This window comes from Balaenoptera borealis (genome assembly GCF_965194805.1).
Source record: "Balaenoptera borealis genome assembly, chromosome: 4".
NCBI classification, from domain to species: domain Eukaryota; kingdom Metazoa; phylum Chordata; class Mammalia; order Artiodactyla; family Balaenopteridae; genus Balaenoptera; species Balaenoptera borealis.
Window position 1 is genome coordinate 1,900,367 of NC_138861.1, and position 144,179 is coordinate 2,044,545.

General features: G+C 38.9%; 2 protein-coding genes and 2 long non-coding RNA genes across 13 annotated transcripts in view; all 4 read left to right on the forward strand.

The window, feature by feature from the left end:
* Positions 1-11,632: 11,632 nt before the first annotated feature.
* Positions 11,633-96,041, forward strand: GLRB (glycine receptor beta). 3 transcript variants are annotated; one of them, XM_082391342.1, is made up of 10 exons: positions 11,637-12,050; positions 14,257-14,407; positions 55,388-55,494; positions 57,272-57,339; positions 70,941-71,170; positions 71,274-71,356; positions 72,920-73,060; positions 77,955-78,107; positions 87,528-87,820; positions 93,025-96,041. In XM_082391342.1, exons 2-10 carry the CDS (start codon positions 14,286-14,288, stop codon positions 93,319-93,321), a joined length of 1,494 nt encoding a protein of 497 aa, XP_082247468.1. In that variant the 5' UTR covers positions 11,637-12,050; positions 14,257-14,285; the 3' UTR covers positions 93,322-96,041. The 3 variants fall into 3 exon arrangements, with proteins under 3 accessions (XP_082247470.1, XP_082247468.1, XP_082247469.1); XM_082391343.1 differs by lacking the exon at positions 11,637-12,050 and adding an exon at positions 12,552-12,993; XM_082391344.1 differs by lacking the exon at positions 77,955-78,107 and having other exon boundaries at positions 11,633-12,050.
* Positions 17,519-36,505, forward strand: LOC309628374. The gene is made up of 2 exons (XR_014244464.1): positions 17,519-22,285; positions 23,246-36,505. It is a non-coding gene; the product is annotated as an uncharacterized lncRNA (long non-coding RNA).
* A 29,600-nt stretch (positions 96,042-125,641) lies between the features above and the next one.
* Positions 125,642-144,179, forward strand: part of GRIA2 (glutamate ionotropic receptor AMPA type subunit 2) — a 164,530-nt gene continuing 145,992 nt past the window's right edge. For 4 of the 8 annotated variants that reach the window (XM_082391325.1, XM_082391326.1, XM_082391327.1 and 1 more), the window contains exons 1-2: positions 125,642-126,089; positions 126,636-126,776. In XM_082391325.1, coding sequence (XP_082247451.1) covers positions 126,002-126,089; positions 126,636-126,776 — 229 coding nt within the window. In that variant the 5' untranslated portion in view covers positions 125,642-126,001. The remainder of the gene's footprint in view (positions 126,090-126,635; positions 126,777-144,179) is intronic. The other 4 variants (XM_082391328.1, XM_082391329.1, XM_082391330.1 and 1 more) reach the window with 3 other exon arrangements.
* On the forward strand, positions 131,463-139,625 carry LOC309628376. The gene is made up of 2 exons (XR_014244466.1): positions 131,463-132,003; positions 132,069-139,625. It is a non-coding gene; the product is annotated as an uncharacterized lncRNA (long non-coding RNA).

Consider the following 144,179-nt stretch of genomic DNA (forward strand, 5'->3'; position numbering starts at 1 on the left):
CTCTTCTTCTGTTCCGTCTTTCTAGAAATATCCCAATGGCCACCTACTCATCCAAGTTCAAAAACTGCGAGTGGTCTTCGAGTGCTTTTCACTATCCTCCGCAGTCCATCAGTTCTCCGTATCAACTGCGTTGTCAAAACACTTCATCCTTCTTCCCACAATTGCACTTCTTCTGTTCCGTCTTTCTAGAAATATCCCAATGGCCAGCTACTCATCCAAGTTCAAAAACTGCGAGTGGTCTTCGAGTGCTTTTCACTATCCTCCGCAGTCCATCAGTTCTCCGTATCAACTGCGTTGTCAAAACACTTCATCCTTCTTCCCACAATTGCACTTCTTCTGTTCCGTCTTTCTAGAAATATCCCAATGGCCACCTACTCATCCAAGTTCAAAAACTGCGAGTGGTCTTCGAGTGCTTTTCACTATCCTCCGCAGTCCATCAGTTCTCCGTATCAACTGCGTTGTCAAAACACTTCATCCTTCTTCCCACAATTGCTCTTCTTCTGTTCCGTCTTTCTAGAAATATCCCAATGGCCACCTACTCATCCAAGTTCAAAAACTGCGAGTGGTCTTCGAGTGCTTTTCACTATCCTCCGCAGTCCATCAGTTCTCCGTATCAACTGCGTTGTCAAAACACTGTCCCTCATGAATCTCTCCTATGCATTACAGGTGCTGTGACCAAAGTCCAGGTGTTACAGTAGGTCTGAAACGGTTCCCTCCACCTTCAGAATAAGAGACGAAACCAATAACCTAATGCGTAGCAGTCAGTCAAGTTATAAGAGTCTTCGCTGTGCTCCTCCTTCGTAACTGCTTAGAGCTCTTGCCTGTGGCTGAATTATGCCCGCCCCGCCCCCGTCCCGCACATGCATGTGTTGAAGTTCCAACCCCTGGTACCTCCGAGTGTGGCCATATTTGGAGATAAGGTCTTCAAAGAGATGATTAAGGTAAAGCGAGGTTGCGAGGGAAAAGCCCTCCTCCAATAGGACTGGTGTTCTTATAAGAAGCAGAGGAGACACCAAGGATGTGTGCAACACAGGGACGGCCACGTGGGCAGAAGCAAGAGGGCCGCCATCAGCGAGCCACGCAGAGACGCCGCACCGGAAACCCCGGAGGAGAGGAGCGCTGGCCTTAGCCTTCCAGCCCCAGAAGTGTGAGACGATGCACTTCTGTTGTTTACGTCGCGCGGTCTTTGTAACTTTGTTGTGGCAGCCGCAGCAAACTAGTCCCGCATTGACCCTGGGTCAAGGACGTTTCCATCCACAGGTGTCCTAATGCTGTCCCTCCAGGGCATAATAAAGCTGATCACGTGAGGAGGGAGAAGAAAGGTCTAGCAATAGGAGCAAGCGCGAACGCAGATGGAGAGTTTCAGAGGCGGGGTGCTGTTTCCCACGACTTTGATTTTACTTAACACCAAAGTTTATTGTCAATGACTTAGCTTTCGGGAGAAGGTTCTTAGTTTCAAATGTTGGAAAGTGTTATGTTTAGTGCTGGGGTTGATAGGAAGGGAGTAGATGGAGGTAAAGGAAAGGGAGAGGGAGAGGCGGCGCCACAGCTCCTGAATGCGTGAAAGATGCTGAGAGTGGGAGCGAGGTGACGCAGCTGGTGGTGGACGGGAGGAGAGACGGAGAGGAAACGTTTTCTGTTGGCTGAGTGGAGGAGAAAAGCGATGTTCTCATCATGGGTAGGTCTGTTGAATGAATGTCGAGTGAATGCTGCCTTCTGTTTTGTCCCCTGTTGAGGGTGCGTAGGGAGCCGGGTGATGGAAGTTCGAGGACCGTGGAGAATGTATGAAATAACCATGGAAACCGGAGCAAACGTAATAAGATTGCTGAGCACATAAAGGGCCCGTCTACTGTAAATGCCATTAAAGCTGTTCCGTTAAGTAGTTAATCCGTCCACTCAGTTTTGGAGAAAGCAGGTCGTGGGCTTCACGCAGGATTGGAATTTTGTCAAGGAGGTGTAGCAGAAGGGCAATCAGGGAGTGCGGTGCAGGATATCGATAAGAAAGTTATTCCTTGAAACTGCCCAACCACAGTTGCCATCGTCCTGTCAGCCACTGAAATGAAATAAAACAAACCAAACACACAAGCCAAGAATAACTTCCCTGTCGTGCCTGTTTTTGGCCATCGGCACACTTGGTTCTGCTACCCTCATCCTACCATGGTCCATCGTGCATCCTCAAGTCTGTGTCATCGATGTCTCTCTTATTCTCTGGACTCTTTTTACTTCCTGAGACGCTACCTACTGACAACTTGCTCAGTGTTCTTCTTGCTCCTTGTCTGTCCCAACACTGTCTCCAGACGGCTGTTCAAGTGATCACTCTACAAAACAAATCCGATTACATAATTCCCTTCTCTAAGACCCTTCCCAGCTTTATGTCAACCTATAAAATAAGCATCATTGTAAATGAGGCCCTTACTTGTCTGGTCCATGAACCCCTCCAGCTTCATTTTCTGTCATTCTCTCTCTTCCCTGAATCACAAATTCTTTATGTTCCAGAAAAATAAAACTCTGTGGAAAAATGTCCACACCATGTATTGTATATCTATGTCTCCACACCCATCTTTCCACTTGTTAGGAATTCCCTTTGGTCAATCTGGCACATTGATTCTCTAAAACCCAACTCAGACATCATCTCCATGAGAGATAGTAATCTTCCCCCTTCCCCCAGGCTGTTAATCACTCCCTCCTCAGGGAGCCATGAATACCTCATACATGAATCTTTTGTCATAATGATAAAACTCTAGTGTTACCCTGCTGGTGCCACTAGTCTCTGAGTTTAGCTAATATTCTATTCTTACATGAAGCATAAAAAGCATAGAGATTATCAGACCAAGTGAAGTAAGTCAGACAAAGACAAATATCGTATGATATCACTTATATGTGGAAACTAAAAAAAAAAAATGATGTAATTGAACTTATATACCAAACAGAAATAGACCCACAGACATAGAGAACAGACTTATGGTTACCAAAGGGGAAAGGGGGTGAGGGATAAATCAGGAGTTTGGGATTAACATATATACACTACTATATATAAAATAGATAACCAACAAGGACCTACTATATAGCAAGAGAACTATACTCGGTGTTTTGTAATAACCTATAAGGGAAAAGAATCTGGAAAAAAATATATATATGTATAACTGAATCACTTTGCTGTATACCTGAAACTAACACAACATTGTAAATCAACAATACTTCAAATAATATCTATCTATCTATCTATCTATCTAAATACACTAAGAAAATAAAGCATTGCTTTCAACATTTCTTTAATCTCCCAAGAGCCTATTTGTGTACTGTTTTTGCACAGAGCAGTGTTTTCTGAATTATATTTCTTGGAACACTAGGTATATGGAATATTTATAGATACAGCATAAAAATTTGCTGGTCAAACATGTTTTGGAGATACTAGGTTAAATAATGTTGAAATATTTCTATTTATGACATAACAAAATATTTAATCTGCTAAAATACTTTATAAATCTTAGAAGGAAGATATGATAGATGAAAATTTCCAAGTTTGTTTAGAAATTGATTTTTCTTTTTCCCCATGAAGTACACTGAGGGCTAATGTTGCAGAGAGCACGCTTTAGGAAATGCTAGAGAATTGCATCCAAACATTTTATTCTTACCCAACCTAGTGCTTTACTAACTTTCCTTTTGGCCTCTCTGCCCTGGACATACCAGCTTCAGAACCGGATCTTTACCTCTCAGCCCTCAGTCCCTCTACTAATGCTATTACCCTAGAACAAATGTCCTCCTTTTGCACCACTACTATATAGAAATTCTATGTTGAATCTAAACAAAATGATACAAATGAACTTATTTACAAAACAGAAACAGACTCACAGACACAGAAGACAAACTTATGCTTACCAAAGGGGAAAGAGGGGAAGGGGATAAATTAGAAGTTTGGGATTAACATATACACACTACTATATATAAAATAAATAAACAGCAAGGACCTACTCTATAGCACAGGGAACTCTACTCAATACTCTGTAATAACCTATAAAGAAATAGAATCTGAAAAAGAATGTGTGTGTGTGTGTATATATATACATATATATATATATATATATATACATATAAAATATATATCTGAATCACTTTGCTGTACACCTGAAAATAACACACCATTGTAAATCAACTATATCCAATGGAAAAAAAGTGAATAGGAAAGAAACTTAAAAATAAAAAATGAAATAAATACTATATTTCCCCATTAAAAAATTCTATTGCTAAAATAAGTTCTAAAAACTAGGTTAGAGAGATATTATGTTTAAAATGCACAGCAAGCTTGTGTCTAGAATGATGTATAATAAATGTTAATGAGTTATTTTTGAAAAAAAGACAAAAAAACAAATTTATGTAATTTAATATATATGGTATAATTGTTAGGTGATCAAATCTAATACAACAAATATTCATCTTGATTTCTAAAGTTGGTTTCACAAAAATGAACAGATTCTGGATTACTTTTCTATAACAATTTAAGAAGTTTTCTTCCTTAAATATTTGTGTTTAGAATAGTTAAACATTTACAATTTGCTTTTGTTCAAAGTAAATCTTTTTTTTAAAATCATTTCTCATTTTATCTTTTTAATAAATGTATTTATTTTATTTATTTATTTATTTTGGCTGTGTTGGGTCTTTGTTGCTGTGCACAGGCTTTCTCTAATTGCGGTGAGAGGGGGCTACTATTTGTTGTGGTGCGTGGGCTTCTCATTGCAGTGGCTTCTCTTGTTGTGGAGCACGGGCTCTAGGCACACGGGCTTCAGTAGTTGCAGCTCGCGGGCTCAGTAGTTGTGGCACGTGGGCTCTAGAGTACAGGCTCAGTAGTTGTGCGCACAGGTTAGTTGCTCTGAGTCATGTGAGATCTTCCTGGACCAGGGCTCAAACACATGTCCCCGGCATTGGCAGGCAGATTCTTAACCACTGCACCACCAGGGAAGCCCCCAAAGTAAATCTTTTTAAAAACATATACACCACCACGAAGCTCCACTCACCATAAAAGCTGAAGAGAATATTCCAGCAATATTGCTTTTTATCATTAAAATATTGTCTTTGCCCCCCCCTTCTTTGGAATAATTATTTTGGTGACTATGTCTCTAATCCCTGTCTCCAAGAAGGAACACGTGATTCTGAGAAGAAAGTCATGCATCCAGGGCTTTTCAAATGACCTTTTGAGAGATGGGTCATGAAAATACCAAGACGTAACTAATATACTAATAAAATAAAGCCATAAACTCCAACATGCCAAAAAACCAAATCCACGACAAGCTAAAGTTGTTCTTAATGATAACATGATGAGCTTAATTTGCTTGGTGAGGCTGATTTTAAATCTTATTTTAAAACCATAATAATTTGATACATACCACAGTTTTATTTCTATAGCTTACTTTTAATATTTGTACGACCATTATACATTCACTTGCTAATTCTAAAACAAAAACTGCTGAAATAGGAAGCCAGTTCTTAGTCATCATCTCTCATATCATAGACAGAAATTGAAAATGGAGTTTACTGGTATGGCAAATAGAAAACAATTCCAACAAAGACACAGATTTAGAATCCATCCAATGTGCATTTTTGGAACTTCCAGTTGATGTAGCTTGGTATTAGAAAACTTAGAGGAATAAATTCTTAATATTGTCCATAGATAATACTTCTCTAATATTAATTGTTTACCTAGGTCTTAAAAAGAAAGAGGTAATAAGCAAAAAAAATGAACATTGACATTACTTACAAGTTTCTAAAAGACAGGTTTTGGGTTGCTTTTTAAACTGATGTGACACATCTGCTCTGGTTACAGGGGAAGACAGCTGTTGTTCAGGACACTTAAGGCATGAACTCCTGGAGGAGAGCATGACGTCTTCTCAGACTTGCAGCACTGCTGATGGGCACATTCAGAGCTGGTCAGAAGAGGCTGCTATTACTTTGTTCAGACTTGGTAAAAACTGAAAATACTTTTGGCAGAGATTCTGTTTCACTGGAAGATTTGTGGGCCTGAGTGACTGGCCATCTGCTTCTGCCCCAGGAACTGTCGTCATTGCTTCAGAGAAGCATCTGGCTTCGAGCAGTAGGAACGAGCTGACTTATCACAAGCTAACTGCAAAGCAGAAGAATGAAAGACTCAACACACACAGAAAAGGCAGGAATGAGCGAGAGAAGGCACGAGAGAGAGAGAAGCATGATGTGAAAAATATATATATGTTTATGTTAAAATATAAGTTTATATATATATTTTTAAATAACTGGGGAAATTTAATTATGGGCAGAATTTAGGTGATACTAAGGGATTCTTCATTTTGTTAAGTGTGAAAATGACATTGTGGTAATGTGTGACGGTGTCTGGTTTCCAGAGATGCATATGGGAGCAAGTATTGAAATAACATGGCAATGCCTTTAACTACCTTTAAAAAGACACAGATAAAGCAAATGTTCAGTTATTGATAACTATTTTATGATGGCTATATGGGGGATTGCTGCACTGTTTAAATTCCAGGTCTATGTCTTTCTAACCGTAACCTTATTTACACTAACTCTTCTAGACAGAAAAATGGCTTCAATACAACTTTCTGTGCCTATTAAAAAAAACAAAAAGAATAAATAACTCACACAAACTGATCTGTGGATGACAGTTGCTCCATAATATCTATCTGGATGTTAAGAGCTTTGGTGAAAATCAGTGATTTTGATATCGTTAATATTGGACTAGCCTTGATAATGAAACTGTGTACAAGCTTCTGTGTCCTTCCTTTTTTTGAAGTAAAAGGCTGGGTCAAGAGTTAAGGATTAGGAATATGAAGATGTAGAAACAAAGGTTAGCTGTTGGGCTTGGAAACTGGTAACAATTTAGACTATAAACCAGCCACATAGCAGAATCACTGAACTCCCAGTTCCCTGAAAGATACAGATAAAGGCCCGACACACAGTCCTAGGTTGTTTTTATAGGAAGCAGACCCACCAGATGAAAACTGCTGACTGTAAGAACATAGACCCTAGACCATTTGAAACCAGAAGGTTGATGATGCTTGAAACCTCACCTTGATGCCAACCAAGCCGAGAATCGTGCATGAGCTAATCATGCACCCTGCAGCCCCTCCTTCACATGGCCTTTAAAACCCTTCCCTGAAAGCCATCAGGCAGTTCAGTTCTTTTGAGCATGAGGTGCCCATTCTCCTTGCTTTTGCCCTGCAATAAACGCTGTACTTTCCTTCACCACAACCCAGTGTCAGTAGTTTGGCTTTTCTGCACACCAGCAAGTGGACCCAAGTTTAGTTTGGTAACAATAACACTAACTAATCATTAAGTTCACTTGCTTTTTCCTAAGGCATATTCTTAAAGTATGGTAATAGTATCATGTCATTAACAAAGAGGTGAGTAATTTTTCCTCTTTTTTTGCTAAGGCCTTAGGACATACAGTATATCTAATTTATCTAAAAGCTGTATCATATAACGTCACTGCTTTTATAGTGAATATTCTGGCAAAACATTAAAATCTTGATATCCATACACCTCCAATCACAGATAGGTCCTCTCTATGGGGTAAGGGCCATGGTGGATTAATAGAAGTTACAGTGGCCTTTGATGGTTCGGAACTGTTTCCTCAATTGGATGAGACAGAATATAATACTCAAATTCATAAACAGGAGTTTCTTACTCATATTTCTACTTTTATTTTCTCAAAATTACATCACAGTTAATGTGTTTTGGCTGTATATAAATGTTATTTTGGATGTCATTAGCTATTATTAAATATAAAATTTACAGCCACACAAAAATATTTTTAGTGCCCAGCTTCCAAAATCAGACATACTTAGGTGCATAGCTCTCTCAATCATTTATTAGGAATGTTATTAACAAACTTGGGAAAAGTTATATGATGCCTTTGGATCTTTATCTATGAATGGTAATAAGAAGAGTATTGCCCTCATAAAGGTGGAGAGGAGATAATAAATTTATGCAGCACCTGGAAAATAGTACACCCTCAATCAATGAAAATGATAATTATTATTATTGCTATTATATGGAACAGAAAGAAAAATTAAGTGAAAAACAATTCACATATTCATTAATCTTTAGGACCAACCTGGCATTGGAAGTAAAATTCTGGATCTATACTAGAACAGCCTCTTTTACTTCAACTTCCTAAACTGTAGCCAGAATTCTGTACAAGCCAAGTCTATGTCTAAAAAATAAGCTGCTTTAACTCATGTGCAACTAAAACTGGAGCTTTAATGTTCTAATATGACATTAAAGGTGAAGTACTCCTATCTCTTCCCCTTCAACTCTATTATCCTGGAGAAATAAATTCCTTTTCTGAGCCTCTGGTTTTTCATAGATAATAAGTGTATTAAAATAACTTGCAGTCAGAGTGGAAATACATGAAATAGAGACCAAAAATAAACACCAATAGAAAAGATCGATGAAACTAAGACCTGCTTTTTTGAAAAGATAAACAAAATTAATAAACCTTTAGCCAGATTTATCAAGAAACAAAGAGGGCCCAGTAAATAAAATCAGAAATGAAAGAGAGGTTACAACTGATATCACAGAAATATAAACAATCATAGGGGAATACTATGAACAGTTATATGCCAATAAATTGAACAACCTAGAAGAAATGGGAATTCTTAAAAACATACAATGTTTCAAGGCTGAATCAGGAAGAAAGAGAAAATCTAATCAGACCAGTTACTGGTAGTGAAATCAAATCAGTTATCAAAAAACTCCAAACAAAAAAAAAGATAGCTTCACAGGGGAATTCTACCAAATGTTGAAAGAAGAGTTAAAACCTATCCATCTCAAACTATTCCAAAAAAGTGAAGAGGAAGGAACACTTCCTAACATATTCTTAGAGGCCAACATTATACTGAAACCAAAACCAGGAAAAGATACTACAAAAAAAGAAAAGTACAGACCAATGTCCCTGATGAACATAGATGCAGAAATCGTCAACAAAATATTATCAAACCAAATTCAACCATACATCAAAAGGATCATACATCATGATAAAGTGGGATTTATTCCAGGGATGCAAGGATAGTTCAATATCCACAAATCATTCAATATGATACACCACATTAACAAAACAAAGAATAAAAAACACATGATCACCTCAATAGATGTGAAAAAGCATTTGTCAAAATTAAAAATCCATTTGTGATAAAAACTCCCAACAAAGTTGGTACAGAGGAAACATATCTAAACATAATAAAGGCCATTTATGACAAACCCACAGCTAACCTCAGACTCAATGATAAAAAGCAAAGCTTTTCCTCTAAGATCAGGAACAAGACGAGAATGCCCACTCTTGCCACTTCTATTTAACAAAGTACTGAAAATCCTAGCACAGCAATCAGACAAGAAAAAAAAAAGAAAGACATCCAAGTTGTAAAGGAAGAAGTAAAACTGTCACTATTTGCAGATGACATGGTACCATATATAGAAAATCCAAAAGACCTCACCACAAAACTATTAGAACTAATTAATGAATTCAGAAATTTGCAGGATACAAAATCAGTATATAGAAATCTGTTCCATTTCTATACAGTAGTAATGAAATATCAGAAAGAGAAATTGAGAAAACAATCCCATTTACAATCCATCAAAAAGAATAAAATACCTAGGAATGCTTTCTTTAACCAAGAAAGTGGAAGATCTGTACTCTGAAAACTGTAAGACACTGATAAAAGTAATTGAAGACAGTACTAATAAATAAAGAGATACCCAGTATTCATATATTAGAAGAATTAATATTGTTAAAATATATTTTCTACCCAAAGCAATCTACAGAATCAATGCCACCCCTATCAAAGTACCCATGGCATTTTTCACAGAACTCTATAATCCTAAAATTTGTATGGAATCACAAAAGATCCCAAATAGCCAAAGCAATCTTGAGAAAAAAGGACAAGGCTGGAGGTACCACACTCCCATATTTGAAATGATATGACACAGTTACAGTAATCAAAACAGTATGGTACTAGCACAAAAACAGACACATAGATCAATGGAATAAAATAGAGAGCCTAGAAATAAACCGACATGCACATGATCAATTAATACGACAAAGGAGGCAAGAATACACAATGGGGAAAAGACAGCCTCTTTGATAAGTGGTGCTGGGAAAACTGGACAGATACACGTAGAAGAATGAAACTAGAACATTTTCCCACACCAGATACAAAAATAAACTGAAAATGGATTAAAGACTTAAAATGTAAGCCCTGAAACCATAGAATTCTGAGAAGAAAACTTAGGCACTATGCTCTTTGACATTGGTCTTAGCAATATTTTTTGGATCTGACTCCTCTAGCAAAAGCAACAAAAGCAAAAATAAACCAATGGGACACAAACTAAAAAGCTTTTGCACAGCAAAGGAAACCATCAACAAAACAAAAGTGGAACCTACCGAATGGAAGAAGATATTTGCAAATGATATGTCCAATAAGGAGTTAATATCCAAAATATATAAAGAACTCATACAACTCAATATGAAAACAAACAAACAAACAAACAACCCAATCAAAAAATGGGCAGAAGACCTGAATAGGCATTTTTCCAAAGAAGACATACAGATGGCCATCAGACACGTGAACAGACGCTCAACATCACTCATCATCAGGGAAATGAAAATCAAAACCACAATTAACTATCACCTCACCTGTCAGAACGGCTATCTTCAAAAAAGACAAGAAGTAACAAGTGTTGGCAAGAATGTGTAGAAAAGGGAACCTGCCTACACTTGGTGGGAATGCAAATTAGTGCAGCCACTATGGAAAACAGTATGGAGGTTCCTCAAAAATTTAAAAATAGAACTACCATATGACTCAGAAATTCCACTTTTAAGTATTTATGTGAAGAAAATTCAAAAAGATACATGCACCCCAATGTTCACAGCAGCATTATTTACAATAGCCAAGGTATGAAAACAACTTGTGTCCATGTTTATACGGTTTTAGTGATTCTGCTCAATGTAAGTGCACTTAAAAGGTCAGGCTTGGAGAAATTGGAAATAAGACTCAGAGATGAAGTTAGATGCCAGGAGACTAGGCAAATGATGAAGTCACAGAAAATGTATGTTTGGTCCAAGAAGGTCATTTGTTAGTCTATTGTTTTTTTGTTCTTGTTGTTTGTTTGGTTGGTTTTTTTGTCTTTTCAAACTAATGGTCAAAAATAGACCCTAAACGATTCCAGCTCCTTGAAAGGGTTTTCCTTCTGATCCAACACTGCCCTCACCACCCCCGCCCGCATCGTCTCCAGCCCCTGGCGGGGACCACATTCTCCCGCTCAGACGTGGGGAGGGGGCGCTCGCGCGGCCGGGACACGCCTGCCCTCCCCGGCCCCGGCCCCATCTCCGTCCCCATCTCCGTCCCCAACTCTGTCCCCATCTCCGTCCCTAACTTCGTCCCCATCTCTGTCCCCAACTCCCCTTCTCCGTCCCCATCAACTCCGTCCCCAACTCCGTCCCCATCTCCGTCCACATCTCCGTCCCCACCTCCGTCCCCAACTCCACTTCTCCGTCCCCATCAACTCCGTCCCCATCAACTCCGTCCCCACCTCCGTCCACATCTCCGTCCCCACCTCCGTCCCCAACTCCACTTCTCCGTCCCCATCAACTCCGTCCCCAACTCCGTCCCCAACTCCGTCCCCATCAACTCCGTCCCCACCTCCGTCCCCATCTCCGTCCCCATCTCCGTCCCCATGAACTCCGTCCCCAACTCCGTCCCCATCTCCGTCCCCACCTCAGTCCCCATCTCCGTCCTCATCAACTCCGTCCCCATCAACTCCGTCCCCATCGCTGTCCCCATCTCCGTCCCCAACGCCGTCCCCGCTCCGTGCCGCGGCCGCGCATCGCCCCGACCGCACAGGCGCGGACCACACGGCGCAGGCTCGGCGGCCGGAGCAGGCGCGTCAGCCCATCGCGGAGACGCGGGGACGCGGGGACGGAGACGCGGGGACGGGACGCAGCCGCTCCCCCCGCACCGGCGCGTCCGGCCCGAGCGCGCGTCCTCCGGGGCTGCGGGCGGGGCGCCAGGGTAAGTCGGCTCCGGGGGGAGGGGCGCGGGGCGCGGGGGTCCGGGGTGAGCATCGCCGCGGCGAGGCCGTGGCGCGGGGCGCGGGGGTCCGGGGTGAGCATCGCTGCGGCGAGGCCGTGGCGCGGGGCGCGGGGGTCCGGGGTGAGCATCGCTGCGGCGAGGCCGGGGCGCGGGGCGCGGGAGGCGGAAGCGGCGGCGGCGGCGGGAGCGCCCCCCGCGGGTCCGCGGTGCCGGCGAGCTTGGCCGCAGGGGCGCCGTCGGCGGCGTTTGGTCTGCGGGGCCGCCTTCGGGAGGTGTGGGTGGACGCCGAGGCACGGGGCGGCCTCCCTCTCTCCGCCGTGCAGACCTCCGGGACGGCCTCGGGCTTCCGGGCGCCGGGAGGGAGCGCGGCGCAGCCCCTGCGGCGTGGGCACAGGTGCGGGGCCGGATGCCGCCGCCGGCTGGGGTGCGGGGCGACCGCGGGCAGCTGTGGGCCTGCTGAGCGCCGTCGCCCTCGGGAGGGAGGAGTCCCCGCCTGCCTGCTTAGGGCTGCGAAGGGGAGACGTGAGGAGATGAGACTTCCGGGGCGGAGGAGAGAGGAAGAACGTGACACGGGAGAAGCCAGATGATGAGGGCGAGCTGGGGCTTCCGCGAGTGCGGAGGAGCGGACCGGTCTCTTACTCTGCAGGAAGCAGCGAAGGAGACTCTGCTTCTGGTGTGCGAATTAAGGATGCGGAAGAGGTTTAAATACTGCAGGGTTAGGAGATGCTTAAAGGTGTTTTGTTTTTTTAATGCATCAGATAGGCAAGAATGTAATTCTCCTGGAGCAGGGAAAATGTTATTAAAATACAGCTAAGAAGAGTATTTGGAGGAGGCTGACTGTATTTGCTATTTTATTTCATACAATGTTGCCCGAATTTCTGGAGTCAGAAATCGTCATTTGAATGATAAATGTCAGTATCATGTGAGTAGGAAAGCCAAAAGCTAACTTAAATCAATGTGCACCTTTTTTGGGTAAAAGGTAACTTGCGAATTTAATGTACATAAATAAAAACAATGAATTTAGACAGTGAAACTGTTTGATAATAATTTTTTCTTTTTTCTCTATCAGTCCTTTAATAGAATTATCTTTTCTTCGAGAATAGTTTTATTGTTTTTGAAAAAATATACATGCAAAAGTCAAAGAACAGAGGAAATTTAAAAAACAAAACATCGATTTAAATGACCTAGCACGACGTAACCATCTTAAAACCGTGTAAACATCTTTCCATGGATCTTTCTAAGCATATATTGATATACTGTGCGATTCAATATCAATTTACAATTTTATGAAACTATACAGTAGAAATTTTTGCATACTTACCTTGTATTCCTCATAGGGGTCTTATTTTAATGAATGCATAGGGGTCTTATTTTAATGAAGCATTATTTAAACTAACTTTTACTATGAAACCATCACAAAATGTATAGTAAAATATAACCACGTAGGGCCTCCCTGAGGGCCTCCCTGAGGGCCTCCCTGGTGGCCTCCCTGAGGGCTTCCTTGGTGGCACAGTGGTTGAGAATCTGCCTGCCAGTGCAGGGGACACGGGTTCGAGCCCTGGTCTGGGAAGATCCCACATGCCGCGGAGCAACTAGGCCCGTGAGCCACAACTACTGAGCCTGCGCGTCTGGAGCCTGTGCTCCGCAACAAGAGAGGCCGCGATGGTGAGAGGCCCGCGCACCGCGATGAAGAGTGGTCCCCGCTTGCCGCAACTAGAGAAAGCCCTCGCACAGAAACGAAGACCCAACACAGCCAAAAATAAATAAATAAATTGAAAAAAAAAAAAAGTATAACCACGTAGGTTTGAGCAATGAGAATTTTTTTTAAAGCCAAATAGCATTTATTCAAGTAAAACAAATCACAGACACTATACATGATTATACATGAAAACACACATGATATGATTTTAAAAGTCTAAAAGTGGACTTCAAAGATGGAACTTACAGAGTTTTTTCTTCAGAAGAGAAAGAATAGAAAATTATACTGAATATATTGAATAAGCTTAAAATATGATAAAATCTTAATGTTTACACCTGTATGCAAGACAGATGTTTGCCACGAGCAATGAGAAACTGATGTACAAGACACCCTTGTCCATTGGGTAGTAATGGTCGTACTCCTTAAAGAGTCGTGTAGTTACCATTTGCCTCATAAATGTAAACATTTTCTTGTTCTTTCTTGTAGATCGATCTCCTGAAGTTTAACTTTTCAAGATGAAGTTTGTATTGGCGGTGGCCTTTTTTATTTTAATTTCCTTGTGTGTTGAAGAAGCCTGTTCTAAAGAGAAGTCGTCAAAGAAAGGGAAGGGGAAAAAGAAGCAGTACCTATGCCCATCGTATGTTCTTCATGTCTTATATTCTTACACGGAGAAATATTATTGCATTTCTTATCAAAGTGGTTTATTGAAACACATGCCAACAGAACTTTCCCTATCAGAATTGCACCCATTTGTTTCATAGGTAGAAAGTGACAGAGTGAAGAGGGCTTTACAATGGGAAAGCTAATTCTCAGTATGATAAAGGTAAAGTTTTATAAAGTTTTGTTCGTGCCCTGGGCTTCTGTAATTTTCATACATCTTTTATGAAAGTAGAAAAATGTTACTATTTCTTTCTTACCCTGAATGTGCAACTTTCGTTGGTTACTGAGATTCCCTGCTTTGAGCAAATACCAGTTCAAAAAGTTGACTTTAAAAAAAAATACTCCTGAAATTGAATATTCATTTAAAAAATCAGATTGCTAGACTATGATTTTAAGGTCTATTTAATTCACATTAATGCACGGCAGGAGAAGACGTACATGGTAGATCCATTTTCCATTTCAGTGTTTATTTTTTGGGTAAAAGATTTATCTTAGGAAATGAGTATATTTCTCAAAAAATATGTCATTAAATTTGAAGTTACCTGTAAAAACAAAATCTAAATCCAATTCCCACTCCCTCCCCACCCAGAAAAAAAAGCAGCAACAAAATTTTATGGTTTGGACTCCATTTTTTAAAAAAATAAAGTGTTACTATTACTGGTGAATAACAGTAAATAATATCCAATAGTTAGAACAATTGAACAGTATATAAATCAATAACCTTCACAGAATATGTGCTTTTAAGTAGTAATGTTACAACATATGCAGTAATGTGGAGGAAGAATTAATTTGCTGGTACTGGTTATTTTTACATTAAGATTTCCTAAGTGCCATATTGATCTCAGGTAACATTATTCCAGCATCATCATTACTTAAATATTGATTATTATAGTTTCATAGATGTTCCATAAGAATTATTAAGGTACCTTCTGGGAAGTAAATTTTGTAAAGAAAGGATATTAGAGTTGGTATTTCGGAATGGACGTCTGTATGATTATGTGAGACGGAAGGTCTGGGGACGGTATGGTGACCCACATAAAGTCCCATAGTACAGAAAGCTCCCTGTTAAGAAATACCTCCTAGTTTTCAGCGTTCCAGTTACTGCTGCTTCCAGTCTACACAGCCTGACGTCAGGGCCAGGCTTCTGGGTGTGACAGGATGGCCCGACTGAGTGTGACTCATCTTCACAGATGAGAGTGTTTGAGCTGCGACCAGGAGACTAGCATTTTCGGGAACTGGACATGGTCAGGCCTTACTCTTCCCCAGTATAAGGACACCTTGTCGTATTTTGGATGTCCTTCATTTTAACGTTTAGTTTGATAAATCTTGGCATATTGATGTGAACTCCTGTATTTGTCTTGAAGGCACGCTGATCCTATGTGTGGAGTCAGGCCAACTGTGGTCAGTCGGGTTCCGCTCTCTGTGGAAGCTCATGGGGCTCCTGTCTCCCTCGCCCCAGCCCTGCTTGCCCCCCCCCGCCCCGTATCCCGTCAAATGTCATGAATCACAGCTCTGAATATGGCAACTGCAAGCCTTACGGCTGCCGTGTACCTCACAAGAGTCTTTAGAGGGCATCCTATTTCTTCCCAGAACTGCGCTGTTGCCTCATATGTAAACTGACTGTATATGCTTAGGCTGTCTCTGGTTAGGACAGATTTTTAACATTAAATCTGGTAGATAAAGAGTGAAACAATGAAGGTTCTCTTTGGTGCACACGGAAACCTCCAAGGGGAAGGCCCAGCATACACGTGGTGAGCGCGTATCGCAGTGTTTTACTTACGTTGAGAAATTCAAAGTTTTATCTCTGAAATTTTCTACCACAGTTTTCAAATTTTGATTATATTACTTACTTTCTTGCAATTATGAGACTGAGTAAAGCTTTATTAACAGTAGCCGTGCTGATGCTGCCCCGAATTAAAAAGCAGACGTACTTTGGAGAATTACGTTTGTGTATTTTTTGTTTGAGCATTTCACTAAGAGTTTTGATTTCATGGTCACTGAACTTCTGAAGACTAAGGCTTTCTCTGGCTATTGTTGGATCCGTTGTATTAAATTTCTTTGAATATCCAGGTTGGGAATCTCAGTTATAATAACGGGCTGAGAAAGAATATGCAAATTATTTGCTTCTCAGCGGATGGTCCAGTTTGCCCATCTTGTGTAAGCTGATTAAGCATAAAACATCTTGTTTAAGAGGAATATTTGAGATCACGAAACCCGGAAGTTATGTACAGGCTTCCATATACTCCTCAATATGGTGAAATTTTGCCCAGTGATGTTCTGATTTCTTTACATTTTTTTTTGAATAGAGTTGAAGAGCAGTGGTGTTGAATGGATATATGCAGTTGATGTGTTGTGCACGTGTAGTAAACAGGAGCAGAAACTTCCCTTTTCATTCTTGTAAGATTGGAAATAAGAGGAAAACTGTTTCTAGATGTAGAAAGGGCTTAGGACCCTTCGTATTCTAGGTTGATGTGGAGCTTGAATCGTATGATACACTCTCCCTGGCTCTTTATTATTTTTTTAACCTGTAATTGTTTTGAGAAGCTCGAAAATGATAAATTTATGCTATTATTCATTGTTTTTTGGTGTGTAACCGGAGCAGCAGTACCACGTTGACAAACTACCTGATAAATTTGAGTTCCAAAATTTTAGAAATTTAGTAGAAATTTAGGTATTAATTTAGATATTAATAAATACAAAATAAACTTTAAATAAACTTTAAATTAGAAGCTATGTTTTAGATTAAGTCCTTGGACACGGTTTAGCTTTCTGTTTTAAAGCTTGAATTTGACACTGACCTGAATCTGTTGGTGTTCTGATTTCCTATGCACGGTGCCTCAGCGATTTTGTCCAAATCTCTGGCTGTGACTCCATCTCTGCACTGTTAACGCCGAAGGTGCTGTACGCAGCCCAGCCTCGCTGAAGAATGCACCCAGACATCCACCATTTCTACCTGGTTATCCCATCTTGATCTTAAAACTCAATTCAAAATGATAAAGCCCGAGTACAGAAATCCTCCCCACCTCTCCTAATACAGTGTTTCCATTTGCATCCAAACGCAGGTCCTAGGGATCACCTGGGACCCCTCTTTCTACCGGAGCTCCTCAAGTCCAGTCGTTGCCGAGACTTCCGCGTTCAGAGTCTGTGCCACCTTGGAAGTGTGTCCCTCACTTCCTTCCCCATCGTGACGCTGCTGTCGCTTCTCCCGCCAGCCTTTCTGGCGAGCTCTTTATTAGTCTCCTCTCCTTGTCTTCCTCCACCAGTTCCTACCCCGCCCTGACCCTAGACTGCATTTTCCTCAGTGCACTCACACCACTCCAGCGCTTAGAGCCCCCCGAGGGGCTCCGTAACCTGCGGAAAAGGTTCTGATTTCTTGGCTCCGCACACACAACTCTTGCTGAACTGGCCTCTGACTCCCCCCGGCTGTATCTTTCCATCCCGGCCACGCCCTTACTCGAGTCTCATACATGCTTGCTCTTTCACACCTCCGAAGTGTTCTTCCCTTTACCAAAATGCCAGAGGTTTCCTTCTTCCATTAGTTAACCCCTGCCTCAGTGGTCTTATGAAAGTCCACAGCTGTAAATACCACGCGTTCGCTGTCGACTCCTGTATCTGTGTGCCCGGCCCAGATCTCTCAGGAGAGCGCCACATCCAGACATCCAACACTTTAATCTGACTGTCCCGTAATGACCTTACACTCAAACTTTGTTGTCTACTTTGGGAAACCTTTCCTAATCCTGACAGTCTGATTTAGACAATCACACTCTGTGCCTTCGTGGTTCCCTAATTGCCTATCCTGCTTATAAAACTATGTGGTGATATCAGCTGTAATTGTCTGCTTCCCCTACTAGATTATAAACTCCGTGAGGGCTGTGTCTTATTGACTTAGTCACCAGAGATCAACATCGTGCCTGGTACAAAATGTACATGCAATCAACATTTGTTGAAAGAGTGAATACAAACTCAAGATCGTTGACCCGTACAAGTCACTGTATCTGGATTTTGTTACAGTACTTGAAAATAATTTATATGATCTCTCTGGACAGTATGTAGACATATAGTCTCAATATAAGGAGAAGAAGGTAGTTAATGTCTAGGTTATTGGTAGAGCGTCTTCAGCCTGGATGATGGTTCCTGGTGAAAGTTTGACCTCGTGATAAACATCGTATCATGACTAAAATAAACTATACAGAGGAAACATCCAGATGGAGAGTAATGTGATACTGAAACACATGGTGGGTATGTGAGACAGAATTAGGATCTAATATGACCTTGAAGGTCCAAAGCGATGGGCTGAATCTAACGAGATTGAAGTATAAACTGCACTTTGGTTCAGAAATCATGTGTGCAAGTATAGGATGGGGAAAGCAGTGTGGCCGAACACATTTGGAAAAAATATTAAATAGTGTTGTAACCATAATACAAATGAATAATAATATACTATAGTATAGTATAATATGATATAATATGATATATAATACATATACCTGATGCAGATGAGTAACTCTGTACACTATCTTTCCATCCCAGCTAAATATAACTATATATATAGTTACTTAAGAAAGAAATTAGTGTTCTTATTTTACGAATTCTGTGTTAAGCGTATTACTAGCCTTAAAAGAATTATATTATTTAAAGCAGGACTTACAGAGATTTCTGCACTGTGCTGGTCTGTACCTTCAGGGGAGAGAAATAAGAATAGTTGAGGTAATTAAAATAATGTCATATTAGGAAGTGCCGAAGGAACTGAGGTATTTGACAGTTATCTTCAGTTTTGTGAAAACTTGTGATTTAGATGACAAAGTAGACTTTGCTGCTTGGCACCAATACTTACAACCAGGACTAATGAGTAGAACCATGAGAAGGGATATTTTTGGCTCCAAATTAGCAAGAACTTTCTAATAGCATTCTGCCAGCTATAATTGCCTGGGAACAGAGGCAGTGGAGCTCACAGTGACCCCAAGCACTCCGCCATGGGGGATAATTACTTGCAGGCATATTTGATAGAAAGTTTGAGCCTTGGGTAGGTAGTTTGGCCGGACAGCGGTGTTTAAGGACATTTCCATTTGTGAGATTTTTAAGAGTCTTTGATTCTAATATATTGTATGTGATGACGGTCTTATAATTATCCAATTGCAGAATGTTATAGAAAGAATCACCTTTTAAAAATTTAATCTCCATCCAGATTTAAATAGCTTGGCCGCTATTTTTGGTGCATTGTAGAGAGCTCTACCATATAAAATAAGTATATCTTGGTCTAATAATAAGGATTTAAAAACTTGCAGTGGTAGCATTTCTTCTTGAAATTTCACGAGTAATCAGGTTTTTTGAATATCTTTCAAACTCAGACCATCTTTTCTCTTTTCTGACCTAAACCAATCGGAATAAATATGTCAAGCTACTGTTAATCTCAAGAAATAATGATTGAGGGATGATATCTAATCAATGACTGCCATAATTGATAAGAAGAAGGCATAGGTTTATGGATTTGTGTTTATATGTCTATTGTATATGAAACCAGAACATTCTGAAATATACTTTCAGAATTCTTGATTGAATGAACAAAAACAAAACAAAACAGAACTATCTGAACCAAAACCAAAGCATTATGTGTCATTTCTATTTGTGCTCATAGCAGACACAATAACACTTTTTAATACTGAATTTGGCCCGACTGTAACCTCTTGACACATACTGACATTTTTGTCATCGCTGAGTTAGGAAACTTTGTACCATTTGTTGAGGACTGTTTGAATTTCAGGCATCTGATAGCTCACCGTAAGTGTAACTAATCTGCTTACAAGTTACATTTGAAATCTTTCTCCCATTTTGGGCCCAGACTTGTATCTTAGGTGTGAAGAAGCATCATAAGAAACCCTTAATTGATACTTGATGAGGGCTGCTATTATTTATATGACTGTTCGGTCATGTTTGCATGTATTTACTTCATCTTAATGATCTTTCCTCCAAACTGTTGGTACTCTAGCTTTAAAATCATGACGTGAAGATTTATGGTTCTGTGTGTGTAATGAGAAACAATATGACTACTTTTTATTAGTTTGTTCACAACCTAAAAAAGTTGTGTGTGTATAAATGTGTTTGATACCAATATGAGATTTTTTTTGTCTCCTTCAGAGAGATACCATTTAATGGTAGTATTTGTGGACATCAGTTCTGTGTAGTAAGAAGTGTTGAGTTAAGTATAATGTTAGCCATTTTCTTCCTATTCTGATTTTATTACCTGTTATTCATTAATAGAATGGATTGATTTCAGTTTAGTTCCATTTTCTTACTTCCTAATGGAAATGTTCAAGATAAATACATTGGCCCAAAAATGAAAGGCTGGTTGGAAACGGTTATGGAGAATCTGTACAATGGATACAATTGAAAACTGCCTGTATTGTTATTACTATAACAAAGGTAGATCAAATTTTTCATTGATGGGCAGTAATGTATTTTCTTACTACCTAATGAACAATTCTGATTTAATGGCATGATATTACTTTGCAGTCAATTGAATTAATGATCTTCCCTTTCCAAATAATTTCCTAGGTTTTGAAATCGGCATCCTCATTATTTTAGTTATTCGGGCATGAAACTTAAATGGAACCTGTTTTCTCTTAAAATGATCTCCTGTGTCTGTCCTGTTCATTGCATCTCCACTTATCGTCATTTTCAACATAGTCTGTTACAATAGTTTCCTAATTACTTGCCGTATTTTTTTCCCCGCTCATTATTATTCACCTTACATACCGTTTCCATTTTCATCTTGTTAATCTTATGTTCCAGACCCACAATGTTCCTGCCCTCAAGGATCCAGGGCAGACTGTCACTCTGACTTTCAAAGGTCTCTCTGATTTACATGCGGAACTTTGTGCGAAACTACTCTCTCATCTTAGAAAGGCTGATCTGTCCTTGTGCCAACCTGCCACTGCTTATGCTTAGACATGCTTATGGTTATAGAGCGACAACCTCCTCTTAATCTATGCAGTCCTTCAGGGCTCATCTCAGTCATTACCTTGCCTGATGAAACCTTTTAAACGATTAGAAGTGTTCACTGAAAGTAAGATTAGTGCAAATTATTAGCATGCTATGGCTGTTAGTGCACTGAGGTCTTGGACCTTGATAGAAATACAGTGTTTGCAGAGGAAAAAAAGGGTTAATTTCGTGGTGGGTATATCATACCTGGAACATTGTATTGAATTCTGGTTGCATTCGTTTGTGAGGATTGGATTTACGTGGGAGTTTGTTCAGAGAATCATGACCAGCGTTTGCAGGAACATGAAAGTCTGTGGTGTGATAGGTTTACCGTGGGTTATTTTCTTTAAGAGTAGATGAGTAATCCCCCGTTTTGAGGACTTTTCATATAATATGAACTAGAATTCATATTTAGACCTCAAGTTATAGAACCAAGACCAAAGAGAGAAACATAGAGGAAGACATTTCCATTTGGAAGGGTAGGATATAACTATCCAACGATATAACTATCCAAGGATTTCCTTGGGAGGTTCTTTGTCACCAGAGTGACGAACATAGCTTGGGTAGGGACACTACCTAAACGAAGCATCACTGGGAAGTTGCCGAATTTAAAAGTTCTTTTCACCAGGGTTTCATGAGCTTATGATTAGAGCTAAAATTAAACTCCCTCTTCTTGATCTCTTAGAATCCTTTTTGTGCATCCTGTATGTTTTGACACTTGATTAGATTTAATAGTAATATTCTTCCTTTGATGTCTTTTATTTTCTAGTTGAAATGTATATATTGTGTTAACTCTTTAGCCAAATTATAAATACTTGAGATGAGATGGCTCTCCCTCTCTATCCACTTTCATTACAGTATATCCACTTGCATTACAGTATATCCACTTGCATTACAGTATATCCACTTGCATTACAGTATATCCACTTGCATTACAGCATATCCACTTGCATTACAGCATATCCACTTGCATTACAGCATATCCACTTGCATTACAGCATATCCACTTGCATTACAGTATATCCACTTGCATTACAGCATATCCACTTGCATTACAGCATATCCACTTGCATTACAGCATATCCACTTGCATTACAGTATATACACTTTCATTACAGCATATCCACTTGCATTACAGCATATCCACTTTCATTACAGTATATCCACTTGCATTACAGTATATCCACTTGCATTACAGTATATCCACTTGCATTACAGTATATCCACTTGCATTACAGCATATCCACTTGCATTACAGTATATCCACTTGCATTACAGCATATCCACTTGCATTACAGCATATCCACTTGCATTACAGCATATCCACTTGCATTACAGCATATCCACTTGCATTACAGCATATACACTTGCATTACAGCATATCCACTTGCATTACAGCATGTCCACTTGCATTACAGCATGTCCACTTGCATTACAGCATACCCACTTGCATTACAGCATATCCACTTGCATTACAGCATATCCACTTGCATTACAGCATATCCACTTGCATTACAGTATATCCACTTGCATTACAGCATACCCACTTGCATTACAGCATATCCACTTGCATTACAGCATATCCACTTGCATTACAGCATATCCACTTGCATTACAGCATACCCACTTGCATTACAGCATACCCACTTGCATTACAGCATATCCACTTGCATTACAGCATATCCACTTGCATTACAGCATATCCACTTGCATTACAGTATATCCACTTGCATTACAGTATATCCACTTGCATTACAGCATATCCACTTGCATTACAGTATATCCACTTGCATTACAGCATATCCACTTGCATTACAGCATATCCACTTGCATTTAGTGAGCATAAATGAAGCTCTGATTCAAGGAATTTTGAAGGAGGAAGAATATATATATACACACACACTTTCATAAAGATACACACTTTCATATATATATAGTTTCATATTCTGCCTACTTCAATGTTCTTTGCATTTCAGCTACGTTTATACTTACTAAATCAAATGGAATCAAATGGGTGACTGATCAAATAGAAAAATCATAAATTAATCTTTTGATGGGTCAGTGGCTCACTGGGACCATGTTTAGAGATCACCTTGAAACATGCATTGTTTAAAATTCCCTTTGTATGTCTTCTTAATCTAGATGGATAAAACCTTGTAATCTGGGAGAAAGCCCCCTGCTGTATCTCAATTAGGACTCTTGCTGATGGGCTTTATAACTTTCAGTAAGTCATTTAATTTATTTGGGTCTCAATTTTCTCATTCTTATGGTGAAAAGTTTCATCTCAGTAGTTTCCTAATTTCATTCATTCATTCCAGCTCTATCTATTATGATGCAGTCAAGTTTTATTTATGATTGTTTTGCTACTTTTATATTCAGGGCTAACTATTCCTGTTTTTGTCAAGATTTTTCATTTTCTGATTTAGAACTAGACAAGCCTAACCAATGGAAAGAGAATACACAAAATTCTGTTTCTTAAGCAAGTTAATTACCAAGGGATCTAATTGCAGAGTTGACTTATCAAAATGTAGGTATGTAACCATCCTCCCAAGTAGAAGAATCACATGTGTGCAAGGTGAATTGTACCCATTCTTAGCTCTATAATTTTTCACAAACTGAGGAATTTGACTTACAAAAATGTGTCCTATGTTTGTCTTTTGTTTTCTTTTGGAGGTGAATAATTTCTGTAATGTAGTAAAGGATAGCATATCTTTGCCAAAGTCTCTTGTATTCTTCTTGAGCTACTACCTGAAAAAAGCACAACACTGCGGTCCTCCAGAGAGCAGAGAGCACATCATAAATGAGTTCCTTTGCCCTCAACATGGAAATTTACACTTAGAATTCAAGAAGCAAATTATTCAAATTTATGTACATACAAATAGCTCCTCTGAGAGATGCAAATAGGAAATTACCTTTCTAAGAGCTCTGATTGGAATAGCAGCAAACCAATGATTCAATCACTAATAGACTTTGTTGGAGAATGTGAAACATCTGACCTTTATTAGTCCTCCTGTGAGAAAACAGTGGGAGGAATTCTTGATGATTCGGGGGAGTTTAGGACTCCACTCCCGAGAGTAACCTAATAGAAAAGGCCCACATTTAGCGAGTGGCCTCGTAGCCTTGTTTGCATCTGTGTTCAGCTCTCAGTTACACCATGGACGTGGCTGCCGAGATAATCCTAAGGTCGTACTGCAACACCCTTTAATATCTCCCGGGAGTTCCATATGTATTTGACCGGAATATCTATAATGTTTTCGGTTTCATTCTACAGATGTTGTTTGGAATCTTCACTGGTTTATTTTGTGTGTTGATGTAGCCTTGGCTGGGTCTTCATGGTGGTGCCTCAATTCTTCACTGGCCCTTAGTGGCTGCATGTTTCTCTTTCCCTAATAATGCTTTCAGTCCTTGATCAGTACCCCTTTCGGTCTTCACCTACGATACGAACTTATACTTTAAAGAAAAAAAATAGAAGTTGCTAGACTCGAGCTCACCCACCCCTCCATCTTCCCTCCAGAGCTGCCTGTGGCATCATCCTTTCTCTTCTCCTTGGCTCCTGACCGAGAGGAAGAGGGACGTCCTTTTCTCAGTCCCAGATTCCATCCCCCACCCCCTTCTGAGACTCCCCCCATCACCACACTCTGCTTGCCCATGCTTCGTCGTCTTCTCTTTTTTGGCTCCTTTTTCTAAGGGCTTAAAAATACACTGAAGCGTCACCTACCTGAAAAAATGCATAGTTTTTTTGTTTGTTTGTTTGGCTGCACCGCGTGGCATGTGGGATCTTAGTTCCCCGGCCAGGGATCGAATCCGCATCCCCAGCAGTGGAAGCGCGCAGTCTTAACTGCTGGACCGCCAGGGAAGTCCCAAATGCAGAGTTTTGTATTCCTATTTCATCAACTGTGTTTTTTCCTCTGTGTTCATTGTCACATTTCTTAAACTGACAGCCCACAATTCCAGCTCTAATTCACTATTTTTTCCTTTTCTTTACTTGAATTTCTTTGAATTACAAAAGCCAGACATTATTGTTGTAACAAAGGAAGCAGTAGAACCACTTAATTCTCCTGTTAGTATTGACTCCTGCCACCATTCTGGTTTTTGATGAAGATATTTATTTTATTCCTTTTAAGCAAATCTGCAGAATTTCTTTGGAGTCCTTACATTACTTGACAAGGACAAATGATTGTCTTCTGCGTCCCGAAGTGATCTCTTACCCCCAACCCCTCCGCCCTGATTTGCCTTCCAGCTTTGCGTCTGCCTCTCCCGATACCCCTGATTAGACACCTTCCCAGCTATTCTTTTTTGTCTGTCCAGAAATAGTGGGTTTGACCACATATTCATATCCTGGATGTTCTTAGATGTTCATCTTGGTCCTTTTAGCTTCTTACTTATCGCTCTTTCCCTGAGTAATTTCTACCTGTGTCTGTGGTTACACGCACATCCTTATCTCCAGGTGTAACTACTCTTGCGAGTTCCAAGTCATTATTTGTAACTTGCTACTGGACCTCAGAGTTAATGTATCAAACCAGCTGTGCCATCAGCCTTCCTCAGCTCCGCACCCAGCCTTTCATGAGAAACGGCTGAAACATCTTCCATTCTGTCCCGGACGTTCACCTGGATCATCTCATCAGTTACTCATTCTGTTGATTCTTGCTCAGAAATGACTCTTGCATCTGGCTATTTCTCCGCATCTCAACGGGTGTGGTCCTTGTTGGGTTCTAATCATTTCCCCTTGAATCTGTTGTTTCAGGGACTTCCCCAGACTCCTGAATTCCATCCTGTCCTCTGTAGTTCGTCCTCTATAACAGCGGCTCTCAAACTTTGGTCTCAGGACCGCTTTACAATCTGAAGCATCTTTAAGGACACAGTGAGCTTTAGTTTGTATGGGAGTTATCTATTGATGTTGCCTTGTTATAAATTGAAACAGAAATTTTAAAAATGTTTATTAAATTACCTAAAATATACTAATTGCAGATTAACATGAATAACTTATTTTTATGAAAATTAACTATATTTTCAAAAATAACAAAATAGTGAAGAGAGTGGCATTGTCTTACAATGTACCTATCTGTTCAGTGGCTGGCATAATGGAAGACAGCTGAATTCTCATATCTGCTTCTGGATTCCGTTTGTTGTGATATATTGTTTTGGTTGAAGTAGGTGAAGAAAATATGACCTCATGCCGACATACAATTGGAAAAGGGAAGAGTATTTCAATAGCCTTTCTATAATTATGAATATTCCTTTTTAATGCCATGCCAAAATTTGACAAGTGATAGTTCCTTAAAAGTTAGTTGTGATGTAAAATCTGAAATCAAATCAGTGAACATTTTGTTCTCTGTTGTATTAAAATTTGCTTGTCTTGCATTTTGAATGGCTTTTTTTTTTTTTGCCCAAACATGAATTTATAACATGCATCGCTCATTTGGAAAATATTGGTTTGCTGGGTTTTGCAGATGTTCCAAATGTTGACAGGTTTCATTATACAGTATCAAATAATCACATCCATTAACTATTACTTTCGATCTCATTGGAAAGTCTGTTAGTATCAGGAAGTTGTCAAGTTCATGGTGGTGAATATTAAGTTTTCTAAAATTCCGGTTGTTTGAAAACTCATATTTTATTACTGGCAGCAAATACTCTCATTAGTTTTTCTTGAACTTATAGTCTCTCTTCTTTCACTTGTGAAAACTTTTTTGCCAAATATCCAAGTCTGAATCACTATAGGTTTTCCATGGTCTTCCATGAAAACAGTGTTGCATGAAAAGTCTCTTGTTCACTAGCAAGTGAAACTGTCATCCAAGTGCTGTTCTTTGGAACAATTATTGTAGTTTAGTTTTCTGTGCAGCAGAAGTGCTGTCTGGATACTTCCTATTTTTTTCATGCTGAATATTATAATAATATGGATTTAAATTGCAAAATTTAATAAATTTAATATTTTTTACTGCTTCTTTAAGAACATGACATGGGAACACCATCTTTAACATCTTTTATTTATTTTTTTACTGCTGGTGTCTAGTGGTTAAGAATACGAACGCTCTTGCTACATAAAACTATTATTTTCCTGATTTGTGCACTGACAGTCTTATCCACTGTTGCTTGTGCAACATCAGTGCAAATGTCTGCAGAGTGAAACAAAGTAAATGTTGTTTTGAGGATGATGATGATGATGATGATGATGGAGATGAAGAGAATAGTTTGACTTTCTGGATGCTCGGAAAAGGTCTTGGGCACCTTCAGGTGTCTTTGGACCACACTTTGAGAACTGCTGTTTTCTAGTATCAACAGATTTGAGATGCTCATTGTATATCCAACCATGTATTTCTCTTTTCTTTTTTTTTTTTTTAATTGGAGTATAGTTGCTTTACAATGTTGTGTTAGTTTCTACTGTACAGCAAAGTGAATCAGCTATACGTGTACATATATCCCCTCTTTTTTAGATTTCCTTCCCATTGAGGTCACCAGAGATCACTGAGCAGAGTTCCCTGTGCTATACAGTAGGTTCTCATTAGTTATCTGTTTTAATACGTTGTAGTGTATATGTGTCAATCCCAGTCTCCCAATCCGTCCCAACCTCCCCTTTACCCCCTTGGTATCCATCCACACATCTGTTTTCTATGTGTGTTACTCTATTTCTGCTTTGCAAATAGGTTCATCTGTATGGTTTTTCTAGATTCCGCATATATGCATTAATAGATGATATTTGTTTTTCGCTTTCTGACTTCTTCACTCTGTATGTCAGTCTCTAGGTCCATCCACATCTCCACAAATGACCCAATTTCCTTCTTTTTATGGCTGAGTAATATTCCATTGTATATATGTGCCTGTATATATGTGCCACACCTTCTTTTCCTGCCATGTTGAGCTTCTCAGTGCCTCTCTGTTAGTCATCTGCTGTGTTCGCTGTGACCACCTCCTGGAATCTGCCCTCCCCCTTCCCTTTCCACCTGTTACCTGCTTCCTTATCCTTCCAGCCCAGCTCAGGAGTCACCTACTCTATTAAATCCCTACTCTAGACACAATTAAATGATAGAGAAATAAAATTAACATTGACAAATTTTAACGTGAAATTAGTTGAATCAATACAGGGGAGGAAGAATGGGAAGAATGGGGTTCTAGTTCACTCTGTTACTAACTCACTGTGTGTCCTCACATAAGTCACTCTGGACCTTAATAGTCCTGACCTGTAAAATGGAGGAATTACCAATAGGATGAATGAATTTTTCATGGTCATTAGGAGAGGAGTTTGTTTTGGAGTTTTAACATGCAGAAACAATGTTGTCTTGAGTCAGATGATCTTGGTTCTGTTCTAGGAAAGATCACTTAATACACTTGTGACCTTGAATAGGCAATCATTTTGCCTTGCCTGTGCTCAGTTTTGTTACCTGTAAAATGGAAATGATAAATGCTATCTAATTTACAGCGCTTATCTGATAGTATAACTTGACAATGTATATGAAAGTATTTTCTGAACTCTAAAAGTTCTGCAAAGTGGATTACCTGTGTTTGTGATATTAGAGTTTCTTTTAAAGAGCTCAGAGGAGCTTGCATGTTTTATATTATTCTAGGTCCCTTTTTTCTGTCATTACTTAAGCTAAGTTTTACAGATGGAACACCTAATTTTACAGCTAGAAAATCCTGTGTCACCTTATTACACATCTTCTCCTTAGACTCAGGATATCAGGGCTGGGGTGGGTACAACTTGTGGCCTACCTTTCTGTGCAAGGGCAGTGCTGTGTGCTGTGTGTGGGACTCAGGACCTGCTGAATTCTCAGGCGATTCTATACAGCAGGCAGCTGCAATCTCCTTTTATATAAGAGCAACCTGTGTTGTGGAGAGTGTTTCTTAAGGTCATAAGGTTAGTCAGTGATATTCCAGTGATCTAATTCAGGTGGGAATTTTAGGCTCACTTTTTGGTTGTACGGCACATGTCATAGTTTATCCTGTTTATTTGGGAGGTGAGAACACTGAGGTCCCAGGAGGTAAGATGGCTTTGCCAGGGGCACAGCTGGGCGCCAGAGGGAAAGGTAGGCCTTCTGATTCCCAGTCCAGGTCTTTTTATGTGCTTTCTTGCCACATTGTATGTCTTTATTTAGTTGTTACCCTCACCAGTAAGACCATCTCTTTCTTTATCTTGATTTCACTTTGTGTATTTTCAAGCAACATATTAGATTTACTTGGGCTTTTACTAAGACTTAAACCTCATTGAAGTACTTTCTCTTTTTTTAAAAAATTAAATTATGTATTTATTTATTTTATTTATTCATTTTTGGCTGCGTTGGGTCTTCATTGCTGTGCGCAGGCTTTCTCTAGTTGCGATGAGTGGGGGCTACTCTTCGTTGCAGTGTGCGGGCTTCTCATTGCAGTGGCTTCTCTTGTTGCGGAGCACGGGCTCTAGGCACGTGGTCTTAGTAGTTGTGGCTCCTGGACTCTAGAGCGCAGGCTCAGTAGTTGTGGCACACGGGCTTAGTTGCTCTGCGGCATGTGGGATCTTCCCGGACCAGGGCTCGAACCCGTGTCCCCTGCATTGGCAGGTGGATTCTTAACCACTGCACCAACCAGGGAAGCCCTGAAGTCCTTTCTAAATAACAGAATGTGGCTTTCTGGCCTGTAATCTCAGAAGCTTCCTGTTCATGGATGTGTGTTCCACCTCATAAAAACTATCCTTAGTTTGATTAATGGTATTCAGTCTGGATGTTAGTGACCAATAGAGTTTTGTAAATTAGAATGCATTCTGAGTGACTATTTTCAGGAAATAGTATGTGATTCATTACCTCTTCCTGCTGAATGTACTTATACAATAAGATCTACAAAGGACATGGAGTATAAAACACATGGTTCTCTGCCTCTGTTTTCAAGAGAGAAAAAGCGATCCTTTGGTTAAACATGGCAGAGTAGAAGGATGTGCGCTCACTCCCTCTTGTGAGACCACTGGAATCACAACTAATTGCTGAACAATCATCGACAGGAAGACACTGGAACTCACCAAAAAAGATACCCCACATCCAAAGACAAAGGAGAAGCCACAGTGAGATGGTAGGAGGGGTGCAATCACAATAAAATCAAATCCCATAACTGCTGGGTGGGTGACTCACAAACTGGAGAACACGTATACCACAGAAGTCCACCCACTGGAGTGAAGGTTCTGAGCCCCACGTCAGGCTTCCCAACCTGGGGGTCCGGCAATGGGAGGAGGAATTCCCAGAGAATCAGACTTTGAAGACTAGTGGGGTTTGATTATAGGACTCTGACAGAACTGGGAGAAACAGAGACTCCACTCTTGGAGGGCACACACAAAGTAGTGTGTGCATCAGGACCCAGGGGGAAGGAGCAGTGACCCCATAGGAGACTGAGCCAGACCTACCTGCTACTGTTGGAGGGTCTCCTGCAGAGGCGGGGGGTGGCTGTGCCTCACCGTGAGGACAAGGACACTGGCAGCAGAAGTTCTGGGAAGTACTCCTTGGCGGGAGGCCTGCCAGAGTCCGCCATTAGCCCGACCAAAGAGTCCAGGTAGGCTCCAGTGTTTGGTCGCCTCAGGCCAAACAAGCAACAGTGAGGGAACTCAGCCCCACCCATAAGCAGACAAGCAGATTAAAGTTTTACTGAGCTCTGTCCACCAGAGCTACACCCAGCTCTACCCAACAGTCCCTCCCAACAGGAAGCTTGCACAAGCCTCTTAGATAGCCTTATCCACCAGAGGGCAGACAGCAGAAGCAAGAAGAACTACAGTCCTGCAGCCTGTGGAACAAAGACCACATTCACAGAAAAATAGACAAAATGAAAAGGCAGAGGACTATGTACCAGATGGAGGAACAAGATAAAACCCCAGAAAAACAGCTAAATGAAGTGGAGATAGGCAACCTTCCAGAAAAAGAATTCAGAATAATGATAGTGAAGATGATCCAGGACCTCGGAAAAAGAATGGAGGCAAAGATGGAGAAGATGCAAGAAATGTTTAACAAAGACCTAGAAGAATTAAAAACAAACACCTAGAAGAATTAAAGAACAAACAAACAGAGATGAACAATACAATAACTGAAATGAAAACTACACTAGAAGGAATCAATAGCAGAATAACTGAGGCAGAAGAACGGATAAGTGACCTGGAAGACAGAATGGTGGAAGTCACTGCCATGGTACAGAGTAAAGAAAAAAGAATGAAAAGAAATGAAAACAGCCTAAGAAACCTCTGGGACGACATTGAACGCACCAACATTCACATTATAGGGGTCCCAGAAGGAGAAGAGAGAGAGGAAGGACCCGAGAAAATATTTGAAGAGACTATAGTTGAAAACTTCCTTAGCATGGGAAAGGAAATAGCCACCCAAGTCCAGGAAGCACGGAGAGTCCCAGGCAGGATAAACCCAAGGAGAAACACACTGAGACACATAGTAATCAAATTGACAAAAATTAAAGACAAAGAAAAATTGTTAAAAGCCACAAGGGAAAAATGACAAATAACATACAAGGGAACTCCCATAAGGTTAACAGCTGATTTCTCATCAGAAACTCAACAAGCCAGAAGGGAGTGGCATGGTATATTTAAAGTGATGAAAGGGAAGAACCTACAACCAGGATTACTCTACCCAGCAAGGATCTCATTCAGATTTGACAGAGAAATCAAAAGCTTTACAGACAAGCAAAACTAAGAGAATTCAGCGCCACCAAACCAGCTCTGCAACAAATGCTAAAGGAACTTCTCTAGGCGGGTAACACAAGAGAAGGAAAAGTCTTAACAATAACAAACCCCAAACAATTAAGAAAATGGTAATAGGGACATATATATTGATAATTACCTTAAATATGAATTGGATTAAATGCACCAACCAAAAGACACAGGCTCCCTGAATGGAATGAAAACAAGACCCATATATATGCTGTCTACAAGAGACCCACTTCAGACCTACGGACACATACAGACTGAAAATGAGCAGATGGAAAAAGATATTCCATGCAAATGGAAAGCAAAAGAAAGCTGGAGTAACAATACTCATTTCAGATGAAATAGACTTTAAAATAAAGAATGTTACAAGAGATAAGGACACTACATAATGATCAAGGGATCAATCCAAGAAGAAGATGTAACAATTATAAATATATATGCACCCAACATAGGAGCATCTCAATACATAAGGCAAATGGTAACAGCTATAAAAGAGGAAATCAACAGTAACACAATAATATTGGGGGACTTTAACACTTCACTTACACCAATGGACAGATCATCCAGACAGAAAATTAATAAGGAAACACAAACTTTAAATGACACAATAGACCAGATAGATTTAATTGATATTTATAGGACATTCCATCTGAAAACAGCAGATTACACTTTCTTCTTAACTGCACATGGAACATTTGCCAGGATAGATCACATCTTGGGTCACAAATCAAGCCTTGGAAAATTTTAAAAAATTGAAATCATATCAAGCATCTTTTCCAGTCACAACACTATGAGATTAGAAATCAGTTACAGGGGAAAAGATATGTAAAAAACACAAACACATGGAGGCTAAAGAATACATTACTAAATAACCAAGAGATCGCTGAAGAAATCAAAGAGGAAATAAGAAAACACCTAGAGATGAATGACAATGAAAACATAACCATCCAAAACCTATGGGATGCAGCAAAAGCAGATCTAAGAGGGAAGTTTATAGCAATACAATCTTACCTCAAGAAACAAGAAAAATCTCAAATAAAAAATACAACCTTACACATAAAGGAAATAGAGAAAGAAGAACAAACAAAACCCAAAGTTAGTAGAAGGAAAGAAATCATAAAGATCAGAGCAGAAATAAATGAAGTAGAAACAAAGAAAAAATAACAAAGATCAATGAAACTAAAAACTGGTTCTTTGAGAAGATAAACAAAATTGATAAACCTTTAGCCAGACACATCAAGAAAAAGAGGGAGAGGAGTCAAATCAATAAAATTAGAAATGAAAGAGGAGAAGTGACAAGGGACACCACAGAAATGCAAAGCATCATAAGAAACTACTACAAGCAACTCTATGCCAGTAAAATGAACAACCTGGAAGAAATGGACAAATTCTTAGAAAGGTATAACCTTCCAAGACTGAACCAGGAAGAAATAGAAAATATGAACAGACAAATCACAAGTAATGAAATTCAAACTGTGATTAAAAATCTTCCAACAGACAAAAGTCCCGGACCAAATGGCTTCACAGTTGAATTCTTTCAAACATTTAGAGAAGTGCTAACACCCATCTTTCTCAAACTCTTCCAAAAAATTACAGAGGAAGGGACACTCCCAAACTCATTCTATGAGGCCACCATCACCATGATACCAAAACTAGACAAAAATACTACAAAAAAAGAAAATTACAGACCAATATCACTGGTGAATATAGATGCAAAAATCCTCAACAAAATACTAGCAAACAGAATCCAACAACACATTAAAAGGATCATACACCATGATCAAGTGGGATTTATCCCAGGGCTGCAAGGATTCTTTAATATACACAAATCAATCAATATAGTACACCAAATTGAAGTATGAAAACCATATGATCATCTCAACAGATGCAGAAAAAGCTTTTGATAAAATTCAACACGCATTTATGACAAAAACTCTCCAGAAAGTGGGCACAGATGGAACCTACCTCAACATAATAAAGGCAAACATCATTCTCAATGGTGAAAAACTGAAAGCGTTTCCTCTAAGATCTGGAAGAAGACAAGGATGGCCACTCTTGCCACTATTATTCAACATAGTTTTGGAAGTTCTTGCCATGGCAATCAGAGAAGAAAAAGAAAGAAAAGGAATACAAATTGGAAAAGAAGAAGTAAAACTGTCACAGTTTGCAGGTGACATGATACACTACATAGAGAATCCTAAAGATGCCACTGCAAAACTACTAGAGCTGATCAATGAATTTGGTAATGTTGCAGGATACAAAATTAATGCATAGAGATCTCTTGCCTTCCTATACACTAACAACGAAAGATCAGAAAGAGAAATCAAGAAAACAATCCCATTCACCACTGCAACAAAAAGAATAAAATACCTAGGAATAAACCTACCTAAGGAGGTAAAAGACCTGTACTCAGAAAACTATAAGACACTGATGAAAGAAATCAGATGACACAAACAGATGGAAAGATATACCATGTTCTTGGATTGGAAGAATCAATATTGTGAAAATGACTGTACTACCCAAAGCAATCTACAGACTCAATGCAATCCCTATCAAATTACCAATGGCAGTTTTTACAGACCTAGGACAAAAAATCTTAAAATTTGTATGGAGACACAAATGACCCCAAATAGCCAAAGCAATCTTAAGGGGAAAAAAAAAAAAACAAAAAAACGGATCTGGAGGAATCAGACTCCCTGACTTTAGACTATACTACAATGCTACAGTAAACAAGACAATATGGTACTGGCACAAAAACAGAAATATAGATCAATGGAACAGGATAGAAAGCCCAGAGATAAACCCACACACCTATGCTCGACTAATCTATGACAAAGGAGGCAAGGATATACAATGGAGAAAAGACAGTCTCTTCAGTAAGTGGTGCTGGGAAAACTGGACAGCTACATGTAAAAGAATGAAATTAGAACACTCCCTAACACCATACACAAAAATAAACTCAAAATGGATTAGAGACCTAAATGTAAGACTGATCACAGCAAGATCTTTTCTGACCCACCTGCTAGAGTAACAGAAATAAAAACAAAAATAAACAAATGGGACCTAATGAAACTTAAAAGCTTTTGCACAGCAAAGGAAACTATAAACAAGATGAAAAGGAATCCCTCAGAATGGGAGAAAATATTTGCAAATGAATCAATGGACAAAGGATTGATCTCCAAAATATATAAACAGCTCATGCAGCTCAATATTCAAAATACAAGCAACCCAATCAAAAAATGGGCAGAAGACCTAAATAGACATTTCTCCAAAGAAGACATACAGATGTACAAGAGGCACATGAAAAGCTGCTCAGCATCACTAATTATTAGAGAAATGCAAATCAAAACTACAATGAGGTATCACCTCACACTGGTTAGAATGGGCATCATCAGAAAATCTACACACAACAAATCCTGGAGAGGGTGTGGAGAAAAGGGAATCCTCTTGCACTGTTGGTGGGAATGTAAACTGGTACAGCCACTATGGAGAACAGTATGGAGGTTCCTTAAAAAGCTAAAAATAGAACTACCATATGACCTAGCAATCCCACTCCTGGGCATATACACAGAGAAAACCATAATTCAAAAAGACACATGCACCCCAGTGTTCATTGCAGCACTATTTACAATAGCCAGGTCATGGAAGCAACCTAAATGCCCATCGACAGATGAATGGATAAAGCTGTGGTACATATATACAATGGAATATTACTCAGCCATAAAAAGGAACAAAATTGTGTCATTTGCAGAGATGTGGAGACTGTCATACAGAGTGAATTAAGTCAGAAAGAGAAAAACTAATATCATATATTAACACATATATGTGGAACCTAGAAAAGTGGTACAGATGAACCGGTTTGCAAGGCAGAAATAGAGACACAGATGTAGAGAACAAACGTATGGACACCAAGGGGGGAAAGTGGCAGGGTGGTGGTGGTGGTGGGATGAACTGGGAGATTGGGATTGACATGTATATACTAATATGTATAAAATAGATAACTAATAAGAACCTGCTGTATAAAAAAATAAAATAAAATTCAAAAACAAAAACAAAAACAACAAAAGAGGGAGAAAAAGCAATAGACTAATTCTTCAGAGATAGAAAGGTGAATTGTCTTTCAGTGGCAATAACACATGCCTTTATTCTCTCTTCTAGAATACTAAATTGGAACTTCTGGTTTTAACTAATCAGTAATTCTAATATAATCTTTTGATTGCTTTGTACAATCTCTCTCTTCACGTATGTATGTGTGCAAGTGTTTGTGTCTGACTATATGAGTGTATGCACACATCATTAAACACAAAAGTTGTTTTTGTGTTATTGTTTTTAAACATTTTTGAAGTATAATTTGCTGACAGAAAAGTGCACTAATCTTAAGTATACAACTTAAGTGTTCGCATGTAAGCATGTAACCAGCACTGAGATCTAGAAATAGAACATTACCAAAGCCTTAGCAGCCACTCACTGTCTTCTTCCCATTACTCACTGCCTTCTCGAAGATGACCATACTGTATATTGTTTGCCCATTTTTGAAATGTATATAAATGGAGTAATCCTGGAAGTATCTGTAAGATTGATCCATAATGTTAAATGTAGCAATAGTTCAGCTGTTTTCATTGCTGCATAATAATCCATTATAGAAATCGCTATCCTTTATTTTTCTATCCTACTCTTTGTAGACATTTGTGTTGTTTCCAAATAGGCACACACACACACACACACACACACACACACACACACACACCCTAATAAAGACTTTTATGGAGAATATATAGGGAACTTTTAGAAATCATTAGGAAGAGGGCAGACAGCCTAATTGAATATGACCAAATGATGGTAGCCAAAAGGCCAAAAGCATATGTAAAGATGATCAACTTCACTACTTATCACGGAAATGCACATTAAAATTACAATGGGATACTATTATACAGCTACCAGAGTGGCTAAAATGGAAACAGAAGGGAAATACCAGGTGTGAATGAGAACGTGAACAAGTACAATCCTCATGTACCGCCGGTGAAAGTTCAAATTGGCATCAACATCTGATAAACCATTTGGCAGTATCTTCTGAAACGGAAAACTCATATACCCTATGACCCAGCCGTTTTATTCCCAGATATATCTCAGCAGAAACATGTACACATGTTTACCAAAATCTATAACAAATAAAAGTTCATAGGAGCACTGTTTGAAATTACCAAAAATATAATTCATCTTTTTTAAGCTTGGCTGTGCTTCTTTGATTCAAAGAATTCAACATTTTTCAGACTAAAATAATGTTCAGCATCACTTAGGTTGGGCAATTGGAATTTCGGTAGTACAAAGATAGATTGAGTTGGCTAGAATAAGAATCGTATGAAAAAGGCAAAATTGACATTTGAAGCTGTAATTAAAATATCCATGATAAAGAGAAACCCCTTTAAGTTATTCCTGGAATTACTGTGCGTCTTCTTACTTAGCAAAATTAGGTGGGTCTAGTCAGCTCTGAATTATCAGTGGAATAGGAGTAGTTCTACACTTAGCTCTAAATAAAAGGTACAACCATTAGTATTTTGAGTGCATTTATAATATTATATTCTGGGATTTCACAAACCTTAGGCAAATTTCCAACTTAGAGCAAATGGAAAAAGATCTCTGTATGACTCTTAACTGGCTTACTCTTTCTCATTTCATTTTTTCAAAGTGAATCATTTAGTTCATTCAGTTACTCTTTATTGAGCATCTGCTCTGTGCACCTACTAACCTTGCCATTTATTCTGCACTAGCGCACAGATTCAAGGCAAAATACCTTACCTACAGAGGCGTAGGAGTGAAAATCTTCTGATGACAGAACATCAGCTGTCTTTCTCCTAAGCCTCTGTTACAGAAGCGTACGGGATCTGTAAAACATGCGTAGGCTTTAAATGAGGGACTCCTCTGTGCTGTGCAGTGGATGTCGGGTGTGGTTTATCCTTCCATTTCCCTGGATTCCAGAATCTTCCTTTACAGACCTTCAGATTGCTTTCTTGCCATATATCCGTCTGTCTTTGGAGACCTGTTTCTAAGCAATATTGCACAAATCACCTTTCAAAAGTGCGTAACATTTTACGGGAAAACCTAATTGAACAGGAATATTAAAATGAAGACTTCCTTATGGACAGCAGATAAATGACCTTGCAGGGGAAGAAATAGCATCGATAAGCCATGACCCGCTATTCTCTTTTACATGTTATTCTAAACACTTCATATCCGAAATGAAAATAGTTTTTGAAATAGTTTTTATTAGCTCTTTTTGTCGAAATGATCCACGGCTGATTCAATTATTAATTAGGACAGAGAACTTGTATTTAATTAAAAAGCCAAGTTACTAAAATTCTCATTGATGATGTTCATAATTCTGAAGTCCTAGCTCATGTGAAAATTCTTAAGTTTCTACTTTAAAAAGCCTGCTTAGCTCATTCATATACTAATCATGTCTGCTTATATTAATTCATCGTCACCTTCTGTATTTGAAAGTCTTGTCTGTAGGTTACGCCCTGCCAGAATCCAAATATAGACGTGGTAATTGATTATTTGATATTAAGGACCATTTTAATTACTTATATTTAATTTTTAAGTAAAGACTGACATTCGCTTATATACCTTATACAAGTAATCTATAATAACTCCTTACGTGTCCTGTTAGAAAGGACCCCGAGGGCAGCTGAAAGCTGGCTTAGCGTATCAGGAATTTGACGCAGGATTCTTCCCGTCTCCGTCTCGGTGGAGGTTCCAAAGGTCAAGGACAGACATGCCCGCGCACGGGAGGTGGGATGCGGACCTCTGATGCGGTCGTGGCCGTGGGACCCCCAGCTCACCGCGTGCCTCCTCCGCGGCCTCGCAGGGATGGGATGGGAGAGGCCCGGCGCAGAGGCTCTCGGGGGAGGCGGGGGCGCTGCTGGGGCTCTTTCCACGCTCCCCACTAGCCGTCGGGGAACGCTCTCCCTCCTCCTCCAGCCTGGTGAGGGGCAGGGTCCCCTGCGCGTGGGTCTCACGGTGGCCTGGTCCCCGGAGCGCAGGGACGTGAAGGCGTGGGTCTGGCCGTGGGCGCGCACAGAGGGAGCTGCTGTGAGCGGAGCTCCGCTCCCGTCTGTCTGTCCGAGACGGAAAGCTGGAGTCTTTCCTGAGCCTCCGGCGTGGTCCCCGGAGAGGGCGCACGGCGCGGGCGGTGGCGGAGTGACAGCGAGAGAGCGCGGGCAGCTGGAGGAAGAGGAGCCGAGCCCGAGGCCCGGGGGCGCGGGCACCGCAGCTGGGCGGGATGCCTGAGGCCCGGGCAGGGTTGGGGTCCGGGCTTGGCCCCTGGAGCAGAGCGCCCGTCAGTCCACAGTGATGGACGTTCTGGGGGAGGGGATTCTGAGAGCCCCCGAGGCCGCGGTGAACCAGCAAGGCGGTGGGGCCCCCTGCGCCCGGGGCTCCCGGCCGGCCGGCGAGGGACGGACGGCCTTGGCGTTTGCGTCACACGCGGGGTTTCGCTGCTTGCGCAGGACGGGCCGTCTCCACCGGGGGCGCACCTACGTCAGTGGGGGGCCTTTTACTTCTGAGACAGCCTGACGGCGGGGAGCCTGCGTCCCAGGGCCCTGAGGCCCTTCCGGCCCGCAGAGCGGGTCTGGGTGCGCTCGGGGGAAAGCCGACTTCACCCCTGAGTGCCCTGGATGCCAGCGCCTTCCGTAAGAAGTTACGTGGCTTCCAGCTGCGGGTGGCGGGAACCGACAAGGCTGATCTCCGCTCGGCCAGGTCTCTCCTCTGTGACCTGGGGCAGGGAGGCCGTGCATCCCCAGAACGACATTCCTGCTTGCTACCTCGTCGTGGCACGCTTGTCCAGGACACGTGCCATCGTTCAGACGCGTCGTTGCCAGTGCGTATTTCAGTGAAGGGATAACCCGAAAGAGATGACTCTCTTGTGTCCGTATTACAGACAATATTACAGCTCAGAAATGCTTCAAAGAGACTCCGCAGACAGGCGTGAAAGCGGAAACAGGCCCAGTAGCGGTGGTGGTCTCGTAGGAGTTTCGCCCAGACCTTAGGCTTCCCCACAGTGGCAGAAGCCCCTCTATCCGCGGGCTCCGGAGCGTTCCTTGGAGTGGGTTACTCTGAAGGGCTTTGGTGCTTAGATTACTCCTTTCGGTTCCCAATTTCTGCTCTGGCCTCTCTTCACTGAATATCTTGTTTCTGAGTTTTGTTTGTAGGAGCAAGGAAAACACTCCCTTTTACTAGCTCGGTGCTGTGAATATCGAGGCAGCAGTAGGATTAGAGTGTTGATTTGGAAAAGAAGATGCATGAATTTACGTTACGTGTATGTGTAAGAGATCAGGATATTCTACATATTTGTGAATCAAATCACATACTGAAAACTTCAACAAGTTTGGATCAGCTTTTTTCTGACTAGGGGTCTTTTTAAAAAAAATTTATTTATTTTTATGTATTTATTTTTGGCTGTGTTGGGTCTTTGTTGCTGTGCGTGGGCTTTCTGTAGTTGCGGCGAGCGGGGGCTACTCTTCGTTGCTGTGCGCGGGCTTCTCATTGCGGTGGCTTCTCTTGTTGCGGAGCTCGGGCTCTAGGCGCGTGGGCTTCAGTAGCTGTGGCACGCGGGCTCAGTAGTTGTGGCTCGCAGGCTCAGTAGTTGTGGCACACGGGCTCGGGCTTAGTTGCTCCGCGGCATGTGGGATCTTCCCGGACCAGGGCTCGAACCCGTGTCCCCTGCATTGGCAGGTGGGTTCTTAACCACTGCGCCACCAGGGAAGCCCTAGGGGTCTTCTTAATTGTGACCAGTTTCTCTTCCTTTGCCGATGACCCAAGATAGGGTGCCGTGCACTGACTGATGTGTAACACCAAGTATTAGGTGTGTTCTAAGCGCTTACTTAAATCACCTAATTTAATTCTGAATGCCTTTTATGAGAAAGAGTGATTTTCCAGGATTATCAGCACTGTTTACAAGACAGCTAATTGAGGCGCAGGGGTTAGGTGTTCAGGGCCACACCGCTAGTAAAGCAGGATTCAGACGCAGGCGGCATGGCTTCCAGAGCCAGGATGCTGTCACTAATGGTGCCTCTCATGTCAAGGGCTACATATGTCTTTCTTTTAGATGAGAAGGGGATCTTGCCTTTAACACATGGTTTAGGAAGGCTCAGAATGATACGGTGACAATCTCAAAATCATCATAAACCATACAGAAAAAGTATATATAACAACGAGGTACAGCAAAATCATCATAAATCGTACAGAAAAAGTATATATAACAACGAGGTACAGCGCAAAGAATCACCTCTAGCATGCCTGCAGTGCCTCATGCCACGCAAACGCTATGTGAATAGTGGCCAGCACACTGCAGACTCAAGTTTGGCTTTTTGGAACTTTCTGGAATTTTTTTCTCCTCACATGTTTTCCACCTGAGGTTGGTTGAATCCTGGATGCAGATACGTCCGGATGACTGTACTACCGTCAGTTCTCTCATCTTTGTTATGCATTTTCATGTCTTAACAGTGTCGTTTGATGAACTGAATTGCTTATATTTTTCTTTTGACGTATAGTTGATTTACAATGTTGCGTTACTTTCAGGGGTACACCAGAGTGATTCAGTTACACATGTATGTGTATCCACTGTTAGATTCTTTTCCCATATAGGTCATTACAGAGTATTGAGTAGAGTTCCCTGTGCTATACAGTAGGCCCTTGTTGGTTATCTGTTTTGTATATAGTAGTGTATATCTGTTAATTCCAAACTCCTAATTTAAAGTGCTTATTTTTAATGAAGTCTGATTTTTAAATTTTTATTAATGCTTTTGTGTTTTATTTAAGAAATCTTTCTCTGAGGCAGGTCACGGAGTAGTCTGTTTTGGTTATTTTCCTAGAGGCTGTCACTGTCTCGTGTTTCACGTTTAGCTCTGCAACCCACTTCAGCTCATTGTTTGTGTGTGATGGGATAGGCACATCCAGTGAGGGCGGCACATTTATGCAAAAGGCTCTCCTTACTTTGCTAACTGGCAGGTGTACATTTACTGTAGGTCGGTTATCGCTTCTCTTTTCTGTCCCACTGGTCCGGGACCGCTCACCTCGTGCAGTGACACCCCCCCCCCCCCATCAAGGGAGTGGAAAGCCTCTCATCCCCTGCTTGGTTCTCCTTCCGTGTCACCTTGGCTGTCCTGGGCTCTTAGCATTTCCCTGTGAAGTTTAGAATCAGCATATCCATCTTCACACAGGTAGATACAAAAGCTTGGGATGGTCCCTGACATGGTATGGACTCGATTTTTAGTCGAACGTGAAATAAAAAGGTAAACAGAGCAACGTACGTGGGAAAATAGGCAAAGCAAATGAACTGGGAATGGAGATATTTATCGTCAAGTTGCGACAACCACCTTTTGCTAAATGTGGCTGGATCATGGGTACTTGAAAGCACATCAGATGCAAACCTTAGCACTGAACAGTTCCCTGCTCTTTCAGGACTGGGAACTGGGGGCTTTTGGATTCCTGTCCGGTGGCAATCACTCCCCGAGTCCGGGGTTGAGCTCCAGGAGGGCAGGGGTTTTTGCATGTTGTTTTGTGCGCACTTTTCCCAGGCTGAGGAAAACGCCTGGCTGCAGTTGTCTAACTCAATATGTGTTGAGCGCTACCGTGCAGAATATGGAGAACGGTAGTTCCATTTAAGTGTGGGTTCTGTGAGCGAGAAGTAGATTCAACTCTTGAAAAATTTACACTCACAGAACATTTCCTCCCCCCACCGAAGGTGTTAACAAAATAGACAATCATAGGCTGTAATTGATATTAGTCATGATTAGTGTGAATCATTTGGCAACAGTATTGGATACTGTATCATAATACCTTTAAAACGTAAGTTTCAAAATCAGTCACATTGATGTATTTTTGGTTACCTTTAAGGTTCGGAATTGTTTTAAAATACAATTCAGTATATTTCATGTTTTATCTTCTGGGTGCTCTGTGATAGCTTAATTCTTGGCAGGTAAACAAGAAAATTGTTCTGAATTGTTAGCGTGAAACTTTCAAGGAGGACAGGACATCTGTCTGACTGTTTTCCCACCAGGCCTATGATCCTGCCTGTATCCCCCACCTTTCCCCTTTCAGAGAAGGCACTCCCCACCTCCATCCAGGACTAATTCTGTCTCCCATGACTTAGATTCCATTGACTCTGGGTTTTTTTTGGGGGGGTGGAATCTGAAATGGGAATTAATATTTTCAAGTTTTTCCACTCAACTGCATCTTTTATCACATACTCAGATTTTACATCACAGACTAGTGTAAAGAAAAATTCCCACATGTTTCTGAAACCCACACTTGTTTCTAGTCAGTTTTTCTCCTTTTCTGGAGTCAGTATAGTCCAACTCTTCTTTTGGGGGTGGTAACAAAGAGTAGATTTATTTTATTAATTTTTGAAGTCCAAGTATTTAGGAACTATACCCAATGATGTTTTGTCCTGCTAGTATTCACTTTTTTATCTCTTCATGGGCCAGATTTTCCTTAGAAGAAAGCCAGGACGTTAAACTTGGTTTTCAAATATTAGCTAGGGAAATAGTTCAAATAATCAGCCATTTGGTTTAAAAAAAAACAAAAGCAAACTAGTAATTTGATTGATTTTTTTTCTATCTTAAATTGAGTAATAACTCAGTCACAATATTTTGTATGTATAAATACAGTGTGGATTTTCTTTTGGGGCGAGTTGTCACTGGATATTGTTTTTTTTTTTCTTAAATTTAAAAGATTTTTATTGTGGCAAGAACACTTAACACGAGATCTACTCCTTTTCACAGATTTCTGTGTCCAATACAGTGTGGTTGACTTTGGGTACAACGTTGTACAGTAGATTTCCAGAACTTACTCATCTTATGTAAGTGAAATTTTACACCTGTTGATGACCAAGTCCAGTTCCCTCCTCACTCCCCGCAACCCCCATTTCTTCCTTTGTCTCTATGAGTGTGACTATTTTAGGTTCCTCATATAAGTGCAATCCTGCAGTATTTGTGCTTCTGAAACTGGCTTATGTCACTTAGCATCCTGTCCTCCAGGCCCATCTGTGTTGTGGCATATGGCAGGATTTCCTTTTTTAGGGCTGAGTAATATTCCATTGTGTGTATGTATGGACTGCTTTTAAAAATCCATTCATCTGTCAATAGACATTAGGTTGTTTCCACACAGTTTCTATTGTGCAGAGGTGGCAGGGACCCTGGGGTGCAGATGCGGGGAGGAGCTGGGGTAGAGTTTTATTTTTTATTGTTTTAATAAATTTATTTATTTTTATGTATTTATTTTTGGCTGCGTTGGGTCTTTGTTGCTGTGCGCAGGCTTTCTCTAGCTGCGGCGAGCGGGGGCTACTCTTCGTTGCGGTGCGCGGGCTTCTCATTGTGGTGGCTTCTCTCCTTGCAGAGCACGGGCTCTAGGCGCACGGGCATCAGTAGTTGTGGCATGTGGGCTCAGTAGTTGTGGCTTGCGGGCTCTAAGCACATGGGCTTCAGTAGTTGTGGCTCATGGGCTTAGTTGCTCCGCGGCATGTGGAGTCTTCCCGGACCAGGACTCGAACCCGTGTCCCCTGCATTGGCAGGCGGATTCTCAACCACTGCGCCACCAGGGAAGTCCCCCGGAGCTGGGCTTTAGAGCTCAACACTGTGCACTAAGGTGGCGGGAGGGGCCGTGGCCAGTGCCCCTGGGTCCAGCCCCGGCTTGGATCTCTGTGGTCCCCACGGGACTGGTATCCACCGGCCCCATCATTGTCCGGAGGCTGGCGAGCTAGAAGCCCGTCCCTGGGGTGGCACCCCAATGAGCTGGGATGCTGGTTCCACTCTTTCCCTGTTCTCTCTGGTCTGTGTTGTGGTGGGCGGTGCCTGGGGGATGGGGATTGTGGGGATACAGTGTCTCCCCTTTTCCTACTGGGGTCATTGAGGCTGGTTGGGTGGAGAAGCCTGTCAGTCAGTTTCTGGATTTCTCACAGAGGGGATGGATCCGTGCCTTGCTGTTGAGATGGTGTGTCCACGGTGGGAGGAGAGTCCAGAATTTCCTGTTCCATCTCCTGAAGTCCCTCCAATCAAATTCTTCATTCCATCTCCCGCCCTACGTCTTACCATTCCATCCAGTGTGGCTTCTGTCTCTCCCTCAGCTGGAAAGCAGCTCTCCCTTTTGCTCAATCCTGTGAAGAGTCTTTAGTCCTCAACTTATTAACCTCTCAGCAGCTTTGGTCCTGTGAACCAACCCTTCCATCAAATATTTTTTTCCTGGAGTTCTGTTGACACCACACTTGCACGTTTTCTCTGTTGACGGAAAAAAATGCACAACCTAAAAGTTGAGAATTATGCTTTATTTGGCGGACAAAACTGAGGACTTAAGCCCAGGACGCAGCCTCTCAGAATAGCTCGGAGGGACTGTTCCAAAGAGCTACGGGGAGAGCCAGGACACAGAGGAGTTTTTGCAACAAAGACCAAGTAATCGGAACATCAAAAGATTACCGTTAATGAATGAAAGCCAGACATCTCAAGTTAATGAATTTAGCACTTTTCTATGTATGGGAAGATGCAAGAGTCCGGGCTCACTGAAACCCTTCCTTTGACGTGCCCCTCAGCTGCCGGGGGCCAGCGTCCTGTGCTTTCTCGTCCTGAGTCCCCTCAGGGGGCACCGCCAGGGGCGGCTGTCATGTGATGGCTTGATGGCTGCAGCATCCTTTGTTTACTGATATGGCAGGCGACATTCTTAGTCCACACCTCCTTCCTCTTGGGCAGCTAACTTTTGCCTTAATTGTCGGCTTATCGTCCTCCATCTACTCATTCAATGTTGGGGCTCCTGGTGTTTCAATTCCATGTCCTTTTGTGACTGTAAACTTTTTTTTTTTTTTTCTAACTAGTGATTTGTCTAATCATTAAAATCATCCAAGGAGCTTTTAAATCCTGATGCCTGGGTCTCACCCCGCACTAATTCAATCTGGAGGTGGGGCGTGGGGCTTCGCATCTGTAGTTTGCAGAGCTCCTCCAGGGACTCAGTGCACAATCGAAGCTGAGAATCACCGGACACAGTCATCAGAACCTGCAGCTTTAAATACCACCTTCATGCCAGAATCATCCGGATGTGTGTCTGACTCTTGAATACCTAAGTAGCACGTGCACTGTGCGTGGCGTGTTGTGAAAGTCAAGAGCTTTCTTAAATGAAACCTTAAATGACTGAAGGAGAAGAGAAATGCAGCATACTGTAGTTGCGTGACTGGTGAAGCTTTTGCTGTTCTTTAAGGGATCTTACTGTTTAATGTCCTAAGTTGAGTTTTCTCAGGGACAGACTCTGAGATGGAGATTGACCTGCAGAATGAGATTGTTTTGGGAACAAGACCTCCTGGGGCTGAGAAAGGCAGATTCAAACACAGGAACAAGGCAGTTGCAACTGAGGCTTCAATTGATGCCGCGGGAGCTCGAGGCTGGGATGGCCTTTCAGAGCGGCCTCGGTTAGTAGAGGGGGACTTGGGGCTTGGTGTCCCCACAGAGAGTCTTCAGACGTGGGTTGCCTTCAGCTGAAGGCTGTTTCCGAAGAGACCGAGCTGAGAGCCTTAAGCAGCCACATTTCTGGCAGCCTCAGCTGTGCTGGGAGATCTGGGGGGAAGCAACGCCCCAGGATCCATCACAGGGGGATCTGACGGACCTTAGAGGTCACCTCATTTAGACCTTCATTGAAAGGTGAGTACACAGAGGCTCAGAGAGGGTAGGCGATTTGCCAGTGTCACGTGGCCATCTCACAGTCTGTCTGGCACTAGAACAGCGCCCACTCGTAAGGTAAGAGTGTCTTCAGTGATACCCGCACTTAACTTTATTATGCCGCTGTGGGGCTTACCTTATTACCACGTCTCTTAGGCCAGAAGGGAAGTATGTTACATTTATGCTACGTGTGGAAAACTGACAGAAGATAAGTCCTGTTCCAGTTGTAATTCGTCTCAGAGTCAGAGGTATTATTGCAATACTAGGGATTCTGATTTGCTGGGCTGGATGGAATACCATTTCTGTGTAGTATGGAAAATAATTACACAGCAAACATTTTGTTTGGGTTGAGGTTTAAGTTTAATTCCTTGTGCCATGAGGCTTGTATCAAAAGGACCGCAGCCTTTGATGAGTTTTGGAAATCGCTAGTGTCCAATATATAGCATCTCTAAATAGATGTTTCTACTTCATGAAAAATATTTTTTTCTATGGGCCATGGGTAATGTAATTGCATAATTGAAGACAGACAAGTTTGTCAAATGTTTCCATGGGATTTAACAGTTCCTTAAGCCCAACTGGAGTGATAAATAAAACAGTTGTTGAGGAACACTGTTTGTAATTATAATTCTTGGACAATTATAACACAACAGAATTTGCTGCACATATACACATAAACACATTCTTTTCAAATAATATAAAACTAATTAAAATCAACTAGTCAGTCAAAGGTATCACTCACTGTATTCATAAACCTTCCGATCATAATTTAATCTGGGAAAACCGAAAACCGAATGGAAAATAAATACGGAAGCTGTTAAGAGAGGTGATAATAAATTATACTATAGTAAGGCGAATACAAAACAAATAAAAATACTCTACAATAACCCTACAATTATCTGGATTCTTAAATAACTACTGACCTAATTTATTACCTGAATCTAGGAAGTGTTTGTCTGTCTTTGTATGTCTATCTGATTGTCTAATTAAAAATTCTTCCATGTAGATAAAAATGGGAACTAACCTCTTAGTAAGGGGATATGTACAGACTTGTAGCAGTGGTTTTTCATAAGCCCCAGCCTTCACGTATGATCAAAATGTCAGTTTTACCTGACTGTATAGAGAGTTTACCTCCAGTTATGGCTGTGGATTTTGGAATAAGAAAGTGTGATTGCCTCTCTTGAATCTTTTAGCTTCTTTCTTGTTCTTTCTTTTAACTTTACTTTTTCAGAGAATTTTTAGGTTCACAGCACAATAGAGAGTATGGTACAGAGATTTCCCGTGTACCCTCTGCCCCTACAATGGCCTAATCTCCCTCATTATCAACATCCCCACCAGATGGTACATTTGTTACAGTTGATGAATCTACATTGTGATCACTCAAGGTCCATAGTTTCCATGAGGATTCACTCTTGGTGGTGAGCATTCTGTGGATTTGGGCAAATGCACAATGACATGTATCCATCATTATTGTGTCATACTGAGTATTTTCACTGCCCTAAAAATCCTCTGTGCTCTGCCCACTCATCTCTCCTCCAAACTTCCAAGCCCTGGGCAACTGCTGGTCTTTGTACTGTCTCTAGTTTTGCCTTTTCCAGAATGTTATATAGTTGGAACTATACAGCCTTTTCAGATTGGCTTCTTAGAAATATGCATTTCAGTTTCCTCCTTTTATTTTCATGACTTGACAGTTCATTTCTTTTTAGTGCTGAATAACGTTCCACTGTCTGGATGTCCCCCAGTTTATTTATCCATTCACCTACTGAAGGACGTGTTGGTAGCTTCCAGTTTTGGCAGTTATGAATAAAGCTGCTGTAAGCCTTGTGTGCAGGTTTTTGTGTGGACATAAGTTTTCATCACCTTTGGGTATATACCAAGGAGTGCTATTACTGGATCATATAGTACGAGTATGTTTCATTTTATAAAAACCCACCAAAATGTCTTCCAAAGTGGCTGCACCATTTTGCTTTCTCACCAGCAATGAATACGAGTTCCTGTTGCTCCACATCCTTGTCAGCATTTGATGTTGTCGGTGTTCTGGATTTTGGCCACTCTAATCGGTGTGTAGTGGTACCTCATTGTTGTTTTAATTTGCATTTCCTTGGTGATACATGATGTGGAGCATCTTTTCATATGTTATTTGCCGTCTTGCTCATCTTTGGTGAGGTGTTTATTATTATTATTATTTTTCCCCCCTCTTCTTTTTTGTTCCTCAAATAAACTTTTTAAAACAATTAGAACAGGGACTTCCCTGGTGGCACAGTGGTTAAGAATCCACCTGCCAATGCAGGGGACACGGGTTTGATTCCTGGTCCAGAAAAATCCCACATGCCGCGGAGCAACTAATCCCGTGCACCACAACTACTGAGCCTGCGCTCTAGAGCCCGTGAGCCACAACTACTGAAGCCCAAGCACCTAGAGCCTGTGCTCCACAACAAGAGAAGCCACCACAATGAGAAGCCCGTGCACCACAGAGAAAAGTAGCCCCTGCTCACCGCAACTAGAGAAAGCCCGCACGCAGCAACGAAGACCCAACGCAGCCAAAAATAAATAAATTAAAAAAAAAAATTAGAACAGTTTTAGATTTATAGAAAAATTGTCAAAATAATATGGAGTTCCCAATATCCTGCATCTAGTTTCCCCTATTATTAACATCTTACATTAGTTTAGCACATTTTTTACAACTCAAGACTCAGCCATAAAAAGAAACAAAGTTGAGTTATTTGTAGTGAGGTGGAAGGACCTAGAGTCTGTCATACGGAGTGAAGTAAGTCAGAAAGAGAAAAACAAATACCGTATGCTAATACATATATATGGAATCTAAAACAAAAAGGTTCTGAAGAACCTAGGGGCAGGACGGGAATAAAGACACAGCCGTAGAGAATGGACTTGAGGACCCGGGGAGGGGGAAGGGCAAGCTGGGACGAAGTGAGAGAGTGGCATGGACATATATACACTACCAAATGTAAAGTAGATAGCTAGTGGGAAGCAGCCGCATAGCACAGGGAGATCAGCTCGGTGCTTTGTGACCACCTAGAGGGGTGGGATAGGGAGGGTGGGAGGGAGACGCAAGAGGGAGGGGATATGGGGATATATGTATGTATAGCTGATTCACTTTGTTATACAGCAGAAACTAACACACCATTGTAAAGCAATTATGCTCCAATAAGATGTTTAGAAAAAGAACCAACAGTGGTATACTGTTATTAACTACAGTCTATATTTAGCTTGCTTAGTGGTTACGTAATGTCCTTTTTCTGTTCTAGGTCCCCAGTCAGGATACAAATTGCATCTAGTCCTCACACATCCTTAGCCTCCTTCTGGCTGTGACAGTTTCTCAGACTTTGTTCTTTGTGGCCATGGAAGCTTTGAGGAATCGTGGTCAGGTGGTCTGTAGAATGTCCCTCCACTGGGATTTGTCTGATGTTTTTGTCAGGACTAGATTGAAGTTATGTGTTCTGGGGAGGAAGAACACTCGTTTAGAAATGACAGTCCCATCACATTATGTTAAACGTACACAGAATCAACATGACTTATCACCTGGTTAAGAGGTTAAGGTTGATCACCTGGGTGAGGTCGCATTTGTCAGGTTTCTCCCCCGGAGAACTCACTGTTTGTCCCCCTTTCCATCCCGTGCTCTTTGGAAAGGAGTCGCCGTGCACCGATCACACCGAGCTGGGGGTGTGATGCCCCAGCAATCTGAGGGCAGAGGGTCTATGCCAGTTATTTGGAATTCTGCACGGGAGATTTGTCTGTGCTCTACCATTTAGTTATTTACTCAATCAGCCATTTTATTCACATCTTTATGGACTCATGCATTTTTATTTTATACTTTGGATTATAAGCCAGTACAATTTTATTTCATTGCTCAAGTCATCCTAGATTTGGCCATAGGGAGCTCTTCCAGTTGGCTCCTGTGTCTTTTTGACAAAGTCCCATCAGATTTAAAAAAAAAAGAAAAATCTTCCCTTATCTCAGTTTAGGTGAGGATAACAGCATTTATTTCCACGAAGGAGGGTTTCTTAACCTGGGGGGCACATCCGGGAACCCTCAGCATTGCAAACTTTGTGGGCATTTTCTAAGGGAAGAACATAGCTTTCATCATCTTCTCAGCGGTGTGTGTGGTGCTAAAAAAGAGGTAAAGAATCACTGCCCTAGAGTAAAGAGGAGAAATAAGACAACGTACACATTTTGCACGCCTCGCTCTTTCCTTCCTCCCCGGTGCTTGCTTGAGTTCACATCCAGCAGAAAGCTCTGCAGCCCCCTCCTTGGGATGACCTGGCCAGTGCCCCCCACACTCAGGCCGGAGGAGACCTGCGACCATGGTTGCCGCATTTATAACTGGAAGAACAAAACGGTCCTTTGACTCAGATTCCTGGTTTAAGGGAGACTGTGAAGCCAATATGCTCGCGCACACCAGCTTTGAAATGCAGCGGTGCAGTGTGGTCGCTAAAGGGTCATGGAAAATAAGTACCTTCTGCAGTTAATGGAAAACTGAGCTTCCCTCTTTGGAAGGACATTTCTGGATTTTTCCTTTAGTGCTGGAAAACATTACATCATCCAGCTCTACAGCCTGGTCCATTCCTTAGCGTATTAGTCATGACATCAGTTCAAGTTTAGGTGAGTGAACGAAAGAGGACAGGCTGTAAAAAGGCTTTTGATATAAAAGACATTATTTTCTCTAGTCATTTGATGACTTTGCCTGAGTAGACTCAGTTAGTGTCTTAAATTAATATCATATTTCCATGAAATCAATCCTGTTGTGTAATAATGTCATAATCGCTGATAGATTTCTTGAAAGAAAACACAATGGCCTCTTCAGATGGATAAAACATTGGACAGAGATTCAGAATGTGAAATCTCTAATAACGAAATAGATGTTGAGCGTGGAACCTAATTAAAATCATTTAACTCTTCTTATTCCTGGTTATTTTGTATAAATACTAGCCGCTTTCCAAATTATACGGTTAAGTATAGTAAAGTGCAAACACAGGAAAATGTGCTGTATGCAGATTGTTTCAGCTCTCTTGAAGAAAGTGATGTAGCTATCTAGGCTTTTAAAATATATTTTAATGTGTGGAGGTGACTTTAATGTTACTTTAGGATTGACCAAGCTGAAAAATAATGATTTCTATTTTTTGATTCAGGTAGGAAAAAAATCCCTGAATTCATCCACGTGAATATAAACTACGTGAGATTTCACTTAAATTTTAAAATGTCTTTGAATTTCTAATATAAAGAAAGGTGAAGTGTTGATTAAAGTCTCATATCAGGTTACTTGCAGCAGAGACATGAAAATATGTATTGACACAAATGAGAATAAAGAAAAAGGGCTATAACATATTTGATATACTCCTTTCTTTTAATTTCAAGAGATTTTTGTCAACCAACACTGTGCTTTTGCTGTTACTGGCAAGTAAGATTTTTAAAAATTTAACTGTAGAGAGAAATCTAGGCATTTGGAGATGGCTAGAGGGAAGAGTGACCCTGGCAAGTTGTAGAAAGGGCAACGTCAGATTTTCCAGGACTAGTGATTTTAAAAATTGGTAAGACTAATGTAATATCTATCTACCTATCTATCTTATCACCTAAAGCAATACATGGATGGGTGGTAATAAGAAGATAGATAATATTTCACTTCCATTACGGCAGGCTTGTGAAATGACGGCTAGGAATGGGGGTTACCAGGTTTCACTCTTGACTCTACCACTTTAGAAAATCTCTGAACCTTGCTGTGACCTGGTTTCCATATACCATGTACCCTATGGCTCCAGTAGCAGTCAGCTACTGCTGACTCTCTACCCATCTGGTTTTTCTCTTTCTCTGCTGAAAAGCCATTCTCTGTGTGGTTCATGTCTCTCCTCTGTAACCAAGGGAGTCTTTGTGATGATCAAGTGCAATCATGTAATGGACATGGTGGTTGATTATCCAGTACCTGTTCTCTATCAGATTATTGATCTGAGCCAATCATGATGGTTTCTTCCTCTTTGCTAATGGTTGGTTCAGGAATGGCTAATGCTGGAAAGCTTCTGAGGGAAATGAGTCCTTTTTCCTAAGAGGACATCTCAGGAGCAAATGCTGTTCATCTGGAAACGTTGAGTGAAGCTGCTACCATTATAGCACCCGCGGGCATCCTGAGGCTGAAACCAACCTAGAAGAGCAGGCACGTGGGAGACTGCCTGGGGCCACGTGTATTCAATGCCGTACAAGTGTAGGGAATTACAAAACCATAGAAGCCACGGTTCCCTCAGGAATCACTCGGTGCATTCCATCTGGTTGGTAATATACACATAGATATGAAAAAAAGCTACAAAGTAATTGCCAAACAATAAATGTATCAGTTTGTGTTTTTTATAGTAAGCCAGGATGATTGGGGCAGGATTTTAGAAGGGCAGTATTAAAGGATAGGTTGTGTTTGGATTCATACAATGTGGAGGAGTTATGATATTCCATGAAGGGGTCCGACTGATTCTGTAGGAAGGATAAAATCTGGTAGTGAGTTAGACGGGCTAGCCAATGAGTTTGGGCGACACAGCTTACAGATGAAGGGGAGGAAAGGTTTGTTGGGGTTTTTTTTTCCTCTCTCTATCCTCAATAGCTGGGTCTATGAAATAGTCTGACAGCAGTCATGCTAACAGGATAAAAGGTATACACATTTATTAATTTTGGGGACTTAAGACAAGTGACTTCCTTCTGGAGGATCTGTCTTTAGGCAGATAAGAAGAATTTAGAGAAATCTCCCTGCATTTGCTGTTTTTCAAGTGCCTTTAGCTCAAAATAACTTTTATGCTGAAGAGATATTATGGGGTGGCAAATTCTGCCTCTCTTCACAGCTGGAGAAAAATCAGGCTGGAAATGTCTCTACCACAAAAATTATCGTGGGACTTCCCTGGCGGCCACTGGTTAGGACTCCGCACTTCCACAGCAGAGGGCACAGGTTCCATCCCTGGTTGGAGAACTAAGATCCTGCATGCCCTGTGGTGTGACCAAAAATGAAAAGAAATTGTTAATTGTCTTTATGTTGTCTGGTTCATTCTATTGCTTAGAAGAAATGTACTTGTGAAGGATTTTATATCGAGACATAATAATAGCAGTCCTTAATTGATCCAATTCAAGTGTAGTTTGTAATCCATCAATTCCGTTTTCCTCCCTTGAATGAGAAAACTTGTAGATGGGTTTGGACACTAATTTGCATCTTAATATCCAATTTTTCCACATAACCTCATTCTCTTGAGAATGAAATGGAAAAATGAATGAATGGGAAAATCTTATTACTGGTCCCCAAATCCTGGAGAATGAAATGGAAAAATCTCATTACTGGTCCCCAAATCCTACAGCTAGGATATGAGAGCTGATAAGGTCGTGAGATAAAAATCTACTTAATCTCCTGCACCTTTGGGAGGTTTAACTAATTGGTTTTCATTTTTTTTCTCCAATGTTTTGGATTCTTTCTGAGAGCTACTTGAAAAGGTTGTCTGTATCAACTCATAGTAGTTTTAGATTTTTTCATACGCTTCTTAATATCTGTCATATTTCACCTGCAGTAGTTGTATCTTATCAGCACATTGTATGATAATTAACACAGAAAAGAATTGCCTGATAGGTCAGAGCTGGTATTTTAAAACAAAGCCAAGCACATGACATTTTTTGCTTCCTATAATGTCATTTATGAAATTGACACTTTTACCATATCGGTACAGAAGAGACAATGCTGGATGCTCCAAGTGTAGTTTTAATCTTCCCTGTGATTTTCATGGATATTATTTTTGGACTGGGAAAATGATTATATGATAAGACTTTACAGGTGGTAAACGAATCCAAACAAACAGTAAAGAACAACAATTTCCATTGGCTTCCAAGGAAGTGTTTATATGGTCCCAAGCAACTACCAATTTAGTCAAGATTCATTGTTCAAAGGTGATTAAAATAGAAAAATATGGCAGTTTTTCTCTTTTTGATAGTTGACAGCAAATATGTGCATATAAAAGAAAAAGGCAGCTGTATCTCAGAGCTCTATATTTTCCCTATTTAATTGGTCTGATATTTGAGGAACTGCTTTTACCAATCCCTGATGTATTTAACTCCACGGAGAGCATTCCTTGTGTGTTTCTTGAACAATATCATTTTATATGTCAGCATGATTGTTTTATGAATTCTTGGACTCTCTCTGGCCATATCATCCTGTAGTATTCACATACTCCTTTGCTTAGGTGGAAGGTTAATATATATATTATTCAAAAACTATTTTTTTCTTTTTTTTTTTTCTTTTTTTTGGCTCTTGTTTCTTTGCCATTCTTCTGTGCTTGTCTAGATTTTGATTGCATGTTGCTTCAGGACAAGTGAGAGGTCTGCTTAATTTTATTTAAAGAAAGTAACATGAAGTATTTAGGGCAGTGTTTCATGCATTTGGTAAAATTAAACGCTAAAGTACTTTTTGTGTTTGTTTTTATTTTTTATGACAAATACCTTTTGGGATTCTGATAAGGTCTACTACTTTTCACCTCTATTTGGAAAAGCCATGCTACAAATTTGTCTCAAAAAGCTAAGTCTTTTCTCCAGTGAACATCACGCACTCCTGTTGCTTGCTATTGTAAATACTTACCAGGGCTTTGTTTTGCTTTTTCTCGTGTAGGCAGCAGTCAGCCGAGGACCTTGCCCGAGTACCGGCCAACTCCACCAGCAATATCCTGAACAGGCTATTGGTCAGTTACGATCCCAGGATTAGACCAAATTTCAAAGGTTGGTCTCCCTCCACCCCAATATCTCCATTCTTTGCAGTTTAAAAACTTATTTTATCTGTATAAAATCATTTATTTGTTTTATTCAAAACAGTGTATTTTAAATTGACATCTGTCATGTAATGTGCTTAAGTCAGAGCAATTTAATGCCAAAAATGTTTAAAGATAAGCAAAGCATTAGTTCTAATAGGCTTATGTAGTTCCCAGTTAAAAAAAAAAAAGATATGTTGTGAATTAATAGGCTAACCTATCTGATGGGTTTTCTAAGTACTTTGTATTCTTAACCTTAATAATTTAAAATTTAGGTTCTGACTTTCATTCAGACACCAAAGTTCCACTTTGTAGGAGAATGGCCATATACTCATTTGAGGATAGAGAACACTCTGATAGACATTTAAATTCTTTTTTTAAAATCTTTATTAGGTTTTCACATTGATTTAAAAAAATTCCCTCTACTTTTTAGCTGAAAAAAGTGGCCATATGGTTTTTAAAAGCATGTTAACTTTGTGAATAAAATGACTGTGTTTTCTTCAACAAAACATTATCTCCTATCATTCCTTTCAAGAACCAAAACTGTACTTCAGCTATAAGTTGTGGGAAGATGGTACAGCTTGCCTCCCTCCCTCCCTCCCTTCCTTCCTTCCTTTCTTTCTTTCCTTCTTTCTTCCTCTCTCTCTTTCTTTCTTGCTTCCTCTTGATGAGTTAGGAAAAGTTATATGAACATATCTCTGGAAAACTGTCGTCGTTGTTGCTGGTTAAGGACAGGTATTAATGTAGATCGGATTAACATTATAAGGCTTGATTATTTTTTCCTTTATGGAAAAAAAAAAGAAAGAAAGAAAAAAAGAAAGAGAAAGAGAGAAAGAAAGAAAGAAAGAAAAGAAAGAGAAAGAGAGAAAGAAAGAAAGAAAGAAAGAAAAGAAAGAAAGAAAGAAAAGCTTGCATCTGCTTCTAGTCAAGTGAAGTTATAGGACTCTGTTGTAAAAACAGGGTTCCTGTTCGTTACCAGAACCTGCGGTTACTTTCAGCAGTGCTGTGCTCTGGGCTGTCACATGTCTACCCTGCATTGATTCAACACCTGTTTTTCATCAGTCAGAGGTTATGTGGCTAAAAGGCTAAATTCACATTTTCCCTTTGTTAGCCCAAGCAACAGTTCACAATGAGTTAAAAAAAAAAAAAAAAGAAAAAAGAAACAGAAAGAAATTGGCAACATTATAATTTAGTTCTCTCTCCATGAACTTTAAAATTATTTTCCAGCAGGTCAGGCAAAATCTTAATAATGATTTTGTTATATGTCTGATTAACTTTGAATTTTCATGAATTAAAAATCAAAATATAGCAATTGTAATTGAATTCTGCTTTACCATTTAAGGTAAAAATTTAAAATGATTATAAAATGCAAAATAACCCCATATTTTAAAAATGATGTTTTTTAAAGAATAATTTACAATCTCTTAAAGTAAATGCATCAGCCCAATTAAAAAAAAAATTAAGGTAAATGTATTTTCCCAGAGTTTCTACAATTTAAGAGAGAAATATTTCTGAATAATTAACGCTATAAAGTACAATGTAACTCATTTTTTATTTGTGTGTTGATCCCTATTTAGAAAAATAAGTCAATAGCAACTGTGAACATGGTATCCTGAAACCATAGGTTTATAATTTTACGTCCATGCGGATTGGAAGAAATAGAAAAATCAAATGCATAAACCATAAAAAATGAAGCTTCTGACCAAGTTTTTACAGCTACTAATTATATCCTTAATTTTTATTGGCAGGCATTCCTGTTGATGTAGTTGTAAACATTTTTATCAACAGTTTTGGATCCATTCAAGAGACAACAATGGTAAGATTACAGCCAATTTAATATTTTTAATTGAGAAGATTTTAACTGGAGGATAGTGGAAGAAATTATAACTGAAGAATAAGGAGTAACTCTCAGGGAAAAAAAATGCAAGCTCTCTCCTAGTATAAAATATTCAAATTTCAGGGTTTTGTTGAATCAGTGATTTCAATGGCTTTGTAATTTTGCAATTCAAATTTAGTCTTTATATTGCATTGAAACTTACAGACTTGGGACAATTAACGTACTCACTCTGAACGACTAATTGGAGACCACCTGGGAAAAGGATTTATGCAATTAATATTCTGGAGCGACATTTTTTTCCTAATATGCTTATGTGTAGAAGCATTCAAAAATATTTAAGTGTTCATAGTTTTTTTTTTTCCTTCCAATTTCCTGAGAAGAATATTTGTTTTTTCTCTTGTGCTAATTTTGTGATGTGTGGAGCAGAGAACTGTGAAAAGCAAATTTGATTTTCCTAAACCAGAGCAGCAGAGCTCCCTGAAAGGATTATGCGACACAAAGAAAGGGCAAGGAGAGGGCCAGGAAGAGAAAGAAGGGACAGAAAAGAGAGAAAGGAACAGAGAAGGGAGGCTTGGTGTGGGGCTGCCATCCAGGGTGAGTTGGGCGTTAGGGACAAAGATGTCTGTGGAGGGTGATTAGCAGATGCCCTGAGCGACGTGTGATGCAATTACCCCTCAGCTTTTAGAAGACATTTGGTACAGTCCACTTGCTTATTAATATTTTAACATATTAGATTTGTACCCTTTTTGAAAAACCACATGCTGAAATGATACTCTAGATGGGAGAAAGAAAGCTTAATGAGGTTTTTTTTGGGGTATCTTTTTTCTTGAGATACTTATATTTTTCTTAAGGAATAATATAAGGTTTGGATTAAAAACCTAATAGCAATGGTTAGAACACAGTAGAGTTTTTCAGGGAAAAATCTCAGACCAGAGAAAGAATGATTTTAAATATGTTTTCCCTTATTCCTAAGAGCAGCATAGTGTGTTACAAAAGCAATTGTATATTGCATTTAAATTATGACACCTATTTTATATTAATTAATATAAGAATATAATATATTAACTGTGAGGAAGATGTTATTTATTTTTTATAGAACTATGTCTTTAGCCCTGAGTACTTGATTTTTTTAGAGAGTGTGTAGATATTTTGGATAATTAAAGAGTTTGAAATCAAGTCCAAAATTCACTTGCAGTGACTTTAGTTCACCTAAATGGCTGTATGTCTGATACAGTATAGATCACTAGAAGACAGCTCTGAAATAAGGACAGAAAACCGTACATCACTCAGGAGACAAGGGTAGCCCTCATCATTTGAAAATATGACTAGTTTATCTAAGCACTTCACTTAACAAGAGTGAGAAATTTCATTTTCTCAAGGTGAAACTTTCAGGGGATCTATTTGGTCTCTTTACTCTTCCCTGTACCCTGTTTTATCTTTCATGGCACCATTACGCTAATCCCGAAACACCACCGTCGAGGTGTTTCAGCCTGTGGGAAACATTCCCAGCTCTATCTTGCATTTTAGGACAACTAATGCAGGGATTTTTTTTCTCATTTGCATGAAGGCTATATACGTGTCCCAACTCAGGAAGTACCATTAATGTATCTGTCCTTTAATAAGTATTGAATGCCTCCCAAATATCAGATGCTACACTTCTGTAGGTCCCATCAGCAGTTACTTAATTGTATCAAGCTGAAAACACCTGGGGTAAAGGGACATAGAAAAGGAGTAAGAACTTTCTTACAGGTTATTTGAGGATAATAACAAAATACTGCGTAATTTCTCACATAATCTTCTCTTGTCCTCCTGCCCGCTCTGCGAGCCCAAAGCACCCGTTGCTGGGACCAGATCCCATCAGTTTTCAGCAGCGTCTTTGTCTCCGCTACTTGCCTCTAACCTCCATCTTTCGTCTGTAATCAGGGCCTCTGACTCTGAGCTACTCCCACTCACTCTGTGTCCCCTTTTCCATCCAGGTCTTTTAGCTCTATCATCTGTTTGTTTGTTAAACCAGATCGCTTCTTGACCGTAATGCAACTATTTTTGTGTCTTTTCCTTTTGTTCTCTGATGGACTATTAACTCCTTAAAGTCAGGAAAAATGTATTCAACTTCTTCATTTCCTGTAAAGTGAGGAGACAATAGGCCCTCAGTTAGTGAACACATAAATAATGTCATATTATTAACTAATACTGGTTAAATAAATGAACAAATAAATTCTGCTATTTGCCTAGCGAAAAGTGAGTCCACGTAGCCATAAAAAAATTGGCAAGCAAATTTAAACAATAGACTCATGTTGAACATTTATTTGGTTAAAAAACAGAGCAAATAATGTTATAATAGTAGAGGGTTATTTTTGTCAGTTTTAGAGACCTTTATGCAGAGGAGCCAAATTATTTACATTAACTGTTTCTTTTGATGAAATAACCTGTCTTTCCATTTGTGTTGTGAAGATACAGCCTAAAGGTTCAGAATTGGAACCATACTCATCAAATAGACTTAAATGTTCCATTTTATCATAAGTATTATTTTTTGATTTTGCAGTGTTTATTTCATGCATACCTATAAGACAGAGTTTTATAGATGTGTGTTTTAAGGCTGTCATATTTTATAGATTTGCTTAGTCTTTCCAAAAACAGATGCCCTAATACCTTGTTGCTTAATAGTTAGGAAAGGTACAAGCTATTCTCGATATAGAGATAACATTAGGATGTCTTCTAAGGGAAAAAAATGTATCTAACAAGCTTGCTCTTCATTACTTGTTACAAGACACCAGTCAGAAATAATAGTGATGACTCAGCAGGGTAACTAAGAGGGTCCACGTGTGGAGAGCAGTTATTTCTTTCTTTTTCCTTCCAATCACTCAGGGTGGGCTTATTTATTTTTTTTCAGCTTCATTGAGGTATAACTGACAGATGAAATTGTAAGAAATTTGAAGTGTATGTGATGATTTGATATGCCTCTACATTGTGAAAGGATTTCCCCTATCAAGTTAATTAGCATATCCACATTTATCTCTCTTTTTTTTTTGATGAGAACATTTAAGTTCTATTCCCTTAGCAAATTTCAGTTACACAATTGTGTTATCAACTACAGTCACCATGTTACACATTAGATCCTCAGACCTTATTCATCTTACAACCTAAAGTTTATACGTTTTACCAACCTCTCCCTATTGCCCATACCCCCAAATTCCTGGCAACCACTTTCCTACTCTCTGTTTCTATGAATTCAACTTTTGTTTAAGATTCAACATATAAGTGATACCATGGAGTAATTGTCCTTCTCTGTCTGGCTGATTTTACTCAGCATAATGCTCTCCAGCTTCATCCATATTGTTGTAAATGACAGTATTTCCTTCTTTTTTAAGGCTCAATAATATTCCACTATATATGTATATATATATATACACCACATTTTCCTCATTCATTCATCCGTTGATGGGCACTTAGGTTGTTTCCATGCCTTGGCTATTGTAAATAATGCTGCAGTGAACATGGAAATACAAGCATCGCTTCTAGATATCTTGTTTCCTTTGGGTATAGACCCAGAGGTGGGATTGCTGGATCATATGGTAGTTCTATTTTTAATTTCCTAAGGACTCTCCATACTGTTTTCCATAGTAGCTGTACCAGTTTGCATTCCCACTAATAGTGTACAATTGTTCCCCTTTCTCTACATTCTAACCAGAATTTATCTCTTGTCTTTTAAAAAAAATTTTATTGAAGTATAGTTGATTTACAATGTTGTGTTAGATCTCTTGGCTTTTTGATAATAGCCAGATAGCATATTTCTTAAAAACAAAAGAAAACAAAAAAAAGATGCCTCCAAAAAAAGAGGTTGGAAAAGCAGAGAGCCTTAGATTTGTCTAAATATAAGATATATGTTCATAGAAACAGTATGACGAATAGTGGGTAAGTTGTGATATCAGACAGGCTTGTGCTGGAATCTGTTGTGTACTTGATGTGTTACACCCTAAAAAGAGTGAAAAAACTATAGAAATAAAGCAACAGTATTTTGCCTGGCATAGTAACTCTTAGGAATGGCTCACTGTTTGGTTGTCATGCATTTGCAAATTAACGTACTATCAGGATAGAATCTCATCCTAAAGAAAATGAACCATTTATGTTTGTTAGTAGCGTCACTGTACAGTTGTGGTTTTGTTTATGAAGAGCCCGCTGGAAATTTCCCCTATAAAGATTTGCTGAAATAAAGGAAGTCCTAAAATTTGGAAGCTTCAGTGTTGCCCAGAGCTTTCCTCTGCAGCTCAGATCTTTCTACTTTAACTGGCAGTTGCTTACTCCAGAAAACATAATGTAGAACACAGAGCTTGGGGTGGGCATAGCGTGAGGAACTGCAGACAGAGGTGGGGCAACTTCTGAAGGAGGAAGGCAGCCCTTTCCTCCAGTGTATAAAGTTCATTACCAAACAAAGAAGCCATCGAGGTGATGCACATTAACACTGCTGTAAGGACATTTTAGCCAATTCTGTTTGGAAAACATTCCTTGCTGCTTATTTGTCTTCTAATTCAGAGGCTATTTTTTTTTAACACCTTTATTGGTGTATAATTGTTTTACAATGGTGTATTAGTTTCTGCTGTATAACAAAGTGAATCAGTTATACATATACATATGTTCCCATATCTCTTCCCTCTTGCATCTCCCTCCCTCCCACCCTCCCTGTCCCACCCCTCTAGGTGGTCACAAAGCACCGAGCTGATCTCCCTGTGCTATGCGGCTGCTTCCCACCAGCTATCTATTTTACATTCGGTAGTGTATAAGGGTAAGCTGGGACGAAGTGAGAGATTGGCATGGACATAATTCAGAGGCTAACTCGCTAAACTAAAAGCAATCTCACATTTGTTCACAAACTGTAGCTGTGTAGCGGAAGCAACAACGTCACAGCCCTATTAATACTCCTTAAGCCCTTCCAACCTGCATGGTTATGTGCTCCTTCAGCTTGTTTCATAATCTCATTTTTTAGCTTTATGGTTCCTATTTCTCATGTCTGTGGGTTCGTTTGCATTCTGCCACCTTCCATTTCTGTAAGACATCGTTATTAATGCTGTAAGTGATATTTACTGACTTAATAGCAGCATTACCCAAATCATCAGATAAATGTAATCACCCTCATTTGAAGTTGGTACAGCAGTCACTTACTGTATCAGTTTATATGCTACTGCTGGTGACTACTGAAATAAAACCTTCACAACAGAAGAACGGTTTGTTAGAGGCGAGGTGGCATCTGCTCTATGGTTATACTGAAAATATTTGTTGATTTTTCTGTTCAGTTCCTACCTTTGGCTTACATCAGTTGGTTTTTAGAATTGAAAATGTGAACTGTTGCACTTGTGGGGAAAATTAGGTATTAGGTTTATTGTAATGATCTGTACACAGACATTTTACCTCATCAGAAGTACGTAAGAACTCTTTCATGGAAATAAAAGCCTGATTATACAATCCATTTTCTTTGGTGTAGACACGCTTTGTAATTATATTGAATTATTGTCGCGCTATGATTCATGATCCTGCCAAACTTTCTGTGCCTTTGTGCTGCATGACTTTTTCAAGAAGAAAATCGTATTTGGGATCAGCTAAAAGAGCTTAATTCTAGTTCTTGGCAATTACTTATCTTTGTTGTTTTAAAACAATTTTATTTTATATATTTTCTTCTATCTGTAAGTTTAAATTTCTTTCCTTACAACTTGTCTTAGTTTACTAAGTTACTCTATATCCTATTTCTCCTAGCTATATTATTCAGAAGCACTGGTGATCAGACATCATAAGTAAGAGGATTGTACAGCTGACCCTTGAACAACACGTTTTTGAACTGCACGGGTCCACTTTATACAGATTTTTGTCACTATAGTACTGTATACGTACTACAGTATTACACGATCTACAGCAGTTGGTTGAATCCATAGATACAGAAGGGCACACAATAAAGTTACACGCGGACTTTTGACTGAATGGCGGGTCAGCACTACTAACCCTGCGTTGTACAAGGGTCAACTGTCTTAGACAAGAAGGAAGGATGAGAAATGTCCCAGTTTTATTTTCTCCTTCCAAAATTTGTCATTATCAGCTGGTACAGAAGAATTAAATTAATGGTGTAAACAGTGCTAGCCAAATATCCTAACCTGTCAAAATGTCATAGAAATTATTTCTTCACTTCTGTATTTAACAGAAATATGTTGGGCACTTGCTAAATATCCAGTCCAGCAGACTGCAGTTCATGTAGTTTATAGTTTAGGGTGGTCGCATTGTATCACCTAGCAGGCACCCCTAATAAAAGAGGAATGTTGACATAGGTCTAGAAAAATTTAAACATTCATAAGGTGTTATTAAACAGTATTTAACTAAAAACTCTTAAAAATGACATATTGAGAAAAATAGATAAAGCATAACCTAAGAATTTTTACTGACATTTTGTTAGCTTGCAGTTCTTACATGAAATTTCTAACCTCGCTAATGACTAAATTTAAATCCTTTTCACACCAGGCTTTATAACAGCTCTGTTGACAGAACTTTAATTATAATGCTGCCAGATGCCATGAGAGTTGATCTTCTTTATTTCCTTGAACGCCATTTTTTTTTTATCGTAGTGTAAAGAAATCAAATGAGGAAACATCACGTATGTGAGAGTTAGGTAAAAATTACAAGTAACCAGAAGAGGTATGCTGACAACAACACAAAATATAGATGAACAGTTCTTAATATTAAAATATCATTAATGAAACTAACCATTTTTAATGTCTTTTTGTGAAATATTTTATTGCCTTGAAGAAGTAGTGTAATTTGGGTGTTAATTGGTACTGAAAATCTTGGAGAACATCCATTTTCCAGATCATGACTATTAGTGTGCTATTTGGAATGAATAATGATAGTATTTGTCACCAAGTTCTTTCAAAACAATTAAGTAATTTCCCAGTGATAAAAGAGGTCTGTTTCTGAGGGGAATTTGTTCATTGCAAAATAAATGATAGAGCTATAAGTATAGTGATTGAATAAATGAAAATGAAATTAAATAGGTTTCTAAGTTAGTTATCTAAATACAGAGCCTTTGAAATGCCAATAAGTAGCAATTATTTAGAAATGACCATAAAACATGAACCAAAGCATACTAATTAATCATCTTTTATCTTTTAATGAATGTTAAGCCAAAGCTATTAATTTAAATTGTGAAATTTTTAAACACTTAAAAGATGCATCAGTGTGCTGCAGCTTGTATTGAATATAATACTCTGTAGCTACATAACTAATAGAAAAGCATCTTGGAAGCACTTTCCTAATGAGATAATAAGATGTAATGACCAAGAATGATACAGTGAAGTAACTGATTTCCAGTTTTTCAGCGATGCTCATTGTAATACAACTCTGGAGTTCTACTCAGAAATAAAATTTGAAAAAGGATTTCAGTAGAGACTCAAAGCTTATGGTATATTGAGCTTACATCAATGCAGCTGAAAGCAAGAAGAGTTCATTTCAGGAGATGCTCAAAGCAGTTTCAAGATTTGTGACCTAGAAATGGATTACTGTTTAGAATCATTGTAGATTGATCACAGTACAGAGCACACCCAATGAATTATGGTATAGGCTTGATTTTTTTTTTTTTTTTTTGAGGCAAAAAGCCTATTCACCACTATTACCAACATTATAAAAGAATAACAACATTAAGGATATATACTATCAATAATAAGACAAAATGTCGATACTTGCTTAGTGCTTAATGTAGCCAGATGAACTTCGTGTGCTTTACATATGTTTTCTCATTTATTCCTGATAAAAACCCTGTGTTGTGGGTGTATCACTATTATCTTCATCTTATAGATAGGAAACGTTGTTCACGTCCTAATTCTCTGTCATCTTGCTTTTATATGCCACAGTGTTTTACTGAAATCATCAGTGTCTCCCTCATTTGCTGAAAGTATTCAGTTTGATTGTACTTGACCTTTGATGGCATTTATTGCTGTCGACCATCTTAAAGCTTTTGACTCTGGTTTGGTGAAATCACATTCTCAGGGCTTTCTTCTTTTTCTCAGACTTCTGAGAAAGCCAGCCCTTTAAATGCTTACCCTCCCCAGGGTTATTTTTTCCCTTGCGTTCCTTCTCTAGGTAGTAATATTGGACAAACTCTTTTTTAGTCTTGATTTTTTTGGGTAGTGTTTTCAAGGTTCATTCATGTTGTAATATGTATCAGAATGTCATTCCTTCTTATGACTGAATAATATTCCACGGTGTATATGTATATACCACACTTGTCTATCCGTTCATCAGTTGATGGGCCCTTGGATTGTTTCCACCTTTTGGTTATTGTGAATAATGCTGCTATGAAAAAGGGTGTACAAATATCAGTTGTAGTCTCTTGCTTTTAATTCTTTTGGGCATGTACTAGGAGTGGAATTGCTGGATCATATGGTAATTCTATATGTAATGTTTTGAGAACAAAGCACAATTTTTAAAAAGTTAGAAACATGAATATTGTAAGGACATGTCAGTGATTTATTTAACTCATTAATGAGGGAACCAGCCAGATAGTAAAGCTGATTCAGTGGCGAATTCAAGAGACTGGAGAGAAAGAATGCTGCAATTAGGTTGCTAAATTAGATATACTTGTTAATGTTCCACAGGGCGATAAAGGCATACCTTTGGGAATGTCTTTCCTACCTGACAGAAATGATTTGTAATTTAGCAGTCTTCTTGAAATGACATAATTGTACAGCGTCTGGGCCCTAATCCATAGAAAACGGCAAGCCAAACAAAGTTACATTTTCCTAGAGACTCATACAACCCTTAGGTGGGCTTGTTAGATAGCATTTAGTGTGATATTGAAAGGGCCATCTCTTTGTCTGTCTCCAAATTTTGCCTGATTTTTTAACTTTTTATTTATTCCCTTTCCTTTTGTTTACAGAATTTTTTGCATTTCCTTCTTTTAGGTAGACTTTATTTTTTAGAATAGTTTTAGGTTCACCACAAAAATGAGTAGAAAGCGTAGAGAGTTCCTGTAAGCCCCTTACCCCTGGACGTGCAGAGTCTCCTCCACTATGGATTTACTCCACCAAAGTGGTCCTTTGGTCGCAATCGATGACTCTACATGGACACATCATCACCTAAAATCCAGAGTTTAGATTAGGGTTTGCTCTTGGCATTGTCCATCTGATGGGCTTTGACAAACATATGATGACATGTATCCACCATTATGGTATCAAACAGAAGAATTTCACTGCCCTGGAAAACCACTGTCTTCTGCCTGTTCATTCTTCTCTCCCCCTAATCGCTGGCAACCACTGATCTTTTTACTGTCTCCTTAGTTTTGCCTTTTCCAGAATGCCATTATAGTTGGAATCATACAGTATGCAGCCCTTTCAGATTGGCCTCTTTCACTTAGTCATATGCATTTAAGGTTCCTTTATGTCTTTTCATGGCTTGATGGCTCATTTCTTTTTAGTGTCGCATAATATTCCACTGTCTGATGGAGCACAGTTTATTAATCCATCACCCACTGGAGGACATCTTGGTTGCTTCCAAGTTCTGGCAGTTATAACTAAAGCTACAATAAATACCCATGTGCAGGTTTTTGTGTAGACATAGTTTTCAGCTTTTTTGAGTACATACCAAGGAGTGCCATACGATAAGAGTATGTTTAGTTTTGTAAGAAACTGACACACTGTCTCCCAAAGCAGCTGTAATATCTTGATTCCCAGCAGCAATGAGAGTTCCTACTGCTCCACACCCCCATTTCCATTTGCTGTTGTCAGTTATTTTTAGTCCCTTGTAGCTTCTTTATGGCTGCAGGAAACGTGTGTCCAGGTGCAAGCCCTGCAGCAAAGGGTCCCAGGTCCCAGGTCCCAGCCTGTCTCAGACGTATAGAATAAAAAGAGGGTTGACTGTAGATTAAAACATTCTTGTATCATTTGTAATTTTGTAATTTTTCCCACAGACAGTTTATTTTGTCAAGGTCTCTGACACTATCTAGGGCTTTCATCAGCTTTCAGCTGATTAAAATGCTTTGAACTTAATAAATGATAAATGACATGGATATATTCTGGGATGGTGTGGAAACATTGATTAGACTTCAAGAAGAATTTAGAAAAATGGACTTCACGTGGAAAAACACTATTGCAATTGCTATAAAAATTTTAAAAGAAAAATAATTTTGCTATACAGTTTTAGGTGAGTTAACCATTGCATTTTGGAAATAGGTGTGAAGTAGAACAGCGCTCCCAAAAGAATGTGTGCGTGTGTGGAGATTTTGAGGGGAGCTCGACATAACGCAGGCTTAATTCCTGAAGTTCCACCCCAAACATTGTAAGATGGCTTCTTTTTTAATTATGCAAAATATGCTGAAGTTAAAGGTTAGCGTTGCTTTAATTCCTGTCAGATATCTTGCTGATACTAAAAAAATACTGATATAATGTCTTTAGAAATTAATTGCTAAGAAGCAAAATGTAGTTGCTTGGGTCTAGATAAAGAATACCAATGAGATCTTAATATTTCTATCTCTATACATATTTCTCACCCTCTTTAAAGTAATAAAACATAATATTAGGCTAAAACAAAGCATCCAGATTTTAGAAGCCACACTGGTAAAGTTGCTTGGGAGTTGTGCCCAAATAATACTGAAAGAGTCTTGTCAGTATATGGCAGTGTCTCAACTGTTATTTATTTTTTTATCCAGCCCCCTATTTCTGGAGAGGATTTACAGTATAGAATAATAACAAAAATACAATGAAGTAATTGAAATAGTGCTAAATGTGCAGGAGCCGTACAATGATAGTCATACCAGGATGTGAGCTGTACATTCATTCAATTAGCTATAGGGTTTAGCTTTCAGTTCCCTCGCTGCCAGACAAAAAGTAAAACACGACAATAGGCTTACCTTGTACTTCCCAGTAATAGGAAGCATTTACGAGCATCAAGAGACCATTTTCATAGTATAAACTTTCAAAAATAGACACATTTTTGTAAGGCACTTAGGCCAAATATGCCTAGCACGTAGTAAATACCTATACAAAGATATTATAGTTATATTTGGATAAACATGAAAAATTAAAGAAAAATTCATCTTCAGTATTTTCATGTCATGGTTACTGACCAAAATAAGGGACCGTAGCTTTAATAATAAGCTTATAAAAGATAAATCGGCAACCTCATCTGTCCCTTAGGACACAGTATTTTATCATAATACCGTGAATGCGTATTTCAAATGCCACAGCTTAAAGATGTAGTATTTGATGATTTACCTGCATAAGAAACAGTAGCTATAAGAGGGTAATAGAATAGCTTTTACTGTATATAATTTTAGAATACCACTCATTTTGGCTGATCATTACAGGGAAGCTTTTTAGCAAATAATTTGGAATTGGATACTGTTAAGTGCTCAAAATAATGGCAAGGAGATATCAACCATGCGCTTTAGCGAAGCTAGCATAATAGGAATTTTATGTGAAAATGATCAAATCTATGGTGTATTAAGTTGGGGGCCATGCATGTTTTTCTGGGGTGAGAAAAACTTTGGTCAGGAAGCAGCATTGTGGCCACTGGAAGGCTTACCAGTTGAGAGGCCTATGTCCTGGACATGTTTTGAGCTAATTTCTTTAGCTGTCACAATCAGATATGCGGTAACCACTTAAGTCCCATTATGAATTGTAGGGTATGTGTATATTTGACAAAAAGTTAATGGAGCTGTGTACTGCAGGTCTTCGTCTTCCAGGGTCCTAGGCCTCCTTCACGTCCTCCTTGATTCCATGTTCGTTTGATTAGGAAAATGTTATTTTTGTTTTCCCTGCCAGTGGTACAGATATGTTCAGTGTCAGCTTCCATAATTCTTAATTTATTTGACTTTTGCACTTCAAGACCGTCTGCGTATGATTTTTAACAATCAATTTATATTATGTGTTGAAGTTTATTTATTTATTAAACATGTATCTAATTGAAGTATAGTTGATTTACAATGTTGTGTTATATGTGTTGCAGTTTTTATAAACATCAAGTTTAGATGTTAGATGTAGGAAGGTTAAATCTTACTTCACTGTCTGTAGTTCAGTAAATATTTATTATCAATATGTGCCTTACCCTCCTCTGATTACTATTGTAGAATCTGAACATCATAGGAGAGAGGAAGTGAATTCCTCAAATTTTCCTAGAGTCACCGCGCATTGCTTATGCTTTATTTTATATTTTATACATAAATAAAATGTGCACATTTATGTTTCATATAAATATGTTAGGTCTTATTATTTAAAGAAAGATAATCTATCATCTCTTCCTACTTAAATATTTGGATTTTGATTTGAAGTTTATGATCTGATTCATTTTGATCATGTCAAAAGGCCATGGATAGGTAGTATTTTGTGAATTTTGAATGGTTGAAAATAAGGCTGCTGAAGCCCAATGTCATTTATGCCTTGAGCACTTTGGTGCATATTCTGAGTTCAGTGTATAAAATTAAAATCAAAAAACCTGAGCATAATGCCACAATGCTGCTTTTGACTGTATATACCCCAATAACCCAATGTGTGCCAGAATCTCATTTCACTGGCAAATATAAAATGTATTAAGGTATTAAACGTGTTTCTAGGTTCATATATTCTTAGAATGTACATGTCTTGATATAATCCAACTTTTACAAAGTTTTACAATTAAAACTTTGGAGATAGGCAAAAAACTGAAGTAAAATAATCAGCTGTTTAGTGGATTTCAAAACCTTTTCCTACTGTAGTTGAATATAACATTTACAAATTTTTCATGTACTCTCATCTGCTTGGCAAAATCCAAATGTTTTTTGACTACCTCTGTATAATCATTTACATGTATGAGAAGGCAAGGATAATTTTTCCTTTTCTTCCTCAAGTATATATATAAAGTATGTGTTTTATACATATATGTAGTTCTATTTTTATTTTATTTTTATTGATGTACAGTTGATTTACAATGTTGTGTTAGTTTCTGCTGTACAGCAAAGTGATATAGTTATACTTGTATACACACTCTTTTTCATATTCTTTCCCATGATGGTTTATCCCAGGATACTGAATGTAGTTCTCTGTGCTCTACAGTAGGACCTCGGTGTTTATCCATCCTATGGATAAACAGCTTTCATCTGCTCACCCCAAACTTCCAATCCTTCCCTCCCGCACCCCCTTGTAGCTTTATATACATGTAAATAATTTTTGTAGTTTGCTACTTAGTAAAAGACAAGTGAAATATTTTCTCTTGGCTTCTTATCTATTTTTAATCAAAATGTATCCTACTTTTGGGAGAAGAATAATGGCAGTATTTAGCAGTTCCTGTGCTTTTTTGACAATACCAACTAACCCCCTGGTATAATTGGTGTTTGTATTACAGTAAAGCAATTATTGGTAAAGTTCTATGACGACGTTTTAACTCGCAAGCGCTAAGAGGATGTCTGTAGAGAGTCTTAGAAAGACACGAGGGGCTTTTTATACCAAGCTGTTGTGATCCTTGTTGGTGCTGGAAGAGCAAACGTATTTGTGCTGCTAATGATTGAACCCTTTTTATTCTGGTGCTGAACGCATTCTTAAAAATGGCAGTAAACACACACGCACACGTAATTTTCCCAGGATTATAGAGTCAACATCTTCCTGAGACAGAAGTGGAACGACCCCAGACTGAAGCTGCCTAGTGATTTCCGGGGCTCGGATGCCCTGACGGTGGACCCCACGATGTACAAGTGTCTGTGGAAACCTGATTTATTTTTTGCAAATGAAAAAAGTGCCAATTTTCATGATGTAACCCAGGAAAATATCCTCCTCTTTATTTTTCGGGATGGAGATGTCCTCGTCAGCATGAGGTACTCTTTTCTAATATTTGTAGATTCATATTTTCCTTTAAAAATCAGTATATCACAGAGACATGTGTTAAACAACTTCTAAGACGTCTGTTTCTGCTTTCAGGCTATCTATTACTCTTTCGTGCCCTTTGGACTTGACCTTGTTTCCCATGGATACACAGCGTTGCAAGATGCAACTTGAGAGCTGTATGTAAATGAGACCCTAAGTCACCATAGGGATAAAAATGCTTAAAATTTCTAGGCAGTACATGATAATAACGGTGAAACTAATGCTTTTGCTTACAAATAGACGTTAGAATAAGTTATTTAGGGAGATTATAGTTTTCCTTTTACTATATTAATTTGTGTACTAAGTCAGATGAATTCTTTTGTTACCAGTTGATTTCAGTTGAGTTGTCGTAGGTGTAGGTGTGTACCCTTCTAACTTATTCCAGTCGCCACCTTCATTTGAGTTAGTAATATAGGCAAGGTAAAGGAGAAAATGATGTCCTAATAACCTTTCTAATGTTAAAACCACATTTTTCAGAGCAGAAAATTTGGAAACATTGAAAAATATTATCTAAATCCTACCAAGCATTCATTTTCTATGGATCTATAAAAAATTTATTTTTTACACAATTGGATTTTAGATTTTCTATGTTTCTAGAATCATATATTTTTCAGTTTCTAAAAGAGGTACCAGGTGTAGTCATTGAAATGATTATCTCTAAAATATATTTATTAATTAATTTGCTATGAAGCTTGTCATGTGAAAATCAAAGTAGGAAATAAAACTTGAAAAATTAACACTAATGGAAGGAATCTTTAGCCTGAATACCCGTATACTGTGACCTATTCCTACAAAGAATCACCTTATAAAATGTATGTGCTTGCTTGATGACATGCTTTAAAGTTACTTAGTGGTTACTTGTTGTTGTTGATTAATTTACTGAAGCTGGATCCTAAATTTGAACAATATTTTTTGCTTTCTAACTATAATGTGAGATTTTGCAGATGTAAGTGTATGTATGTACACGTCTGTGTGTGTATTGTATATACGTGTGCCTGTGTGTCAATATGCATTTGTATAAACAATTTCAAATGTGTATATACATTCAATTCTTTTACTAGATACACTAAAGTATGGCTTTAAAAAATATAGGCATGTAAGAGTTGAATGGTAGGCTACAACATGCTGTAAACCCATGGGGCCCTTGAATTGTAGCCAGGTTACCTAAGCCCGCAATGTGGGTTCCAGGAGGCTCTAGTGATGGAGTGATGTCCATTTGAGGGGCTATTTTATTGCTCTCCTCTGGCCATGCAACTCCTCTAGGGAAGTTGGTAGTGAATTCTTCAAAAAAACCCATTTTGGTGCTTAAGTTTCTTTAAAAATCTCCAGGTAGTACATTGCATGATTGTAAATGTATACATTCAGAAAGCTAGTATCACTTATTTGTTACTTTTTCATTGATGACAGTTCAGAATTCTGACATAGACAGATGTACTACTGTTCATGACACCCGAAGATTTTTACCATCTGCCATATGCTGATTATTTTAGCTTGTTCTTTCTTTAAGCTAATTATCTGTAACTTTTGTGCTAATGTTTTTATTAGTGGCCATAGATTTTACCTCTTTACATGTCTAACAAAAGTTTCATAAAATGGCCTATTGTTTTACCATGTCTGTGTTTAATATCTGGATGTTAAAATGTTAAAAAAGTGTTAATAATTATATTTCAAACTAATATTTTATTTATTTTTGTTTATAGTTGGTTACACAACTGATGACTTACGATTTATCTGGCAGTCAGGGGATCCTGTTCAATTAGAAAAAATTGCCTTGCCTCAATTTGATATTAAAAAGGAAGATATTGAATATGGTAACTGTACAAAATACTATAAAGGCACTGGTAAGTAATATTCTTTAAATTAAACAAAACTAAGTCTTATTTCAAAGATTTGTTTCAATATTAAAATATGCTAGGGACAGAACAGAGAAAACTAGTTAAAAAATAAATTCAATATTTATAAACATTATATCTGTATGTTGATATATTTAAATCTTTCATAAAATTACATCCACTAAAGTTAAAATTTATTTTATCACTAGATAGTTTTGCTTTTCTTTATGTAATTCTGGATAACAAGAGGTTTTCAACTTTTTATTTTATATGAACTCTCCAGGAAGTGGTTTTCTTAGATGTTGCCTAGAAATTCTGCTCTGACAAGATTCATATTAGGGCCAAACATTATGGATATAAACAATGTAACCCATATATATTCGTCTGCTGTCTTTGGGGCAGTTTTTCAATGTTGGTTGACCCATTTTCTTAACTTTCAAAAAATTTAATCTTTATTCTGTGCAGGAAACAGTAAACACATGAAATAATTGGACATGAGTAAAAATTTGCCGTACAATATTCTTGATCTAGGTTATGGAACAGCCAATTATGAAAGCTCAACAAATTAACCTCATTCATTAAATCACATCAAGCTTTACAGAAATGAAAATACAGTACTCACTGATCAATACTTTCATAATATGATTAGTATTCAACCTTTGAGTCTCCTCTGGAGGTTTAGGTTATTGAAGGCTCTAGTTATTAAATATAGTGCTGTTTTCCTCAGCAATATAAATAAAAAGGTGATTGACTTTTGATCAATACATTCACACTCATAATCAGTCTAACTTGTAAATTACCACAAAATTCTAATTCTGTATCAGGAAGTAAATCATGACAAAGATACTCAGGGATAGATGTAATTAAAGTTTAAGTTTATTGCAATATTTAAGTTGACTTTGCAAAAATAAAATTGTGGAAAATTTACAGAGATGAAATGTTTGAGCTAAAATGCTGCATCGTGACAGCATCAAGGACAAAATATGATTTAAAACATACCTGTTGATTAGAATAAAAGAGTGAATAGTTGCATATTTACGTTGTTGTAATAATAAATACAACACGGGCCAACATAGAGATAACGTTAGTTTAAGCATCTGTTGTCATTGACCTTCAAATAAATTAACAGATTATATAACATTTATACATAAATAGTCCCTTCTCTTGTAGAGCTTATAGTATTTTAGGACAAGAGACAAAATGAGCAAATACACTGCTGAAAGAATTATCAAAATTTTTAATGGAAAAACAGAGCTCTTAAAAATTTGACCATCAAAGTACTCAGTGCAGAAATCGTAGATACCTTGATTGTCAGATGTGGAAGTGATCTTTCGGCTAATGCTGAGCCAGCTCTTTTATTGAACACATAAAATAACTGAGATGCAGGGTCAACGACTTCCTGAAGGTCAAGGGCAAATCAGTGTCAGCTGTGACCTGGGCACAGTCAGTCTCTTCTCTACGACTCATGCAAATTGAGACTGACTACAGTTTTCAGGGATTTCTCACCTAGTAATGGAAAAAATAAACTTGAAAGCCAAGAGAAGTTTTTTGGAGGATTGATGTGTAGAAACATTTAATAGATGGCTTTTTGAGTTCTTGCTGTCTGTCAGGCATTGCTTTAAGCACTTTGCAGGAATTCTGTCATTTAATCCTCACAACAATCCTATGAGTTCAGTGAGTACTATTATATATTTGGAAAATAGTTACCCACATCCAGATTATATGATTAACATTTCAAAATGAATAGTCTCTAAATTGTTTGAGAAACTTGAAATAGAGTTTACTGAAGTTTTAAACTTCATCTAGAGATGAAAAATAAAACCAGTAATTTTATTTCTAATTTTATGTAGTATAAAATCATGTAATAGTATTGAAAATCATGGGGTTATTCATTTTTTCACCTTTAAGCCCTGAACTTAAAATGTCTCGGGACTTCCCTGGCGGTCCAGTGGTTAAGATTTCGCCTTCCAGTACAGGGGGTGCGGGTTCGATCCCTGGTCACGAAGCTAAGATCCCACATGCCTCGTGGCCAAAAGGACAAAACATAAAGCAGAAGCAATATTGTAACAAATTCAATAAAGACTTTAAAAATGGTCCACATCAAAACAGTCTTAACAAAAAAGAAGCCTCTACTTGGGGACTCAGCAGTGAATAAAGGACAGATCTCTGCTGTTTTACAGATCCATATTCTTACATGGCAAGCAAATAAAGTAAATATAATTCTTTTAGTCCTAAGAAGGAACTAAGAGGGTATGCTGTGGTAGAGAGTATTTGGGGATATACTCAAGATTTACGATAAGTAAATCTTTCATAGATTTTTTTGTGTGTGTGGTATTTTTCGAGTTATCATAAATAAGTCGCTCATATCTCATTAGATACAGAAAGTAACAAAAAACTCATGGCTAACATAATAGTAATTGGCACTATATTTCAGTAAACATGCTTTGTCAGTATTTATATGAATCAGTATATGGATATAAGAAAAACATTTTAATGTTTGGATAATACTTAGAAATGTATGTAGGAAAATAGAACATTCAAAATATATGGAATGCTTAACAGTGTAGAGTACTGGAAAAGATACAGAAAGTAACACATAAAATGATGGCCGGTATTTTCTTTAATTTGTACAAAATTATCCGAAATGGTGATTTGGCTTTAACTTTATTGAAAATTAGGGTTTTATTTATAATAGTAGAAATTACACAGGTGGAGAAATATATGGGTATACAAGTATAGAAAAATCTTTAAATTGGAATCCTGAGTGAATAATAATCAAATAAAAGCTCAGAGGAAATAGAAAGTAAATTGAATTTGCCAATGAGCATTTATATCCATTAGCTGCCCACCTGCCCCTCATAAATGTAACAGTACCAGGAAATCAAAAAAGATCAGGAAATGTTTCTCATAAAAGTTTATGGAGCAAATCACTATGATATCCAAGCGTATATTTTACTGCTAAATGCATCCGCGTCTTGGGAAGCTCCTGGGGGGTTGACTTCAGATGAAGCACTCGGTTACTAGGCTGTCATCTAAATGTGGTGGATGGGACGTGCAAATGCATTGGAAAGCGAGCAGCTTTATAGAAAATTGTTATAATCCTTGTGACAACCTAGGCTCCCAAAGATACATAATAAGCACATATGTGTTCTTCCCCATTTCATAGGCACTAGGTGAATGTAAAGTTACCTTGAGGGAGTGACGCTCTTAGAAAGCAAGGTACTGCAGAACCAGGTGTAGGAAACGCTGTGGGCCTCCTTAATTGCAGCGAATGGGCTTATGAAAGATTATAGTTTGGAAGTTTTGCACATGGTTGTTAGTTGGAAGCATATGTGCTCGTTTGTCCAGGCAGGAAGTTGAGATAAGAGGTAGGCACTGAAAAGGGAGGGGGATTTTCCATCGTTTTGCCTTTCATATCTTTTTAGAACCTGTGCACCATTTAAATGAATTGCCTAGTTTTAATGAACTTAAAATTTAAAAAAGGCAAACACTTTGCATTGCTTGTCTTATTTTGATATAATATGGAAACATTTGGCATAATTAGAATTTACTTCAGTTCAAATCAACTATTTATTTTTGTTACAGATTAGCCCTAATATCTTTCTAATCCCTCCGAGGTATTGATGATTATTGGGAAAAGGATAGATTTCTAATCTAAGCTATTTGATAAAGGGATGAGAATAGCCATTCTTTTAAAGACCCTATTTGTGAGCAATTACTGCTCTAGATACTATTAATGAATAAATATGAAGATTATTCTAGCATCAGAAATATATACCTTCTTCCCAACTAGGAAAACTAGATAAATACAACTTTTTAAACTAAAACACAGTAAAAAAGTAATATTGTCTTTTTCCCCATAATTATTTTATTTATGCACTGTCCATTCATTTGTCTCAACATTTTAAAATAATTCTGTACAGTTTAAGCTGAACACAACTGAAGATATTTTAACTTTTTGGAATTCATGCATAACCTTCCTTTTGTTGAATGGGAAATGACATTTTTATCTAAATTGAACATTTAAAAAAATCATCTCAAACATCTGGAAACGTCTCTTGTATGCCAGTGCTGGGAGGGTATTTGTGTCACTTATTTTCTTTCTCCAGTCAGCAAAGGCTGTTATGAGGCTGCCAATAATTTATGATTAATTTGAGAGACCAGTTGATATCATGGCAGCCCTAGAATGATGTGTAAGGGCAATGTCTGCTTTAGTCTCAGCCTGTGAAAGTGAAGCCCTTTCCCTCGATTCCAGAACATTTGAGGTCCTGGAGTGGAACCAGGGGAGACTTGGGAGGGATGTCAGATGTTTGCCCTTTATTAACTTTTGCCTGCATAGACTGGGAACACTCACTTCTTACCCTTGATAGTGTTTACCCCCAAGACTGTCTTCACATTTCCTGTGTAACTATGCATATGAGCTCCTGTAGATGGTCATCCCTTCCAGATAAGAAGTGGTCCACGTGGCTGAAAATTATACTGACAATGTGTAATCCAGGGATGTTTCTTTTTAGACTTGCTCTGCTTTGATTTGCTGCTCCCAGTGGCTTCTTGAGATCTTTTGCTCCCAGAGTAGCCAAGGATAATGGAAAGTTTAAGTCACTGCAAAATCTCGGAACAAAGACTTCAAAGCCGAGACTGGCCATCCCAGAGCAGCATATGGTGTCTGTTTGTCAATCTCATAATGAAGTTGCAGAAGGTCAGGTGAAACAGGTCTCATCATGCTGTCCTCTTAGATCACGTAAATGATATATATTTACAGAACCAGCCCCCGTCCTTTTCTCGTGGAGTTCACTTTGTGAAATTGCCTCAAGCAGAAGCGACCTGTAATTTACGGGCACGATGTGATTTTGCGGTTGGATGTTGCAGGAGTGTCACTCTTGCCTGTGTCTGTCGCTGGCAGGGTACTACACGTGCGTGGAGGTCATCTTCACCCTGAGGAGGCAGGTGGGCTTCTACATGATGGGCGTCTACGCCCCAACCCTGCTCATTGTGGTTCTGTCCTGGCTTTCCTTCTGGATCAACCCCGATGCCAGTGCTGCCAGAGTGCCCCTGGGTAACGTGTTCCAGCCTCTCTCTCGGGGGGTCGAGAGTGTGCTGCAGCTTTATACAAATGACTGTATACTTTTGAAATTATACCAAATGATTTTGAGACAGTGAGTTTTGGAATTGATGGCAACCTTTTTTTTTTTTCAGACTTCCTTCAGTCCTTGACATTGAACTAGATTTTCTCCGTGTTTAGGCATTCTATAATTAAACTAAGTTTTCTCTTTTTGTGTCCTTCGGGTATTTTAAGCAGTTAATCCATCCTACTTGGACTCTCATGAAATAATTATTAATAAGCGATTTTCACGGATAGCAGAAGGCTAAAATCCCCAACGGTGCCAAGCTTAGAAACAAATGACTATTTGGATAGAAGTCTTTCTAAATCATATACTGTCTCATACTCTTCATCAGGGAATACGTAATAGAATTTATCTTTTTAAACATGACTTTGCATCATCTTCCTAAACACTAGTTATTGTGTACTGTGCCATCAAGAGAGGTTAGAGAGAGGGAAGGCTGGTTAGCTGTGCTCTCCAGTTTGCTATTTTTAATGCTCTGTGACATAGAAACACCAATAGCCAGACTTGAAAATTATGTCTCTATAGGGCTTAAATAGTCTTGGGTTGGGGAAATAATCGAGAGCCTTTCCTTTTTTTTTTTTTTTTAATTAATTCATGTATTTATGGCTGCGTTGGGTCTTCGTTGCTGCGCACAGGCTTTCTCTAGTTGCGGCGAGCGGGGGCTACTCTTCGTTGCCGTGCGCGGGCTTCTTATTGCGGTGGCTTCTCTTGTTGCGGAGCATGGGCTCTGGGCATGCAGGCTTCAGTAGTTGTGGCGCACGGGCTCAGTAGTTATGGCTCGCGGGCTCTAGAGCGCAAGCTCAGTAGTTGTGGCGCACGGGCTTAGCTGCTCCGCAGCATGTGGGATCTTCCCGGACCAGCCCTTGAACCCATGTCCCCTGCATTGGCAGGCGGATTCTTAACCACTGTGCCGCCAGGGAAGTCTGAGAGCCTTTCTTATGGGTAAAGTGAATAAACTTCAAAATAAGGACATTGTAACAACAAATTTTGATTGCTTGGAGTGTTTTAAAACTTGTCATTAATGTGTGTGTGTGTGTTTTCTTAATATCACCTGGAACTTGTATCAGTAAGTCTGTGAAATACCCGACCTCTTGGTGACTGATTAGTTGCAACATTTAATTTTTTCTATTATCAAAAAGGCCTTGTGTAAATCTCCCTCCTGACTTACTGGGAGAATTAAACAAAATACAGATTTTAAAGAGTAGGAAACCAGGAAAGTGCCAATGAAAATGACAATTTTATCCAAATAAGAAATTTGGTGATTTACATCAAACTAAAACCCCAAAGACCAAATCCATATCTTAAGAAGCAAAAAATGTGAGAAATTTCATCCTAAAGGTGGTGTATCTGTAATGAAGCAATGACAATTGATAGAGTAATCCTTTAGGGAAGAAGAATTAACTATGTAGTATATTGTACTGGGAATAAAACACCCCCAAAACTAGATTTAAATTCTTACACTTGTCAAAAATATCACGCATTTCCCTCAAATTGCTAAATCTTTTGGTTTCTTACAGGCATCTTATTCTCACGTAGTGATATAAATGGAAATTTCAGCTGGTTTCTTACAGGCGTCTTATTCTCACGCAGTGATATAAATGGAAATTTCAGCCTTCCAAAGGTTCTCTGGAGACACCCCAGTCCTTGACATATTCTCGAAGGGCATTCTCTGTAAATCCCCGTCTCTTGCAGGACTTCTGATATAAAATCCGTGAGCTGTCACTTAGCGTCCGGCAGACCTGTTGTCTGGAAATCAGTTAATGGTTAAAAGTGAAACCAGGTTTGAATTCCAGCTCTGTGCCTACCCGCTGTGACAACTTCCCATCACATCCAGCCTCTGTGAACGTACGCTGTGGACGTGTCCAAGTATGGATGGAAAAGTACTCCAGGGGTTTTTGGAGGCTTGAAAAAAATGAACGTAACACCCATTCAGGAGTTCATCATATGCCTCCTTTACAGATTGCTTTACACTTTTCAAAGCACTTTGACACATTCGGATTCATTCCACAAATATCTGTTGTGGGCTGACTATGGGCTAGGTACTATGCAAAAAGATGGAGATATGGTTAGAAAGTAAATAGCGAATAAATAGTTAATAAAATAGATTAAAAAACAAACAAAACTCGGCCTCAGTGAGTTTATACTCTCTTGGGAAGAAACAGACACCAAATAAGTACAACCTGTAATATATAAGATGGTGATACAGGGATGGGAAGTTGAGGGCGGCAGCCTGCTTGTCAGGAATTGCCTTGATGAGAAAGGGATGTTGGACAGAGGCAAGAAGGAGGGGAAGGAATGGACCACTGTGGATAAGATAGGGTAGGATAGGATGGGTTAGAAAAGGGTACTTGGAGAACGATCAGGGCAGAATCCCTGAGACAGAAGCGTGCCTGGGGTATTCGGGGAACACTAAGGAGTCCAGTGAGAGAGAGGGAGATTAGCAGATGAGATCAGAAAAATAACAAGGGCGAGGGGTGGGCTATGGAATATTTCTTAAGGAATTCCGGTGATTTGGGCTTTTATTCAGAGTGCAGTGCGAAGCCCCTGAGGGCTTTTGAGCACTGATCTGATTTAAATTGTAAGTGCTTATCTTTACTGCTTTGTTTAGAATAGACTGGCAGGGGGCAAAGGTAGAAGCAAGCAAAGCAGGTAGGAGGCCTGCAATAAGCATGATGTGAGCCAGGGGCGGTAGTGCAGGTGCTTGTACATATTAGATGAAGGACGTGGTAGAGAAAGATTTGCAGATGTGTTGCATGTGGAATTTAAGAAAGCAGAATCAAGGCTGACCTCAAGGTGTTTTTGGCTTAGAAACTGAAGAGATGAAATTGCCATGAATGGAGGTGAGCAGAGCTGCATGTCAAGTAGGTTTGAAAAGGTGGGAGGACCAGGAGCTTGGTTCCGGATGCACTGAGTTTGAGATGTCTGTTAGGTGGAGATAGCAGGTAGACAGGTGGATGTACAAGTCTAGGGTGTCTTGGAGAAATCAGGACCGCAGGTCAGAATTTAAGGTTTGTCAGGATGCAGATGGTATGTAAGGCGATGAGTGGAGTGTAGGTAGAAGAGTCTCAGGGCTAAATCCTTGGGATTGAGAAGATGAGGAACAATCTATGTGATGTGGTTTCCTGGAATCCTGCCAAGTGGAGAAGGTGTGTCCAGGCGAGGAGAGTGACCGGCCAGCTGCTTGTAGGTCAAGGTTAGGGCTAAAGATTGCCCTTGGCTTTAGCAGCCTAGGGGTCACTGGGATCCAGAACAGAGACAGTCTCCATGGAGTGAGGAAAAGAGGGAAGCCGGGTCGGAGTGACTCAGGACAACACAGGAGGGGCACCCAGAGCCGTTCGTCGGAGGTCGTTAGCTGCCACAGGAGGGGCGGGTGGGGAAATAGCCAGGGAGGATGGGAGCTGAGAGGGTTTCTTTGTTTTGTTTTTCTAAGGGGGACAATCCACACACATTTATTTTTGGTGGAAAACAACCAGTAGTGAAGGAAAAAATGAGAGATGGAAGAAGTGCAGGAGCAGTGAGAGGGGATGGGAGGTAGGAAACAGAGGGATTGGCCTTTGCTAGATAGAACACAGTGGATTTGTCCACGGGGTCAGCAAACTCCTTCGGTGACAGACTGAATAGCAAACATCTGAGGTTTCTGTTGAAACCCCGAAATCCGCTGTCATAACACTAAAGCAGCCTTAGACAATACACAGCTGAATAGGTGTGGATGTGTCCTAGTAAAACTGGATTTATAAAAATAGGCGGTGGGTCAGAAGTGCCTGGTGCATCGGGTTGACTGACTGCTGGTCCATAGTGTCAGGAGAGAAGGTAGAGCTGATGGGCACATACTGAGACGCAAGGGTAGACGTGGTCATGGGGGCTAGCCTCTGATTTTGTTTTCTTAGTGAAATGGGAAGCCAGGTCATGAGTTGCAAGGGTGATGGGGAAGAGCGCTGTGGTTCTGAAGGGAGAGAGACTGGTGAAGGAACTGGGGAAGTACACCCTGATTGCCTGGTAGGATCGCGGACCTCTGGAGGTCAGTGATCGTAAATTGAAAGTGGGATCAGTCAACATGTTGACTCATTAAAAGAAAACTAGGGACATATTTAGGTTTTTGAGATTTATATGTTTTGTTGCTTGTGTTAATGTTTGGTTCTATCTTACTACCGAGTAACGTTTCATAGTATGGATATACCACAGTGTGTTTCCCCATTAACCAGTTGTTGGGGATTGGGTTGTTTCCAGTTTTGGGATATTACACATGATGTGATGAATAATTGCGTACAAGGCTCTGTGTGGGCATACATTTTCATTACTCTTGGGCAAACACCTAGAAATGAGATTTCTGCATTTTATGGGAAAAGTATGTTTAACTTTTCTAAAATATTAGCATAGTGTTTGTCAAAATAATGGTAGCGTTTTGCCTGTTTCACATACTCCTGTGTCATATACTCCCCAAATACTTAATTTTTTTTACTTCTTGTAGTGCCTTGGACCTTGGTACAATGTTGAATAGAATTGTGGGAGATGCTTATTCCTTATTCTGGGTAGAAATAGTTGAAGTATTCACTGTTGAGTGTAATAGTGGCTCTAGTTATTACAGATCTCTTAATCAGGTTGAAGAGGTTCCCTTCTCTTCCTAGTTGGCAGAGGGTTTTTATCATGACTGTTGACTTTTGCCAAATGCTTAAATGCTTTCTCTGAGTATATTTAAAGGTTTATGTTTTTTCCCTTTATTTTGGCAAATTTTACCAATTGATTCCTAGCTATTAGATGAGTAGGTAAAATTATTAGCACAAACATGTTCATAATACTGGTTTTTCCTTTTAATGTCTAGCTGTAGTGATGTATTCATTCCTACATACTCCTGATATTGTTAAATTGTGAATTCTTTTTTTTTTTTTTTGACCACTCTAGATAAAGACTTATCCGTTTTCTTGGTATTTTCAAAACATCAGCATTCATTTCATTCATTTCTATCTGTTTATTTTTCTTTTTCATTGATTTTGGCTCTTTATTATTTCTTTTTACTCAGTTTGGATTTTATTTGATCTCTTTTTGATGATTGAAGTGGAAACTCAGATAGCCGATTTTAGACCTTTCTTCTTTTCTAACATGGGCATTTAAAGTTACAAATTTCCTTTGTAAGTCCTGCTTTAGCTGCAGTGCACAAATTTTGGTATACTGTATTTTCATCTTCTTTCATTAAAAAAAATATTCTCTAATTTCCCTTGTGATTTCTTCTTTGGCCCATGGATTCTTTAGATATGTGTAGTTTGGATTCCAAGTATTTAGGGTTTTCATAAGTACTCAAATATGATTTGTTTTTAATTTTGGCAGGGAACATACTCTATGATTTCAGTCCTTTTATGCTTATTGAGACTTTGTTAATGGTCCAGCCCAGCATATGTCTCCTGGCAAACATCCCATGTCACTTGTGCTGTATATTTGTCACTCTTGGGTGTAGAATTCTGTAAATATGAGTGGAGTCAAGCTGGTTGATAGTACTGTTAAAATCTTTTATGTCTTTTGTCTAGTTATTATAGTTATTGATGAGAGAGTTGTTCAAATCCCCAACTCTAGTTATGGAATTATGCTTCAGGTATTTTGAAGCTCTGTTATTAGACCCACACATATATATATAATTTTATCTAAAAAGAAAGAAGAAATAATACTACTGACAGATTAAATATCAGGATATTCTGTTGATATGGCTATTTTGACCCAGTGTATCTTTCCTTTTTCTACTTTTCTTCCCCTACATTGTTCCAAAAGATTATGAAATCAATTTGCCAATCTTTTCCTTCTATGGCCCATAATTTTTATTTTCTAAAATTTAGGAGAAGAACATACATCGTTTACCCTAGACTCATTTTGCTTTTTAAAAAAAAAATCAGTTTTGTGTTCTAGTTTTATTTTTCTTCCCATCTCTTTTTGATTTACTTTTTCCATTGTTAACAAGTATCAAAGCTTCCTCTGTGAATTTTAGGTAGACTTTGTCTTCAGCTATTTCTTTAAGTATAAAAGTAACTGTGGAGGTAACGTCTTATACTTTTTACCCTACGTAAACTTTACTGTAACACTTTCTTTTCCTGGTACATGAAATGCTTTAGTTGCTGCTAAAAAGGATTTTTTTTAAACAAATACTTTTTAATTATAAATGTAAAAAGATGAATAATTCAGGTCACAATTCAGACCTCTAGCAGGTCACACACAGTACCTTTCTTTCTTATTATAACCTTTTCTTATCATCTGAAACAGTGGTTCAAGATCTTTTTGATTATAAGGATCTCTTTCAAAAATGTCAGAGATTATTTCTGGATTCCCACATGGTAGTAATTGTAGTTTTCCTTTTAGTATCCTTTGATTAGAATGCTGTGCAATGATAACATGCTGATGTAATAATTTAGCAGTATTTCTGAATGAATTTTCATGTTATTAATCACAACTCCATATAAGAATTTGGTGCATAGTGTAGTTCATCTCAGTATGGGATAAAGATGATTTCAGGTTTAGACAGTAGCTGTTGTGTACAATTTCTCCTTGACTTGCTCTGTTGGTTCTATTTGTTGTTAATAAAAAACACTACAGGGACTTCCCTGGTGGTCCATTGGTAAAGAATCGGCCTTGCAATGCAGGGGACGTGGGTTCGATCCCTAGTTGGGGAACTGAGATCCCACGTGCGGCGGGGCAACTAAGCCCACGCGCCACAACTACTGAGCTTGCGTGCCACAAACTACAGAGCCCACACGCTCTGGAGCCTGCATGAGACAACTAGAAAGAGAAAACCTGCACGCCACAACTAGAGAGAAGCCTGCATGCTGCAACGAAGACCCAACGCAGCCAAAAGAAAAAGAAAAAGAAATAAAATAAATAAATAAATAAGATACCAAAAAAATACTATCTCTACCTCCCCTTTCTTTTCCTTTTCTTTTTTCACCCTTTTTCTTGCTTTCCTTTTTCAGTCTTCTAGGTTTTGGTATTCCTCTTTTAGGCAATAGATTGCTAAAGTATGTGCTATTAAATAATTATTTTTCAGATGTTTCCTCTGAGAGTGTCTGAACGAGAAATCTCTGGACATCCCATAGTCAATGGGAGTTCACTATCAATAGTCGTCTCTTAAATAAGGATTTTATCACTATAAGGTTCTTTCTTCATATTGATGAGCTAAACAACTTTATCTTCACCCTGAATTCTTCATAGAAGTTTTTATTCAGGTTAACATTTTATGTAGCTAATTTATTAATACTTTGATTTATATTATTTGTTAGCCATAACTTTTAGTAGATGTAGGCCCCATGCCTATTTATCAGAGTTGATATCAATTTTATGACATATTCCCTGATTTGAAATCTATACTTGGTTTGTTTTTGCATTAGGGAGAGAAAATAACAAATGACAAATAAGGACTATATGTTTTAAACACGTTATAGAAAGATTATACCAAGAAGTCCTGGAATTTATTAGAGAGGTGCTCCGTTAAAGGGGGATAATATATTAAGAACACAATATTGAAATTATAAATATCCCCGTTTTTATGAATGATGGGTTTCACATTTCTTTTTATTGGTTCATAATGTAGTAAAATTCAGGCAGCATTTCACTATGGGTTATTTAAACAATGAAGTAATCTCATCTGAAGGCCATATTAAGATAAGGCTGAAATATTTGTCCAGAGAAATATTTGCTCAGATTTCTTATTTTAGGATAAAAAAGCAAGTGGACGTTTCTTATTTTAATACGATTTCCTGAAGACAAGGCACACAGTGAGGTCCACATTCTCCTCCTTCTCAACTGATCTCCATTTCCATTCTTACATCTTCAAAATGATACAGATCTTAATGGAATTGGCCGCCATGGTTTCTAACCTAACACCTGGGATTATTAGTATCTCCCAAATGTCCATTAATGTCCTATTATTCCGAATCTTTCTCTGCTCCTTTGACCCCCTTTTTCTGATGCCTGAGCCTCTCCGGAGTCCCCTCCCTTTCCACCACAACCTCCCCTGAACGATACTGGCCAATCTGTCCTTCAAGAAGTTCCTGGGGGCCCTGTGCTGAGTCGTGGTCACCAGTTCTTTGTTTCTCGGCCTTTATCTGACCTAACTCGGTGTTTTCCTTCCAAAGTCACATCTTTTCTATATTCTCCTCTTCCTATATTTCATGGGTATTTTCCCAGTCATTCTGTTTAGAAGTTTGTCTCAATCTTTTCCTTGTTCCTTTAAACAGTAATCAAGTTTTAAAAAATGTTTTCTCCAAAATCCTTTCACATCCATCCTATCCTTCATTTTCTTATTCTTTGTTTCTGCATCTCCTATATTTTTCTTTCTCAGCATATTTTTTTTATCCCTAGAAGAGTGACATTATTGAAATATTCTCTTGATAATGTCATTTCTCTATGAAATACGATAAAAGATCCACTCTAGGACTTTCAAGGCCTTCTATAATCTGGCAGTATTCTCCATTTCATTCATAAAGTTGCTAATATATCAGGATAAAGAGGCAGGTATACTACTAAATTTACTACAATTTGATACATTCTGTGTTATTGATGAGCATGAAATGCTATGGAAACACAGAGAATGGTGTCAATATATGCTACTTCAAGGCTTGTTTTTGATTGATAAGTTGACATAACATTTGATTAAGAATAAAAAAATAACTTGGGAAGATGATTTGCCAAATTAATGCCCATAGGTATAATTAACTGAGTTTAGGGCGATGTTTGAGAAGATCTTGGATTTTTATGTTACTTTTCACTTCCAGGGTAGAAAACGTTAAAACCTATATTAACTTTTAAAACATAGTCCTGTTAATTAGTTTTCTTCAGGATAGAGGATAGTTACAATATAATAGTAATATATATGTATATATATATATGTCATATTGTTTCAATCTGCAGAAGTTATATTTTACTAAAAGCCTTTCTTTCTAGGAGAGAGTCTCTTAGTTCTTCAATATTAAAAAAAAAAAACAAACCCAAAACTCCACACCTTTCAGGAGCCTCTGAAATGATGCAACTGGCGGAATATATATTTTTCAATGTTTTAAATGATTATTGATACTAATATAGTGTTTACCGTATTCCCAATGCAAGAGCAAAGAGAACCAAGTACATCTTTCATTATTAGGATAATAAAAAATATAAATATTTATTTTTTTAAAATGTTAAGTGTTTACACACATACTACCCGCTTTCAATAATTCTTACATAAGAAGCAAGTACATGGTATTTCTTCTACTCTTTGAGTTTTAAGGGGACCTGAGGGGCATTGAAAGTTATTGGAGGGGGATTTCATCAAAGAGCAGTGATTGTAGAACATTTCATGGGAGTAAAAAGCAACTTGAATTCCTGTTTCTGTCCTGCAGGAATCTTCTCAGTGCTCAGCTTGGCCTCTGAGTGCACAACCCTGGCTGCGGAACTTCCCAAGGTGTCCTACGTGAAGGCTTTGGACGTGTGGCTCATCGCGTGTCTCCTCTTCGGCTTCGCGTCCCTGGTGGAGTACGCGGTCGTCCAGGTGATGCTCAATAACCCCAAGAGAGTTGAAGCAGAAAAAGCCAGAATTGCCAAGGCTGAGCAAGCAGACGGGAAGGGGGGGAGTGCGGCTAAGAAGAACACCGTGAATGGCACGGGCACACCTGTTCACATCAGCACCTTGCAGGTAAGGATGACGTCGGCCAGCAAAGTGCATTCTGCGGGTTTAAAGGTTTGGTAGAATTGGTCCTCACTCGTTTTTCTCTCACAGATGAAAAGGGACTAAGCACAACCTACTTTTTGGAAAAGAATAGAAAACACTTAGGTCCAGTACTAACCGAGAAAAATATCAACACTTTATCAAATTACTGGAGAACTTTCCGTGGAATTTAAGGTTGCTTAAATTCCTTTGCTTTGATGGTCACCATTGAATGTGGAGGCCTTGCCCAAATGACAGACCTTCTTACTCCTTCTCATTTGACAAACCTTCGTGAGTGGCCGGGGGGCTGAAGGCTGACGGGGCGCACGTTCTTGATTCAATCTCCCACCCATTCCCCATCAAGTTAGAGAGCTTCACAATGCTCATGTCAGGCAGGCTACTTCTTTATTGGGTGCCTGGCTCATAGGGAAACTATGCCCATGGTTTGGGATTTGTCCAGTGCAGAGTGAATAGCTAGAGAAGAACTGAACAGTTAAAACCCATAACCTTGCCTTGTCACTTGGTGATGGGTCTAAGAATAGCGGACCATGCCTCTAGATTCAGGTACTGATAAATCCTGGAGCCACAGACCACATCATGGATTGAGGACAGTTGTCTACTCACCCCAGCATGCCTGTACTTGATGACCTCTAGTTGAGAAGACCCTAGGCCAGGGGACCATTTCCACTGAACGTAGCATGGTAAGTTCCACAAGAGACTAACAGGTCCAGACCATCCTACAGCCTTGGAAACCTTGCCTACATCTGGCCCCAGACCATGTCCATTTGTTGACTGCCACTCCTACCAACACCTAGAACGTTAGACACGTTTTTAGAGACAGAGGCAAGCAAACTGTTCTTATGTGGTGCCGTCTGCAGGTCTTTGTTTGTTTGTTTGTTTTTCTTTTGAGTCATTCACCTCATTTTCTGAGCCCACAGCCAAGATTCCCTGCAAATACTTTGTTGCCACCTTGTATGGAGGTTCCTCCAGCCCTAGAGCTCTTTATACCCTAATCCTCTTCATGAAGGATATGTATAAAATATCCATTAAAGCAGAGCTATCATGGCCTTAAAGAATCATGTCTTCGGCATATCTCTTTCCATTTCCATGCAACGTGTCTATATCATTCCATGTGAAGTGAGTTTCTTGTAGGCAACATATCATTGGTTGATGGCATGTAATCTTCTCTGCCATTCTCATGTTTTAATTTGTATATTTAGGTAATTTAAATTTAATGAACTTATTGATATATTTAGGCTTCAGTCTATTTTATTTTATTTTTTAAATTTTATTATTATTTTTTATTGGGGTATAGTTGCTTTACAATGTTGTGTTAGTTTCTGCTGTACAATGAAGTGAATCAGCCGTATGTATACGTATATCCCCTCCCTTTTGGGCCTCCCCTCTCCGCACCCGTCCCACCCATCTAGGTCACCACAGAGCACTGAGCTGGTCTCCCTGTGCTATACAGCAGGTTCCCACTAGCTATCTGTTTTACACATGGTAGTGTGTACATGTCCATCTCAATCTCCCAATTCATCCCCCACCCCCCATGTCCACATGCCCATTCTCTACATCTGCATCTCTATTCCTGCCCTGCAAATAAGTTCATCTCTACCATTTTTCTAGATTCCACATATATGCGTTAACATACGATATTTGTTTTTCTCTTTCTGACTTACTTCACTCTGTATGACAGACTCTGGGTCCATCTATGTCTCTACAAATGACCCAATTTCATTCCTTGTTATGGCTGAGTAATATTCCATTGTATATATGTGCCACATCTTCTTTATCCAATCGTCTGTCGATGGGCATTTAGGTCGCTGCCATGACCTGGCTATTGTAAATAGAGCTGCAATGAACACTGGGGTGAATGTGTCTTTTTGAATTATGGTTTTCTCAGGGTGTATATTTTGTGTCTTGTTTGTTCTATTTTTAGTCTCTTTCTTCTTTCTTCTTCTTCCATGTGCACTGCTTGAACAGCTTCTAGAATGACATTTTGAGTTTCCTGTATTGTTTGTAAGCATGTCACTCTCTTGCTTGGAAGCTGCTCCATGTGTCCCATTATATACACACGACTTTATCAGTCTCCTGGTGTCACTCTGTTGCCACTTTGTGTGATGTGTAGAAATGTTACCTCCCTTTAACACCTTTTGCTTTCCTCTTCACATGACAAAATTATTGTAAATACTTCTTAGAACCTAATTAGAAAGTGTTACAATTTTTGCTTCACCATCAAACATAATTTGGAAAACTCAGAGAGAGAAGGAAAGTTTATTGTATTTGTGCATATTTTTGTTTACTTTGATCTTTCTTCCATTCTGATATTCCAGGGTTCTATCTTTTATTGTTCTCTTTCCTTTTAGAGAATTGCCTTTATCCATTATTTTGGGTAGCTCTGCTGGTAACAGATCCTCCTAGTTTTCCTTCATCTGGGAATGTCTTGGTTTCCCTTCATTCCTGAAGAATGTTTTCACTGGGAATAGGATCCTCGGTTGAAAGTTCTTTTCTTTTGGCACCTAAAAAGTATTGTGCCCATTCCTTCTGGCCTCTGTGGCTTCTGAGAAGAACTCTGCTTCATTCACACTGTTTTTCTCCTTTAGGTAAAGTGTCATTTTTCTCTGGCTGCTTTCAAGATTTTTTTTTTTTTTTGCCTTTAATGTTCAGAAGTTTAATTATATATTTTGGAGTGGCTTTTTTAGGGTTCATCCGGTTTGGGGTTTTTTCAACTTGTTAAAAAAAATGCAGGCTTATGCTTCTTGCCAAATAGGAAAAGTTTTCAGCTGTTATTTCTTTGAGTACCTTTCCCCCATCCTTCTAGGACTGTGATGACATAGATGTTAGATACTCTGTTACAGGCCCACACGTCACCACCGAGGCTCTGCTCATTTTTCTAGTAAGTTCTCTGTTGTTCAGGTCGGGTAATTTCTCCTGTTACACCTTTAGTTCACAGATTTCTTTCCCCACCCCCTCCTCTTCCTGTTGAGCCTATCCACGGAGATTCATGTTTTGATTAAATGTATTTTTCAGTTATAAAATTTTCATTTGGTTTTTCTTTTTCTTTTTTTACTTTATTTTTTTCTTTCCCTCCCTTCCTTCCTTCCCTCCTTCCCTCCTCCCTTCCTTCCTTCCCTCCCTCCTTCCTTCCTTCCTTCCTTCCCTCCTTCCCTCCTCCCTTCCTTCCTTCCTTCCTTCTTTCTCTCCTTCCTTTCATCCTTCCTTCTCTCTGTCTCTCTCTGCTGGGATTTTGTACTCCTTTTCTCAGGCTTTCCATTTCTCATTTGCTCCAAGCATGTTCGTAATTGCTGATTTTGCCGTGCTGCTTTAAAACCTTTCTTGGATAATTCTAACACGTTTCATCTTGGTGTTGGTCTCTATTGATTGTACTCTGAGATCTTCCCCAGTTCTTTGTACCATGAGTGATTTTTCTGTTGCCACCTAGACAGTTCATATTATGTGATGAGATACTGCACCTGTCTAAACTTTCTGTTTTTGCTGCCTTCTCTGGCTGTTTGTCCGGGAGAAGGAAGGCTGCTCCCTCCTTGCTGCCTGGTGGACGTGAAGTCCGGGCCCCTCACACAGCAGGGTGGGAGCTCCCATTCCTGCCTGGTGACCTCAGCATCCTTGGTCCCTGTGTGGCCTGCCTGACACGGGGTGCCTCAGTACACTGGCAATGGGGAGCAGCTTGGTGCTGACATGCAGAAAGGATGAAACTCCAGTGCCTCGATCCCCATTCCTACTTATCAACATTGTCTTGTGTACTTTTGTACAATTATACTTACATAAACATCTTTTTCAAAAGTTCTTACCCAACGGGATTGTACAAATATCTATGTGGTATAAAGATATAATAATAAAGCCAACATTCAGAGACCAGCTTCAAAAAATAACATTACCAGCACTTGTTCAAAATTGAAAAAAAAAAAAGGAAACAACCTAAGTGTATAAAGCCAGAGGATGTGGTAACACATTTTCATTTGTTTTTTCACTCAGTCTATGTTGGTTTTCTTCGCTATCCATCTCTGAGCACTGCCATCTGGCTTTTGCCCAGAAAATATGCCTCAGTGTTTGTGCGGATAAAGGATACCGTCCTGGTACCTGAAGGGCTGCTGGGGAATGATTTGTTTTACATCTTACATTAAGCATCATTTTTACCCAGCCGTAATCTAGTAAATGTGAATAGAATCCACATAATCAGTCAATGTATTATTCTAACTAAGGCAAAAACTAGAGTGTACTAATAGTGTATGTACAATGACATGGTTTCCTTTTTCGGTAAAACAGTAAATATTTTAGTGAAGCTTCCCAAGGTGAATCACAAAGGTCGGGAGTAAGAACAGTGGAAGATTAAGCGGTGGAATCATGGGCTCCCCCTTCTGTGGCCTCTCCTTAAGCCACTGGTCAGCCCTATACCTCTGTCTTTTCCAAGAGCTTTTCTGACGGCCAGAGAGAGTTCAGTGTGAAATAATTATTTTGTATATTGTAGGGAATTGAGTCAAATTTAATAATCAGAGATGATCAACTGAATAGTCTCTGTAGCATATGATCTGGCTGAAATATCCACAGTTTCTTTGGATTTTCTGAGTTTGGATTCTCTGGCTAATTCATCTTCAGGCAACAAGTGAGGAATGCCTTTCGTTGGTCAATCTTTGGTTCATGATCCTTGTGACCATTTTTAGTTCTTACTTGTGAGTGTGGTTTAGAGACACAGCCTGTCTCATTTCAGGGATAAATGCCTCAGTCTTTTATAAACAACCCAATTTGGCAATAGGATCCCTGGGGAAATCAAAGGTCAGAGGTACCAGAAGACGTTTGTATTCTGTATGTTCTGCTAACATGATCTGTGTCATGGTTAAATGTTGGATTTTCATTTATTGGTCAGTCTTTCAACTGAGAACTCTCACAAGCCTGGGAGCACCTAAGATAAATGATGATTTGCGCCTTGATCCCGTAATGTAAAATAACCTGCCAAAAGTTTATTCCATGACATAAGCCTTGTTATATAGGCAACGTTTTAGAGCCCTAAATGTTCAGGTAATTCCGTGGTTTAATCAGTTGACTATTATTTCTGTTTGACAAAAAGACATAATAGTCAACTGAATAAACCATCATATTTTTAAAATATCTTTTTGAAGACGTTTTATAGATAGAAAAATTCTCGATATCCTGTCTTTAATTTTTATTCTCAGGTTGGAGAGACCAGATGCAAAAAGGTTTGTACATCCAAGTCTGATCTGAGATCTAACGACTTCAGCATCGTGGGAAGCTTACCAAGAGATTTTGAATTGTCCAATTATGACTGCTATGGAAAACCCATTGAGGTCAACAACGGACTTGGGAAATCCCAGGCCAAGAGCAACAAGAAGCCGCCTCCTGCCAAACCCGTTATTCCGACGGCAGCGAAGAGGATCGATCTTTACGCAAGAGCGTTGTTTCCTTTCTGCTTCTTATTCTTCAACGTTATCTACTGGTCTATATATTTATGATAAACCTTTTCCATTCATATAAAGTCAAGTCCCATTGCATTGTGAACAACCTCGTTCATTAATGCCAACCTGTGAACATTCTTTGCATTTTCATAGCAATATATTGCATTTTGGATGCCATTGGAGTGTAATACAAATATGGCGCCTTCATCATGGGGAATGGCAGCATGATCTTGTTACGTCTGTGCTCTAATCATGGTGATGTATTTATGTAAAGCAAACATAATTGCTTCAGGACTAAATGAAGGATAAGCATACTACATAAAATAGAATCCGAACATTTCTCTCCAGTTAGTGTAAATTGCAAATATGCCGATAATTCTGATAATAAAATGGGGTGCACTCTGAACCCTGTTATGTCATCATTGCAATGTATGTAGTGTTTCAAATCCCTTTCCTTGTAACTTTCAGAGAAAGCCATCTTATTCTTGTACAATTTTAGATGGTATTATCATAGATAAAGCAAAAGTATATTACATATGGTATAACTTTATAAGTAGAAGAATATCAACTCTAATTACATGAGCTCTGTGGAGAAATAAAGTTCAAACAAATTCCTAATTTGTAAAAGCAGCTCATTTTAAAGTGTGCCTGTGTTGTCAAATGCCAGATAATAAAACCCAGTAAGCATTTTTGAAACAAAGGGAAATCTAGATTACCTAAATTCGTGCTGAATTCTGGTTTCTCATAAAATAAAAATTAAAGTAGATATATTGATTAAATATTTCTGATAAAAGAAATTCTATTTAGTCCACTTTAAAACCTAGATATATTTTCATGGATTTTATTTTGTTGATACAGAGTATACAAAATCATTGTGCCTTAAAAAGAGTCATAAATATTTTAAATTGGAATATAGTAATGAATATGTGATTTCATACCATTTGTAAGAAACCAAGAGGAAAATACCTTATTACTAGAAGTAACTTGAGTTGGGAAGAAAAATCCATAATCATTAGAGGATTTTAACTTCTTTATTTTATTAAAATGCTCACATATTTTAAAGTAAAATTAAATTTTTTTCCTGAATTTCTTTTTTTCTTATTTGAATAGTGTTTGATTTTATTACAAGACATTTAAAGGTTAAATAAATGATTACTTAGTTAGGTCTCACCTCCATTTGTATTTTCTTTCTTGCTAAAAGTCCAGGCTACTTGGATTTACTTGCTTTGGTCTCATTCCAACTTGCAAATAGGTACTTTCTGGTCTATAAGACTTGTATTTCCTAGTAATATCAGAGCCAATGTACCTTTTTATTTCTCCGTAGCTGGTACTAGGACTATCAGTAATCCATGTAACATAAACATAAGACCAAATAAGTATATTGACATTATTTGGAGAGTTTGCAGCAGCTGAGGGTTTGGATTGTCAAATCAGTAATAAAATGTGTTTACATATTGTTTATGCAAATTGCCATCCATAATTCAATGTTATTTTATTGAAGACTTTGATTTGTAAAAGAGTCACTGATTACTAAATCTTTAAAAGACGAGATATATCTAGTCCTCTGTGGTACTTCAGCACCCTCTAGTTGCAAAAGTATAGTCAACTGAATCATTTTAAAAATGCCACAAGTCACCCTATTGATGGACTTCAACATCCTGCTAGGACCCGGATAATAACATCTTAAACTCTGAGAGGAAAAAATGTCTTGAATAATACTTAGACCATTTAAATTTGTATTTATAATAATTATATTTGCTTATGATCTCTGTTCTTCATTCTTGCAAATTTCATTCATTTTAGGGAGTTTGATTTAGATATAGAGTTTTAAGTGGGAAATGTACGAAATGGAAGACAGTTCTCATTCTGTAAGAATTTATTTCTTGAAAATAATGTGAATGAATTCCTTTCTATAATATAATATTGTAGCCTCTTCAGATCCATTTTAATACCCAAATGTATATAAATAGCTATCCCAGGATTAAGTGTGTCTATATAACTACAAATGGAACATTACACAATGGTCATAAGGAAGTACAACTGGGGTCCACTAACAGTTGCTTTCTATTGTTATCTCGAGAATTTAGTCACTTAACCCCAGGGTAGTTCTGATCTGTGTACTTTAAATATTATGTCTTTCTAGGAAACTAGCAGTATATTTATCTGGATGTCAGTATCGCAAATTCCATGTTTCCAAAATAAAAAAGATCTTCTCCTTACAAATCAGCCGCTTCTCTTATTTTCTGTTTCCAGTAAAGCCATCACTATTCCAGTCCCCCGTGGGCCATCTGCCTTCCTCTGTCACACGGTATACCCTGTCAAGTTCCAAGTCCTAAAATTTCCCCCCTTACACCAACCACTGCTTCTCCATTTCTGCGGACACCACCCTAATTCAGTTTCCCTTTCCCGTGCATCAGATGATTACAGCAGTCTACAAACTTACTTTGTGATGCTTATTTTGTAATTGCATAAGTAATACATGAATATCTCGACATATTAGAAAAACAGGTGTGTCTAAAATAAGTAAGCCCTTAATGTTGTCATAACCTTCTATCTTCAAACCTTTCTCTTTTCCCAGAGGTCACCACAGTGACCTCTAGGCATCTACAACCTCTATCTACTTTTTAAATATAAAAGATAATGTAATGGGATTTAACGTAAATGAGATTTTACCATATGTACGGTTTTGCAATTTATTTATTTTTCATCTACTATATTTTGGAGCTCTCTCTATGTGAGGATATATTGGATGCTAATAAATCTTTTGCCTCCTATTATTCTATAGCATGAATGTGCCTGAATTTAGCTTCTTTTTAAACATGAATTTTGATTGTTTTTCTTTTCTAATACAAAATAGCATTGCACTAAATATTTTTGTGCACACATGCGTATATTTCCATGAAGTGGATGCCAGACGTGGAGTTGCTAGTTGAAAGATGTCTACATTTTAAATTCTGGTAATGTCTTTCAAAATCCTTCCAAAACACCTTTAGATTGTCAAGATGCTGTGTGCAGACTCTCACAGCCTGGTCATCTCTTAACCTGTTGTATGTAGTGTACGTATTACTTTTCTTTTTTTAAAACTTTTTTGATCTTGTTTCAGACTTCCAGAAAAACGTGCAAAAATATTACAAAGAATTCCTGTGCACCATTCATGCCAGTGCCCCAAAGGTTAGTACTTCATCACACTGGGTTTATTTTCCCTCTCCCACTGTGTGTGTGCTCACATGAGACACTTTTTTTCTGAAGCATTTAAAATACAGTTGCAGAGATGATGGTGACCCTTTGTATTTACACACTTCAATGTATGTTTCCTAAACAAGGAACATCCTTTCATAACCACAGTAGTACCAGGTACCCACCCACATCAAGAAATTGACATTGATAAATTAATCTAGAGACCTTATTCACATTTGCCAATTGTCCCACCTTTTTTGTTTGTTTGTCTTGGTTCTGGATGTAATCCAGCATCACATTCTTTATTTACTTGTCACGACATTGACGTCTTTAAAATGAAGCTGAGGTCACGGCATTCTGCTCAAACATCTTTAGAGCTTTGTATTTGCCCGATGAACTAAGTAAAAAAATCCTCTCGCTGACATATAAAATTCTCCTTGTTAAAGTTTAACTTATCTCGTAGCTGTTTCTCACATTACCCACATCTCAAACTCCAACCAAACTGAAGCTGACCTCTGCTTATCACACTTAGCAGTGACAGGATTGCTAAGTCCAGCGAGGTACCTTTCCCTTTAGGTTAGTGTTTAATTTTACGTCTCATTATTTCTCTTAAGTGGGTCAGTCTTGGATGGTTTGTCTTCACATACTCATTTTAACTGATATGATTTTATTCAACATTAAGCGTTTGTCAGTTATACAGTTTCGTCTCTACTGAATAATAAAATTAAAAATATTTCCCATTGCATATGCAGCGTTCAAATTAAGCTGCTTTAAAAACCATTCAATTTATCATCACCCATATCATGGAAAATTTCAGTTTACATAAATAGCTGGATATAAAAATTTAAAGTACCAGGCCTAAGATGAGAAATAGTTTGAAATCATTTTTTATAACCTTTAATAAGGATTTCTTGTTAAAATTTTATTATCTTGTTTTAGAAAAGCAGATTTATTCCAATTATATTTTCAAATGAAGTGCATATGTTTACACAACCTATCAATAATCTAGCATTCACTAATTCCCCACCACCTTTTTTTATGAAGCTGGTCGTAACCTTTTCAGAGGTTAGGGTCCAGTTCTTTTGAAGCATTGGAAACATCAATGGAGTAAATATGCTTTACCGACTTTCTTGTGATGGATATGAAAGGATAATATGGATGTCATATTCAAAGGTGGTTATAATCTTAGGGTGTTTATATACACATATGCATAAACTTGATATTTTGTATTTTAATACATTTTGCATTTTCTCCACATACATACACATATATACATAGGTATTTTTTAAAATTTATTTTATTTATTTATTTTTGGCTGTGTTGGGTCTTTGTTGCTGTGCGCAGGCTTCCTCTAGTTGCAGCGAGCGGGGGCCACTCTTTGTTGCAGTGCACGGGCTCTAGGCGTGTGGGCTTCAGTAGTTGTGGCGCACGGGCTTAGTTGCTCTGCTGCATATGGGATCTTCCCGGACCAGGGCTAGAACCCGTGTCCCCTGCATTGGCAGGCGGATTCTTAACCACTGCACCAACCAGGGAAGCCCTACATATGTATTATAAAATTTTGTCCTTAACCAGCAAGAACAATGAGAAAAGTCATGAATTCTGTTACAGTTGGAATTTCTGTACTCCAAACAATAAGTGCATTTTCACTCTCATAAGTATTTTTACAGTTTCCAAATCTCATGTATCATGCCCAAAACAAGTCTTTCTAAATCCTCTCAGAGTAGAGTACTAAATAACAACAACAAAAATGTAAATCAGTAAATGCTTCTTGGGTACTTAATATTTTGAAGGTCTTGTGTTAGCCCAAAACCGTGAAGATGAAGAAAACATTTAAGAGTGGAAGCTCTCTTAAATGATAATCAATAGTGTGAGGAGGAAAAGTATGCTGATTATACAAATCTCTATAATGCAAATCAGAATGCATAATGCATGTCATTAAAAAGCATAAGGGAAGGAAGAAAATCAGTGATTTGAAAGGAGAAGACTTGTCTTAAAGAAAATAAAGTATCCTTTACTGTAGTTAAATAAAGGCCATTTTACTATAGATCATAGAATTTTGAAGCTAGACATTAACTGAAAGAAAAATTATGAATTGTAAAGTGCAGAAACATTGCCATAAAAAAAGTTAAAGTGCTATTTGAATTTTATTTCCTAGTTAACATTGCTGAGGAAATAATGAAGAGGAAAGCAGATTTTCCACAGCTGATGATGGAAGGCATTTTACCTGGTGTTTGTTTCTTAACTAAAACTCGCATCTGATCTTGATCCTATAACTTGAAAGAATTTTCAGTAAATCTCAGTTTGCAGCCCGAGGCAATGGCAGTTCAATTAATATTATGCACAGTGAGGTGACCAGAAGGGGTCACCTCCTGGGCTCCGTGATTTAGCAAGAATGCAGTCAATTACCACATCAAATAGGGATTTTATTAGTCAATTAGCATTGCCTTGCCCCCTAAACCACTGCTGACATGCAAGAGAAACCCTATTTTGTGAGATGGTAAACTAGATGAAGAGGCAAAGGATTTTAGCTTTTGAAAAGCTCAGCTGAGTTTCCTGTATGTTCTCAAGGGGTGTTCTTTTAAGTGTTTCTTGGAGCTGGCAACGTAGCAGGAGGAACATGGCATTTAGCAATAGTAAACTCTCTGGCTGCTGTTCTTCAAGGACCACGACCTCGTGCCATAAAGCTTTTAGAAACCTGCGGAGGACAAGAATTTGGCACACGATAGCAGCATCATATCTGCTGACTTACTAATAAGCTTCAGCATTTTTAATAAATCTGAGTCAGAATCTGCAGGCTTGTCAGCTACAAAGATGATCTTTCACTTATTAACTGAGAGAATATTTTATGGAACTCATTAGAGGGAATACCTAATAAATTCTGCCTTGGACTATTATAAAGCCTCTTTCTAAACACAGCTGCCCTTCTCTGGTTTATTCATTTGTATACTCAAAAGCCCTTTCATTCAAAAATCTCTAGAGTTTCCAATCAGTCCACTGACATCTTGGAAGCTTTCAAATTTTAAAGGTCCAAATAAAAATGTGAAATTTCCTAAGGCATATACATGGGAGGTGCATCCTACAGAAATAATCCCAGGACCTACGCTAAGTCAGAAGCCAATCCAGGATGTAGACACAGAGGGAACAGGAGAGGGTAGAAAGACTTGGGCTGGAAGGAATACGAATACGTGGTTATACTTCTGGGTTTCCTCTTCACAGCCCTGCAAACCTTGTCAAAGGACGTTTTTCTCAATTACCCTATTTCTGAAGAGGGAGTAAAAATAATCTAAGAATTACAGATTACAACATGCAAGTGTATCTTTTATAGTTGTTACAAGCAATGATTTTCAAACACATAGTCTAGGCTAGAGTCCCATTTACTAGGGTAAATCTTGGCAAATTTTTTTAATATCCTGAGCCTCAGTTTCCCCAATTATAAAACACGGTAATAATGACCACCTCATAACATGATTGTGAGGATTTAATGTATTATGTAAACTGCTCAGCAGAATTCCAGCACATAGTAATTGTGCAATAAATTGGGGTTATTATTATGTCCTTTTGTCTCTTAGTACTGCACTATTTCTAGCACTACAACTACTTTTTTTTTTCCTCTCTTCAAATGAATTTATTAATTCAGCTCTTCATGTTCCATAAATTGTCACTGATTTGGTAATTTGTTGAAAACATTTATATACAAATATTCCACTAAAACATAAAACTTTAATCATAAAGAAAATACTAAAACTACTTTTAATGAAGTTTGTCTTCCAAATAAAAAACGCACTGACATCCATAATCATTGAGCTCAAGTTTCTTTTTAACATCTTTATTGGAGTGTAATTGCTTTACAATGGTGTGTTAGTTTCTGCTTAATAACAAAGTGAATCGGCTATACACAATTTTGAATATAAAATAATTTAAGGAGAGGAACAATAGCAGAAACTATCAATTGCATATTAAAATATTCTTGGAGTGTGTTAAGGAGTCCTTAGAATATTTACTTGGAGATCCGAAATTTAAGAATTAGGTTGTGGGCAATGGAATGCCCAAAATTCAGAATCCACATAGTTAAGGGTCATATTTTACATTTATCCTTTAAAAAGAAAAATAAATGAGAATACTTCAGAAGTTAAAAAAAAAGAATAAGGAAAAGAATTTCCTAGATGTATTAAACATGCTGCACAAATCAAGATCATATTAACTCATGCGTGTATGGTAGTGATGCACGTATTGTAGGATCTCTTATAACTCGTGTGTGTATAGTACTAACAAAAGATAATTAGTGCTCATAATGATCATCCTGGAAAACTGCATGATTGTGAAATTCTTTCTGAAACAGAGAGAGAACACTAAATTGTGTTCAATAGAATTGTCATGTTAAAATATTTTATTGTATTCTCATTCTCTGAAGATTGGTAATCCAACTACTGAACATAACGTTTATTCTCAATTAATCAAAATATCCAATTAACCCAATTCTGTATAAATGGCAATGTATTGCCTTCTGAATTCATACTAAAAATGTATGAGGTCAACCTCTAAGTAATAAAACCATATTTAACTCTCTTTAAGGCAATATATTTTATAGTAACAATAGTTATCCATTTATTGAAGAAACATGGTTAAACACTTAAAACCTAAGTATAATACTGGGAAGATATTAGATTATAAAAAGTACATATATATATATGAATGTGCATATATATGTGTGTATATGTATATGAATGTGTGTATGTATGTATGTGTGAGTAGGTTTAGGTAAATACAGGTCTATATTTGTATATGTATATACATATCTGTACATGGATACATGGATACATGTAGTATGTAACATTAATTGGTGTTTTATCTGCAACTAAGACATACCACATTTTTGCCCTTTTGGAAGTCCTGCAGGGTAGCCTATTTTATGTATATCTGGAACAGTTTCACAGGAAGGTTACATTAGGAGCTCTGGAGGGAATGCCTATTTAAGGGTCAAATAAGTGTGTGCTAATTGATATGAACCAGACTGCGCACAGAAAAAATCTTAGCCTCAACAGATTGTTCCATTTATTTACTTATAAGCAATTCATTGAAGACCACTCCCATCCTTGTGTATAGGCCAGGTCCGTTCTGCACCCCCCTCCAGAAAACGCGCCGTCCGCTCTCCTGCCCCATCATTCTAGACATGGAGAACCGCTCCTCTTTCCTACCTGCCAAGCGGTCCTGGGAGGAAACGCGCCCAGGTGCATCCCTGCTCACTTAGTCTCGTTCTTTTGGACCCACGCGTAGCTTAGGCTGAATCTAACAGCTTCCACACGCGCCGGGTCACACCTGTCCTCCAGGGCGGACTGGCGCTTGCAGGATACCCCATCTCGTGGGCATGGACCATCTTAGTACCTGAGAACCGTCGGCCTGATCACAGCCCACGCCCCCGCTCCTCTGGTCCTGTCACTCGTCCTTCCCCAGGAGCGGCCCTCCTCCCGTTCCCTCTGCGACTTCTGGAGTCTCCATCCTTATAAATAAAACCTTAGCGTCCTGAAACTTTACGTGTTTTATTCCCTCTCCTGCCTCGCCTGCACTTAATCAGAATGCTCCAGAGAACTGTTTAATTTAGATATCAAACCGTGAACTAGATCTCCAACCGCGTATGTTTCAAGTGGCCCCTGTTCATCTTCCCTCACCATCTAGGGATGTGGGACTCGAATTAGCGTTTTTCTTGCTCTCTAATTATGCTCCCAGATTATTTCTCTACCCACGAGTCTTAGCTGGCCTGAGCTGCTTTAACAAATTGCCGCAGACTGGGGGGGCTTAAACGGCAGACATTTATTGCTCACAGTTGTGGAGGCTGGTGGTCCAAGATCAGGGTGCCAGTGTGGTCGGGTCCTTGGTGAGGGCCTCTTCCTGGTTTACAGAGAGAGGTCTTCTGGCGGCATCCTCGCATGGCAGAAAAAGAGCTGGCCAGCTCGTTCTCGTGTATAAAAGCACTAATCCCATTCAGGAGGGCTCCACCCTCATGATCTAATGACCTCCCCAAACCTCCATCTCCAAATACCATCCCATTGGGATCAGGGTGTCAACATTTCAACGTATGAATTTAGGGGGTAACAAACATTCACAACATTGCACTATGTAAAACTCTTTTCTTCTGAGCTTGAAATATCTTCCTATATTATGCTTTTAAGTGTGTGTGTGTGTGTGTGTGTGTGTGTGTGTGTGTGTGTGTGTGTATCTACGAGAGAGAGAGAGAGAGAGAGAGAGAGAGAGAGAGAGACAGGGGCAGGAGTCAATAAAAGCCAGAAAAATGGTAAAGGAAATATAATAATTACCTATATTCCAACACTGAGAATTAAATCACTTTAACTTTCTGACATATTTGATTGAAGTTTCACTCTTTTTATCTATTAAGTAATATATAACTTTGTCTTTTTTTAAAAAAAATTAAACCTTAAAGATAAACTTGAAATTGTCATCACCTCCAAGTCTTTATCTTGGTCTTCTGCAGTTATACCTTGAGGCAATCATGGTTATCAGTTTGTTTGTATTTTCCCAAAAAATTTAATAATATTTTAAAGAAAAAAATGTACAAATATTAGTGTTTTTAAATTTACATTAATGCTATGTGTGTTATTCACATTAGGTTTTTTGAGAGCTATTCACATAGATATCCAGATTATTTCATCATATGCATGTGTCACATTTTATTTAATAAAGAATATTTATATTGTTTCAAAATTTTCGTTATTTCAAGCATTGCTGAAATAAACATTCTTGTGTATATATTCTAGTATTTATGGGAGACTGACTGTATAGTAGATAACTACAGATAGAACCTCTATGCAATTAAAAAATTAATTGGTAACGCCAAATTTTTCTACAGTAACAGTATCAATTTACACTCCAGCCAAGATTGTAAGAAAGAACTCATTTCCCACCCTCCATTCAACAAGTGGTGTAATCAGAATTTAACACGCAGAAATTTTGCCAAGCTAAAATGCTGAAGAAACTCATCTCAATTTGCAACTATTGACATGATATTGTTTTTCTCCTATAAACTGTAACATAGTTACTGTGTTAAAAGATTTTCTAACTTGAAATAATTCCTGGGATAAACTGGTTTTGCCTGTGATGTATTAATTTTAGCACATTCCTTTTAGTTTTAGTATGGTTTTTCAAGAGTTAGGTAAATTGTTATATCTGTATTTATAAGTGAGATTGGCCAATAATAGCATGTTCTTATGTCATCCATATTTTGTTTATGCATCAGGGTTACATTTGTCTCATAAAATGAGTTGTGTATCTTCCTGTTTCTTTCTGGACTCTGGAAGAAATTAAGTAAGGCTGGAGTTAATGGTTCTTTGAGTTTTCTAAAACTCCTATAAAACAGATCCAGCCTTCTGTTATTGAGGGTAGATTTAGGGACATTTATTATTCTGAGCACATTAAAAAAAAGTACATATTGTTCTATGAAGACTTTTTCCTTCTTAGATGAATTTTGATAACTTATTTCTCTCTAGGAAATTATCAGTTGTATATGGTTTTTAAATTATTAACAATTATCCATGAAATAATGTCTTGGGACATCTAAACTCTCTGTTATAATCCATACCACTTCTTTTAAAATTAATTAATTAATTAATTAATTAATTTTTGGCTGCGTTGGGTCTTCATTGCTGCGTGCGGGCTTTCTGTAGTTGCGGCGAGCGGGAGCTACTCTTCGTTGTGGTGCGTTGGCTTCTCATTGTGGAGGCTTCTCTTGCTGCAGAGCACGGGCTCTAGGCCCGTGGGCTTCAGTAGTTGTGGCTCACAGGCTCTAGAACTCAGGCTCAGTAGTTGTGGCACACAGGCTTAGCTGCTTTTGTGATTTCTCTTTTCTTAATCACACTTACAGAGGTTTTCAATTTTGTTAGTCTTATCAAAGAATCAGTTTATTTTTTTACTGATCAACTCTGATTTAATGTGTGTGCATTCTACTTCATTCATTTCTCCTCTTCAGTGTTGCCTTTCTTCTATTTTCTTTGGATTTCTTTTGGTGTTCTTTCCTAAACTTCTTGATTCAAATGCTTAGTCCATGCTTTTCCAACCATTCATATTCTCCAAATGCATTTAAAGCTATAAATTCCTCTTTAAGTACTGCTGGATGCCACAAATTTTTATATGCATTTTCATTGAAGTAGAGTTATAAATGCTTTTAAGTTTATTTTTCATTTATTCTGTAACCTGAAACTATTTAAGAGTGTGACTTCTAGAATCCAAATTCATGGGATGTTTGGCTAACATTAGGGATATCTATTTTTTTGGCTACTATTTTATTATTGATATCTTATTTTACTAGATGTGATTGCTGAACATAATCTATGAGAAAAATGCTTAAAATTTGTCCTTTTCTTTTCATAATTCTATTAGATTTGGCCGTCTATAGTTTGAGGCTTTATGAATATTTCTTTTTATATTTATCATACACACAAACACACACACACATATATATATATATAATTTGCACACATTTGAATGCAAGACTGGCATTTTGTGATGAATTACTTCATTTGTTTGTATGAATTGTGCTTTTTGTCTCATTTCACACCTTTCTACTTTCATTTCATTTTGCATGATGTTAATTTTGTCATGTAACTTTCTCTTTGTTGATTTTTCCATCTTTTTGGTGTTGCTTTGCCTTAGGTGTGTCCCTTACGAACTGCCTATGTCATATGGGTTATTTTAAAATCTAACTTGAATGCATTAGAGAAAGTCAAATTGAGGGACATTCCTCCAAAGACTTGACAGTCTTCTTCGAAAGTGTCAAAGTCATGAAAAAACAAGGAAACTCTCATGGTTTGGAGGAAACTGGAAAGACATGAGAACTAAAGGCAATGTGGTGTTCTGGGCGAGATCTTGGAACAGAAAAAGGACATTAACGAAAAATTTGGGGAAAGAGAATGAAGTCTGTAATTCAGTCACAATACTGTGCTAATGTTGCTATTGTAGCTTTGATACATATATGCAGTTTATTTTCTATGTCAACATGAGAGAAAGCTAGGGGGGAGGTATAGGGAACTCTGTATTTTCCTTGTTACTCTTCTGTAAATAAAAATTTATTTAATAGTAAAAGTTTACAAATGTAACTTGAGGCAATCCACTGGTTGTGTGTAGGTTAATTTTATTGAAGTGTAGTTGATTTACAATGTTGTGTTAATTTCTGCTGTACAGCAAAGTGATTCAGTTTAATATATATATATATGTATATATATACACATTCTTTTTCAGATTCTTTTCCCTTATAGGTTATTACAAAATATTGAGTAGAGTTCCCTGTGCTCTACAGTAGGACCTTGTTGAGTATCCATTCTATATATATAATAGTGTGCATCTGCTAATCCCACTTCTATTTTATGAGAGGACTTTGCTGTGTGGCTCTCTCCCTATGAGGATGATTCTATGACGTCACCTCCGTGGTCATCGATATTTCTGGCCTTAGATTTTCGAACCCCGTCTGCTGCGGGGGGAGTTTGGATTAACATCCGGCAAGGAGTCAACACTTTCCTTTCAAGCAGGTGAGAATGAACGGTGGTTTTAGGAAGTTCTCAGATCCGAAACCTGCCAGGTCTCATCTGGGGAGGCGGATTCACCTTTTGCCAAAAGGTCTAGTCTGTGTGTTTGGGCTGCAGATAACTCCAAGGTAATGTGAGCGGCTCAGTCCTCAGGGCTCAGCGGGGGGCAGCACTCTGTAACACTTCAGTGCCCCTTTCGGCTCAGAGCCCAATTCAAATTCAGATTTCCTTAAAACAGTTAACCAGCAAGGACCTACTGTACATACAGCACGGGGGGCTATGCTCAATATTTTGTAATAACCTATAAGGGAAAATCATCTGAAAAGACTATATATATAAAATATATGTATATATAAAACTGAGTTGCTGTGCTGTACACCTTAAACTTACATGATGTTGTAAATCAACTATACTTCAATAAAAATTTTTTTTAAAAAATCCCCTCCCTAAAAAATTTAGATTTCTTTCTGTTGACCTTGTGATTAGGAACCAACAGGAGTCCTGAAAGAGAAGGAAGATCTTGCTTTACATATCAAGTAAACTGAATGAATCGGAGGATTCACCACATTTAACCCTTAATCGGCTACTGTTCACCTTTTGTTCCTGCCTGACATACTGGCTGGACAGGATTGTGACAAACAGAATAAGCCTTTCACCGGTCCCTTAATCAGAGCAGTGATCGTTCATTGCCCTTCTGGATGTTTATCTTGCTTAACGTTTACTACTGAGCAGAGCTCAGGGGATTCCACAGTTCCCGTTCATCATGGCCAATTTAAACTTGGCCAAAGGCAGACTTAATTTACAACCCTCATGAAAACCATCCCATTCACATGTAACATCTATCCCAGTGATGATGTCTTCAAAGGCAATGAGGCCCCAGACTCATCCACCCGGCCACCGCTTCCAGGCTGCAGTTCCATCCCTAGCTTGCTTTTCCTAGCTCAGTGTCTTCATACCCTCCCACTCTCAGCCTTGGGCCTTTGAGGGCACCATCCCCAGCCCCAAGGGGATGACTTTGAGCCCTGGGCAGGGAGGCATGTGCTTGGCATCTTAGTCCAGAAGCTTCATTCACTGTCAAGCTCTTCTTCCTTGTCCTATACAGCAAGTCCCCTACATACGAACCTTCAACTTGCGAACTTTCAAAGATGGGAACGTGCGTTCCATCAACATCAGGTGTGAGTGAAATTGCAGCTTGCCCTCTGCCTCCTATTGCTGACAATCCTTCAGCTCTACCATCTCCCACCTCCCATTCCTCCTCCAGTCAGTAACTTTTCCTGCCTGGTCCCTCGATGCCAGCCCCTGGAGGCCAGCTGTTGTGCTGTACTACTGTACTTTTCCAGGTGCTGTACTGTAAGACTAAAAATGTTTCCTTCATTTTCTGTGTTTGTTTTTTATGTATTAGTTGTGTGAAAAGTATTATAAACCTATTCCAGTACAGTACTATATAGCTGATTGTATTAGTTGGGTACCTAGGCTAACTTGGTTGGACTTAGGAACAAATTGGACTTAACAAACATGCTCTTGGAACTGAACTCGTTTACATGTAGGGGACTTACTGTATTGATCTCCTGGTCACTCATATTTATTGAGGAATTTGACAAGTGCTATTGCAGATCATACTTGCAGGCCGTTTTAGGGCCCATCCTTCAGCTCTGATGTGACTTTACGTGGAAAGATCATGGCTGAGACTCCTTCAGAGGACGCTCTGGACACTGTCATGGCTTCGTGAGCAGAAAGGGGGCTCTAATGTTTATGGAGGCGTTTCAGCTAAGCAATTCCTTCTAGGTCCTCCGTGTAAGATTTGAAGACGGAAATTCTTTAATTTTTTTTTAACATCTTTATTGGAGTATAATTGCTTTACAATGGTGTGTTAGTTTCTGCTTTCTAACAAAGTGAATCAGCTATACGTATACATATAGCCCCATATCTCCCCCCTCTTGCATCTCCCTCCCACCCTCCCTATCCCACCCCTCTAGGTGGTCACAAAGCACTGAGCTGATCTCCCTGTGCTATGCGGCTGCTTCCCACTAGCTAGCTATTTTACATTTGGTAGTGTATATATGTCCATGCCACTCTCTCACTTCGTCCCAGCTTACCCTTTCCCCTCCCCATGTCCTCAAGTCCATTCTCTGTGTCTGCGTCTTTATTCCTGTCCTGCCCCTAGGTTCTTCAGAACCTTTTTTTTTTTTTTTAGATTCCATATATATGTGTTAGCATACGGTATTTGTTTTTCTCTTTCTGACTTACTTCACTCTGTATCACAATCTCTAGGTCCATCCACCTCACTACAAATAATTTCATTCCTTCTTATGGCTGAGTAATATACCATTGTATATACGTGCCACATCTTTATCCATTCATCTGATGATGGACACTTAGGTTGCTTCCATGTCCTGGCTATTGTAATAGTGCTGCAATGAACATTGTGGTACATGTCTCTTTTTGAATTATGGTTTTCTCAGGGTATATGCCCAGTAGTGGGATTGCTGGGTCATATGGTGGAAATTCTTTTAATATTTGGAAATGGCAACTGAAGGAAAATTGTGATGGTTTGTGTCAGTTGGACTGTAGCACTGACCAAAGCTAGAACAACAGACTGAAGGTATGACTTCCATTCACAGTCGTAAGGACAGTATAAGGAAGGTCCACGGGACCCTTATTTTGCTAAATTAAATTAAATCTGAGTCTATGCCCTAGCTTCGCCAGCTGGTAAGAAATTCAATTTTGTCATATTTTGAGGGACCTTCCCTTTCGCATAATAAACTGGAGAACTTAGCAATGCCTGGAAAATGGGAGAAAGAATTCCAGTCTCCAGGGCATCAAGCCATTTTCTGAGTCCTGTGATCTTTCACATTGTGTGAGCAGCTCTGTCTTTCTGCACAAGCCTCAGCACAGAATGTTTGCTCAGCACCAAGGCGGTGGTGCTTAGGGCTCTCCATCTCTCCAAGTGTCCACATGCCACCCCGTTTGGGCTTCTATCAGCTCTCAAGTTCTTCCGTATTTTTCCATGTCTTGTGAAGAACCGCATTCCCCACAACTCTCATGACAAATAATCAAGTCCAAGGTAAACAAAACACCCATCTCTAGCCTTCACGTCAGAGAAATTGTCTAGCGGTTTAGACTTTTTCAGCCTTAATTTTCCACCCTTCAGTGTATAACAATTTAATCCAAAACCCATTAAATCTGACCCTAGGGTAAGGGCAACCTTCTGCCTCTAGGACTCAAAGCCCAGCAAAACCTTTCAAAGGGGGTTAGCGGTGAGAGAAAGAAAATAGTTCTCATTCTTTAGGATTCTTCTGTGAGACGGAGAACAAAAGACTTCTTGTCATTAATACCCGAGCTGCGATGCCTTCCAGTGAAAAGGAAGGTTAATGGCACATCTGAATGAGGCTTTTGTGTCTAACCTGGCAGAAGTATTTTTCCAAAATTAATAATGAACTAGACAGATTGTGCAAATTTACAATTAACTTTCAAAACTTGAGGTGGTTGGTTTCCTTATTTCAGTGAGTAGCTTTGATCCATAGGTGAAATTAAATGTACTCGAACTGGGATTTTTGCTTTAATGTCGCCATCTGAAAAACATTTTTTGGCTGCAAATTTGATGTGTTCATCCATACATGATACAAAGCAGCAAAAATCTGTCATTGGTACTAAACCAGGCAGACATGGCTCTGTTTTAATGCCGGGTGAGGGGAAGCAAGCAAACAAAGAAAAAACAACCGACAACAAAAACAAAACTCTTTCTGTTATGACAGTGTAAAATTTTGTTTTTTAATTTTTAAACATAGCTATCCAACCACGATGTGTTTTAGCACAGTCACATAAAATACCTAATTAGTGTTGCCAAAAGGAGGCTGAACTAGTATGTTTGTGGGCTAGGAATTCTTTTATGGAACTCATTAGTGGTATCAGACACATAAATATTTATGATGTTATAAAACTGCTGGGAACAGAGAGGGCATTCAGGCCAGTTGTGGGTTAATTTGCGCCTCAAAGCACTTTCACGGCCTTGAACTTTTCTCAAGCTGTACGTGTGGTAGCAAAAATGCTGTTTCAAAGGAGTTTACAGTGTTACCGGAATTTATACAATGTTGAAGGAAGAGCCTTTGAAGTGAACGGAAGGCTATAGTCACAGCACATTCTACTTAAGTGACTGAATCAGTGTAAATGTTTCTAAGATGAGAGAAAGCATGTTTCTGTATAAAGTCATAAAATTTCTCCTTGATTAGAATTACCCTTATTCTCCCATATTTATGCTCCCTGGTGGACAGGCTTGTCTCTGTGCTCAGCTCTCCTTTCTCCCTCCTTCCCACTGGTAATGGCACCCACTAACTCCTGGTTGTAATGGTGGGTCCCAAATCCAACCTCTGTTATTTCTTCCTTCCAGACACAGGCATTGGGTTAAAGCTGGAATGTGACCTCAGCAAGCTGATTAGGATAAACCTCAAATCTTAGGATGTCTTGCTGGAAACTGCTTTCTTTCCAGCTGGAAACACCAGTTGCTACCTCCATGAGAAGAATTCTTTTTTTTTTTTTTTAACTGAAGTATAGTTGATATACAATGTTGTGTTAGTTTCTGGTGTAAAGGAAAGTGACATATATATATATGGCTATTTTTCAGATTATCTTCCCTTATAGCTTATTACAAAATATTGAGTATACTTCTCTGTGCTATACAGTAGGTCCTTGTTGGTTGTCTATTTTATGTATAGTAGTGTGTGTATGTTAATCCCAAGCTCCTTATTTATCCGTCCCCCCCGCCCCGCCTTTCCCCTTTGGTAATCATAAGTTTGTTTTCTATGTAGGTGGGTCTATTTCTGTTTTGTAAATAAGTTCACACTCTGGTCAGAATAGCCATCATCAAAAAATCTACAAACAATAAATTCTGGAGAGGGTGTGGAGAAAAGGGAACCCTCTTGCACTGTTGGTGGGAATGTAAACTGATACAGCCACTATGGAGAACAGTATGGAGTTTCCTCAGAAAACTGAAAATAGAATTACCATATGATCCTGCAATTCCACTCCGGGGAATATATCTGGAGAAAACTCTAATTTGAAAATGTACATGCACCCCAATGTTCATAGCAGCTCTATTTATAATAACTAAGACATGGAAGCAACTAAAATGTCCATCGACAGATGAGTGGATAAAGAAGATATGGTACGTACATAAAATGGAATATTACTCAGCCATAAAAAATAATGAAATAATGCCATTTGCAGCAACATGGGTGGATTTAGAGATTATTAAACAAAGTGAAGTAATTCAGAATGAGAAAGACAAATATCATATGATGTCACTTATATGAGGAATCTAAAAAAAAAGAGAGAGAGAGAGGAGACTTCATCTTAATCTTTGACTAAAACTGATTGAAAGAAAATCAGAGTGATTGGGTCAATCAAATCCGACTGTAACTCTGGGATTATAGTTCTATGAATCAATATATTTAGCTTATTTTTAAGGCAGTTGGAGCCGAATTTTTGTTGTTGCTATTTGCATAGAACTTCATGTACTTAGCAACCAAATTACTCTTTTTAGAAAAGGAAACTTTTATTCCCTCCCACTGCATTCAGGTATAATAAGAACTTAAGTACTGCCGTATTAAAATTGATTAAAATTTTCTGTAGCCTTCAGTCTCCAATAGTTATTTAAATTTTTTCCCCTTTGAAAAAATATTTTTTTCTAAAATGTGTGACGGGGCTGTAGATATTCCTCTGAATATCCAAAATCCTTGCAGTAACTTTGCTCTGCTCTCTGCTGATGCGGAAGTGAAACTTTTCCCCACAGCAAGGTTTCATGGAATGTTAGGGTAAGGAAGAGGGTTACAGCCTAGCAAGAGAAGCTAACTTGGAATATTAGATCTTCATTTTTTAGTAAGTACTTTATGTCCTTTTTCCCACGACTTTCTGACCATCTCCTCTGTAGGATCCTGGTTCCTGCTGTGCTGTGTTTCTTTGTGTCTGTTTTCCAGGCCACTTATATTGGGTGTCTTGTGGAAATTCAATTCTCCTCCTTTTAAAAAAAATAAGTGTAATCTAGCTGTCTCTGCCTTTCCTTAGCTGTAGATCCACTTCCACAGGTCTCTGTGGAAAAACTGATTTATCTTCCCTGTCTTTAGAATCATGCCTCCTCTTTTTTCCAGAACAGAACACCTTATCCCCTCAATGCAGGAGTCTCTCTCTCTCACTAAAATGTGCGCTTTCTGAAGGCAAAAACTATCACATTAACCTCAATTTCTCGGTACCTCCCTGGTGGCGCAGTGGTTAAGAATCCGCCTGCCAATGCAGGGGACACGGGTTCGAGCCCTGGTCCGGGAAGATCCCACATGCCATGGAGCAACTAAGCCCGTGTGCCACAACTACTGAGCCCGTGTGTCACAACTACTGAAGCCTGTGCGCCTAGAGCCCGTGCTCCGCAACAAGAGAAGCCACCGCGATGAGAAGCCCGTGCACCACAATGAAGAGTAGCCCCCGCTCGCCGGAACTAGAGAAAGCCTGCGCACAGCAATGAAGACCCATCGCAACCAAAGATAAATAAATAAATAAATAAATAAATTTTAAAAAACACTCAATTTCTCTAGTAATCAGCATTTACATGACCAATAAATATTTGTTGAATGTATTAAAAGGTAACTGAGCAATAAAAATAAAACTTTGAATATGTAAAGAATTTAAGCCAACCTGATAATCAGACATGGGCATTTGCACAATCCCATCCAAGTATTATATCCTCTTATTACTCTCCATGTGATATTTTTCTAAATTTAGACTATTCATTCTTTAATATTATTTGAATTAGAACTCCTTAGGATAACTGCCCCATTTAAAAAGCTTTGTATAGATTATGTTCGTTATATTCCAGAAAAAAGAAAAGCTACCAGGGGGTAATTTTTTTTACACTTCTTATTAGTCAATGTTGAAAACAATAGCAAATTCATGTCTAAGTACTAAGCTAGGATTGTACACTTATTAATAAAGTTACATCTAAGAAATTAATTTCAGAAGATCAGACTAATTTCTAGTTTGGTCATATCGGAAAGGTAACCAGGGAACCAATACCCTAAAAACTGATCTCAACAGTGTAAACAGTGTTTCCCCGGGTCTCCTCAGGCTGTGAATTGGGTAGTTCTAACATAATGCTCAGAATTTCACTGGCTCTTGTCTTCTGCAAAATGCAGTACTTAGCCCCAAGAAAGTCCTCCCCCAACTGAGGAAGTCTCCGGAGCTGCCTCACGTGTGCTCACAAAGTCCTCCCAGGGTCTCCGGCGCTAGCCTCTCATCAGTCCCTCGTGGGTTCGAAGCCACTTTATGAAGTGCCCTCCCCACCTCTGATGCTAGTGCCCTAAGTGAGAATGTCCATGTGTTTTATGAGGTGTTCCTGCAGTGACGGAGACCTCAAGCTGCCAGACTTGCATAGATCTCCCTGGCTCTTCCTTCTGACATAGTCATATCACGATCCAAGCAGACCCAGGGAAGGGCTAATACAAAATGGCACTAAGGTACCACCCTGGCTCCTAGAGACTCTTGTGGAATCGTTTCCTTCATCACTTTCTTCTTTCTCTAAGTGTATCTGAACCCACGTCAGGCAGGCATTATACTGTCTGTCCCTTCCCTGCCTTTCCTCTAGGGACTCTGGAAAACCGAATAAGCAACCAACCCGTCTACTCACCACCCACTAAAAATGGGAAACAACGTCCTGCCCATAGAGAGCTATTACGAAGCTCGACTCTTGGTGTCTCTGCCTTGCAACTTACCTCATTTTCTATCACTCATCTGAATCTTGATTAAGTTTAAGAAATAATGGTTCATGTGTGCTGGATATATTTCCATTTCTTCGTCAAATTCACTCTCTTTTCTTCTTCATCCTGCATTAATGGCTTTCTTCACTCTGACTTTCTGTTGACTTTAGCCAACAGGGAGCTTGGTCAGGTGACTAGAGGAATAAAGCAGAGTAAGGTTAAGATACTCCTTCCTCTGGCTTCCTTCTGATAGGTCACCTCAGGTGATTTGTGTCCTTCAGCCAATGATCACTGCATCTTTCAAGATGGCCTTCTCCTCATGACTCTCCTTTTGGCTTCAGGTTGCCTGTTTCCTCCTTCATCTCCTTCTGCAAAAAGATGTCAACAGGTCTGCGGCTACTACCCTGGATTGTTTACTAAATTTTGTGGTTTCCTTCACTTAGACACGCTTTGTAAGTAAAACACCCTTGGGACATTCTGTTAGCAAAAGTCGTCTGTTTTATGCTGGGACCCAGATAGAGAGTAATCGGTGTTGCCAAGGGCCCTAGGGAACAGAACGTCACAATGGAATTCGAGAATTAAGTTGCTCATACATTTGAGGAGCAGGAGCTGCGCTCTTGACAAAGTGGGGGATGGCGGGACTTGGGTAACTTCTGGCTGATGGTGACATCATGATTACCCGCATTGTCACTGATGGTGGCAAGGGACGAAGGGGAGCTGGAGGGAAATTGGGTAGCTGTGGCATTTTGTGGCTAGGACAACAGGAGTGGCTTGAAATATTGGAGCATTTCAGCTTCTTTTTCTGACCTCGAAGGACAAACACAGAGGACTTGAGATATTAAAACCTATGAGCATACAATTAAGAGTATGTGTGAACCAGAAAGACTCCCTGATGTTTGTATGAGTTCCTCCTCTCAGGTAGTAGTGGGGAATTTATGGCTTGGGGAAACCTAAGTAAACAGTGTGCACTGCCCGTTAAACGCTCTAGCACAGGTCCCTAATGTAGTGGTACTGGCAGACAAAGTGGGGAATACAGGTGCATCCAGTAACGACATTTGTACAGACTTGGATGAGGCTGGAAGCCTAGAAATTCCAAACTGCCCAGAATTCCCATTTCTTCCCAAGCAGAAGCACACCTTTTAACTCTGCAAGGAAGCCATCCTTTATGTGCAAATATATATATTTTAAATACATGTTTAACATATAAGTATATATTAAAATGTATATTCATATAAAATATCTAATATATATTAAAATATATACATGTATTTTAATGTCCATGCATGGAACGGTTGCTTCCCAAGATGAAGCCAATCCTTTCTCACGCCAACATCTCTCATTGTCTTTAGGCCAACGGTAAGAGTTTTATCCCACCATATCCTCAGAAGAGGTACTGGAACTACTCTGGATGTGATGACCTTTACAGCAGAACACACTACACTGGGTACATTATACTGATGACACCACGTAAATTGGAACCGATGAGCCAGAAGTATCAATAGTAAGTCATTTAGATGCCTTGCAGAAATATGTGTGACGGAGTGTGAGAGATAAACCCCTCAGAAGTTAGAGGGTCTGCCTCCCAGGTAAAGTTTTTTAAGCATCATTGATCTGAGGCTGGCTGTACCTTTCAGCACCTATCACACAGAAAGAAGCAAAGTCTGGTAGATCTGTTTGCATTCTGCACACAATGTGCACCACATTTGGGCTTGCTGCCCTGTCCCATTTATTTATTGGTACTCACCTACGAGGCTGCCGGTTGGACCCAAAGAAATAAACTACAGCAGCAGTTTCAGGCTGCAGAACAGGCTGACACTTGAGTCTTGAGACCTAGTAGACCCAGTGGTATCTGAAGTGTCTGGGGCAGACAGCTGCTGATATAGACTGTGGCAAACTCCAATAAGGGAATCACAGCACAGATGCCTAGGGTTTGAAGTAAAAGCTTGCTCCCCGCTGCTGGCAACTACTTTCCATTTCAAAAGTAGCTTCTGACTTTCCCCTGGGCACTGGGACTGGGCCTCTGTCCAGAGGATTTGACATGACTCTACAGCCCACTATTCCCATCCTGAAGAAGCGACATTATATGATCCACGGAACCACGAGATTGTACACGCACAGCAGCGTACCTTGTGAAGTAGAAACGGTGTGACCCGAACCAGGGGAGAGGAAATGGACATGCAATGGAGGAGAAGTGATTAACAATCCACTGCAGTGTTTCTTGTATCCTCTTGTCCAGTATTCATGCAAGAGACAACTCTAGAAATCCCAAAAAGAAAAGACCACAAGGGACTCAGATCCTGCAGGAATGAAGGTTTGGACCTCATACACCAAGGAAAGACTTCTGTCTAGCTGACGTGCTGACAAAATAATGTGGAAATGGAGCCAGTGCTTGAAGAAGGTGGCTGCGATTACATATTTAAATCTTGTAACTGTCTGCAGATTGGGAAATGGTTGTGGCTATGGTTTAAGCTATTTATTTGTTTCTTTTCTTCTCCTTTTTGTCCCCTCTTACATGATATGAGAACCACAAGGGAGGCCTGCTGAATACTTTTGGCTAGCAGCTTGCCCTTCTAATTTCTGCTGTCACCCATAGACTGAAAGTCAAATGTATTAAAAAAAAAAAAAGAAAACATTTTATGACAGTTGAATTTGATACTGTGATTACGTAATTTAGTTAAAATACCTTGTAAATTGACAACATGTGAAAGGAGAATTGTTGAAAACTCTGTTGAATGTTCTGGAAAGGATCAGTCATGCAAATAGGCACAAAATTTTATTCTGGTTAGGAGTGAGTGACACTATCATATAATATTAGAAAAATCCTAAAAATGGAAAAAGATTTAGTGTTAAGATTTCTCCACAGATATTCTTAAATTCTCGTCCTACTTTAAACAGACTGAAATGGGAAACTATTCAGTAGAGCCATGTTCAAGGTAACGGCCTGGTCCCCTTTCAAATAAGAGGAAAGATTGTATGTTTATCGGAATGAAGTGAAAGCAGGATTTTTAAGGTATGCATATGTCTTCTCTGTTTTAGATTTTTTGCTTTAACTGCCTTTTAAAGAAATAGTAGCTATCATATGAAACACCAAAGGCTGATAATACTCAACATTAACCTCTGGGTTGAGACCTCTTCCCCGAGTTTCAGAATCATTGTCAAGTGCTGACACAACATCTGGAGAGGGCGTGTCCCACAGACCCTGTGAACCCAACACATCAGAGAGTGAACAGACCACCTTGCGTGCTTCCTGGCTTCTCTACAGCTCGTCCTGGGATGAGGTAGCATTTTCCTGGGCCCTCAGCCTCCCGTCTTGGGAGTCGGCTTGTCTCTTCATCACCTGTATCTCCAGCACGTACAAGTTCACTGACGAGTTCTACTGAGTTTCCATCCTAAATACTTCCTGAAACCAACCTTTCCTTCCTCTCTTCACCCTTACTCTCTTAATCCAGTCAGCCCCACCAGGAATACAGCCATTTACCCGCTCCCTTACATTCAATGTTTCCCCATAAATACATTCTCCCCACAGCCTCCAGAGTGTTCCATTTAAATGCAAATCTTAAGAACTCACCTCTCTACTTAAAACTCTCAAATGGTTCCCCTTTCCTATTGGATAAGCTACATATTTCTTACCATGGTCTGGCTTATTCCTGTTTCTCCTTGTCTCACGTTTCCCATCCTACAAACACTGCACTGCGTGTAATTCCTGGATCGCACTCATGCCTGTCCTGATGGGACTGCACTTAAATGAGGTGTTCTTGGGGTCAAGCAAGATGGCAACATAGGAGGCTCTCTGTGGTTCTCCCTCTCAGGGCTCAGCACAGAGGAAGCAGGCAAAAATGAAAGGGACCCACTGAGTCCTCAAGGATATACTGTACAGCAACAGAGAATATAGCCAAGATTTTATAATGATTTTAAATGGAGTATAATCTATAAAAATCTTGAATCACTATGTTGCACACCTGAAGCTAATACAATATTGCAAATCAACTACACTGCAATTTAAGAAAAGCTGCTATCTGAGGGTCAGGCTTCTAACTTAGCATGCATCTAGGGGCTGGCCAACCTCCTCCCTGGAGACTGGGGAAGCCAAGCAGACACGTCCCCTGCTTTCTCCCTCCAGTCCTCTCTAAGTTGCTAAGTTGCCAGTATCCCCCTAGAAGGATCTTGTACACATGTCTGGACCCCCAGCTTTGGGGCTGCTGCCCAAGGGACAGGCCCCAAGATCGCCAGCTCTGATGGCCAACAGGGCTTGCATTCATCAAGAAGCAGTTCTTAATGGGTGCAGGAGCCCCCTCCCCTTTCCTCTGTGGCTTTACACCGGGGTCCAGCACAGCGAGAGAGCAGGAAAAACACCCATCTCCAAGTTTACCCCTGGAAGGGGCTTAATTACTTACTATGCCAGCTGCTGTCTGAGGTCCCACCTTCCAATCCGCCTGCATCTCTAGGTGCGGACTACAATTCTCCCCTTTGGGACACGGACAGGTCTTGGCATGTTCTCAACTGCTAGAACGAATAAGAATGAAGACGGTGGCTTGGGCAATCACAAAGGTTTCAGAGACAACCCGGAGCTCGGGCCAGGCTGATTGACAAGGTTTTATCTTCCACACCAGACCACTCTGTCAAGACTGGGAGAGGTGGCCGTTTTATCTAACGTGCGGAGACCAACACACAGAGTCAAGGAAAATGAAGAAACAGAGGAACACATTCCAAGCAAAAGAACAGGATAAATCTCCAGGAAGAGATCTTAGTGAAATGCAGATATGTGACTTACCTGATAGAGAGTTCAAGATAGTGGGCATAAAGACTGAATCATGAAGAAATAGAAGATCTGAACAGACCAATTACTAGTAAGAGGTTGAATCAATTACTAGTAAAGAGGTTGAACAAACAAAGAAAAGTACAAGATAAGATGGCGTCTCTGGTGAATTCTACCAAATATTTAAAGAAGAATTAATACCAGTTTTTCTCAAACTCTTCCAAATATCAGAAGAGGAGGGAACACTTCCAAACTCATTTAATGAGGCCAAATATCAAATCCAGACAAGGACACTACAAGAAAAGAAAATTTCAGACTAATATTCCAGATGAACATTCATTAAAAAATATTCAACAATTCATCCCACCACCAGCCCCTGCCCTAAGACTGGGATTGACATATATACACTAATATGTATAAAATAGATAACTAATAAGAACTTGCTTATTTATAAAAAATAAATAAATACAATTAAAATTTAAAAAATTCAACAAAATATTAGCAAAGCTAATTCAACAGTACGTTAAAAGGATCATACACCATAATCAAGTAGGATTTATTTCAAGGATGTAAGGATGATTCAACATCTGCAAATCAATCATTATGAAATACCACATTAACAAATGGAAGGATAAAAATTATCAATAGATATAGAAAAAAACGTTTGACAAAATTCAATTCTTTTCATGATAAAAACTCTCAACAAATTGGGTATAGAGGGAATGTTCCTCAACATAATAAAGGCCATATATGACAAGCCCACATCTAACATCATACTCAATGGTGAAAAGCTGAAAGCTTTTTCTCTAAGATCAGGAACAAGACAGGGGTGCCCACTCTCACCATTTCTATTCAGCATAGTACTGGAAATCTTAGCCTGAGCAATTAAGTAAGAAAAAGAAATAAAAGACATCCAAATTGGAAAGGAAGAAGTAAAATTGTCTCTCTTTGCAGATGACAAGTTACTGTATATAGCAAACCCTAAAGACTTCACCAAAAATCTATTAGAACTAATAAACTCAGTAAAGTGTCAGAATACAAAATCAACATACAAAAATCAGTTGCATTTCTGTACACCAACAATGAACTATCCAAAAAAGAAATTGAGAATGCAATACATTTACAATAGCATCAAAACGAATAAAATACTCTCCACTGAATACTATAAGATATTGATGAAAGAAATTGAAGAAGACCCCAATAAATGGAAAGTTATTCTGCATTTACGGTTAGAAGAATTAATATTGTCAAAATGCCCATACTACTCAAAGCCATCTACAGAGTCAGTGCAATCCCTATCAAAATTCCAATAGCATTTTTCACAGAAATAGAAAAAAAAATCCTAAACTTTGTATGAAATCACAAAAGACCACAAATAGCCAAAACAATTTTGAAAAAGAAGAAATAAGCTAGAGGCAGACACTCTGCTTTCAAACTATATTACAAGGCTTTAGAAACCATGACAGTGTGTTATTGACATTAAAAACAGACAGATAGATCCGTGGAACAGAATAGAGAAATAAACCCATGTATATGTGGCAAATTAGTGTCTGATAAAGGAGCCAAGATTATACAATGAGGAAATGATAGTTTCTTCAATAAATGGTGTTGAGAAAACCAGATTGTCACATGCAAAAGAATGAAATTGGACCCCAATTTTACACCATACACCAAAATCAACTCAAAATGAATTAAAGACTTGAACATAGAACCTGAAACCATAAAAATCCTAGAAGAAAACATAGGGGGTAAGCCCCCTGACATGGGTCTTGGCAATGATTTTTTTTTGGATTTGACACCAAAAGTGAAAATAAACCATTAGGCTTACATCAAACTAAAAAGCTTCTGTGCATCAAAGAAAACCATCAACAGAATGAAAAGGCAACCTATGGAATGGCAGAAAATATTTGCAATTCTTATATTTGATAAGGGGTCATATCTGAAATATATAAGGAATTTATCACAATAGCATAAAAACAAATAACTTGAACTAAAAATGGGCAAAGGAACTGAATAGACATTTTTCCAAAGAAGACACACAAATGGCCAACTGGTACATGAAAAGGTGCTCGATGTCATTAATTATCAAAAAGATGCAAATCAAAAATCATAATGAGATATTACTTCTCCTTTCAGGATGGCTATTATTAAAAAGACAAGAGATAGCAAACGCTGGCAAGGATGCGGAGAAAAGTGAATTACTGTATACTGTTGGTGGGAACGCAAGTTGGTGCAGCCACTATGGAAAACAGTATGGAGTTTCCTCAAGAAATTAAAAATAGAACTACTATATGATCCAGCAATCCCACCTCTGGGTTATACCCAAAGGAAATGAAACCAACATCTCAAAGAGATATCTGTACTCCTATGTTCACTGAAGCATTATTCATAATAGTCAAGGTATGGAGACAACCTAAATCTCTGTCAGTGCATGAATTGATCAAGAAAATATGATATATATATAATATATATATTATATGCTATGTATATTATATATATAATATATATAAAAATATTCCACTGTGGAATATTATTCAGCCTCAATATGCATGGACCTGCAGGGCATTATGCTAAGTGAAATAAGCCAGGCAGGGAAAGAAATACTGCATGATGTCACTTATATGTGAAATTAAAAAAAAAAAGTCATACTTACAGAAACAGAGAATAGAAAAGTGGTTGCCTGAGGTGGGGGGCAGGGAAGGGAGAAGTTGGTAAAAGGGTTCAAACTTTCAGGTGTAAGGTGAACAAGGTTTGAGGATCTAATGTATAACACAGTGACTACTGTTGATAACACCTCATTGTATAATTGAAATTTAGTAAGCGAATAGAACTGAAATGTTCCTACAAACAAACAAGGGTAAAACTGTGAGGCAATGAATGTGTTAATTAACTTGATGGGGATAATCCTTGCACGATGTATATGCGTATTAAATAATCACATTTTATACTTTACTTTCTATTTTATTTGTCAATTATACTTTAATAAAGCTAAAAAATAAAAAAAAAAGAAGTGTTCTCTTTACCTACATCTCAACCTTCATCTGGTTAACCTCTACTTGAATCAATTTAGGTGTCAGCCTTTAGTGACTTTCCTCTGTCCTGAGATCCAAGATATAACGTGCATAATAAGCTTTGTTTTTGCCTTGTTATATTTCTTAATCATATGCCTATTTATTTCATTTCTTATTGCCTTTCTCACATGGTCCTAACCATTTACTTACTTGAATGAAGTCCGGAAACTTCTTGAGGAAAGCTTCTGTTGTACCCATGTTTTATCCACTGTTATACGTCAAGCTCATTATTTAGAATATCCTTGTCCCATTTAATTTGTCGAATTAATTAATGGATTGAAACACTTTTCCAATAATTATTTCTGCTATAGGATTGCTATTAATTGGGGTAAAATTAATTAAAATCCATGTAATCAGAGCCCCTAAAGAAACCAAAATGAAAACTTCACTTATTCTATTTTTGGACTTCATTCTAAGTTCATTTTTAAAAATATACAAAAGCTTAACTTTAGATATATGTTTTGAGTCATATAAATTGATTTTATTCAATCAATGATCAAGTGTGTCACAAAAGAAAAGAATAATCAATATTGTCTCAATCTGAATAACTATTTAGATTAATATTATTCTTTATCTTAATTAAAGAACTGAAACTCCCCGGAATGAATATCTCTTTCTATTTACTGTCCTGAGTGATTAAAATCCTCGTGTTTTTTCTTCTATTTTTTTTTATTTTCTCTGTCTCAGCCAATAATGTCTCAAGTTTGGAACCTGGCTTCCTTCTGCAGAATCTGCTACCCTTGCTATCTCCTGCCGAAAGGGGCGTGGAGTCACCTTCTTTTTTAATGCTAAGTTGCATCCAAGCCTTTTCGATAGCCTACATGTTCACAGTTCCAGAGGATCAATAGGAAGGCAGGTGATGATCTTCACCTTAATGAGACTTCATCACGGGAAACTATGGCATTGACATTTGTAATCCAATTTTGGTAACGAATTCAGCTAAAATATGCTCTGCCAGTCATTTCAAAGCTGTCACCGCCCCCCCCCCCCCCCCCCCGCCCCGTCCCACCCCCTCACACACATAATGACTTTCCTTAATGCTTTTTCATTACGGAGCACAAATTAAAACTTCACAGAATATGTACGCATATATAAAATCCTAAGCATTGCAAACCAGATTTACAAAGAAAATTATTATTTCCTATATTGAAACAAAGACTGAGTAAAACAGAAATGAAAATTTTATGTATAATGTTTATTTCTAGCCTTAATGCTAAAATTATATTTAAACATACACACAAAACAGCAACAGTAAAAGCGACCAAGCAGACGAACAAATGACAGAATGGATAATATTTTTATGTCTTCCATTTTTACTGTAATTTATCCTTGCTTCAGAAACGCTTACATTTTTAGATAATTACCAAAATTGAACAGCAGAGGGCAGAAAATAGCAAACTGTTTCTTTGAGCACACTTTTCTATTCAATTGCAGTCCTGGTAGTTTTGAAATTTTCAAATTTGATTTTATTACTGATGAATTTGAGGTATTTTCTTGAAACAGAGTTTCTAAGTATTAAAACTAAGTTGCAGTATTTTTCATTTATTTGCATAACCACTTCCTTCAGCCAATTTAAATTTATCCCATTGATACTGACAGTATTCTATGCCTGAAAAATGTTATGTAATAAATGTTATAGTGAATTTGAAAAAGTTCCATGAATGATAATATAAGTACAGTGATGTTGATTCTGCAGGAGATGTATCTATATATGATGCAAAAGGTACATGCCTTGTGAAAGGCACATTAACAGAAAAACAGTTGAATTACAAGTCATGCCTACTAAAATTATTTCCATTTTATGCATGAATTATAATTGGTCACTAAACAGTAATACTTGCCTTGAGTTATTACATATTATTTACTAGGAAAGATGTTTCTATGATTCAGCAAATTCGTATTTTGTATAGAATGTAATTCAGTCAATTTTGAGTCCATCTTTTTCCCTGACTTTAAAATAGATTAAGATGAAAATAGTTTTTAAAAAGTCCTCTTTAAAAAAAAATTAATTTACATTGACCCATACTTCAACCATGACCAATTCTCCACATTTAACTTTTTCTCTCTCTCTCTCTTCTTTCATTCCTAGTTACTTGGCATGAAGTTGAAGTTTTTCTTGTGGAAAAAAATTGAATGAAGAAAAAGTACGGCTGAAAAAAGTATTTTTTATTTTGCCCTGAGCTGTTATTCATTCTTTTACGCATTCTATTTTAGAGAATAATTCAAATCATTTTGGTGCCTTACATCACAACTAGTGATTGACTAGATAAGATGTATTTAATTATTGTTTATAGTGTAAATTTGGATATATATTTATGTCTTCCTTACCATTTTTATTCTTTTTAAATTTTTTAAAAGGCTAAATGCATTTTGACGCACGACACCTGTTATATGCAGAGAAGTGTTTATTAATGGACTAAAATAAATTCTTGGTGATAAAATTGGGAGGTATTTTTACCTGTAGTATAATTGATAATGGATATTTTAATATCAATTAATAATTGATTAATGGATATTTTTACTTCCTGGCCTAGGAAAACATACCGAAAATCAAAAACAGGGAAAGACCATGATTTGAAATCAGGATTACAGGATTAGAGAGCCATAGAGGCCGCTTTGCTCATCTTTCTCATTTTCTTAAAAATTGAGGCCCAAAGTGTTTAAGGGTCAAGTATGAGACCCTGCAGTCAACAAGGAGGCTGTACGAGTGATACTAATGGGACGAGTGCACAGGAAAGCAGCACGATAGACTAACTCTTGGCGTTCTGACATATCACCAGGCTACGCCTTCCGGATCGTGGGCTCCGATCTCCTGCCTTCTGGACACAGTCACTTGTACTCAGTCGTCCTTGACTGCTTTGTTTAAACCGCAAAAGCCATAGACGGAGTGAGGAATTTCTGCCACAGCAGGTCCCAGGCATGAGTTTGGCAGGCAGTGTGAGGCCCGTAGGTTCCCACGGGGAAGTCCAGGCTTCCATCCTGCCCACCAACCCCCTCCCCGCAAACTTTTAATCCCTAGCCTCATCTTTCTTCTCCAGTGGCCTCCAGTTCGCGGGTTCAAAGGGGTGAGAGCTTAGTTTACTTTCTTTGGTTGGTGATATTTTCAAAACTCACGACCAAAACGCGATGGAGCAGCCTGTTTCTAACTCAGTCTCTGGGAAAGCGTGTGCAGCTCAGCGGCCTCGCAAGACTTGCTTTTAATTGCTTTATCCTACGAAGCTTTCCTTGAAACGGAGTCTTCTGCTTTCAAGCTGTGTAAAGACAGACTTCTAAGAAGCCAAGATTACACATGTCTGTACGACGGGGCGGGGGGTGGGGGGGGGAAGGGGAGGAAGTCCGCAGTGAAAGCGGCGAGAGGGACCCGCACGCAGCAGGCTGGGCACAGTGTGAAGATGGGGTTTCCACGCAAAGTATTTCACAGGTTCAGTCTTGATCTTCTCCGGTGCGGCTTTGGCCTTCAGAGATAGACCTCGGGGTTCTCCCTGGACCCCGGCTACCTCCCCTTTAGCTAAAGTTGACCGTTTTGGACCCCCTCCTCGTGGGTGTTTTGTGCGCTCGCTCGCTTTCCTGGCGGATCAGGGGCGGCGGGGGGCAGCGCTCCTCTATTGCTAGGTGGGCTGTACAGGCGCTGGCAGATAAAATCGGAATTGCTTGTATCGTACGGCAGCAGGGCCTGGCGAGAGAACGCTTCGCCGCCAGCAGCACGGAGCCACTCGGCTTCGCACGGCAGCCGGAAACGGGCTTGGCCGCGTTCGCTCCGGGCTGGAGCAGCTCCCGGCGCCGCAGCTGCCGCGGCGGCACAAAGGTAGCGCCGCGCCGCGCGGGCGGGAGCGGGGGCGCTGTCCGCGGTGCTGAAAGCCGAGCGCCGGTGGGCGCGACAGCTCGCGAGACCCGAGGTCTCGCCCGGGGGCCGCGGCGGCCCGGCTCCGAGCCGCGCTCCCAGCTCCGAGCGCGCGACGCCGGGGCGCGCGGGGCGCGCAGGGGGAGGAGCGCCCCGGCCGGCCGCCCGCCCCCCGCGACTCGCGCACGCGCACGCGCGCCGGGCCCGTCTCTGGGACTCGCGTGCGTGCGTGCGTCTGTGTGTGTGTGTGCGTGTGTGTGTGCGCGCGCGCGTGTGAGAGCGGGGAGGGGGAGAAGCGCGCGAGGGTGCGTGTGTGAGTGCATGGGCGCGTGCTGAGTGTGCCGAGGCGCTGGGACCACAGCGGCAGCCTGCTGGAAGCTGCATCCAGCCAGTCTCGGGGCTTCGCGAGCGGGGACCGGGCGCAGGGCGGCAGCCATCCGCAGGACCTGGGAGACAGGGCTTCCTCTGCCGCCACTTCGGGGTTCTGGCAGCTCGGTGCTACATCGCTGTCTCAAAATGCAGAGGATCTAATTTGCCGAGGAGAACGGCCAAAGAAGGAAGAGGAGGAAAAGGGGGGGAAAAAAAAGAAAGCGTATTTTGTGGATGCTCTACTTTTCTTGGAAATGCAAAAGATTATGCATATATCTGTCCTCCTTTCTCCTGTTTTGTGGGGACTGATTTTTGGTGTCTCTTCTAACAGCATACAGATAGGTAGGTACCCTTTGTGCTCTGCTTTTGAATTGTGCATAATTTGGTGGTAATCTTTGTTCACGGTGGACAAATTAATTCATGTCATGTAGACTTATGTCATACCTTGACTGCATTCCAGGTTTAAACTGCCTGGAATATATATGTTTTTCTTAGGATGAGGCAAAGGCAGAAGGCTATGCCTCTGGTACAAGAGACGGAAAGGGCTTCTCATGAACGACCCCCAGATTTTTATTCCTTCTGCCGTCACAGCATCTTCCCGTTTGTTCGGCTTCTCTAGGGGTCTGAAGGCTCAGCTTGTGATCACTAGGAAGGGAGGACGTTTCTGGCCACCCACCTTGCCCTCGGGCCCCCCTGTGCCTTGACCCTCGGCCTAGGGTGCTGCCGGCCCCCGCGCACGCGCACGCGCACCGGCGCCCGGGTCCGTGGATGTGCTTACTCGGCCTGCTAGTGTGCACGAGGGGCTGCGGGCCGTCGGGCGCTAGCGGGCTCCCCTGTTTTCCGCCGGGCGCTGACACTGTCCTCCCGCTTGGTGTTTGTTCTTTGCAGGGGGGCTGTTTCCCAGGGGCGCCGATCAGGAATACAGTGCATTTCGGGTAGGGATGGTTCAGTTCTCCACTTCGGAGTTCAGACTGACACCCCACATCGACAATTTGGAGGTAGCCAACAGCTTCGCAGTCACCAATGCTTGTGAGTAAGGAATATTCATGCCCTTTCGGGGGGCCGCACGCGGAGAGCGGGCTGGTGTGTGTGTGTGTGTGAGAGTGTGTGTGTTCCTGCGTGTCCGTGTCGGGGCGCAGTGACTGCACGCGCGCGTGCGTGTGGCAGCGTCGGGGGAAGGTGTCGGCGATCGCGGGGACCCCCGCTGGCTGGGGCCTGGGGGGCGGTGAAGAGCCGGCGAAAGGCGGCGGAGAGTGGAGTGTGCGCCCTGGGGCTCGGGTGGGGTGGGTGTCGGAGGTGAGGGGGCGTCCTTGGGTGCGGGGCTCCCGGCGTAGCTGGAGTCTTCGAGGCGAGCCCTCCACCCCTGCGCCCCGCGGGCACGCGGTGCCTCGGGGCGCGCCGTCGGGCTGCTGGGTAGACGCCACGGCCCCGGGCTGGAATCCGCCGGCGCCGCTCGGGGTCCCCGTGCGGACCCCGTGAGCCTGTATGCTCCCCCGAGACGGGACACGTTGTCACAGAGGCCCCGCAGTGCGCTCGGCACCCGAGGCCCCCCGAGGGGCGCGGCGCGGCTGACGCAGGCCGGGGATCGCGGCCCCGGGGCGCCGCGGGCCCTCGCCGGCCGGGGCGCTTGTTCGCAGGTCGCGGGGCTCCCGCCGAGGCAGCGGGAGGAGGAGGACCCGAAAGCGGCGCGATGCGCCGAGTTCGGAAGCTGGCGAAGCCGCCGACCAGCCATTTTAGCCTCCGCAGCCGTCCTGCTATTCCCGGCGCGGCGCGCGGTGTCCGGGGACCGGCCGCGGAGCTCCGTCCAGGCCTCAGGGTGTGGGACCCAAGCCATTAAGTCCCCGCGCGGTTCCGTGGGAGGGCCGGCGGGCCCGGGTCCAGGCGCGGCCGCCCCGGACCCCCTGCCCTCTGCCAGCGGCTGGCATCCTTTCCTGCCGGCTGGGTGGCGGCGACTCTTTCCGGACTTGACGCCCTCAGTGTTCATTGCACAGTTGACAGTTCCGCGGGGGGACTTGCAGATGGCCCCCCCCTCCCACGCTGGCTACCTGCAGAGGAGCCAGCGGGACATGACCGCAGAGGAAGCCCGGCCGCGGCGTCCCCACGGTAGACAGGCAGCTGGTGGCCGTCCCGCCGCTCCGTGATAAGCCTTCATCGTAGAGCCCAGGGGTTAGCTTGACTGTAGTGTCCGAAACAGCCTCCGCTAGGTTTGGAGCTCCCATCCACCGAATGAATGAAGGAACGAAACCACTGGCTTTGACCCATAGAGCAGGGGTCGTCATCATGGTCGTGCTATGCTTGGAAGTCAACTGTTCATGAAAACCTGTTTAAGAAGGTTTCAGTGTTGTGTGTTTTCTTCACATGTTGGTTCTAAGTGAGAAAAGGAAGTGGGCATGGTGGGGCGGAGAGAGAGAGAGAGAGGCTTAAGTGGATTTGCAGTTTAAAAAAAAACTCCATAGAAGAATATAATAATATATATCTTGGAAAATGTATATGTATATATATGTATGTATACAAAGAAACCGGCTGTAGTTTAATTTTTGAAGGCTTTTACGCTTGACCTGTTTACCTATCAAGTAAATTATTTTATAATTATTCATTTTATTTGATATCAGGTTTCCGGTTTTTTTTTTTTTCCTGGATTGTGAGTTTGACACACAATGGTGCTAAGTATCTGACTGTATGTAATTGTATACTAGTGTGAAAATGCTGTGGAAAGTAATGAACCTAAGGCAAGATGATTATTGGAAGGATCTAGATTTTTTAAACAAGGTGAAAAGAATTTGAAAATGGTCGATGACAGAGAAGTTCACTCATTGGTGAAAATCATGCCAGGGCCTGGCTGAGAGCACAGGAGATAGGTCTCCTGAAAGCAATGAATATGTCTTCATTGCAAATGCTGAATGACTGTGCTGGGCCTTGGTAAAGACTAAAAATAATGGTTAGGTAAGCTTAGGTGACTAGTTTAGGTCCTCAGTCTCAATATTTTTGGATAGATTTATTTAATATAAATTTTATTGAAATGAGATATGCAGGCAGAAACTGTACATATATTAAACACATATATAAATCCATACATTTCCACAGAATGAGTACATCCATGTAATAAGAGATAGATTTCATTTAAAAAAAAAAACCACACAATTTAATTCGCTTGACCACAGTTCTGAGAAAATGTGAAAATCAGCTCTTCATTTTGCACAGATTTTTTTGTTGTTGTTTTTCTTAGAAAATGGAGCTAAAGTAAAAAGTTACATGTCTCCAGGTCCCAAATTTTCTCCTCCATGGGTTATTCTAGGACACTAAAACAGATTATGGTGAGGAACCGAATGCATTTTCAAGTTTCCGACCCGGGAATTCAGAGCCATGTTCTCTGCAACTCCCGTGTTATAAGTAGTCTTACTGATTGCTGAGCAGAACTAGTTGAGGCCCTGGTACAGAAGAGAGACTCATTGAATAGAATTTTCTGGAGCTGACATTAACTCGTCGACCAGGCACTCAATTTCTTCATTCCTTTGGGAATTTTACAATCTAGACTTTGCAAAATGAAATGAAGTGTTTGTATCCTTTTTTTTTTTTCCCCCAAGAGCAATAGAAAATGTAAAATTAGTTTACCTCTTTTCAGAGAGAGAGAGAGAGAGAGATGCTTGTATAAACTACACTCACAAAGTTAGCAGTCAAGAAATGAATGGAGATCTCTAATATCAAATTTATTAAGATGAGTCTTGATCACTTAAATCGTGCTCAAGGCTTTTTGTTCTTAGCCTTTGTTTCCTTGTCTTCTCAGTCAAGGGGACTCCATGATTCTTTCCTATATGAAGTGGAAGCAGCAGTGTCAAATATGTTGCTAGAAACCCAACCGACTTTCTTCCATTTCCTCCAGAAATCTAAGGAATTCTGCTTCTTAACTCCAGTATTAAAATGTGTATCATCAATCAGTGTTCATAAAGTAGCTTGTCCTTCCTCCGAGTTAAACCATAAAAATCCCATAGGGTAAATTTAACCCTAAATGTAACGTATAAATTTAATATATTAAGAAAGCAGAGTTGTAAACCTTAATAGTATAATTTCAAAATAGAAAAGATACTAGTCTGCTAATTTAGTTGTATTCCTGAGATGGAGGGACTTCTTTGGAACTGCTGAGGCCGATGGGGCTTTCAGGGTCCAGCAGGATCCATGGAATGGGTTAAAGTTATGCAAACGAAATGAAGTCATTATATTCTGAACTGAGTAAGTGCCTGTGCAGGCTCTGAACTCCCTCCCACTCCCTCTTTCACAGTCACAGTGGGAATAATGGAAGGACCTACTTGTTCCCATTTGTTTCCATGGGTACCTGAGGAAATAAAGACAGATTTCCAATTGCTTACTTTCTCCTTTTATTTTCTCCTCCCTCCCCACTTCCTTTCCTCCTTCTTTCTTATTAGCTAGAGAGCCTACTAAGGTGAGTTTTTTTTTCTCCCTGAAGGTTGCTCAAACATAAGACTTCAATATGAGAAAATCCATGAAATCAGAAAAATAAATAAATTAGCATCTGATGTTCAACAGTTGAATCAATAATGGGCCTCAAGAATTCTTTCCTTCCTTCCTTCCCCTCTGCCCCCTTCAGTATCTGCTGAGTGTCTTCTAGATGTCAGAGAATAAATGAATGCTGTTCCTATAGTAATTCATTTTTTCCTAACCTTTCCCCTCAATGCTCTTTCAGATAGTTTTCAAATCCTTTTTGGCCTGGACGCCTTTCCTGTGCACTGTCTGCTGGGTCTTGTCTAAGAAGTTTAGTCTGAGGATGTGGAGATAGTCTAGTAGTTTTTCTACAAAAGCAATTTATTACAGTAACTCAACATTTTTGTGAAAATAATAAATGTGATATTGGCATATGTGTATACACCACATATTGTGTATAGGTTAACAAGATCAACAGCAGGTTTTAGGCGAATACTACATATGTTTGCATTCTAAAAAGTTTTAATAAAATTTAATGTACTATTTACTAAAACTTTGTTTTAGTAAATTTGTTTTATTTTAAACAAAATAAAACTGTCTAAAAGGGCTATGAATATGAGTATTTGATCACATAGAGCTTTGGAATTAAAAATATTAGATAGTAAATGTCCTCTTCAAAATCTTTCCTATTTTTTACTGAAAGACTTCGACAAATAGCTATTAAGCTATTTAAAATTAATTTAATAGTTTCATATTTCAATTTCATAACAATAAATTATGAAAATAATTAAATTTCAAGAAACAGCAGATAAAATCTACTTTTCCTCTAAGCCAGCAGATGGAGATGTTGGAGAAATACTGTTCTTTTGTAAAACTGCTGCGCACACTGCCTTTTAAAGCAACGTAAACCCATTCATTTAGAGAGATGGAAGAAATATGTGTAAATGGCATCTATTTTGGAAAAACTCACTTAAAATGATGTGTTTGAAAAATAACTCCGAATGCCTTTTTAAAAGAGTGCCTTCGATTTTATTTTTAAAATAGATTATCTTCAATCTTCTTGTGAATTTGATTTGGAAAGAAATTCAGGAACGTCATTGATTATAAATGCTCTTGGACAAGAGAGAATTCTAAAAGTATACTTTTTCCTTGGAGAAAGAATCAAGGCTTTTTAACCTTGACTCTTCAGATCTTACTTGTTTACTTATTTTATGGGAGTAGAGTTGATTTACAATGTCATGTTAGTTTCAGGTGTACAGCAAAGCGATTCAGATATATATATATATATATTAAGTTTTCCTTTATAGATTACTGCAAAATATTGAGTAGAGTTCCCTGTGCTATCCAGTAGGTCCTTCAGATATTATTTTAAGGTATATTTCTTATCATTTAATTTTAGTCATGAATTATTGAGATTGTGTATCTGTGTTCATCACATTAATTGGTGCTTGCTAAACCTTTATTACACTTTGCATGAATTTGTGTGTGTGTGTATGTATAGTTATATTATAATTATAGATTGTGAGTAATTATAGATTGGCTGGGCTATCATGTTTTGTCATTTTGTCGAGGTAATTACGAGAGCCTGGAGTTACCCACTTTAATGTATGCAAAAATTTCATAAAACCAGAATCAACTTGGATGCTCTTAAGTAATTATGAGAATTTGTGGTGTGAAGAAAACTGGGGACAAATGTACCAGAACACAATACCTTACAACCTGGGGTGTAAATCTTCGATTATAAGCAATTGGAAGTTACAAAGAATGAAGTAGCTCTTAATACGTGAGAATAATTAATTTATCATTGGATTTTTTGGAAGTTACAAAGAATGAAGTAGATTTTAATACGTGAGAATAATTAATTTATAATTGGATTTTTTGTAGTTAAGCTTTTTTACTCCATGTATATCACAAGAGAATTTCAAGAAAAGACATTATACCAAACAGAAATCAAAGAATGGCTTTGGTTGAAATATTCTATTTAGGATGTGAGAAACTGAGTATTTAAATAAAAATTACTGTATGAAGCTATAGAAGCTTCATAGTAACAGGGATTTATTCCTGTGCTATTCCTTTTTGAGGTCTCGCAGACTTCAACCTGCTGACTCAAGAGGTTTCCCTTTCATGTCAAGCCTTTAAAGTGATGGGGTCATTGCACCTTGACATTAGGACCATAAAATGCTGATTCATGCCAGAGCCCAGATACTCTCGGAATCTCTTCCAAAAACACTTACACTTTCAGACGTTCTGGAGTCCTGACAATGTTAAGGAAGGCTGTAGAGGACCAGTTGTTTCCTGGTTATTCCATCAGGTGTTGCCTTATGGTTGACTTTTCGAAGAGCGTGGGCTGTTTTCCCTCCTCTTCCTCTGTTCTCCTCCTTCTCCTCCCTTTTAAAAAAAGTCAGTGAAAGTGCTTAATCTGCAGAGCAGATGCTATTACAGGAAATAAACTTAAATTGAAATAGGTTTTTTTTTTTTAAGGTAAGCAGAGGATATACTCCACAGAGCTAAAATCTTGTATTAGATTTAAACGTTTTATTGGGATGTTAGTGGCCACTGGGTAAATTATATTTTTCTTCTTTAACTGAATTCTACTGAAGATTCCCCAGACGTGATTAAAATCCTAGCTCTTTTATTCCAGCAATTTTCATTCAAATTTTCTCAGGTTTTCTCTAATATTCTGAATAACTCATTGCCAAATGTCTTAAGTAACTATGCCTCGTCAATACAATAGGAAAATTAGTTGTTGAATTCAAGGTTACCCACGATTTTTTTTCGAATCTCAAAATCACCCATGATTTAAAAATTTTCTAAAACTAAAAGGTTTCTCAAAGCAGGTTTCACTAATTTGGGAGAAAAATGAATGTGATTCTTACAGAGGTGTCCATTAGTAGTCTAATACCTATTATTTTTGGTTACTATTCAGTTCAAAGTATTTTGTCATTTTTGATAATGTTAATTTATAGAATGAAGACATTTAAAAATTAACGTGGAGAATGAAAACATGCCTTTCTTAAAGGCAGGGTCATGCCACTGCTGGCTTTGTATCCGTCACGACTTTTTATCTATTACACAGACTGCATATAGCAGAATGTCTTGTTATAGAATTATACTTGTTAAAGTCAGAATTTTGCTCTTACGCTACTTTTGGATTTCAGAAGAAACAATTTATTTGGTAAAATCTGCCTCCGATCCTATTTAGATAGAGGTGTGATACATTTTTCATTTTCATCTACAACTTAGGTATGTTCAAAGTTATTATATTTATCCCTAAAGCTACATTGCTCTATGTTAAAATGCTTTGCTGAAATAAATGCTGTTGGGGTGATGCAGAAGCCGTGTTGCAGTGGTTAGAATACAGGGGTCCTTTCTCAGGGCCCTGAGGACTATGGGTGGGCCCGGCTTCCATTTTTGTTTTGGACTGTCCACAAAAAGTGACTGTTCATATACCTTGAATAGCCACAAAATTGTCTTATCTCCCCACAACCCCCCATCCCCAGGATATCATATACCACAGTTTTCTGTGAATTCTTTCATTTTTTATTTAAATTAAAAAGAAAAACTCCAATATTTATTTTATTTTATTTTTAATTAATTTTTACTGGAGTATAGTTGATTTACAGTGTTGTGTTAGTTTCTGCTGTACAACAAAGTGAATCAGTTATACATATACATGTATCCACTCTTTTTAAAATTCTTTTCCCATATAACTCATTACAGAGTATTGAGTAGAGTTCCCTGTGCTATACAGTAGATCCTTATTAGTTATCTGTTTCATATATAGTAGTGTGTATATGTCAATCCCAATCTCCCAATTTATTCCTCCCTACCCCCATTCCCCCTTGGTAACCATAGGAAAATTTTTACAAAGCACCGAATTACAAAAATATATATTTTTTAGAGATATTTGAGAATGAGAAATTTATAGACACAGTTTCTTACAGACCAGTTGCTTTAATATTTGCACTAATGGGTGTGATTCTTTTATATGCATGCCTTTTTTTTCTTTTTTGTATTGGCAGTTTATCCTTAGAATTTGTTTTCCAGTAATTTAGCTATTTTTATCCTGTTGATAGTTTGCTTCAGCAAAAATAAAATACAACTTGTAATTATAGTTTTATTTTTCATATGTTAATTAACATAATATTGCAAAAAATCATCCAAAATGCTCAGTACTAATGTGTACCTTAAGGTTAAAGACAGTTTTAAAATGTAGAACCTTGACAATTATAAGAGTCTTCAACTGAATAGAACAAGTAGGTTTGGGAGATAAGGGTTCATTATAGGAGGGGATTTATGAGGAGATAGTTTCTTAGATTGTTTTACTTTTCATCTCAACATTTCTTAAAGAAATGACATATACCCGTCACAGTTTTACTATTTAAATTGTTATTCAGAATTTTACTTTATAGTTTTAGTTATGTTAATATCTACATTTTTTCCTGATTTTATTTTAGTATGTACAATATGAGCACAAACTGAATTGAATTGAGAAATACCTGAATTCTAGTTTGTCTACAGGCCTCTGAACAGGGCATCATATTTCTACTGAGCTATTTACCCTTTGTGTAAAGTTAATTTCAAACTATAAATACTATGGTATTCACTTTATGCTGCTCTGATACTTGTACTCTGATCAAATTTCGGTACCTCAGAAGGTGTCCCTTCAATGCAAATATTTTTCATCTAATCTTTATAAAAACCCAGTGATACTGATTGAAATGACAGAAATATGTTTATATAAACTGAGTGTATCTATGCTTATTATGAAAACAGAGAAGTGTTACCTAATTCTTCATCGCTACAACATAATATGGCCTTGGTCAATCATTTCTAACTTCAGCATAAAATTAATTGAAGCTCATGTTATATAATTTCATATAAAAAAAGGTTTTCTCAACCCCTAAACCTTTTGCAGCTGATGCTAAGACTTTGCATTAAAATACTCTTTCAGAATTAGTATTCTACAATTTCCCTTGCATAAGTATTGGGTCCACTGCAGTAAGAATGTCAGCAATATGTGATTATGTATTTTTTTATTGTTTATGCAAGAATAAAAGGATAGAATGAGCATTTTGAAATAATTATTTTCACGCCAAAAGGAAAAAAAAATTCCTTTGTTGTAGATTGAAATTGCAAGATTTCTTAATGTGTCAGAAGGGGACCGTGGACAAACAGGAACAATTCCAAGAGGCAGTGTAACTTGGTGTACTAGGCAAAGGAGTTGGAATTTGGAACTGGGAATTTTTTCCTTTTCTCTCTCTTTCTGTTTAAGCTTCTCGTTGACCTGGTGTTTGCTTAGTTTGCATGTCTGCAGTCAGACTTCTACACTAACATTGAGCTACTATAAAACAGTGAATTCTTATCATAATATTACTTTTGATAGATAGAATTTGATAGATACTATTAACTACTTCCAGAGGGAGAAAAGAAAGAAAAGAAACGTTCTGGATCCCTCATAGGCAAAAACACCACTTTCAGGCAATTTATTTTTCTAGGCTGGTAAAAAAGTCGTTCTTGTTAATTATGAGGTAAAACATTGACCGAAAAGTTTCAGAAAACGTTGTAGCTAAAAATATGTAATGTGGAACATACTACTAGGGTTTGAATTTATGAGAGTCATAATAAACTTTACCTCCTGCTTGGGGTTCCTGAGATGTTTTAGCAACTCAACAACTGATAAATGCTAATAGGGCTTATCAGCAGAACACAGAAAAATTTGTCTTTTAGTTTTATCTGGTGGTGATTTATTCTCCTTTTTTTAACATCTAGATAATGGTCCTAACAATCCTAGATATATTTTAAAATATGTTAGCATGTCTTTCAAGAATATTTAACAAAAGTAATGATAATTCTTGAATGATATATAGGGTTTTTTGTCATTGAAGTTAGTCACGCAAAAAATTACTGAAGCGCAATTTGGGACTGAAACGCAGAACACAATGAGTAGTTTCAATCTGAAGAATAAAGATTGTAAGGTGTAGGGGGATCAGCTTAGTCCATATATTGGGGAGTATTGTCATCTACATTTTAGTGGCACTAATTTGGAACATTTTAAACATATTCCTCGAAGGTTCCGTGTAAGCTGTTTATTGTGAATTGCAGATATTGAAAAGGACTGCCTGTTTTCAATAATCCAGCTACCACAGAAGTAGCTCCTGGATTCTAGAATGGGAGGAGGACTTCCCTTAAAAAAGTCTCTCCTCCTCGCAAGAATTTGGCAAGGAAAGTTCTGGAAGTGCCGATCTCCAGCCGTGGTAGGGAAAGTGTGTGTCTGCTAGTTTTTCTAGAGAGATACACTTCAACTTAGGGCATGAGTTTCTTCTTTATTCGTATCTTATCTTGTGCTTGGGAGGAATTGAAAGATTTCAATCTCATTTTCAGTTTGTGTATGAAATGGAGATATTGAGCTTTGTAATTCCTGAGCACTTTCACAGTTTGTAGCTTTATTTGTTTTATCAGTTTTTAAGTTTTTACTAGTTTACAGTGTTATTATTTCCATCTGGAGAGGAAATTTTAGGAACAGAGGCAACAATTCAGAGGGAATATCAAGGAACAGTAGCGTTTCAGTTTTTTTTTTTATCTCTCAGAACACAGACAAGTCAAGAATTGTCATCTTAATGATAAATGCGCAAGCGTTTTGTCTACAAAAATAAAAGACGTTGATCCTTTGCAGTTTGCAGCCATGGTGTTCTGGGACACAGAAGAGCATTAGTTGAGTCTGAACTTGGAACGGAATTCTCGTCCTACTGTTAGATGTGTGACATCAAACAAGTTGTTTAGCGCAGCTAAGTCTCCGTTTCCACCTTTGTAAAAGGGAATCATACATTATAGGATTATTTTGAAGACGGAGAATAGGCGTAAAAGACTGTGTTTGTCACATCTAAGTGCATGGAAGTTAGTGGGCTTGTTATCACTTTGTGTTGAGATCTTTGGATGGTTTTGATAAGCACTTGTTGGGGACAGAGAAAAATGCATTTCTAGTTTCTTGCTGGAATCTTTTCCTGCTGTTTGTATACCAGGGCAGGACTGCTAGGTGACAAAGAAGAGACTAACAAAGCAAACCGCATAAGCCCCTTAAAGATATGTTTAGCACACTAAAATAGGAGAATGGCTTTTAAAACCCGAGATGCTGAAACTCAAGCAGTATCACCGTGTCGCATGTCACTTCCAGGAGGATGTTGAACAGTTTGGGCTCTTCATCCCCGGTGGGGCTTTCAAGCACATAATTAAGATAGCTACACACATTGTCTAACTGTGCACATTATAGACTCCTCATGGTTTAATTCACCTAATTAATTAAATTATATTTCTTTAAATGAAAAGCAGATGAGAGAACGCAAGCTTTAGAACCAGACAAATGTGGGTTTGAATATGATTAGGAGCTTTATGACACAAAGCGTGTGTTTTTCTCTTTTGTGGAATGAAGCTATTTCCTCATCATGCCTGATATTGTTATGGGGGGTTGAAATGAGAAAATAAGAGCCTTGATTAGTTTGTCACAAGTGACCCGAATATTCCCTTCTTCCCTGTACCCCAGCCTTTTACTGTGAACTAAACAGTGTGCTTGGAGAGGTGGAGGAAAATAAAATGGAAATTCTTGTCTTCAGAGAGCTTATATATTCGATAGCTTTATATTTATGCATAACTTTTGTCTTCTCAAAACACTTTCCTAGCTGTTTGGTCTTCACTGTAGCTCTGTACAGTTTATAGGATAAATGGAATTATTATTATACCCATTTCCAGGTGAGAAAACAAATTGGAGTTGTTCTAAGCAACTCTAAATTTGTGGAGGAACTTCTTTTAGAAAACACATCTTCTGCTTCCTGGGTCAGTTTTTTCACAGTGTCAGAGGGCAACGCAGCCAGTATATTAAAATGAGCAGATGTGGTTTGAAATTACGGCTCCAACATTTACCAGTTGTGAGACTTTGTATATATCAGTTAAACTTTCTAATCCTGTTTCTTCCTCTGTAAAATGGGGGCTATTATAATACCTGCCTCATGAGGAAATTGTCAGATTCAAATGATAATCACTGCCCCATATAATACAGTGACTGATGCTGCTAATTTCAGTGATTTCCAATCCCCCCGAGGGCATATTAATTATATACACTTAGCTCCATGCTTTTAGAGGCATGGAAGGGAAGTAGATAAGGAGATCTAACGTAGCTCTCTGTGTAATTTTTAAATTAGTAAGCTTCTTTAATACAACCATTTGAGCTAATACTGGAGACTAGGGTTTTATTGTTGTCATTTTTAGAATACTGGTGAATGTGCACATTTACCAAGAATTTTAATGTGTTCTTGATCCCAAAACAGATAAACAGTAAGAGCTAAAAATCATGCATGAGGTAAAAAATGCAGATTTGGGTTATCGTTAAGTGTGAATATGTAATACTGTTCAGTTATCCATTTCACCATCAGTACATTTGAGCAAATGGAAATGATGGTGTCATTGCCCATGACGAGGGTGACATTAGACACAGGACTGGCTCCTTATGGCTTCTTCCCTGTGGATCGGTCATCTGCCTCTTACTGCATCCAAATCCATCACAGGATTCGCTTCTTTCTTTACCTTTCTAAAATTTTAGTAGATACCTGTTTAATGCCAATCTTTTGGGTAATGTGTCAGGTGACAAAGAACAAGATAAGGTTTCTGTATTGGAAATTATTCATGGGTGCAGAATTATTTTTATGGCAAAAAGTAGAAGTAGTTAATCCAGGTCAGCTACATGATTTTCGTATTATTTTAGTACGTATAGTGTACCCATTGTTTCCAGATCATTTATAAATATTATCGTATACCTTGGAACTAGATTTGGATCAAAGTGTCTTAAGAGCAGAAATGGTAATTATAAAAATTATGAAGAAAATATAAAAGAGGTAGAAGCTGAAAACTCATTGCTTGTCTACTGACTTAGAATATATTGTTGGAAAATGGGGCAGCTAAATGATGAACTAGTGATATTAACAGTGATGTGAACTGAAGAACTTTTGTAAACAATTTTAATTTTTGAATCAGATTTGGAAATGATAATTTATATTTTATTTTGCAAGATTTTCCTTTTTTTTGGCTTCTCTGCCAAAAGTTCTTCAATTCAGTTTGAAATATCATAGACTGCAGAAATTGCTGGGTAGTTTTACCTAAATTAATTTGATGTTGACTAAATTATTTAATTATTATAAATACTATTCTAGTTTGTTACTGAAGAAGCAGGTTGCAAGTCTTACAATACTGTAATACGTTGTATAAAATATTAAAAATGTTGATGCATGTAGCTATTATGAGTAACCTAAGAGACACACCTGGCTAGTTCTCTTGTAATGTTAAAACAGGCTTTATATGATCTAAACGATTATAGTAACAGTTTGAAAATTTCAGGTGGCAAAATCTTGATTATCTGAAAAAAATTGAATCAGTTTTAACATGTAGAAGAAATATATAAAAGGATTAAAAATTTGTCAACAATAACATTTAGATATTGTGGGTGATTTAAAACCTAAAACATGCAAAAATTAGAATTTAGATTCTTAAGGATTGTGTTTTGAGGTTTAAACATTATGAAGAAAGTAACTCAGTCACGTGATAATTTTTAAACATTACAAAAGGGGATATAATAAATACTATCTTTGTCTTTTCTCCCCCAATTCCGCTTCTCTCACGTAATCACCATCAATGGTTTCCAGAAATACTAGTGTCATAAATACACTGTTCTTTCCGTATCTTGATAATTTGCTATATTAACATAAACTGGAGACCTCTTTTATCTGCACAGTTTCCTCCTTTGGAGTTCCTGCATGGTATTCTGTTGTTATTTAGCCTGTCTTTTGTTGATGACTGTTTCCATCTTTTCCTGACTATATTAATAATGTGTGCCAGTGGGTTTGCAGAATAGATTTCTATGAGTGGAATGACTGAGTCAAAGGATGTTTGCATTTAAAATTTTGCTACATATTCAAAAAAGGTATGCGATTTACATTCCTACCTGGAGTGTAGGAATATGCCTGCTTTCACCTACTCTCAGGACTAGTGTACAATATTAATTAAACTTGTTTAAGGTTTGCTATTGCTATTTCACTGCTTAGATTTACAACGATACGTTTTGACTGAAGTTAAACGTTTCTCACCACATTATTTGCATTTCTGTGTATGTGTGTGCATGTGCTTGCACTCAAGGGTCTGTTCATAGCTTTGCCCAGTTTTCTCTTGGGTTGTGGCTCTATTTATTATTTATCGATACAACATACATGAAAGTAACACCTACTTGTCATGAGTTGCCACTATTTTAGCCAGATTTTTTTTATTGAAGTATAGCTGATGTAGAATGTTGTGTTAAATTCTGCTGTATAGAAAAGTGATTCGGTTATGCATATATATATACATTCTTTTTCTGATTCTTTTCCATGATGGTATATCACAGGGTATTGAATATAGTTCCCTGTGCTCTGCAGTAGGACCTTGTTGTTTATCCTTTCTATAAATACCAGTTTGCATCTGCTGACCCCAAACTCCCAGTCCGTCCCTCCCCAACTGCCTCCACCTTGGCAACCCCAAGTCTGTTCTCTATGTCTGTTGTTTTTCTTTTAACCTGTTCATGATTTTTTAAAACCATGATTTCTGTTTATAATTTTTAAGAATGCATATATTCTTAAATTTTCTTCAGTTAAATTTAGAAGTGGTTTATTTTATTGCTTCAGGATCTTTGTGCTTTGCTCAGAAAGACGTTTCCCACTCAGGGTGGTTTGAAGAAAAAGAACTGCCCATCCTTTTACTTAATACCCATCCTATTATGGTTTCAAGATTCGAAACGTATCTTTCATCTGGATTTATTTGGGATAAATACTAAAATAGGTATACAGCCTTTTCTTTTCTTTCATAAGGTTAGCCAAATTTCACAGCATATAAAAAAAAATCCATTTTTTCCTCCTAGATTTGAAATGCCATCAGGTATTCTTCTTGTGTAAATAGTTCCTCAGGGATTTAAAAACAAACAGGAAACTTACGCAGAAAATGAAATAAACAAGATTAAAACTCTATTACAGGCAAAGGAGTGTATGTTCTGCAAGGTACTTGTTTCCTCAGTAATGCTGTCCTTGTAAATTGTGGTTCTGTGTCACTGTGGTCTCAGATCAATAAAGAGGATGTCAGACTCTGAAGGTTCACTGAGCCCAGAGGGATAAATAAAGGATTGTGTTATGTTTCTGGCTTGCGTTACAGCACTAATGTCACTTAAATGGACTGCTGGTTTGTCTATTCTTAACCTATATCAAGGCTTAAGTAATGGGTTATGATTACGACTTGGGTTTCGAATGTCCCTTTGAAGATAACTTAGTGTAACAATCCATATATGTTCACAAATAGAATATTAAAACCAGAGAATGTAGTTCATATGCAATAAAGGTAAAAGAATTCAGATGCTCGTGGTTTTATTAACTTATAGTTTCATCCTCAGTTTGTCTTAAAAACTAGTTATGTGGTCTCTCTAAAGCCAAATATCCAGCTATCTATGGTATAAATCTGATTTAAACTGGAATGCTAAATACGATATTAAATTATTAATTTCATCAACGAATACTTTCAGTTTGCCTTATGGCGGATGGCATGCACTGTGTATTTTTGGCCAAACATCAGGAAATTTATAAATCTTTAACAACTACATTTTGTGGAACTCTGAACTTAATGTGGCCCTGAAGTGCCTTTCCGTGATCATTAAAATGGAAAGATTTTAACTTTCGAGATAACAATTTTATAAAATGTATTTCATTCCGTTTCTTTAAGACTCTAGTCATCTGTTTATATTTTAATATCTTTTGGAGAATAGAAAAATGTTACCTGGATGAACATAAAACAATTACATAGGCAGAACTTCAGTGTTAATTTTTTATGCTAATACTTTAAGCAAATTAAATATTTTCCTAACATTGGCTCGGTCTCACTCCTTACTCCACTCCTAAAGGCAAAGGAAAGTCAGAAAAAGCCATTTGATGCCAGTGAACTAAAGATGCTGAAGTACCCCTAAGGGGGGATGTAATGTAGTTCTGGTCCCACAGTGGAACAGGCCACAGGTGGACTGAACAGACAGATTTTTCTAAAGGACTCCATGGTACACAGACCCTGTTCTCTTTTACGGGATGACTTCTGCTTTTCTTTTCTTTCTTTCTTTCTTTCTTTCTTTCTTTCTTTCTTTCTTTCTTTCTTTTTTTTTTTTTTTGCCTGTACTTACACTTGTGTCTAAATGGATATTAGTATATGTCATAATAATTTTTTGTTTTGATTTAAAATCCTCAACGTTTGAATTAGCTTTCCATTTACTTGTAATTGTCTTTGGCAAATTCTGGTTTCAAAGCACTCTGTAATCATAGTTGTCCCTATTTCCATTCATTTTTATTTATCTCTAAGTTTTCTCAAGGCACTTGTACATCATAATGTTTCTCAGGTGACTCTAATTCAGGACACATTTATTTAAGTCTTCCTCCAAAATTAATATAAAAACTTTCTAAAGTTCTGATTAGAAAAATTTTCCTAATTATAAAAGTACTTATTAGGTGGAAAACTTGGAAAACACAAAAGAAAATAACAATCAACATTAATTTTACTCAAGAAGTAAGCACTTGTTAATATTTACCAGCGTTCTTTTGTATTTAATGTCATACCTGAAACATTTTTGGATGGCAGTAAAGCCATATATAAACTTAATTTTCATGGCTTAGTAATATTTATCCCCTAGCTTAATTAATCATCTCCTATTTTTACAGATTGTTTTTGAATCCTTCTTTTATCCATTATAAAATATTGCTGCAAATGCAAATCTTCTGCATATGTATTTTCCCTCATTTCTGATGACTGAAGTATTATCACTGGATAAAAGGCCATAAAGCATTTAGTTAACTATTTCTGGTAAACACTAAGGAAATCCATACCAATTTATAATCCTAGCAACAGTCTATAAAAAGTCTAATCTCACAGAACCTCACCATCAGTGTTATTATTTTTAAACATCCTTATATATTTCATCACCAGAAGATCCTTTTTGTTATTTAAAACAAGTTTTCATGTTTATTACACATTTATGTTTCTTTTTTCACAAATTGTTCATTACAGTCTTGTACCCAAATTTCATTGCCATCTTGGTATTTTTTTCCCCATTGAGTTGCATAAGTTATTTAGTCAAGATCAGTGTGAGAGGGGAAGACGGGGCTAGGGAGTTACCCATCCAGCAGTTAAATGCTGTGGCCAGACAAGGACCAGGCCATTTCAGCATCCGTTTCATTGGGTAAAGCTATTCACATGGCTGTGTCCAGCTCCAAGGCAGTGGAGACTAACTGTCCTTGGGTCCAGAGGAGGAGAACAGCATGTTGGAGAAGATTATTAATGTCTACAATAACTGCGACCCCTTTGCCCATCAAAACCTACTTAATTTTTTGCCTGAGTTTATTATTGTTCCTTTCAATTTTGCCTAGGAATATTTTTCAAGTTTCAAAGATTTTTTTTTTTTTTGGAATTTTTCCCCTCCAGTACATCTGCACACATTTAAAACTCCTAATCACGTAGAAAGACAGAGTGGAAAACAATTTACCTCTCTCTCCTTACCTGTCTAGTCTTTCTCTAGAGATGACCACTTTTAACCATCTCTGTTATCCTGCTAGTGTTTAACTCTATATTCATAGCATGATTATACCATCAATTTTATATTGCTCTGTTTTTCATTATAGGTTGTATTAATATACTCGAAACCATACCTCTTATTTCAACAGTTACAGACGTTCTCTTGCAACTCCCTACCTTATGAGGTGCTAACATTATTGAATCCAAATTGAGAATATTTACATTCTCCTCTGTGTTTATAATTGGCCTTACATACATATACTTTGTATATAGGTTTATTCTGAAAGCTGGAAATTAAATAAGTATTATTTACATAATTATCTATAGCTATTTGACTATTTTTCTTTGCAGAGTGTTTTTTCTTTCCTGGATATTTGAATTTCCCAA

Coding starts and splice junctions, on each gene's coding strand:
- GLRB (XM_082391342.1), top strand. CDS start 14,286: ATGAAGTTTGTATTGGCGGTGGCCTTTTTTATTTTAATTTCCTTGTGT. Junction 71,171..71,273: donor GATGTCCTCGTCAGCATGAG/GTACTCTTTTCT, acceptor TTCTGCTTTCAG/GCTATCTATTACTCTTTCGT. Junction 71,357..72,919: donor CAAGATGCAACTTGAGAGCT/GTATGTAAATGA, acceptor TTTTGTTTATAG/TTGGTTACACAACTGATGAC.